The sequence below is a fragment of the Myodes glareolus genome, chromosome 17 (genome assembly GCF_982192425.1).
Source record: "Myodes glareolus chromosome 17, mMyoGla1.1, whole genome shotgun sequence".
In the NCBI taxonomy this organism is placed as follows: Eukaryota; Metazoa; Chordata; class Mammalia; order Rodentia; family Cricetidae; genus Myodes; species Myodes glareolus.
In genome coordinates this window covers 31,965,249-32,109,427 of record NC_142042.1, presented here as the reverse complement: position 1 = coordinate 32,109,427, position 144,179 = coordinate 31,965,249, and the positions used below count along the sequence as shown (strand labels likewise).

The following is a 144,179-nucleotide window of genomic DNA, read 5'->3' as shown; positions in this document are numbered from 1 at the left end:
TTCAGCTCAGTCTGATTATTTCAACTTAGCATCTAGGGGTTGGTCAAAAGAGTCACCAAGAATCTGGATATTGGTAATGCTACATTATATCAAGAAAATTATATGACTATAGAGTGTGAGTTTTGGCAGTTGCCTTCTTGTTTCCCTTCCCTCTCAAGTATAACCATTAAATTTGGGGGAATATTTGTAGCAAAATTGCTAACATACCTATTTTTCCAATATTAGACATCATGGGACTGCTTCCAAATTGTATTACTTCAATTAGCTTTTTGTTTGGTTAGAAAATTCGTGAGGGTCTAGTGTTCTGACGATCAGACACCAAACTAGAAATTGTCAGTTTTCTGGGATATTGTAATTATAATTATTATTTGTGTTGATAATTATGAACCACAAATTCTTGATGTGTCCTGAACTATCAACAATCAATTAGTTGCAGTGCTATAATGAAGTTGAACTTGTTTCTATGATTCATACTTTTCTAAAATATATGATCCACATACTTTAATGAAAAAGTGCTTCATATCTAAAGCATATTTCAAGAAGGATTTAGGTTATTGACCCTTTATTAAGGTGAAACTAGACAGCTCTTCAAGCGTCTACAAAACTTTCATCTTATGATTCCTCTCAAACACCATTGGTAAGCCTCTATCCTCTTGGTGTTTCGGATGACTTAACCCAGCTTGTTTAGCTCCAATCTGTGTACTGAGTCCCAAAACAGAAATATGGAACCTAAAATCATCTTTGAAACCATCTGATGTCCTCCATTTGCTCTTGTCTTTAGTAGCCCACAGTCCAGTTGTCTGTTTTCCAAATTTATGTACTGTTTAGTGCTCACTGTAAAGTGCATAATCATGATTCAAAAAACTGTGGACTCATCAATGAATCCTTGAACAAGTCAATGAAGAAATGCAGTTTATCTGCTAAACACACTCCAATGTAAACATCCAAGCAATTCTTACTTTCCCACTGCCTAAAATTCTTATTTTTCTTCAAATCTTTCACAAAGTACTATGCATTTTCTTAAAGTTAGCACATTATTGTTTAAAATACTCATTCATGATCGTTTATTAAAAAGAAAACAACAAGATCTCCTGAGTAAATTGGGAGCATGGCAATCATGGAAGAATGCAGAAGAAGACAGGGAGGGAGGGGAGCAGAGAAAAATAGCTCAATAAAAACAATTTAAAAACACACATGAAAAAGATTCCACATCACTAACAACTAGATGATGCAAAAAAAGCAAAAAAAAATCTTGAATTTAATAAAATCCAAAGCACTATTTGAAAAAAATTAGATCAAACAAAAAATTGTCCATATTTCTGTACAAGAAAACAAAAATTTAGAGTTTAGCTAGGGGTATTAGGGTTTTATACACAAATTTTATTCTCAGTTTTATATTTGTCTCTCTCTCCTTTTCTCTTTTTTTTCTCATTTTTGTTTGCCCCTGTGTTTTTTTTGTTTGTTTGTTTTGTTTTATTTGTATTGACTTTGGGTAGAGGACATACTGGCATTGGTAAGTGTAGTCTTCATACCAGCTTGATAGCTACCCAACATTACTTAGGTCTGTGCTCTGCAGTTAAAATCTCTCATCAAGGGCTGGAGAGATGGTTCAGAGGTTAAGAGCATTGCTCTTCCAACGGTCCTGAGTTCAATTCCCAGCAACCACATGGTGGTTCACAACCATCTGTAATGGGCTCTGGTGCCCTCTTCTGGCCTACAGGCATACATACAGACAGAATATTGTACACATAATAAATAAATAAATATTAAAATTAAAAAAGAATATAAAAATCTCTAATCAAACAGACAAGGAGAAATGGGATGTCATGAGTAAGAGTACTTAATGAACAAGAGGAGTTCATTTCAAATTCCCAGCATTCACCTAAATAGTTGAGTGTGACTGTGAAAATGACTATAACTTAGAGATAAGGGGATTTGTAGGCAACTGGCTATCAATCCAGCTTTAAGGCAAGTCAGTGAGAGATCTTGTATCAAGGGAATAAGGGGAGATCTGGTAGACCTGGATATACAACTGGCCTCCATGTATGCATGGGTATACACATCCTTACATATATCACATATATGAGCATATACTTCACACATATCCCTCCACCTGTGAGTGCAATACACACACACACACACACACACACACACACGCAGAGAGAGAGAGAGAGAGAGAGAGAGAGAGAGAGAGACAGTGAGACACACAGAGAGAGCTCATACAATTCTCCCCCGTTCCCTTTTGTTCCCAGTTGTTTTCAATATAATTTCTGAACTTTAGTCAGAACTCTGTTTGAACAAGATTCCATTCAGTCCTGCAGGACAGATGCTTCATTGTATAGAAAAATTATTGCCTTCAGTACTGATTGTCCTGAGCATTCATGACTTTTAAAAAATATTCATATGGTATTCATTTATATATGTCCTCATTTCCCACACCAGTATTTCTTGACCTCTTTTGTAAAATTATTATAACAGACATACTATGCAACATTAGAAAAATCAACTCAACATTGATTCAACCTGAGCCTATTAAATAATGTGGAAAAATCTACAGTAACTTGCTGTCTTCAATAGCATCTTACAGTTTCATTTTGATGTCACAAATATTACCATGGATAGGTAAATGGCATTTTCAACAATGACTGTTACCTGATGGACAAAGAAACAAGAGTTTGCACCTTTTGAACAGAGAGACGACAATGGAACACTTCTCATACACCCCATAACCTCTGTGGAAAACTGAAATGCTGTCTGGAAGAGACACTATAGGGATATGAAAATTAATGGCTTAAAACTGAATCAGTTCTGCAATGTGGAAGTTTTCTTGGGAACATTGTGATGGGTTCTTATTTCTTCAAAAAGAATGAACAAGGTTTAGTTGCCATCATCCCTGATCATAAGGACTGTACAGCTAAAACATTGCTGGCATTCCTACCCAGCAGGAAAAGGACTTGACATTTTACTGAGCAACTCCAAATGCAAAGCTTTGCCAGACATAACCAAATTGTGCTCTCGTTGCCCTTTTTTGGCTAAATATTTTTGTGATGTCTTTCTTTCGGGAACTCAGAACAGCGTTGGTTCAAAAATAAATGTATTTGAAGTCATTTAAAAATTACCTGTCTCTTTGAATAACCTTCAAAACTGCATTGCATCAGTACCATGCCTGGGTCAGCGCACAAGTGAAGGTGGTTAATTTTTTAAAAGGATAGTAATTTAATTTTAAAAGACACACAGTTACTCACCTTGTGTGCAACAACCTGTTTGTTGATTTTGGAGGTGGCTGGCAGGAAGCTACGCAATGATTTCTAAAGCTGCAAACGGAGGTATATAGCATATCATAATATATTTATTAAGAACTAATGCAAACCACATTGAGTTATAGGAAGGAAAATGTATTCCCCAGTGCTTAGAATTTAGTGAACATGGAGAATTCGAATGAGATTATTTAGTGAGGAGGAATTTCCATGCCTATCTACACAAACAAATAAATCACTGCCTATATCCTGCGAATGTTTTCAAACAGTCTGTGTTTAATGACACAGGTCATATTTATAACTGAGTTTATATTCATGTCTTTTCTGTTTTACTTTTCAAATGTGTAACTCATATTAAGACCCTGAATGCAAAATATATATTCAACATAAAACCCTGGGTACCAAAGTCGCTTGTCCTTGAGTTGTTCTATTATTTCAGGACATTAGCAGTTGCCCCTCAGAATGGTTACAGTGTGCCTGTGTCCATAAACAGCAAAGGATTATGCTGTGGAAGAGCATCTTTGAAACTGTCTTGGCTCAATTACAGTAAAAAGGGTGGTGGACTAAGTAGAAAAAAAGTCCCTCCCAGATTTGGCTGTTCTATTGATAAATAACTCTTGTTATTGCTCCTAGTCCAGAACTTTCTGCTACTTAAAATACTGAAGATTCAGAACCGAACTAAAACCCAACCCAAACCAAACATCCAATCATGTAAACACTTAACTTTTCTCAGAATAAGAGCTACCTTGAAAGAGTGAAGCCAGGTTTCCAGAAGTTCCCACGGGATCTGCCTAACTAAGATCAGTATACTTAGTAGGTGACTGTAATAAAATTTTAAGAAGAACAAAATGAAGAAGACAGAAACTTAGACTTGGGGTCAGAAGATCTGAGTGTCGATCGGTGTATTGGACAACTAAAATGTACACAGAGTTATAGCCACTGACTCCATAAATAAATATCAGTGATGGTCAAAGCCTGTGATGACCTCAGCAGGAAGAAAAGTTCAGAACAAGACACCTACGCTGGTTTTAAACATAAGATGTTTTGTAGATGAAGGAAGTAACCACATTAGAGTGCAAGCCACCATGATGTAGTAAAGGGTTCTGCAATCACAATCATTATTTAAAAGACAAATGCAAATGGTTTAAGGAAATGCTTCAGGCTGTACATGAAAACAAATGTTTATCCATAAAAACAAAGAATTGAAAAGTGGGCCAGCACAAAAATAAGCTACAGCTGCATGTCAACTGTCTGAAGGGGACTGGGGGGACTCTGTAAGTCTGAAGACCAGCAGAGAGCTGGTGATGGAACAGAGGCATGAGCCCTAACGGGACGTGATAGAATGGGAGCTGCAGTCGCTAAAGCACTAAAGTTTGAACAAATGCTGAAAGCACACGCACCAAAACAAGAGAACACATTCGTATGATTTTATATTAAAGGTATAAGCCTCAAAGAAAACAGGATCCAAATTTCTTTTAGCAAAAGTTATCAAAAAATTAATTCCTAAGAAAATAAGCAAATACATACTAGCACTATTGAAAGCAAAAGTTTTATTAAAGTATATTTTAAACCACTAGACAATACTTATAAGGAGTAAGTTGTAAGATATTTGTATCCATTGATCAGTTAAATCTCAACTCTGTAGCCCTGCCCTAATGAAATATGCAAATACTGCAGAGTCATTAAACACCAAGGTGTCTCTGAAGGCATTCTCCCAATATCAAGCAATAGGAAGAAAAGGTATGACAGAAGTTAAGTCAAACTAAACCTGGTGTACATAGCAGCTTAGTAAAGACTTTGGAGTTATATTTAGTTTTAAAATTTGTACATGATTAAAAATATATCAATCACATAATTCCATTTATATTAAATTATATATAATAAATAATGCAATTTAAATTATATGTGTAATTCACCGAAAATTTTGACCTTACATTTCAAATATTTCACTGTTCATACAGCATGATTAATACAATGGGGTTTATCTAGCTCAAAAAAAATCCCACATTTTTTTTGCCAAGAGAATATAATATTTTACATTCTCACATTCCCTTGTATTGTCTGTCAGTTTGCAGGATGAACTCAGCATAGCAAAGTGGAAGCTAAATATTTAATTTAATCAGCACAGAAACATTCATGTAGGCAAATGACACTATGAAAATAATAAACTTGTACTTAAACATCTAGAGGAACTAAACTAACTTGATAATTATTAAAAATCCAGTTCCACTTGTAATGTCTACATAGCTTTTTAGACACAGCAGTGGCACACACACAACCCTGCCATCCAAAAACAGAATAGAAAATAAAGTTGAGATTCAACAATACTCACCCATCCCTCCTGATTTCTGTTACACATGCACCTTTGAAGACAGACTCTATTGGTCTCCAAAATAATCTTTTTGCATTGAAATGTGTCCACAGGACTAAGTGACTTTAATTTTTAAAAATATAGAGAATTTTATTCTTTACAATGTTTTTCATGGCAAATTGTCTACACACTTTGCAAATGAGTCTTCTGCCACTTTTTAATTTTAAATTTATTCCAATTTATTCTTAACCATTTGAAGGTATTTTTGATGAGGAAAGTAAGTTTCCTGAACTTCCCTTTCGTGAAGTTAGCACTTCACAAAAGTTTGGAATATATGTGTAACAAGCTAAACCTGTCATTTACCACTAGATGGCACCAAAGGTTTGTTTACCATACCTCAGGCACCGCACTCCTGTCATATAAACCTTTGCTTTTTTTCTCAACTTAGTCAACAAGAGGCAACCTTAATAAAAAACATTCTTAACAATGTCTGACTCCGCAGTGTTTCACTCCTATGTTTTTATGTGTAACAGTCTTTAAAAGTAGAAAGATTTATACGATCTGAAGAGAATCTTTAAATGATATCAAATACCTCAAATAGACACTATAGCGTAGTCCTTATCCTTTCAGAATTCTTGAGACACAGTTGACAAATGGTACAGCCTTCCAAATTATTTCATATGTAATGATAGTGTGCACATATATGTGTATACATATGCACATGTATATATAATTATTCCAATGAAGCTGTTTATAAGATAATCAAAACTTAACACCTTTTACCCATGGGGCACTTCACTGCTGAAGGTAATTACAGCGCTATTTACAGTTGGACCTGCTCGCATCATAACGAACACCACTGTGAGCTGTAAGATGCTGACGTTTAATTTTTCATTTAATTGATTTAAACTATCAAGACATAAAATTTAATTAGGTTTGCTCTCACAAAAATAATAATGAGATAATTTGCTACATAAAGTTTTATGTCGGAATTCCTTTTAAGAGGAAATTCCATGCAGTATGCATGTTGAAACCTTCAGTGAATCTTTCTCTTTGATTAGTATGATTCAGAGAGAGTTTACCTGACTGACAGACTTTCAACTGAAGATCAGAGAAGGGAAGTTAACAATAAAATTAAAATAATGAGTATATTCTCTTAAATAGATACCAATCTTCATAATGTACTATTTCACAGTTCAGTTATTAACTAATATTTCCCTGTAGTGTGCTCTGTAGAGTCTGTTTTCAAGTGGTCCTTTTGTTTTTGCTTTGTTTTACAGAGCGAGTTTAGTCTCTTTTAAACACTCACTAGGACCTGAATGAGTTAATTGTACAGATTTCCCAATCTAAAGGTAATCTTTTTACTTTAGAGAGTACATTTTCTATGACCAGATAGACCATTTAAAATCACATATTCAGTCACCAGTTCTAGTAAAAGAAAAGGAACATGCTTCCAGATTGTCATATATATAATGTCTACTTGAAATTATGGCATTTATGGTTTGGTTACACTGATGACTTGCTTTGGTGCCATTGATCAGAGAGGAAAAGCAAGGTGTACTTGATTCATTACACATTTTCAGGCATAGCTTGTGACACACAGATGCCTTGTATGTATTTGTTGAAGACATTAATAAATTCATAAATGATACATGGCCATTATCTAATGGACATTTATACACTAATCACCAATTCAGTAAATTCAGAAGCCATGCGTAATATTAACAACTATAATATGCTGACGGTGTGTCATAGTCTGCTGTAATAAAGACCATGACCAAAAGCGATTTGAGGGCCAAGTGTTGGTGGCACATGCCTTTAATCCCAGCACTTGGGAGGCAGAGACAGGTGGATCTTTGTGAGCCCAAGGCCAGCCTTGGTCTACCGAGTTAGTTCCAGAACAGTCAGGACTATTACACAGAAACACCCTGTCTAAAAAAGAAAGAAAGAAAGAAAGAAAGAAAGAAAGAAAGAAAGAAAGAAAGAAAGAAAGAAAGAAAGAAAGAAAGAAGGAAAGAAAGAAAGAAAGAAGGAAAGAAAGCAGTTTGGGAAAGAAACTCATTTCATTTTACATATTACAGTCCATCATGAGGGGAATTCAGAGCAGGATCTCAAAAGTAGAGACCTAGAGATAGGAACTGGAACAGAGTCATTGGATGTATGCTGCTTACTGGCTTCTACCCAATGGCTTGCTCAGTTTGCCTCTGTTAAACCCTGAACCACCTGCCCAGAGGTGACACCACTGACAATGGTGGTGTCAGTCATTAGTCAAGAATATGCCCCATAGATTTGTATACTGACCAACTCAAAGGTGTCATTTTCTCAGGTGAGATTTCTTTTCTCAGGTGACTCTAGCTTGTGTCCATTAAAAAAAAAAAGCTAACCAGTATGCAATACTTTCTTTCTACAGGTCACATTTACAAAGAGACAGAGATTGTTATCAGCAATGCATGCATGGGGGAAATCAGGTAATTGTAGAAACTGCCATAATAGCCTAACATAGAGACGGGGAAAGGCCAGTTAGTATAAATAAGAAACCCTTCTTTGAAACCTTAGTATGATATTTCTTCCTGAAAACCCAGTGTTTTATAGTACTCAAGTCTATGTTGGCCAGATTTAAAGTTTGAAGGTTGTTAGCATTAAGGAAGGCATAATCTACTTACATTCAGTGTTATCAACAAACAGAACAAGAAATTAACATTTTGTTCTCATCATCTAATGGGAATAATCCATTTCAAAGGTTTGTTTGTTTGTTTTGGTTTTGCTTTTATTTTGTTTTTTTGTTTTGTTTTGGTTTGGTTTGGTTTGGTTTGGTTCAACAGTACTTATTTAGAAAGGATAGCATGTCAAGCATGGGCCTGGTCACTAGGGACTCAACCTTCCTGTGTTTTGTTCTCAGTATGATTGCATTCTCAGAAGGAGGAAAGAGTATGAAACAAATGAAAAAGAAATGCAGAACAAGTATATTTGACAGTTAGTCATTGGAAATGTTAAGCAGAAATTAAGAGAGATCAAATGGATAGCCTCTGGGTAAGGTTGATTTAAAATGAGTGATCAAGAAAGACCTCCCTGGGCAGAAATAACTTCTCCTTGCAGAAGATTTAAGGACATTCACAACAAGATCTGAAAGAGTCATTCCAAGTGTAGCGAAGAATAGTGCAAAGGTCCCTACTATGGAGATGAACTTAGTGCATTAGTAAAAGGAAAGAAAGGAAGGAAGGAACGAACGAACGAAAAAACAAAGGAAGGAACGAAGAAAGAAAGAACTTAGTGCATTAGTAAAAGAAAAGGAAGGAAGGAAGGAACGAAGGAAGAAAGAACTTAGTGCATTAGTAAAAGAAAAGATAAAAGGGAAATAAAAGTTCAGTTCATGAGTGCTTTACCAGCTTATTGCTCGCAATACAGCATTTTTAGAGACCGTGTACCTATCCCCAGGCCTTATATAACATTACTTCTTCTTCTTCTTCTTCTCCAAGTTCTCTGAACCTTAGAAGCAGAAGTATAAATGTTTTGTTCAGTGGTGAACACTTACCCATCTCAGAACCTCTGGTTAAAGATAAAAATGGCACAAGATTGAGCCCATGAAAAGTTAAACATGGCCTTAAAGGAGCCTAAGAAGACCTTGCTCATCACTATTTAATACTGATAGATTGGGCAGGCATTGCCTTCGATTTTGGACCCACTTGACTCCACCAGATTCCGATGAATAACCCCAATCCAATGGCTACACAGGTGACCCTGGGTAAACTAAATAGATCGCTAAATAAAACTAAATTTGATGACTCTTGAGGAAGGACAGGTAAGAAGGAGAGGGGCTAATGAGGTGGGAGAGAGAGTCTTTAAATGCATGAGTTTGCCAAAGAACAAACTTAAAAGGAAATCTAGTTGGGTTGACACAGAGGTCTAGAAAGTCAAGCAAGTTAACAGGCAGCAAGAGACAGAGGTGTGGGAAGCCAGACAGCGTTGGTAAGAAAGGGGGATCATAAGTTACATGATTTATTTTTCTCTCTTTTTATTATTATTATTTATTTAAAAAGAAAACAAACTATCTTGTTTTCATTTTACATACCAATCCCAGTTCCCACTCCCTCCCCTTCTCCGATTCCTTCCACATATCCTTCCACCCCACCCCTCATCCACTCCTCAGAGAGGGTAATGCACATTGTCTTGGGGAAGGTCCAAGGCCCTCTCTACTATATCTAGGATGAGCACGGTATCCATCCAAGGAGAATAGGTTCCCCCAGAGAATAGGTTGTACAAAAGTACAAGTGGTAAGGAAAAATCCTGGTGCCGCTGCCAGTGGTCCCACAGTCTGCTCTGTCACCTACATTCAGAGGGACTAGTTTGAACCTATGCTGTTTCCTTTCCTGTCCAGCTGGAGTTGGTGAGCTCCCATTAGCTCAGGTAGACTGTTCAGTGGGTGTATCCACCATAGTCTTGGCCTGCTTGCTCATATTCTCATTCCTCCCACTCTTCAGCTGAATTTTGGGAGCTCAGTCCAGTGTTCCAATGTGGGTCTCTGCCTCTGTTTCTATCAGTTGCTGGATGAAGGTTCTACATGATAATTAAGATATTAATCAGTCTGACTACAGGGCAAGGGCAGTTTGGTCAGTCTCTCCTCTATTGCTCAATATTCCAAATAACCCAATCAAAAAATGTGGTACAGAACTAAACAAAGGATTCTCAATAGAAATTAAGAGATGGAAATGTTTTAAGAAAGAGGAAAGTGTGTCAAATATGTCAAAAAGATAATATTGGTTGGTCCATGAATGGGGCAATATGGAGTTTATTGGGATCTTTGAAAAATAATTTCAAGAGAAAGATGAGGGTAGAAGATCCATATACAAGTATGTAAAGAATAGGGGTGGGTTACTGAAAAGTCTTGCCACAAAAGAAAATAAATAAATTTATCAGAGAGAAGCATGACAGTAAATTTCTCTTAATATAAAGGCTATCAAGAATGTCTTAATACTTCAGGAAATTATATAGTTATAAATCATTACATGTGGAAGATAACGAGTTGCCATAGTAGTAAAACTTAAAAAACAAGGCCGAGACCACACGTATAGAGAAATGGACTTGGTGAATGTGGAGACATCACATGCATAGAAGGAAGCTAGTATAGCCTCAAAAGTGTTGCAGGTTCAATAGTGAAACTCTGAGAAAGATCAAGACCACTTAGTGTGTGTGTGTGCGCACACACGCGTGTGTGTTTTAATAGGTACATGTGAATTCATATGCATATGAATGCTTTATTTGTGCTGATAGAGACCAGAAATCAGTGTCTATCATCCTCTTCAGTTCTTCTCCACATTAATTTTTTGAGACAAGGTCTCTCTTTGAAGTGAAGCTCACCAATTCAGGTAGACTAGCTGACCAGGGAGCTCTGTGATCACTGTTCTCTGACCCATCACGAGCACTAATTGGATTGCACAGATGCACTGAACTGACATCCTCATGCTTGTGTGTACAGCACATTGCCAACTGAAGCATCTTTCCAGTCCCTCATTTCTCTCTTACTAAAGAAGTAAATCTATAGTAATCACCTGAATCAAAACAAATGAGGGACTACGGAAAGAGTAACGAAAAGAATGCAACTCTACCAAGAAGGCTAGTGTGTAAGTCGCACTGAGAGTCCATTTAAGGTAGAAGTATATGAATAGCTACTTATCTTATTGCCAAATGACTCAATGTATTTTTTCCATTTAAATTTACTGTAATTCTGGGAAAGGATTACTAAGGAAAAGCTTGTTTGCTATTATCCTACAGTTCTCTTCATCTGTACAGTTTATCCTATAAAGTAAAAGCAACAAGCACATGAACTGAAGTCCTTAGTGCCCAAGTTCTAGAGGCATAAAAATCAAAGTCCACTGAAGGTAGGAGGGAAAATTGCCTCCTTATAAGTTCCTGGTGAATCCTACACTATGTAGAAACTCATGTTCAACATGTCAGTATTAACTCATCAATCCTAACAAGCCTTCAGATATGGAAACATTGATTAAGGAATATCCATTGGCTGATTTTTACAGGCATGTATGTGGTGATTATTTTGAGTTGTGAATTGGGGTAAAATTACTTATTTGTATAGATTTGTTTTATAAATAGCATCTTTACTGACCTACAGGTCACACCCATATGTACACATGAATAAGTAGGTATATATATATATATTACTGCATATATAGTATTTAGAATGTGTGTGAAAATAAGTATAGTAAACCAGTGTACTCCAGCTTTAATATGCAATATCCATGTATCATTGGGAAGCCAGGAAGAAAGGCAACCGAGGACTAGAGAGAGTTAGAAACTAAGTTATCATTAAAGGACCAAGACTGCTAGGAACACAGGAAAGAAGCCGAGCCACTCCCTCTCGTCTCCCAAACCTCCTTGAAAGGAAATAGCCTAATTGGGTAATAAATTCTCCAGCTTCTGTTGAAAGCCTGTCCTGTGCCAGACATCAACTGCACATCAATGAACCAGACCAACTCATTCCAGGTGGCAGAGACTCAAAGCCCATGAGGGAGAAAGGAAAGCACACAAGCACTCAGGGCAAGAGAAAGCTAGCCAGGGATTCTCCTTTGAGTTGAGGTGTTCAACATGTAACACAAATATATATTTTCTCATCACACACAAATTTAGGCTTATTCATATGCTCAGTTATAATCACATATCCTAACATGTGCTGACATAGAATTAGTAACACAATAAAAGAAATGAAGTGCTTCCTTTTTTCACTCAGCTAATGATTTTATGTGTATTTTTTAATGTCTCACATCTATTCTACGTACTAGAAATGCAGATAAAAAAAGTCAATAACACAGGTCAATAGCTGAGAAGTGAATACACAATGAACCCACGGTGAATAGCCATGAGCACAGCAGGGGACATAAAAGACTGAATAGTCTTTCTCTGAAAGCTGTGAGTTCAATGAGGAAAGCTTCAGCTTAGGAAAGGGGGAAGGAGCAGCAGGAGAGGAATGAAGGGAAGATCCAGTGCAGTGAGATTTCCAGATAAGTGAAACTCAACGCTTTCCCTTGTCACGGAAGAGCTCACTGTTTATGAGAATTGCAAATAGTTGTTTCTAGTTTAGGGAAAGGTTCCATAAGAGGATGGAGGTTCCATAAGAGGATGAAAGGTTCCATAAGGGAGTGGAGGATGTAGTCAAGCACCAAAGAATACACTTGCGCGCTAGGCTAAGCTTATACCCCTGTAAAGAAGCAGCTACATAAAGACTGAAAAAGATGAGATAGAATGATAACAGTGTTTAGACAAATAAATCTGTAAGTGCAAAGAAAACAGATTGTAAGTGAGACACTCAATTTCCCCTCCAAGTAGGGAGGGAGCAGATAGGAAGTGAAAAGTGAACAATTGGAGGGTTTGCATTCGCTAGACAGTGGTGGCTACTCAAGCAAAAGTAAAAACTGAGTGAGAAAATCCAAAACAAAGTGGAAGGCAAGGACTGACAGTCAGTTATCCTCTGACATCTACATGCACCTGTGGCACATGAGCAGATGCGTGCACATGCACACACACACACACACACACGGGGGGGGGAAAGAAGGGGGGGGAGAGAGAGAGAGAGAGAGAGAGAGAGAGAGAGAGAGAAGAGACAATGCTACAGAGATGAAAGGGTTAAAGAAATCAATATGAAGAAGAAGTGTTTTCCAGCATTGTGGAGATTGTGGAGTATTTACTGGTTTTGTGGAGTGTTTAGTGCCAGTCATTTGTTTTTCCTATCACATTTCAAATTCCCATTTATCCGAAAGTGAATCCCAATTATCCATTTATCCATTTCAACCCCAGAGGTCCTGTTCAGTATTTCAAAATCCCTTCTGGATCTTTCCACTTGGACAAAGATTCCTACAATTTCCTCAGTGAATCTAAAGTAAAGAATTCCAAAGTGTAATTCTCACAATAGTGAGAGGTTTGGATACTGGAAATTATTGTACATGTTATTTTGTTGTTAGATTACCTTTTCCTTGTACTCTAGTAAAGGAGAAAAACATGTGTAGATACAAATGTATTAGGAGAAGTATAGATGTTCACTCCCATAGAAACTCACAGAGGCTTATATTAATTATAAACTGTCTGGCCTATTAGTTCAGGTTTATTATTAACTATCTCTTACAACTTAAGTCAACCTATATTTCTTGTCTATGTTTAGCTATGTGGCTTGCTACCTTTTCTCAGTGAGGCATTCTCATCTTGCTTCCTCTGCCATTTGGCTGGTGACTGACTCTCTGCTTTTCCTCTTCCTAGAATTCTCTTAGTTTGTTTGCCCCACCAATACTTCCTGTCTGGTTACTGGCCAATCAGCATTTTATTAAACTAACATGAGTGACAAATCTTTACAGTGCATGAGAGCATTAGTCCACAGCAGAGAAGTGGCAGAACAAATACAGGATATTGGTATTTTCATTTTCAGTAAAGTAACAGATCATCTGAAGAAACCAATGGAGGTGACAAAGAAAAATAAAACCTGAAGGAAAATGGGGATGATTTTAGGCAGGTCAGGAAAATAAGAAAGTAAGTTGCAATGGAACAAATAAAATGTTACACTTGCATCATCAAACAAAGATAAGGAACTTAATTTCTCTGTTTTTTTGTTGTTGTTGTTGTTACTTTGTTTTATTGTGGTCCCGAGTAATGCACAGAAAATCTCAGTCATGCCAGTCAAGTTAGCCTCAGAGTTACCCACAGATCCAAAACTTGTTTCTCAGCAGAACCTGTCAATGGACTTTGAATTTTGCCAACATTATTATGAATTTAGCTACTGGCTGGAACTTAGAAGTGGCTAGGTTGATCTAGGAATTGTCTTTTGTCACATGAATGTGGAAGAACAATAGAGGCAAGGTCTGTGGGTATCGACAACAGAATTATTTAAGTAACAAAAGCCCAGATTAGCTAAGAAAGTCAGATTTTTAAGATTAAGTTAAAATAGGGCTATGGGACTAAGCATCAATAAGTAGAAAAAATTGGTGCTGGAGTAATAGGAGGCTGAGAGTTGGATGGAGTTCTAGCATAGAACTCTTCAGGAATGAGATTCTGGTCTATACGACGTACCAGAGTTGACATGAAGTTAATGGTCACGAGGGATGTAGGAAAGGTCAAAGGCTTTGACCACTCCAAGGAAACAAGATGCTAATTTGAGCAAAAGATTCATACATTGTTTAGAAGATCTTTAAGGTCCCCAATCCAAGTTCAATTGTAATAGTGTATTAAGTCAATACTTAATAAATAAATAATAAATAAATATTAGTGAAACAGTTGTCAACATAATGGAACTACTCAGCTAGTGTTGAACCACCTATCTTAAATTCTATAAAGCAGGCCTGAAAATAAGTCAATGGTGTTTCATGTTTAAGCAATGGTATTTTCTTGAATTTGTTTCAGATTGATTTAAAAAGATTTGACAAGGAAACACTGATTGTTTTTTTAGATAAACATGGGTGACCAAGACTCCTGGAGGAAGAATAAAGAATGTAATAATGAACACTGACTTCAGGACAAACCTTTAAGCCACTTTTCATTGCATAGGCATAAAGCTAGTGTTTTTACCTGGGGTTGCTCCATTACCCTACCTTCCTAGGTCTAGTACCTTAGCTAAGTCTAAAACCTGTGGGAATTCTCTTGTTAGTGCAGTTTGGGGTTTGTTAGGGAATCACACATAATTTACAAAAACTGAGACCTATACTTGGGGGTTTGCATAGCTGGCCCATTTGTTATCCTATTATCTATTTCTAATGAAGAGTAGCTTTCATTTCCTTTCCAACACAGGTCATAATCATGAAAATTAAGTGTTCTTTCACATACTTCCCAAGGAGGAAGTGTCCCTTACGGCTGACTCTAAGGATGTAACAGACTCAATGAGCTACAGACAACTGAATCCAATTTGTGTAAACAGAGATCACTTAGAAGTTCTTAGCTTTATATCCCAGCCTGTGTTTTGAATCTACTGATAAATTACTGTATCTGAGAGCAATTCCCTGAGCAGTCGCATGCCAGACTTTCATCACCGACCCTTTGCCCTTGCACTTAGCTTCAATGCAAGGCTAAGCTCATTTTGTCATCCCTCCTCCATTCTTTTGGAAAATTTCAGAAGGCACCCGTGACTTAGGACTTGGGTTTGATATTTGGATATGGACTTTTCTGAGAGAAATTGATAAAAACAGACTAATAACTGTGAAGACTAACCCAGAAATTGTAGGAAGAACAAATGCATATCAGATAATGTGTGGAATTAGTTTTTAAAATATTTAAGTATTATTATACATCCAATCCTAATGGTGAATTTTCTATATAAGAAGTCATTACATTACTGGGGTAATTTGTCTTTAACCCTAAAGATATTATTGTTCGTGCATTGGCATTTACTTCCTGAGTATCTAGGAAGCTGCAATCCTCATTTTGACATTTACTTTTTGTTTTTTTTCTTACTGTGGTGTTGTGGCATATATTTTTAATTCCTCCACTCAGGAGGGAGAAACAGTTGGGTTTCTGAGAGTTCTAGGCCAGCCTGGTCTACAGAGCAAGTTTCAGGACAGTCAGGACTACAAAGAGAAACCCTATCTTGAAACACAACAACAACAACAACAACAAAATAGTTGTGGGTATGATATGAGTGTGGAGGTGGATGTGCATGTGCAATGATCAGGAAGTTAGAGGCCCATAGTAGAGTTAGTTATCATTTTCGCCTGTATGTGGGTTCCAGGGATTGAACTCAAGTTATCAAGATATTTGCCCAATAAGTCTCTTTACCAACTAAAGCACCTTGATAGTCTTGATTTTTAAGGCAGTCTTTCTCTTTGGTCCAGGTGGACTTGGCTCAATCTTCCTATACGAGTTTCCCAAGTGCTGAGATTGCAGGAAGCATGAGCCATCATCATGCCCTCCTTATATTGCTGTTCGTCTTGGACCTGGTGGCAGTCAATATTCCCAGGTATTTTGTTATGAACATGTTAAGTGAAAAAAAAAGGTTTATTAAATTATGTCTGGGGTCTGGGAATGTATTTGTAGAGTATTTGTTAAGCATAGAGGTGACCCTTTTTGGTCTCCAGCAACCTATAGAACCTGTAGCATTGGTACTTACCTGTGATCCCAAGACTTAGGAAGGGAAGGCAGGGGCTGAGGATTCAAGGTTCTTTTCAGCTACCGAACTAGTTTGAGGTCAGCCAGGCTATATGAGACGTTAAAGAAATTGCTTTTGCTGAATCCTTTCATCACCAAAGCTTACACTTGCATATTTTCAAATCAAAAAAATGAAAACTCCTCATCTTTTTTTCACACTAAGAAGTTGTATTGTAATACTATTTTGCAGTTTTCTGAAACCCAGCAGAAGTAAACATGAGTACTGTTCTTCTGTTGATGCAGTGTAGAGTGAATGAAAGGAACTTAAGTGAGCTAGATGGCCAGCAATTCAAAAACCTTGGTACCAACAGTCTTTAAACATTACATGACACATGGCCAGGCACGAGATACAGGCACCTTAAATGGGCCACATGGGGAAAGTACTGAATAGACAATGCAAGGGAGACTGAGCTGCACAGTGGAAAAACCAAAGCCAAAAGACATGCTGAAGTGTATGAGGGTGCAGGCCTTTGTTTCAGAAGGGTAGTCACTTCCTCATCACCATGCCTTCTCCAGGCAGACCAAACAAACTGCAGGTTACAATATTAACACTCTTCCATAATTCGGTGCCCTTGACTGTAGGGCATGCTGTTCCTAGATCACCTTCACCCATTTTCACCTTGGTGAATTTCCATTATTTCTCCATGATTCACCTGGAACAATCCCCATACGGAAACCCCCTTCGCTTTCTCTCTGTTTCAACAGCGCACTGTCTATACTCATATTACAACAACTACTCCATTGATTATTGAAACTGCCTATTTGCTGGGATTGTCCTCTTGAAGCCAGGGGCCATGGTTCCTCATCCTCACATTCCTAGTATCACATACAGTGCCTGGCACTTTAGAAACACAGAAAACAATGTTTGCTTGTGTTTCAATAAAGGCTGTGCTTATAGCAGTGAGACCAAATGGCTAACAATACTGACAAAGGAATATTATTTGGGAGTGTCATAAATTAAGAAATAAGGTTTGATTATCTGTGATCTAAAATAAGTGAATGTTACAGATGACATCCAACTTAAGAGCTTAAGCCATGTTAATATGTTTAAAATGGGAGCAAAATAAATAGGGATCACTGTTTTGTTTTTAGTGTTGTACTTTGCAAAGACTATATTGCAATACTATTCCCTCCCCCAACTGCCTTTTCTCATTTCTTCTTTCACATCTGTGGACTCTGCTTTTTCCTAACTAGCACTTGTGGTGTAAAATTTAAAAAATATTATAAGATAGGTGGTAGAAAATGAAAGAAAGGAAAGTAAATAGCTTGGATGAAAGTTACCTGAAAAATCAGCTATTAGGAACTTATCTGTCTTAGAATAAATAAAGCTGATGAACGTGTCAAAAATTACAATGTAAATGAAGAATGTTTCATTAAAATTTTTATATAATAATAAGAAAAAATAGAAAAACATAAAACGCCATGGTTCAATATTAAAACACAGTGAGAACACAATGGTAAAGACATCTACTGATGCAAATGAGCAGACAGACTAGAATAAAAGGAGGATACAAATTCTTGTCAAGGAAGATGGACAACAAAAGCCAGCATGTTAGATGGCCTTAGAATATCTGTGAAATAGAAAGGCTTACTTAAAATGGGCAAAATGCTGTATTAAAGGGTATAAATATGCAGGTTGATGTTCAAACTTGAGTTGAAATACACAAAGGTTTTCATTCCCACACATCTTCATATATATTTCTATGGTTCCGATACCAATGCAAGTGGATATTTAATATGCAATAAAATCTAAGATATTCTGAGAGATCCCAGAATAAGAGAGTATCTTATAAGAGGTATCCCATGCTGATCACACCCAGATGTACTTCTAGTGTGAACTAGCAGGAGCAGTTAGATTGGCTGCTAAGGAGATTCTAGAACAGGAACAAAAGTAACAGTCAGGGGTGAAGACTATACTTATCTATGGGTTTAATGACAAATACTTGTAAATTGTTGTTGAAGGATTATGCAAGTTTAGTGGATTAGAGGTTGCAGATTCTCCTCCAATAACAATGACTTCATGACACGTGGAGGTAGCTAGGCTTCAGAACCAGGCATGCTTTCCCTCTTGTTGAGCAGATCTTACATATAATTAGAGAGATTTTGTTTACCAGTGTGGTACACATGCTACTACTGCACCCTGAGGGTTACTGTGCCATGGTGGTTGCTAATGTGGATTATAGACACCATAGCTGAATAGGACTATTGGCTACATCTTTCCTTTGCAACAGATGGAGATTGCTACAGAAAAACACAACCAATAAAAATGCACATTTTTAGAGCCCAGTCCCCGTGGAATCATCTAGAAATTACACCTGCACCTAAGGCTTTGGAAGCATTGCAGCAGAGGTGGAGACATTTCAAGACTCAGAGGACCAAGGATTTTGTTATGAGATTCTGTATCCTGGTAATATCAGAAAATACACCCATAAAACCACCATCATGCCAGGTGGTGGTGATGCAACCCTTTAATCCCAGCACTCAGGAGGCAGATTTCTGTGAGTTTGGGGCCAGCCTGATCTACAGAGTGAATTTCAGGACAGGCTCCAAAGCTACACAGGGAAACCCTGTCTTGCAAAAAACAGGAAAAAAAAAAAACTCATCAGCACGACATAACAAGGATTTCACCAATGGATATGTCAAAGTTGATGGGGAAAAGCCCAGGAGGTATCAATCCTACACAAAGAACTATGTGTAACTGAGATAATCTGGGAAAAGAAATAGTCTTTCCCAGGGAAGAGCATGCCAAGTGGTTTTTCAGTGGCAAATGGTCATTCCTAGAAACACGCACATAAGCATCATTATACAGACTGAACATGTTGTATTTAGGAACACACACACACACTCATGTACATATATGTATGCAATGATAATTAGTGAAATAAAAGGCCATGTATTTGAAGGTGTGCATGTAGCGTAGACAGGAGGGTGAAATGCTATAATTACATAATAATCTCAAAAAAGTTAAAAAATGATCTGCTAGTAACAAAAACCAAAAGATATGCAAATGGTAGTGTTAGCAAGAGGACTCAACGGGTAAAGGTGCTTGTTATCAAGACTGACACCTTAAGTTCAATCCATGGGATCCACATGGTAAAAGAGAAAGACTGACTTTGGCAAAATGTCCTGACATCTACATGCACATTGTGGAACTCAGGCATGCAAGTGCATGCACATACACAAAATAATAAATGCATTTTTTTTTTTTAAAAAAAAAGGATGGTCAAATATCATAGGCAGCATAGAACAAGTGTCAGTCAAGAACTAGCTACCTAGTTTTTAATTGTTTTGATATTACCTGGTCTCCCTTTGTACTTCCTATAGCATTTGAGGAATGACTAAATATAGTGAAACTTCAAAGTATAAAACTTATAGAATTATGTAAGAAGAAAACTGGGTATTTGTTTTATAGAAATGAAGCAATATAAATTAGATGACATTTTACTGAGTTTTTAAAGTGCTGTTTGAAATTGAGCTTTTTCCTCCTGTTCTTTCTCTACCTCTTTTGTAGCCAGTGATATGAAAACAGTAGTAGACACAGTGGGCTTGAATCTGAAAGCTGGCAGAATAATAGAATACATTTGGCATACAATAAACTTTCATATAACCAAATGCTTAATATACTTATTTTAAAATTAAACTTAAAGTTTATTTTTTTTATTTTTATGAATTTGTGTGTCATCCTTGCACAGGGGCCATGCTAATCTTCTGTGTATCGTTTCAATTTTAGTATATGTGCTGCCGAAGCGAGCACTTAAAAATTTAAAAATTGTTATTTCCCTCAGTCTTAAGTCACTGACAGCTAGAATATAATAATCCTTAGTCCATTATTGAATTCACAATTCACCTGACCCCGTTGGAGTGTGCTAACTCCTTTCTCAGAGATCACATCCACGTACATTGACAACTTTATCTCTAGAACCCCCATTATGCAACAGGACCCATACACCTATAGATGTGTTTACTTGCCAAATTCCTTTAGGCTCTTTGGATCCCATACTCACCTTTAAAAAGTAATTTGATGTGTCCTATTTTCCATCTTCACTATAGTGGAAAAAGGAATGTGATGTGTGCTGAGAGTGGATCTTAAATCCCATTAACACTGCTTCACTCCCAGACTCTTCTTGCCTTTCCTACCTATACCTGTCTGTTCATCTTTACACACAAGTTTACCCTCATGAAATTCAAAGTTTGGGTAAGTCTTGAATGCCTGCCTTTTATCTAGGCTTTTCAAAGGCTCTTCTGACAACTGGTTGGGTGTCCAGCACCTTCTATTAACACTGGCGATATGAGTGAAGCTAAGTTCATAGTATAGGATTCTCTTATAGAAGCACGATTAACATGTAAGGATGGTGTCACTGGAGGAAGGTCTTGACATGTACATGATACTAATGTCACCATCTTAACTGATGAATGTGGCCTGACTGTTTAGAGATCATGGAGCTAAGCCCCCACAGAACTGGTACAGTGCCACATTAAAAGGGTGCCATGGATCCCTGCTGGAAAGGTCACCCTCCTCCCAATGCCCACAGAACTACTCCCTCCCACTATTCATGGGATGTTAGAACGTGGGTGAAGTTTAAATAGTGGAGCAGGTATTTTGTAAAAAATGGGCATTTGCTCAATTCAGTCTGTATTTTTGAATATTTTAGTTTCTAGGTATCTTATCACACTCTCTTAAAAACATCATTTAAAAAGTGCACACACAATCTGTGCACCCTACACTTGGGACTGCCAGTGAGTTATGAAAATTTTAGCTTCTGTAAATGGCGAACTAAGAAAGAAAACATAAGTCCCAGAAGCAGAAAAATAGAAGCTAACAGAATGGGAAGATTTGGCACTGTCAATCAACAGCACAGGATCTGAGCCAGAGCTCCTCAAAAACCTCTGAACCGTTTCTAAAACAGCACAAACTGTTGGTTTCATTCCCTTGGATTCCTGAAATTTGCTGAGACCTCAAAATAAATGATTTCCTTCCATTAATTTTCTATAAATCAGCAGGGGGATTTATAACTCAAATTCATGGTTAAGAAAATATGATTTATAACCAAATCTACAAGTAGGTTAAAATCTAATTTAAAAATATTTTTATTGTAGCATAACCAGGAAGATGGAATGGCATGGAATAATGCAAAGAAGGTGGTGCATTAGTTCTGTGACTCTTTAATTCTATCTCTTCAATAATTTGTTAAAAAAATTCTATTCTACGTTTACCTGATCTAATGGGAACTCACCAACTCCATCTGGACAGGGAAGGAAGCAGCATATGACCAAAGTAGACCTTATAAATGTGGGTGACAGTTGTACAGCTGGGGCAGACAGCAGGGCCACTGGCAGGGGCACCAGAATTTACCCCTACTGTTTGTGCTGACTTTTTGGAAGCCATTCTCTTTGGATGGATACGTTGCTCAGTCTAGATATAGTGGGGAGGGCCTTGATCCTTTCTTGGAGTAATGTGCCTTGCCCTTTCTGGGGGAGTGGATGGGGGGTTGGATCGGAGGAGGAGAGGGAGTGGGAACTGGGATTGGTATGTGAAATAAAAAGCGATTGATTTTTTAAAAAATAAAATCAAAAACTTAAAAAAATTCTAGGAAGAGCTCCAAGTTTCCAAAATTTGTTAGTTCTTCTCAACCTTTCCTAATTGAAAAGAAGCTGTTGACAGATTTGTCACTCATAAAAAAGCAAACTTCATTTATTGCTTGAATTTCAGAAAATGTAACTAACCAATAATTGAACTTACATACCAACCAGCAACAAATTTTATAAGTATTTTACGTCTTTGAATACACACTATGTAACTTTTCCTGGAGAAATATAAATAAATGTCCATCATTAGAGGACACTGATGTCTAACTTCGTCAATCAATGAGTCCATTGTGGTTACTAACAAAATCACAGTGGCCTGAAGGCAGTACCTCAAACCCACGCTAGCATGGTTGACAGCCCACAAATCTCCATTTCCTGTACAGCTTGCAGACAGCTTGGTGGATGCATCTCTTTTGCCCAGCAAATGTTGCTTATATACTTAGGGGAGGCATCTTGCGAACCTTGGAACTTTCAGGAGCTTTCCGAGTCCTGCATGTTTCATTTACGCCCTGAGTCGCATAAGCCTTTTTCTAACTGTTCATACTGTTCTCACTGCCCTGGCATTTGTAAGCTCAATCTTTTGAGCTACTCAGAAGACAGAATCACAATTAGATGCAGAAGTGATGGTTCCTAACACTGCATGTCTTGAGGGATGACATTCAGAGGAACCTCAGGATAAATCATTGTTGACTAGAATGTCACTTGCATTTTATTTACCAATGTCTTTAAGTCTAAATGTTCCCATTTTGGTCTAAAAGCAAGGAACTGCATGTACTTTTAGACAAAATTCTGAAAAAAAAACCTGAAGCATAATTTTCAGGAAACGATTGAATGCATGTTTCCAATAGGTTAGAGACTCTATTACACACACTCAGCATTCTATGCTCCTAACAGCATAATAGTTCCTGCAACTAAAAGATTTCTATTTGCCTGAAGGATGTCAATAACAGAACTCTTCTTGGTTGCTGGAATTTTTAAAATTTATTATTCTTTTAAACAGAAATCTTATCCTAATATTGGAACTAAGGAATCGTGGTTCGACAGAGCTATCATTTGAAACTAGGTAACTAATACTGATTCAGCGAAACCTAAGTCAATTCTGCTCATTGCAATGGAGAATTATCACTTACACAAAATAGGATCTGAAAAAATAAAAAAATAACATTATTGTAGAAGTAGGAATGTAACACATATCAGTGGAAAATTCTGTATTGATTCACAAATATAATCCTCTGTGATATCAGAAAGTGCTCTAACTCATAAGATAATATATTATGGACTTACATTAACATACTTTTATTCAAAATTATAGTAGGATTTTGCATGTAATTGTGATTCGTCATTTTGAACAGGGATTATAGTCTAAGAACTTTTGTTTTATTATACCATTTAGATTTTCAGACAACAATTTGAATTCTTCACAGCAGATATCTGAATCATCTCTAAGAAAGGATGAGATAAAACTATCATGTGCCTTTTAATTTGCATAATTAAAAAATATTACCCACATTGTGCTACCATCTATTAGTAAATTCCTAAATTCATTCCACAAACACCCAAGCAGCTGGAAACCCAGAACAGTTTGGAGTTTTCAGCTAAATAATGGTGTGGAAGGTTTGACTGTGTGAAATTCAAAAACTTCTTACTAAAATATATCAAAAAAATTATCTATGTCTACCAAAAATATGAGCAGCATATTTACACGCAACAAACTTCTTTAGTAGCTTGCTGACGTGGTCTTCTCAAAAGCTGAAAAAGAAATTCTCTAAGGCATATTTTAAGGGGGTTTCAGCCACAGAATTCCTGTAATTTCCTACTTTAACTTACAAGATTTGAAAGTTTTCTCCTTCATATGATTATTGATGATGGTACACATTGTAAAATTTGTCACTTACAAACTTGAATTACTTTCAGCAGAAAGAATAAAAAAAATGAATTAGTTATACTTTCAATAAAACAAATTGTTAAATTATTACTCAAGGTTGTTTTTCAGCCTACTTTGGTTCTTCTTTGAGAAGCTAGGGTGGAATGAGGAGTCCTGGAGAGCAGATCTTCATCATGAGTCACATACCTGTCTCAAGGCACTACCGTTCTCAACCCTTTTATTTATGTGGAATAGTTCAATTTTCTTAGTAGTTTAGGATTTAGTGAGAGACTGAGATTTGAGGGAGGTGTCTAGTTTCTTTCAAGTTAATTAATAGTGTTCTTTCCAACTCAAACATGAGCTCTTTCCAACTGGGTTATCAAAATCCTTGCCTTCTGCTACTGGTGGGATACTACAAAGACAAAGTTATTGACTTAGAAGGGAAAATACCAATTGTCATTTGATGAAACTAGCTACAGAGCACTTGCTGTCACAGACTTCCTTAAAAGTAAGTGAACAAACATTTTTTTGAAAAATTTACTTCATGAGAAAAGTTGGCCTAAATATAGATAATTTGAAGTCAGCCTGTTTACTAAAACTAGCTAATAGTCTTCCTGGGAGTCTAGGGTAGGGGTTGTGTAGAGAACAACAGTAACAATAACAATAATAAAAGACAAAATAAAAAAGAAATGATAATTAAGAATTGCACTTAACATTCTTAGTTCTGGGATATAATTTAAAGATTAATGTTGATGTACTTGAAATAATACATCCCTGAATTTAATTTTTATTAAATATATTTTCACATTTAATACATTTTTTTCACACCCATATACACATACAAAAGTAGGGAGGCCTTAGAAACATGTTTATATCTAAATATACCTATATATAATACTGTGAAATAAAATCTGAATAAAAATTTTATTCCAACAACATTGCTCTATTTTCAATTTTGTTTATTGTTTTAAGTCTTTTTTTAAATCACAGTGGAAATTAACTTATGCTTTATTCATCCAGTTAGTGCCTATTGTCAACTTCATCAAATGCCAACACGTAGAATCAACTCATTCATACACTCTATTTCCTGTGACCATCCCACCATTCATTGCCTGTCTTTTTTCCTTTTAACGGCAATATTGTGATAAGATTGTGAAAAGGTGGAACTAACAGGTATATATATACCATTTCTTCAAGTATCCAGAAAGCAGTACATTTTATGCATTGTGCATTAGAAAACTACTGATGATATTACTTCTAAGTATATGAGAGTGGCTCCTGGTGGGAGTGTCATAAAGTTGTATGTCATCATGTATGACAAGGATTTACAGCATTCTAGATTTTTCACAACTCTTCTGTGTTAGTGAATGATGCTAATATTTCATTTCTAGACTCTCAAGTGTCAAATGCGGGACTTCCAACCACAAATAAATAAAGCACACACTCCGCACGTGTAGTGCAAATGCCCAGTAAACAGAGTGACATGGAGCAGGTCTATAGTTGTCATCTAGTAAGAGGCTCTACAGGGAGGTCCTGATTTTGTGAAGGCTGTGACCCATCTCCCTGTTCCAAATGAATACTGTCACTGTCCCATGTCAGACACAATGACATAAAGGCTGCTGAATTGGGTTAATGGGGTGAGGGAATGGAAACTCATTTGCACAAATGGGTGGTACAATTCCTGTCACTTCTGTGCAGAATGTAAAGTCTGACTTGCTGAGAAAACTTCAAACCCCTGCAGACAAAGCAGGTACCAATCAGGAGAATCACAAGTGTTCTGCTTAGAAGAATTATATGTTGGCACCTATGTACTAGATTGTGTGACTCAGACAATAAAAGGAACAACAGGTGCTATTTTAAAGTTAGAATTTCAGAACAGTGACGCCTGAATATTCGAAACTTATATTAGACTATCCAGTAGTCAGATAAACACTCAAACAATGTGCCTGCTTCCAAGTGCCCTGTAAGCAACAATCTTCCATTCTTTGAACAAAACTAAGAGCTCTGTTGCTTTGTCTTAATTATGCATTAACATGTTACTTACTAAAATGAGACAAGAAAATTAGAGAATTCCTCCAGAGAAAAATCATTGGTATGAGAAAATCATAAGAAACATGTGAAAACCACTTCCCTCATTTACTACATTACGTTTTCCTCCACAAGCATCCATAGTCGGTAAGAAAAGGACATATACAAAACAAACAAATAAAAAATCTATAATAAACAAGAATACAAAAATTGTGCCACCCATCTTTTCACATGCCCCTTTGCATTGAGTTTTGAGGGAAACAGTCTTTGAAGGTAGAATTCGAAGTGCACATATGTTAAACACTGGCAGAGAAACATCTGGGTCCTGTCTTTTCCTACTCCATTCCTGAATATGCTGTACTTTCAACAAATACAAGCTAAAACTCACTGACATAGGAATGGAAACACACACACACACACATATCTTATTAAGAGAAAAGATACCATTCCTCACCTATAATACACATGTAACATTTAAAACTAAGGTCTGACACAATCACTTAATTGATTTCAATAATTAAGGCTTCTAAATGGTTCAGTGCCAACTTTCTGCGTCAGTATTTGAATGAAATACATTTTTGCATTTAGGGTTGTGCTCTTTACAGATATCTTCTCCATGGCATTTCATTAGTAAGGTCTGATGAGGAGTATTAGAATTGTTTGCTGACATTTAGCTTTGGTAGCTGTTAGACTAAAGTATAGCAATACAAACTCAATGACTGAACAGATTTGTTCCCATAACCCGGGCTGTTGGCTCATTTTACCTTCTTCTCATGTTTAATATGGCCATTTCCTTTGTATTTACCATTGGGGATTCCATTTTGGTAATGTCCATTAACTGGGCTATGCTTATTTCTAGACCACAGACTTTTGATTTTTCTATAGATAAATTTTGTCACACAGGACAAAATGAAGTAGAACAAGGCAGCACCAAGCAAAAGCACAAAGGCAATATCCAACAGAAAATACTGACAGAAAGAAATCTGATGCACAGCCGAACGGAGGTGATGGGCTCCGTCATGGCGAAGAATGTAGTCTATCCAATAAGTAGTCCGATTGACAGGGTGGCCGGGTTGATCCTTATGAATTTCCGATAACTTCTGAGCCCTCTGCCGATAGCTGCAGTGGGGAAAAACATATGATCATGTATACACAGATTCTGTGCTAATTGTTATCTCAATTTAGAAATGTGTGTGTGTGTGTGCACATGTGCATGCTCACACACACGTGGACGCATATGGGGGAAAAAAGATTATTCTTCAAATAGAAAAAATGAAACAGAATATTCTAGATATTTTTTCCTCCTTGAAAGTAATTAAATCACATTATCATACAAGAAAAAAAATCCCTCAAAGTAAAAGTTGACCTTGAGTTAGATAATTGAAATTATAAAGATCAGTTCACCTTTGTTTATGGCTTTTCTTAAAATGATAGTGTTTCCAGACTTAGAAGAGCTCTTTCACATAAAGAAAGTAGTGGGTTTTCATTAAGCAAAATCAAGGCACTAGGTAAAGGAAGTAGGATTATAGCATCACATAGGTTTCGGGTTTAAAAAAAAATCACCCAAACAACAAGACTTTCTTTACTACTGGGCAGTTGTAGTGCACACCTTTAACCCCAGCACCTGGGAGGCAGAGACATGCAGAACTCTGTGAGTTCAAGGCCAGTGTGGTCTACAGAGTGAGTTCCAGGACAGCTAGGGCTGTTACACCGTGAAAACCTGTCTCAAAAAATCAAAAAGAAGAAGACTTAAAGACTTTCTTTAGCAAGATTTGTTTCTTGCCTTAAACTAGAATATCTTGAATATAATGTTAATGAGATAAATTAGTCTTTTAAATAATGGCTTCACCTTAAACGTGGAACATTTACCATACATTTGAAGTAAATTGCTTCAGTTTGTAGAATGGCTTTTAGGGAATGACACATTTGTGGCACACATGGCTGCTATTTCTTTATTAAGCAAGGCTTCTCTTCACGTATTAGGAACTTCAATATTCTGCAGTTAGGATTTCATTGCAATATAATGAGTACAGCCTGATCTTTTCCTAATTCATGCTGACTCACACCTCAGAGTATACTGCCAGGCTGACCTGGGAATACAGCTCATGGAAGAGTGCTTGCCTGGCATGTGCAAGCAAGCCCCTGGGCTCAACCTTCCGTGCCACAGTCAAAACAAACACACAAACTACCTTGCTGAACCACTTTCTGTAAATGTTTCCATATAATGGCCCCAAATTAGTGGCTCTCCAGCATTCCTGCACCAAATCCTTCCTTCAGATTTTGCAGGCCTATATGAAAATATTTTCATAAAAGCATATCTTGAAATGCATGATGTCTAACAAGGGAAACTACAAATTATAGAAGGGGAATGTGCAGATGTCCAAGTGCCACACTTGTGACCAAGACATTGCTTGTTTTAAGGGACCACAGATGAGTACCATCTCTAAGTCTACAAAAAGCTGCATAATAAACCTTGGAAGATTCAAAAATTTTGTATGTAAGCTTAACATTTTTTTAAGAAACCATTTTTTTTCATGTGGCATTTCTTAGAATATAGCAACAATTCTCAACTCACGGTTCAGCCGTGTCCCCCCAGGTACAAACAGAAATTAATTACTTTCTTCAGCTATTTAATATCATTTGAAGCACATAATAAACTAAACATCATGCTTTTAAGTGAAGAAAATCGCTGCTTTGTTTAACACTACCCAGGGCAGCTGCCCACTGAGACTTATTTGTGAAGTGGGTTAACTCAGGACACATCAGGAATTTAAAAGGCGAAATAAAGATTCTAATTCATCATTCACATGAGCAAACACATCTCGGAAACAGCAATGGCTGGGAAAGCCAGCAGCACGTGTTTGCCAGGCAGGATGAAGAGCTCTGCTTAGAAATCAGATATGTCTGCCTTCAGCTCATATTAGAATAGCTATGTGACCATAGGCAAATCACTAAAGGTCTCTGATCGTCAAGTGCCTCATTTCTAGAGTGAGAACAGCAAAAATTCTTGTACAAGGTAGTAGCAAGAGCGATGGCTGATCACTGTCAATTTGAGTGGGTTTAAAATTCCCTGAGAAACATACTTCCCGGGTATGTGTGTGAGAACAGTTCCAGGAGGGGATTGAGGAGGGAAAATATAAATATGACAGCATAGCCTTATTTTAGGGATTCAGGATAAGGAAAAAGAAAACAAGAAGAGTGCCAGTATTCTCCACTCTCTGCTTTCCTATCAAGGTGTGAGGAAGCTCATGTGACCACAGTTGGGAGCCACTCCTCCCATCAGACCTTCCCCTGGGCTAGTGAAATATACCTCCTTCAAACCACATGCCAAAATAAATTCTTCCTCCTCCAAGTGACATCCTGTCAAGTATTTGGTCATAGCCATGACAAATGTAACTAATGCAAAAAGTATCAAAGGTAAATAAAAGATATAAAATCTGACACACTAGAGAGATCCAATGATAGTCCTCACTTTAGTTTTTCTGACAAATCTTGGTGGCAAAAAACCTCAGGGTCACAATTTGGATGACTAAAATGTTTGATATATTTAAGATCAAAATTTTAGAAAATATATATAAGATGTAGCAGCAATGTAAGGGATATCTCTGTGATGGACTTAGAGATGACTTACTGCCAATATACTGTGTACATACATACATGTATCTAAGTACTTGTGTATGGACACGTGATAAATGTGTACACACACTGTCATCTGCCTTATATTAGCTGACGCCTTACCTCGGGTTATTGATAACTTTCACCAGTGCATCATACAACTCCTCTTCTGTCACCGTTTTCCATTCTAACAAGATCCCCATGCCTTTTGCCTGTACTCGAGTCATGGTATCATAATGGTCTCCAAAAAGTGGAATTCCCACCACAGGAACACCATGATACATAGTTTCAAAAATACTGTTCAAACCACCATGGCTTAGGAAGGCTTTGATGTTTGAATGACCTAAAGGATAAAAAGGAAACAACTGATATTACCACTGTAGATTATCTATAACTTCTTACAAGATCAACACTTTAGAAAGTGAATTTTTAAAGTGGTAATTTCACTGGTCCATCCTTTATATCAATTAAAATGTTTGTTACATATATCAACTGAAAGCCATTTTTAGGTAAATTAAACATATAATGTTAATCAAGAAATATATGACAACATTCTCTCAAACACAATTGTTACATAACTAGCACCACACCCTTTAACTGTTGATAATGAAGAGAAAGTCAATGAGGGTATCATTGACTGGAAGAGTTTAGCTGTCACAGGAAAAGAAAGGTTAGCTTGTCAAAAATTTAATGAGGTTTACCTCCTAGGAAAGGCCTGTGTTTAATCAGAGGGATGAAAAACTTGTGTAAGAAGTACAAGAAAAATGTGTCATTGTCCAGTAAATACGTATTGGGTGCAGAAACACAAATCTATGACATATACTTACCACATACAGAGCCATGTGCGAACTGCAGTACCCATTAGCTCTCAGTATGATTGTGCCTCTAAGTGTTGTATAGAGAGTGCCTACTCCTGATCTCAGGTTAAATGAAGGATCAGATTTAAAAGCACTTCTTAGCAGCAGAACTTCTTATTTTAACAAAACCTGTACTACCATGTCCAACACTGAAAAATCAAGTAGAGATGGCGTCTGAAGAAAAGGGGATACTAAAGGGTGAAGGGAGAAGACAGCGATTTGGTGCCTGCTTTTTGTCCTGGATGAATCTTTGATTAGGGAAGCCATCACCACCTCGGCAGAGGTGATACTTGGAGTGATGTCAAAACGCTAACCTTGGACAAGTGAGAATCCTGAAACAGGGAGAACCTGGGGGAGTCTGGAAGAGGTATTCCTCACAGGCCGCTAAACTGCTGCGTTTTTTGTTGGTACCACATTTAAAGCTCAGGTTTTCCTAGGTGAAACCTTCACCTTGTTGCACTGACCTCGTGAGGGGCCAATTTTCTATATGATTTTTCTGCTTTTTCCACCCTTGTATGGATTCAAAGGTCACAACAGCAAAGAGAGTGAAAACATGAAAGTATTGGGAAAAGAAAGAAAACTGCTCTGTTCATTTTTGCTCAGTTTTATTTACTACACTTAGAATGAGCTAAGTACTGAGGACTTATACAAAAAGTTAATCATTGAGAAAAATTGAAATTGCTGGTTCTGTAGCCTGGAGACAGAGTGCAGTGGTGCGGTGCATGCCAATAGTGCTTGTTGATCAGGTGTGAGGTCCTGGGTTCAACAGGCACCCACACACTCAGACTCACCAATTATTTAACTATTTGGTGGTACACTCCTAAATTTTCAGCACTTAGGAGGGAGAAGCAAGTTCAAAGCCACATAGTGGAGGGCAAGGACAACTTGGGTTACATGATAGCTTATTTTTAAAAACAACAATAATAATGGTAAAGAAAATAAAATGTCTGAATTATAACACCACTGTAGTATCTAGAAAGTATATTTTAAAACAAGTACAAATGTAAATCATAATTTCGAAGTATTTTAGGATTATTACAAGTGTTTTAAGAGTAATAAATTTAAAATGTCATTTTATTTGATGTTTGGCATTAATATTATCATGTAAGTGGTGTCCCACATTGTTCAGATCAACAGTTTCTCATCATTTCTTTAATACACATTAAAGGATGACAATCCAATGGCTAGCCTATTGGGGAATATTATTTTCAGGTGTGACTTTTGTTTCTGTTCATTTGTTTAACTCTGTGAAGCTGTGTTACTGTGCCTCTCTAAAATACCTGATGCTCCTAATAAAGAGATGAACAGTCAATAGCAAAGAAGGAGCAAGGATAAGCAGGACTGGCAGGCAGAGAGGATACAGAGAAGAACTCTGGGAGGAAGAGAACGAGGAACAGAAGAGCAAGGAGAGGCAGACATCAGAGGCCAGTCACCCAGTCACCCAAGAAGGAAAGAAAGGTATACAGAAATAGTGAAAGATAAAAGACCAGAGGCAAAAGGTAGATGGGATAATTTAAGTTAAAAACTGGCAAGAAACAACCCAAGCCTTGGCTGGGCATTCATTGGTTATTATAAGCCTCCGTGTGATTTATTTGGTAGCTAGGTGGCGGACCCCACAAAAAGACAAAAGACCTTAACATCTCAAAATAGTATCCCTAAAAATTTAAAGAAAGAAGTGTTTATTTTATTTTCTGTACTCACTAAACTAAGTAAAATACTTTATACTTAGGCATATTTCAAAGATAAGCAAATAGTATTATTTTAATTTTGTGTCAAAGACCAAAATCACAACAAATAAAAATTTAAAACAAATTTTTTATCAAAACTTAGTAATTTAGTAAGAATTGAAACAAATGATCAAATTAAACTTAAGTGAATTATTTCCCTGATTTTTGGCTCTTCTTTGGTTTCAGACAACAGAATAACTCCCAATTATCTAGAACTTAGATAAATCTGTAGAAGAATATAACAGTTTGTGCTGTGTGTTGTTTAAATTTTACTACTTTTGCCAATTAACATAATCCAAAATAGCTTTATTTATTACTACTAACTTATACAATTTTATGTGTATTTTATAGAAAATTAAAATTGTGTAGTGATTGCTTAAAGTTTTTAATTATAGATTCCAGTGCTTGAAAACTTACAGATAATTTTCCAATAAACAAAGTTTTGAACCACCGATCTGAATTTTAAGACTTGAAGTACTAGATTAAGACTGAGTCCGACAGAAACCATGCACATATTTTTTAAACCATTCAAGAACTGACACCATGTTTATCTATCAGTTCAGTTAAGTGCAGCCACTGACTTACCAAGCAGGTCATTTTGTGGTAGCCATTCTATGAGCTTAGTGTTGTTTCCTAGATTCTTTGGTTTGGTTCCAGAAAACCTAAAATGAATACCAGATAATCACTCTTTCAGAAATGAAGACTTAGGACATGGGGTCATTTTGTAGACTTACAAATGTTATGATACATGACAAACTACTGATATTATTAAGAATGAAATTTTAGTTTGGTACCAATAAAAATGTACTTCACTTTATTTATAATAAAATAATTCAGATAGATAAGGTATAATTTTCTCATAAAATCTATATTCCATTTGCTCTTCTAAGGGACATACATAAGAGAACGGGGGACCCAAACAAATGTTTGCTGAATTTAATTCACTCAAGTACCCAGAAAGAAGAGGAAAATCACCACAGGACTGTCACTAGCTACCATCCTTGCCACCGGGTGCCAACACTGAAAGACTACAGAAAGAATGCTGCAATACCTTGGCACCAGAGAGACTGGCAGCGCAAAGCACATAGGTTTTCCTATGTGGTGAACCTCAAATTTGTCTCACAAATAAGAAAATAACAATAGTCTAATGCAAACAAACGAAACTGTCCTCAATAAGCACAGGGATGCCCAGGGTTAAGCATGATGGAGAAATCTCAATGGAGCTAGAGTCAGAAGAGGAAAGTGTGCTCTAAACCCAGTCACTGATCACGGCCTAGCTCAGCCTTACATAACGTTGTGAAGGTTAAAACCTAGATAATTCAGAGTCTCTATAATGGCCTCAGAGAATCTTTTTCCTTATTGTGGAGTTGTGTTCACGATTACATCCCCAGACCTCCAATACAGTGTAAATGCAAAGAGATGCATGCTCAATGAAGTATGCAGTTCTGCAGCCCTGCTGCAATGCCTTCAGGAAGCTATAATGTATCTCAGAGTCTATCTTACCCAGCATAAATTATCTGGTAAGTTACTGAGACTTTCAGAAGCTCAGTCTTTCATATTAAGAGTCTGGAAATATTAATAAAGTTTAGAGAACACAGGGAGAGTACAAAGTACCTGAATTAATAAGGTATTTAAATTATTTACTCATTCATCATTATCTACCTTATTTCAAACGGATTTGAAGAAAAATATACACAGGCATGAAACTACAAGTAAATTTTTAAAATAAGAAAAAAAATGACAGCTTAATTTGAAGGAAACATAAAACTGTATCCAACCTAGACTTCTACATCATATATTCTTTGTATGTAGTTATTTTTATCAATCATGGATCTTTATGAATTAATGATTGATTTCAACGCATTAGAAACAAAATGAAACCTCAAGATAATCTAATCTAGCCAGTGAATCAATGTTCCGTGCTTCAGTGCTCCATGTTGTGAAGATTAAATAAGGAGAAACTAAGACTCAACAGCAGAAAACACCTAAATGACCATGACCTTACCTCCAAATCACTTTCTGAGGCAATCTCCCCAGAGCTCCGGCCAGTTTGTTAGCAATATCTTCTGACAGATACTTGACACCAGCTCCAAAAGACACCAGGACAAAGCCATGTTCCTGAGCACCATTTACCCAACTCTGCAGATCCTATAATAGAAAAATGGAAGACAATTTTATGAAGACCAATACAGTTCAGTCAATGACATCACAAATATGCTTTTAAAAAATCTTCATATAATTTCCTTAAACAAACAAAAGAAGTACTTGGCATTTTCTATTAAAAACTGCAAACAACTTTAAAAGGTGTACTTCAGGGTGCAGAGAGATTGTTTAGGCATTAAGAGCACTTGCCGCTCTTGCAGAGAACTTAAGTTCAGTTCCCAATACCGACGCACAGGTTATAACCGTCCATAACTATAGTTTCTGGGATATGGCACTTTCTTCTGACCTCTGACCATACAGGCATGCACATGTAGGAAGACACTCATATACAAAAAATAAATGAAATTTAAAAATATTTCTTCCAACAATGCTCATTGAACTAGGATGACAAGATTTTTGGTTTTGTTTTCTTTAAGGTCAGTGAGTAACAACTGAAATAAACCAAAAGTTAATAATGTGAGACCTCAAAAGTGAAAACACTCTAATAGTTGAACCATGAATATGGAGAAAAGTGAGTATATGTGCAAAGATTCAAACAAACCAAGTGACAAGCCCTGCAGCTAAACTCCTCAGTCAACTGTTTCAATTTTTGCTAGGACAGATGACTTGTACTAGAAATGAAAGCAGTCCCACCCATAGGGACCACTCCTATCAGCTGGGTTCTGCAAGCACAAGTCTTACGTTTGGAGGGTCATCTGTGTGAATGAATCTTTCTCAAAGCTGTGGAAGTTGTTGACTGTGTGAGCACTAACAGGTCCAATGCATCTGATTGCATATAAGACTCCCTTAAGGAAAACCCTCTGCTACTGACTGGTATGTCACAGGCAGCCATAAACACAAGGCTATGACCTGATCTAGTTTTGTATAAGTGTTTGTGGTGCAGACCATGCTGTGAACATCACCACACAGACTCTGCCTTTCTGCACAGTATCAGTGGATCGTTGCCTTGTGTCAGTGTGGTTTGACGGTTTCATACCACTTTCTAGAGCACACAGACCATAGCCAAAGAGCATTAAATGGTAAGAATCGTGTCACAGTGGTACCATGGCTCAGCTTGCCTATATAAAAGGAACATGTGACCTACACTTTTTTTTCTTTATTTAATGATACTTGTATAAAGATGCTTTATGACATTTCATTCCTAGAGGATAGGAAGGACCACAGTTTATATCCCAAATGATTTAGAGAGTCAAAACCCTTCAAGACAGAGAACAATGATGGTTAAGATGGTAGATCCTATAGCCAGTGAAGAAAACATACTATGATTATTGGGTAGACACATATCTTAAATATTATTTTCTAAGAAACTTGATTTATAAGTATATAAAATAAACAGAGGCTATCTCAACTTAGGATCAAAACTCTTAATTTATTTTTGCTACAGTTACCAAGTCTTATTTCACAGGCTGAAAATATGAACATGGGATCCGTAAGGAAGTAAAAAGGAGAAAGAAATCTATTCACAATTTAAGTTTTCTGCACAGCTCTAAGGCGGATATACCTAACACAAGTAGAAGTGCTCCATGGAGAATGCATGAAGGGTGGCACCTTTCCCCATGTCTTTCCTGCAAGTAATTTACCTCTTACCACTCAATTTTAGGATCAGTGCCATCTGCAAAATGTTAATTCAGATGCAGGAGGCCTTACAGTGATGGCATCATTTAAATTTTCTTTCACATAGACATGAACGGTTGTAGAGATTTAGTGAACTCTGTGTAATAAATATTTCTCCAGATTTTGTTCCACACGATGTGAAATGAAGCCCACACATCTAGCTATGGTAAGAATATATTTGTTTAATTTTCACTAACAGGCAAAGAAGTAGAAAAAGCTGTAATCATCATGATAACCTATTGGAAAGTAGTATTTTCAGTATTTATTGCCTTGCTTGGCTTAGAAGGGGCAGTGTGGCTTCAAGAGGACATTCACACAGGACTGGAGATCAAACAGATAAGCGGAATGTCCAGAGTACAGATGGGGAAGGCGTGGACACCTGGCTTCTAGCTGATTCAATTCTCCTTCTGCCCTGGTTTCTAATCTCCACAGGTGCACAGAATATTTAACTGTCTGATGGGCAATGGGAACGCTGAAGGGGCTGAGCTTTAGATTTAGCTAAAAGTACATGCAGAAAGCATGAACATATTTTAGCTAGAGGTTACAGGGATCTGAAGGCTACTAAGTCCATAGTAAAGACTCGAAACTGAAATTTCATAAAAAGTATGCCTTTATCCCCGATAGGATGGGAAGCCCTTGATGTCATATCTTCTATGTACACACTGACTATCTTCCTGAATTTAACTCATCAATATTAAAGTCCAAATCATTTTTTAGTTCTTTAATAAAATTAATTACAAGATAAACATGTGTAATATTTAAAAACACTTCCTGCAAAAAATTTATTATTATAAAATATAAAAGTATTTACAAACTTCCTAATTACCTCCAAGAAAATACCAAATTAAAAAAAAAGACTAAAATTTCATTCATCTACAACACCAACAGCATCAATAGATATAGAAGAAACTAAACTGAAGTGTATAAAATGCACTTGAAGAAAACTTTAATAATCATAAAACTTAATAAACACACATGAAACCTTTAATAAAGGACAAAAGGAAAATATGAATGAAGATAGAGTAAGAAAATGCCTGAAATGCTGTAAATATTAATGTTAGTATGATTCCAATTTTTATAAAGAAATAAACTTAGTGTATTATCAGTACATTTTTAAGAGAATTTATGAGACATTAAAAAAGTTAAAATTTCAGAAAACAAAATAGAAGGCTGGGGAGATGTCAATTGGCAACCTCCCTGCTCTGCAAACACAAAGACTTAGTTCAGATTCATAGCTTGGGAAAGCAGTGCATGTCTGTAATTCAGTGGTGAGGAAGATTAAGTTCAGATCCACAGCTGGGAAAAGCAGTACATGTCTATAATACAGCAGTGAGGAAGATTTAAGTTCAGATACGTAGTTGGGGAAAGCAGTGTGTGTCTGCAATCCAGAAGTGAGGAAGTATATATAGAAGGACCACGGGGATGTGCTAGTTGCCTTTCTAGCCAAGTCATCAAGAGACCCTGCCTCAAATAACGTGGTGAGGGATGACTGAAAAAGGCATCTGATGTCTGAAACTGATCTAACATGTATGTACACACACGCATGTGTACCTGCACACACATCGACACACAGACACACATGCATGTGTATCTGCACGCAAACATGCACACACATTGGCACAGATACACAAACATGTGTATCTGCACACATACATGCACACACATCTACAGACACACACATGCATGTGTATCTGCACACATACATGCACACACATCTACAGACACACAGATGCATATATACCTGCAGACATATATGCACACACATCTACAGACACACACATGCATGTGTATCAACACATATACATGCATACACATCAACACAGATGCACATGCATGTGTACCTGCACACTTACATGCATGCACATTGACAAACAGACACACACATGCATGTGTACCAGCATACATACATGTACATAATGCATGTATACCTGCACACTTACATGCACACACATCGACAAACAGACACATCAACAAACAGGCACACACATGCATGTGTACCGACATACATACATGCGCACACATGCATGTGTACCTGCACACATATACAGGGACACACATTGACAAACAGACACACACATGCATGTGTGTCTGCATACATACATGCACATGCATGGACACAGACACACATGTATCACACAATCTTTTAAAATATGAAAGCAAAAAAAAAATTTTGGAAAAGCACAGGCAGTTTACTTTTCTAGGTAGTAATGTGTCCCCAGAGTCTAGAGCGGTTATGTCTCTTAATGATAGCACATGGGATAGAGCAATGAAGGTAGCTGATGGAGACAGACTACTGTCAGATGTGAGCTGAACTTATCAGAGTAAAAGAGTTATACAAGCACAGGTCTAGAGAAAATACGAAGCTCTACACTTCCACACAGCATGAATCACAGGATAAAAAAAGTTGAGTTCAACAGGTGTTTTATCTGTAGACACAAAATAATGCTTTTGTCATACTCCAGAAGGGTCTTCTTGAGTTAGAGACACCAGAAGTCATAACAGAAGCAGGAAGATCTCATTAGAGATCAAACAGACTACAGAGAATGGAAGCAACAAATCAGTAATCAAACTGGGAGGAATTTACTACATATAATAAAGGATTAGCGCAAAAACACTAATACATATAAATGACTTGAGAAAACTGACCCCCAAAGAATGCTAAATTGCACAAGTGTTCCAGGAAAAAGCTTCACTTTACTTAAGAGGAAAACAAACTCAAAATGTTTTCGCATCATTACAGGCATTCTAATAAACGCTAAGGTACCACAATTTAATCCATTTAACTTTAAACATTTAGAGAACTGATTTCAATCTTCACTTACTAAGCATTTAAGTTTTACAATTTTCTTTGAACTTCTTTGCTTTTTCAGAAAGGATACAATCTCTTAAGTGGCCTCTGGGTTTTTCATCAATCTTTTCCCACTCTAAGATTATCAAGCAAGTAATATTTTCTTTCAGTAATTCAGCAGTATGAGTTCATTAATGTATTGGCTTTCACATGCATCTTTAATTTAGCAATAGAATTTAATTTCCATGCATCTAGAATAATAAGGCTGAGTTCTATCACTAGCATTTCATCTGTTTTGAGACAGGATCTGGCTATATACTTCGTGATACTCTGATACTAGCCACGTAGCCCTGATTATCCTTATGCAATCACCATGTGCACCACCATCCCTGTCTCCATTATGAGCTTTAACCATCCATTGAGTCAGCTTCCTCAGTGCTATGTACTGAACACTTCATCTCCTTAGGGCCGTTTTCAAACTGCCACCATCTTAGTTGCCTTCTAAATCAAACTCTGCTCCACTTATCTGTCATCCCTGATAATTCTGAAATTTATTTACTGTTATTTTATAATGTAAATTTAAATATTTGCATGGTTCAACTCATCTCATTATATTTTATTTTGTAATTAGGTTATTTATACATTTGATATATTTTAATTACTTTTTAAAATCAAAGCTCCCACTAACAATGTTAATTCCTGTTCTGCTGTATTTATGCACAAATCACAAAATACACAATTCAGTTTATTCAAAATGTACATTTAGAATCATATCCATTCCTTTATATTCAAATGTCAGCACAGCATTGAATTTTTACACCACCAGGTGGCATGGCAGGTACACAGCAGAGATGTTTGGCTTCAAACATCATTATGCCCAAGATTGATACTCATTCCTAAGGGTTCAGGGGAATCCAAACCTCATGGAAATAACTCTCCCATCACATAAATGTAAAAAAAAATGCCAATGATCAAAACAGTGAATCAAGTGTTCTACATGAATATATAGTAACAGATGTCAGATGTTACTAAACTATATATGGATAAAAAATTACAGTTCTACACAATTTAATAGCCAGATGTGTGCTCTCTTTCTCCCTCTTTGTATATGAGTATTTTTAAAAAAAGAAGTTCAAAATAAAATTATATTGTCCTCTTGCAGTACAAAGTCTTTTGTAGTAAAGGAAACATAATAATGGAAATATATATGCCTTACATTTATCCTAACAATATTCTGTATGTTAAAACATCTGCCTCCTTTAACAGTCACAACATGACTAGACAGTGATTTGGTTTCTAGCTGACAGATCCTTTCTCTGGATCAGTTATATACCAAATGACTTGACTTGGTCAGAGGAAGCAGACAGCCAGTAGTTCTGTATATTCTCCTCCCACTAGCTCATCCTCTCTGCCTGTGCTGTTCAGCATGGAGGAGTACAGTAGCTGGGGTCTGTGACAGGGACTGGGTAGAAAAGAAAACTTGAAGCATACAACAAAGAAATGATCCAAATGTATAACAATTTCAGTATTTTTAGGGAATACTTTTACATGATGGATGTATACAAATCTAACTGAAGATTAGGTGGCACAGTTCTGTCTCCACCCTCACTAAGGCTTCACTCTGAGGGTATCAGAATCTTCCAGACTTAGAAAGGACTGATGCTTGGGAACAGACTGGGTTGCAGCAGCCAGTTCTAGGTATGTCCCTCTGGCACCCTGTGATCCAAACCTACACTCCTTTCTCCACTCAAAACTGAGAGCCTTGAGAGAGGGCCAGCAGAGACAAGAAAGTAGTAACACTGCATCCTTTGTCAGCCCCATGCATTCTGGGGGAAAGAATGCCTGGACTGTGAGTGAGTCCTACACAAAGATGGCGATAGAAGACAAGGGGGAGGGCAATGAGGCCACTTTTGTTGTTCCGAACACCAGCATCAATAGGGCTTTTTTCTGCATTTTACCATGTCTGTTATAAAGAATGTTCTGCTTAGGTTAGGTGGGATGTAAATAATTGAAGTATTTATTTTGTAAAATTCAGCAAGTAGAATAATAGCAAATATTTTGATACAAAATCTTTTAGAAAGAGCTTCAGGCATCACATGATCTTTAAGTATTGCCAAAACAGTTAAACAAGACTGACTAAATAAAAATATCAATTCAAATATATAGGTAGATAGCTAGGTAGATAACATAGGGTGAAGTGCTTGCTGTATAAGTCTGGGGTACTGAGTTCAGAGTCTCAGCACCCATGCAAGAGGCAGATGAGTCAGGCTCCAATTGAGACCCCAGCCCTAGGGGAAGAGACAGGCTGGTCCTGGAAGATCATGGAGCAGAGAGCTGGCCTGGCCAAACGGTGATATGTAGGCTCAATAAGAGACCCTGTCTCAAAAAACAAAAGGCAGTGGATGTCAATCTCTGACCTCCACATACCAACATAAATAATGAGATTGCATGTGTGTACATATACACATACACACGCACACACAAAGAATGGATATATAAAAATTATTACTCAAAGTGAACATGTACCAGACACTGTATTCATGCTTGGGAAAAGGCATTCCTCAAAGTCCTGTTCTCCCACTTGTGTGATGTTAGTCAAGTCACTGAAAGCCTGACTTCCTCATTCCCACAAGTGCAGGCCTACATCACAGACATGAGATTGCATTGCTTAAAAGATACCCTGTCCGTTAAAAGCAGGCCTGTTCTTTCTCCTAGCTAAGATGACTAAGAAGAAAGACATAAATTATGGGATGAAAAGGCATGCATCCCAGGACTGGAGAGATAGCTAAGTGGTTAAGAACATTGACTGTTCATCCAAAGGACCTGGGTTCCATTCCCAGCACCCACATGGCAGCTCACAACTATCTGTAACTCCAGTTCAAAACACAGGCATCCCAAGAAATGGTGAGATACGACAGTCGTTATTATCTTCACACTTTGTTACCATATTCTACATTCCTCAGAACGACGTTAGTTATAATACATAAAGGAAATAAACTACATTTTTTTCATGCAGTATCAAGTCAAGTCATCAAATTTTGTAGAAAATTCAAATGCTTTTCAAGTTCATCCAGGAGTCAGCCACAACTAAGCTAAAGTTGCAGTAGTGAGATGAACGTCAAGGTGATGGCTGAGTCTAACACTGAACATTTGAGAGAATGAAACAGCCCCGGAAGACATATTTGTGCCCACTGAGACGCTGGGGCATCTTTTTCTCCTTTCCACCAGGCTTTTAATTTTTACCAGCACAGTTACAATAGACGTAAGCAAAATTTGAAACCCTTTGAAGAGAGTTAAATTTTCAAGGTTCTTTAGACCTTCAACAAACTGCACACAAGCATTTTGGACATCCCAAGAATACGAGCACAGCAAGGTGCTTGGGTGCCGTGCAAAGCAACCACAAGATAAGGGAAAGAGCAGATATCACACAAACAGGAAACTGACCAGAAGAGAAAAAAACTCTCTCAAAATGACATGTAATCTTTCTTATGTTAAAGAAGTAAGCAAAGATTCAAGAGATGAGAGAAGGCAAGAAATCTGGAAACTGATTTGAAATGAGCATGTGCACAAGAGGGAAGAGACCAAGACACAGATGAGGCACCTTTCTTCCTGAGTGAGCGCAGAGAACAGCTTGCAGCCTGAAATACAATACTCCTTAATCTCCTGTCAGGATAAATGCAAAAATACGGTGCCAAAAATAAATGGGCATGTGAATGGCTTATGGTCCAAAGGGAAAGGACAGAGTGCATTTACTGTATCTGTAGGCATAGTCATTTCATCAATCACGCAATCATAGTTAAACAAACTTTTATTGGCCACCTTTTACACGCCAGGAATATAAAAGAGCACGATATAGTTTCCTGCCAGGGAGTTCAAAGTCCAGCTCAGATTTCTAGCTTATACTAATAGTGAATTAACACTGCCTTTGCTGTATTACTTGCACTCTGACCAAATGGATTCCCTGGAAATAATACAATTTAAACTTTAGAAAGTTTATTTACATTAAATATCTGGTATTATATATTAATTTTCCCTTATTTCAGAGTGGCACTGATAGAGAAATAATTTGATGACAATTCTAGGTTGTAGGCTAAATATTTCCAGAACTCATTAGAAACGCATTTAGAATTAAATAAAATTGTGAAAAAAAGCACTAGTTAAGAATTTAATTACAAATATTAGAAATTATTTTCTAATATTATGATACTGGTATTCAGAGTTTCTAAATTATAAACCAGTGTAGGACAAAACAGAAAGAGGATGATTTTTTTTAAAACTGATCTTAAATAAATTTCCAAAGTAAACCATTCAAATAGATCTTTCCAGGCTGATGATGACACTTAAGTCAGCTGCTCTCCAATGTTTTAAGAAATGGTGCATCTTCTGCTGCACAAAGACCAAATATCCACGGCCCCATCATGAATATCTCCATTCGTTGTACTGTTTGTGCCTCAGCTGAACAGTGTATAAACTGAAGAAGCCTGAAGAAGTCTTTCGTCTACTTCTTTGGCATGAGTGACTGTGCAATATATGGCCTCCCTCTTGCTCCTCATTTGCACAAGTACTTTTATACAATAAAGTTAGCGACCCAAAAGGGTATGGATAGTGGGTACACTGATCTCAGGTGATCATCTTAGGGACAACATTTGTGCCTCAGACTGAAACAGGCAGAAACACAGTAACATCCTGCCAGACTGTATACTCTTCCATCTATTACCTTACATAAAGAAAATAGTAAATTGCACTTTATTGGCAAAATAACAGGACAATCAGGTTAAGGAAAGAATTCTATCCGGATTCAATAGTGACTACGTAAATGAAGAATGAACTCTAGTTAATTCAGCATCATTGTAACCCCAACCAGCAATTCTGGGTATCCTAGAGAAATAGCTGGCAAGAACATCTAACAGTATATATATACTGCACAGCTAACTCTATAGCACTAAAATGTGAATTAATTTGCTCTTCTTATAGCCTAAGATCAAATAATTCTATTAATGCTGTAGGGAAGGTAGAGATGTCTACATGACTTTGAGCAGACAAAAACAATGTGCTCTCTCACCTATTCCCATAACACAATTCCTGAGGCCGCTCATGAAAGTTCACTTCCCTTCATCCCCCAATCTAAAAAGGTATATTCAGCAGTTTACTCAATCACTAATCCTTGCCCTATTTTCAAGTTCTCGATATCAATGCATTTTTTTTGTTTTATGAGAAGACAAAATTTTGATGGTTCATCCAAGGCTCCCAAAGCACATACTGTGCTCCTTATTCTAACTGCAGTCAATTCTCTCGGTGTATTCCACTCTTACAAACTCAGGGCTTTGCTCACAGCTTCTCTGACTATGGCAGGATTTCATCCATCCAAACTCTACAAGTCGTCCAACGTCAGCTCACATGCTACCTACTGTATCAGTCTTTATCTGGTCTTGCCAAGATCAATCATGCATTCATTTTTCTTCTTTGATACATATATCTATGGCACTCTTTGTGCATGAACTGCTTGTACATTATTTACATACATCGTATGCTTTAGTGGACTAATTTTTTCTTGGATTGCAAAGTTTTAAGAATAATAAATTTCCTGTAATTCATATTCAATCAATTAAACACTCATCCAAAATGTATCTTATGCCTTATATTTCCTCTAGTATTTTACAGAACATTATTCTTGTAAATTTATGCACAACACTACCAATGTATTAAAAAGTTTATTTTGAAGACCTACTTGTACTTTTCTTTTCAGAAATCAATGTGCATTTTCCCCAAATAACAGTGCCATATCTGGTAATTTAGAATAAGTAAAGTCATAGTCCAGCATTTAGGTAGGTATTAAAAGTTAATTAAAAATTCAAAAGACAGTTGAGAGACGAATCTCTGATTATCAAATTCATGTTCTCTCTAATACTTTTCCTGGTAACAGCGACCAATTCACTTGTTACATCACTGGAAAAATTCTTTCCTTAACAAGGAATATCTAAAGGAACCTGTGGAGCTAAGTCATGCTCGCAGTAAACTCACACAGCATTCCAATAAAAGAATAATCTCTTTTATATCTATGTATGTATCTATGTACCTTTGTCTTTATCTATGTCATTGTTTTCTATCTTGAAACTGTGTCAAGTTTTCCATGAAATTAAATGGCACTGTAAACCTTTTTCATTGACAACAGGGAAACAAGGCTAGAGAAAAACAGCTTAGCAATGTTCTAGAAGAACATTTTAAAATATTCACAATCAAGACAAGTTAAGTCAATCAAAACTTGCAGAGTCTGTTTAGGATTAAATGATTGCAAATTTTCATGATATACCTTATTTCAGGAAAACTCTCCACTAGAATGTATAATTAGAAGACAAAAAAATATGTGCCGTGCCCCTTCAAATCAATAGCTATAATAAAAAAAGTATATGGGTAGAGATCTCAATATCTCATCACATTCTGTCATAGTCCATAAGGAAGGAATAAACGGAGATGAACCTTTCCCAGGGTGACCAAAGTTAGGGGTTTTAAGAGAGATCAATTTTAGGCAGAAAAAAGTATGATATTAAAATAGATGAGATGATAGAAGATTTAAAAAAGAACTATGTAGTAAAGGAAAAGTGTGTCCAATGGATGACAGAAGGAAGATCTGCAGAAATGAAGCACATATTCGTGAGAAATGCCTTGCTATGCCAAAGAAAAAAAAAGAGCATCATTTCAAAAGCAGCCTATAGAATCTGAAGTTTAAAACAATCCTTGAATTTATAATGAGTTCATTCCACTGGATCTCTTATCTAACAATTTCTGAAAACTGAATAATCCTTAAAATAAATTTTAAATATACCAACAGAAGTATAAAATACCACCAGGACAGCAACTGTAATAGAACTAGAAAATGCAATCATTAATATTAGACATGCTTTTCATTGCCTGTTGAAAGCATATATTTTAATGTAAAAAGTGACACTATATATTTGTAAGAGGTAGTGAATGCAAACTTTTAAAACACATCACATATAAAAGGAAGATTTGGATGTAGAATATTCCCACGTAGACTACAATGGTTCCAGAGGACGCTATGCAGGTGAGATTTTAGGCCATTTAGGCATAACACAATTCCAAAAGCAGTAAGTGTAACCACAGGGGTAGTCACTGTAAATCCTTTGGCCCCCTGGGCAGAGGGAATCAATGATTCCAAAACCTCAAGTCCTGAGGGCAGAACCTCTACTATGAACTCATCTTGGGAAAACCACTGCAAACCAATCAAGTGTGGCTTAAAAACCCACTGGTCCAAAACACTACTGCTCAAAATGAATAGTTCACAATTTTAAACCATTACTCACTGAATAAATCACTGTTCACTGAATTTAAATAACTGCATATAAATCAGTTTTCAATGCGGAGATTAAAATCAATGTGTCCCATGGAACATAAACTATTATAAGGCCATTCTGAGAATAGTCATTTTAATCATAAAACAGGTTATAACAATGTAAGTTTTATTTTATATAAAACAGAGGCATGTATCACTGTGGGAAAAAGAACCTAGTTGTTCAACAATATTAATTTTTTCTACTTCTTTAGCAGTCAAACTTCTAGATGGAAACACTGCAGCTCAGAAAAGGACCCTGTTTTCTAGAAAGCTGGAGCTAAGTTAATTTACACTAACATGGTTAATTAATGCTCATTCCAACGAGTAAAAGCAGAAGTGAGGTTTCCAATGGAGGAATAATCACAGCTATTTAGATCCTGCAGATTAAAGCAGCCCTCTAGGGAAAGTAAAGAGGATGTAGTCAATTCCCTACTCACTTATTGGCACTGCCACTTCCTGCATCACGTTGGGATTCAGAAAGCACTTGATATGACACAAATATACTTTGATTTTATATAGCTTCTTAATTGCAGGACTGTCTATGTGTATGGCATGAACACGAAAAATGGTTAATAATGCATGGTTTTCTTAGATCTACATAACTGAGCAAATTCATTATTCTGTGGTGTATACTGAATATAAATTACTAATATCAATTTCTGGATTATTTGGATTGCTTTAAAATAGACTACCTTTATATTATATTGGTAATGTGCAGCAAAAAAAAGTGGACCAGAAGTTTGCATGATAATCTAGCATCATCCCATTATTTGAAAAAAAAAAGCTAAAATTTTCCACATTAGTACTAAAGAAATCAAAGCAAGTTATGAACTAACAGGAGGGCCATTAGAAAAAGATGTACACCTCTTAAATTCCTGCCCAATGGCCTTTATTCTAAAATGCCAATGTGGCCATAAACTCTACAATGCAAATGCATTTTAAGGTTCTTGTTAGAATAAAGTTACAAAAACTGAACCAATTCAAAGGCCTTTCAAATTCACCCAGTAATAAGAAATTCATGACTTCCTGCCTCAGTCTCTGAGAGCCAGCATTACAGGTATGTGCCAGAGTCTGGGTAGTGTAAAACTCTCTGTAAAGGATCATATTACATGTTTCTTTGCCTTTTCAAAAGTACTAAGGAAACCTTAAAGCCTGGCAATGGAAATGATCAGAATAGACTGCAAAGGAACAGTAGACCACATGAATGATATTCTAGGTCCTTGTAAATTTTGAAAAACAGTAAAATGTAAGTGCATTTGCCAGAGGCATCAGTGAGCTAATTCTCTTTTAGAGATCCACTGTGAATCTCGTGCAATATTTATTATTATGCAATTAAATATGACAAAACATTATCTCTGTATTCATGTATGTTTACACCCAATTCTCTTCTCAAGAATTTTTTGGAGGAAATGTATTATTATCTCTTTTGTCTCTCAAACCCTTAAGAGCTCTAGCTCTCAGGAATAACTTAATAAACACTCGCGATGCTTCTCTGAGACACTGGCAAAAGTTACACATGCATTCTAATAGGCATTTGCTGGTCATATGCTATGAATGTGAACAGAACTCAGCAATACATAAGCAAATACCGGCGTTTATGAAAGAGAACCTTACTCTAAAACAATATTACTTAAAAGCTGCTCAATATTATTAGCCTCGCATGTGGTGTAACATTTTTCTCTAATCCTCATAAACTGCCTCTTAATTAGCACCAAAAGGAAGGCAAAAAAACCTCATAGACAATTTCTTTAAATTGCAGGGTTTAATGCTGCTTTTCAAGGATATTCCTGCCTATTGCTTCAAATACAATTCAAGTGATTCATGTGAACTATCACTGGCTATACAAGAATAATAGATTATTTATTAGACTAATAATCTATACAGACTATATAGAATAGAATATTAGATTTCAAATAATATTTTAATCATTGATTTCTGTCTTCCTGTCTATGAAGGTCTAATTGTAGATCAAAGCCATTGTCATCGTTTTGTATAATCATTTTCATTATTTAAAATAAACAAGTCAGAAAAACTATGACCCTTACTAACAGAGTCCTGCTCTGGCAATTTATAATCTTTGATTGTAACCAAACATACAAAATAAAACATCATTGTAATAACAAGCACAAAAAGGTGTTTTATTACCATCCTTTAAAGCAACAGTCTACCTTATGGTAATATTTTGTAATTTACAAAGCAAAACAGAGTGAGTTATACTCACTTTAGACAATGTCATGGCCAAACTACATTAGGCACTTAAGTCAGCTGTTATCTACCTTACAGCTAGATGTATATATGAGTACACTCAGGGCGTAGAACTTCACCGAGGCTTTCTTCTCAGAATGAGGCTACTGTACTATTTTCAAATCACTGTTTTGATCTGTAGATACTTTGCTTTCTTTATTTTCACTTGACGAGGCAGCAGCATGCTGTTGAATCACTTACCCTGCACAGACAGCTGAGTAAACTCGGCACTGATTATTTCAATAGGAAGAACTTCAATTTGCTTGTCCGTTCTGTCAGAACTATTTATTTTGTATGTTTACTGCTTGGCTTTCTGTTGGTGTATGATAAAGAAAATATTCATTTCAAAAGGCATATATTATTTTCATGGATCTTAAGGCATAAGTCATAGAAAAATAGAGTGCAATTAATTGTTTATAAATATGGTTTTGCTCTTGTATTCCGAGAAAGGATGGCTTTTGTGCATGCATGTGTGCAAGCCTGCATGTGTGCGTGTGCATATGGTATGTGCATGTGTGTGTTTGTATGTGTGAGAGAGAGAATTCTGTATTGACCCTGTGTGAATATGTAATACGCGGAGGCCAGAGATCAATGACAGGTGTCTTTTTCAGTTCATCTTTTCTTTTTGAAACAGAATGACTCACTTATATGAAGCTAACCACTTGCCTACACTAGCTTCTCCTGTCTCCGCCTCCCAGCATGGAGATTGCAAATAGGCACTGCTATGGATTTTTTTTTTTCTTAACTTGGATAGATCCAACTTCAGATGTTCATACTCCAGCAGCAGGGAGTTTACTGACTGAGTCAGGTAGACATAAAATTATTTCAGTCAGAATACAAGGACGGCTAGTTCAGGCAATGGACAGGGACACATTTAATCTAAGAATTGCATCAAATTTCAACTTTGTATGTTTCAGGCTCCAAAAAAATGTAGCATTTTTTTTTTATTTTTCTTCTTTTCAGAGTTCACTCTAATCCCTTAATACAGTGTTTCTAATCTACCACAGTGGTTCTTCTCCTGCCTTATGAGCCAATCAAACAACTCTCAGTCCTTAAAAACAATCTCATCTCAGTACACTGTGTTTACATAGTGTGTGTGTTCAGATCTGAACATGTTGTGTGCTCATGTAGGGGTCAGAGGGCAATGTTTAAGAGTCAGTTTACTACCACATGGATCCCACGAATGGAACTCAGGTGTAATGCTTGGAGACTGGTGCCTATCCTGCCGAGTAATCTCATCAACTCTGTACCACAGGTCTTAACAGTACTGCAATGCTAGTCAGGCACAATGTGGTAAGAATAAACTCTATCTAACATCCTCTAAGATGTGAAACTACTGGAAATTATTTTTCTATTTTTAAAATGGTATATTTTCTTAGTCTAATATTTTAAATTATAAAATAACTTTCTCATTACTCCTGAGAATTGGAATCTATGACTTATACAATCTAAGTTAAAGTATAACTTTGGTTATGAAAACAGTGAATTCTGGATTGATACAGGAGGCTTCATTAATTTGTAATGAATTTATCAGTTGATAACCATTTGAAAAAAGAACCATATAAACCCTGCCTTTGGACAGTAAGGCTTTATAATTATTCCAAAACAAAATGTGGGTACAGCTCATTGGTTTTATACCTGTGGTAAATACTGTCGTTGCTGTTTTCTATACAGTGACTTCAATAAGTTACTATAGAAATGATGGAAAGAAAAAAAGAAAGAATGAGGTAGAGAGGATATAGCAATGTCTCTAAAACATCTCAGGCTGGATTTGTTGTTGTTGTTGCTTAGGCTGGATTTGTTGTTGTTGTTGATGATGATGGTGATGTCATTACGACCCCATTCCAAGACCTAACTATTCTACCAAGCATTTTGTGATGATGTTGCTCAATCTACTATGCAATCCTACTGCTCAGGTCCAGAAGCCAATGGCATAAGTACCAGAGTGAACATCCTGGAAGCCTCACAGAAAAATCTCATTATGATTCCTTTTTATTTCCAGTTGTTCATGATTAACATGTCACAGTGCTTCCAAATTTTACTTAATGTGATTAGTAGTGTTTGCCTTCCTCATGAGGCTTAAGCTTCTTTAGAACAAAACTAATCTGTTTCACTAAATCCTGTGTTATTGAATAAACTAATGATTTCAAATCTAAGTGTTATTTTTCTGGCTTAAGTACCATAATCAAAAGCATACCTGGAGGCTGTTTTTACTATTTAAAGCAAGCATTATGCATCAATGCATACATATGCAACTCTGTGTCACAGGTGATTTCAGGAAATCCATTAGAGGTTTAAAATATTTATTAATCTAGTAGAAAGAATGTATAAGGCTATAATTGTTAGCTTATAATCCTAAAGGCTAATCTCACACAAACTTTTTAGTTAGGAGATGAATACTCTGAACCTATGATGATGAGGAAGTCTGGATTTCTTAGCTAAATGCAAAGTCTGTGTGGATTACCACAATCTAGAACCTTCAGTTTCCAAAATGCATATGTGGTGATTAATCTTGATTATCAATCTGATGGGATTTAGAGTCATAAACCAGAAGCAAGCCTCTTGACATAATCTGTGTGAAGCTTTCTATATTAGGTTAAAAATCAGGCTTGCAAGATTCACTCTAACTGGGGAAAAATGAAATCATTGCATGTGCTGATATCTCAGACTGTATAGAAATAAAGAAATTAAGCTGAGTACAAGCATTCCCCTCTCTGCTTCCTGACAGGAGAATCAGCATGGCCAGCTGCCTCAAACTGCTGTCACTAGGCCATTCCCACCGTGATGGACACTATGAATCACAACAAACTCCTCCTAGAAGTTGCTTTCGTCAGATATTTTGCCACACCAACAAGAAAAGTAACTACTACAACCTATTCCTGAGGAAGCCCCTATAGGAAGTGTGCTGTGTTCCCTTCCTTGAATGCCCAGAGTTGTAAGATTAAGGACACAATTATGAGTTGTGCCACTGTGGTTAGTGCTTTTCTTTTGGGTCTATGGTACTAAAGGGATGACGACCCTTTGCCCTTTGGAATCATTACATTGTTTTGTTATTCTAAAGGAGTGTCTCTCTGCTGACAGTTCAGTTGAAAAGAAGTTATCCCTTTTCACTACCCACACCATGTCTCCTTTTACTTTAGTTATTGTTTTAAACTCCCATGGGTTTGGAAATAAGATAACAAAGATATTTAGAAGATATACTATTAAAGCAAATTAACAATGTGAAAGAGGCTTCAAAGTGGCTATGGTGGGTCAGAGACAGCAGTTTCAGCTCCTGGATAGTGTAACATTTATTCTAGCTTTTCCAGTATTGTTTAGATTTATTTTCAAATCAAGTTCTTAGTTATAATTCAAATAAGGCTCCTAAAAAGACTTGTTTCTGGATTTAGTAGGAGAAATGTACTTAAACACCATATTATTCTCCACTAAATATTTGAAAACACAGCTTGTCTATATTGAGTACATAATATTTATTTATTTAAATAGTAATGCTAATTACCATAGCACAGCACACTATGATAATCTTTTATTCTTATAATAATGCTCCATAGTTTGTAAACATAAATATTCTAATTTATCTACAACTAATGCCTATAATATTGACAAAATTAGCATATGTCTTTTATTACAAAGAACACTTGACTAGAAAGGTCATGTGGATGTTCTAGCCTCATGAAAATAAAAGCAGCTCTTGGTGACAGACCTGAGGCTCAAACTCCTTGATCTTGGGCTCAGGCTCCCACTCCTCTTTAGACAACACGGGCCTGACAGTAGCGGTTAATGAAGCACAGACAGTCTACAAGGGCCAAGTTCCAGATAAACCCCAACCACAGTCTTTCCTGAAGACATGACCTTTTCAGTATTGCATGTGTGTGGTCTATTTGCTTCTCAAGCCTAAAAGGGAAAGTTAGACGCACTGGTCACACATGCTGTAGTGACTCAAATGTGAATGGCATGAGCAGAGAATTTACTTCCTCCAGTAAATTCCAGTCATTGCAGGGATAATCTCACCTCTAACCAGTCAGGAAAACTAGCATCAGGGCATCTAGAGTACTTCATCCAATGGTCCTGAATCACTATCCTCTGTCTAATTACACTGCTGGTATGATTGTTTTGACTTAACGCCTTACTGTCCTTCCAACTCGAATTTCAGTATGAAATATTCACTACTCCTAGAAAGGTAATACATTGGGTTGTTCTCAGTTCTTACTATATTGCAATAAACGAATTTAGCTGCCATTCCTTTTACTATAACATACTGCATTCAAGGGTTAGAAATTGGTGTTTTTGATCAAAGGAAGTGGAGAATGTAGCAACTAGCAGCCTGAGACACTGAAAAATTACTGGAGAAAGGTTGCTACAGTGGTATTATTGGTACATGTCTCTGGCTAGGAGTGACAGAAAGGGAAGAGGAGGAGATCACTAGATACTTTGAATGTATGTAAAAAAGGAAGCTGTTGAAAAAAATTAAAATATTGAAGGTAAAGGTCAAATGCCGACAGAAATATGACTAAGATTAGTGTTGTTTTAAAGAGACCCTGGATTTCTATGAAAGGTTCAAAGTGAAAAATTACTATCAGCAGGTGAAGACATTTTGTTAGCGTCTGTCTGTCTGACATACCAAGCACAAATACCTATTAATGAAACCTCTAATGTAAGAAGAATATTTATTTATGTTTCTCAAACAAAAATGGCATTGTATCACATTCACTGGGCATGCTTTGTCCAGTCTGATTTTCTCATTAGAAATTCATTGCATGATTAAATGCTAAGTGCACAGCTGTGTAAAGCCTCAACTGGTCGTAACCAGTAGTGCCTAATACTGCCTTCTTAAAGCGATAACAAATTACTCAAATATTCAATGTACAACTTTGAGGCCCCATTCAGCTGAAAAATTCAGTGGTGTTATCAATGTAAGTACAGATTATATTTACAATATGCAAATAAAGTTAATGTAGTACTTTCTGGTGCTGAAAGTCACTACATGAGTAGTGCTAAGTCACAGTATGAGTTCCATTAGATCCTAATTTTAAAAGCATTTAAATTTATCATAAAGTAAATCTAGTGGCGTGAGCTATATCATTTACATCAAAGCATCATTATTACTTTGAAAAATGAAAGTAGGGGTTTGAGGCATTCAGCTGAAAGGGAATGAAAAGTCATATATAGTCTAGCAGAGAAGTGAATTCTTTTATCTTCACCTTTCTTGTCATGATAACCACTTCCCAACTGTTAAAAACAGAATTTTTATAACAGAAAAAGCATCCAAATAGTTTGTCACATCAATTACTATTTTTAAAATATAAAAATTTCATAGACAAACTTTATTTACTGAAAACTAAACTTAAAAATTAAAATAAAAAAATTATCAGAAATTTGCTGACATGAAATTAAGTTTTTAAAAGCTTGAAGTATTCACCTCTACCCTGAAATTTTACTCAAAAATTAAAACTATGAATATTTCACAAAATCTTATTCAAAAGAGGCTCCATCATACAAAGATGAGACATACAACTTGTTTTTCTTCCTATAGTTTTTTTATTGTTTTTGTTGAGCTATTCATTTTGCTCCAAGGAGAATCTAAATTGCATACATAATTTGATATGTCACTGTCTGAGTTCACTCAGAATCTGACACAGAAAATGGAGAGAACAGGCTTGCATTCATGGGCATAGGGAAGGGCTTTCTGAGCACTGCTACCCCAGTAGCACAGACATTAAGACTAGCAATTAATAAATTGGATACGATAAAATTTAAAAGCTTGGGAACAGCAATGTACACCAATATTTGATCAAAAAAGGAGCCTAGAGAAGGGGGAAAGATTCTTTATAATTTACTTCTGACAGGGGTCTAAAGTACACAAAGAACTAAAAGAAAAAAACCTGAACATCATAAAGACAAACAATTCAATTTTAAAATGGTGTACTGAACTAAACCAAGAGAGAATTCTCAAAAGATGAAACACAAATGGCTGAGAGGCACTTAACTGTTCTACATCCTTAGTTAGTCACCAGGGAAATGCAAATAAAAACTACTTCGAAATTGTTTCTTACCACAGCCAGAACGATCAAGATCAATAAAACAAACTATAGCATATGCTGAATTTAGTCAGTGCTGGTGGGAGTGCAAACTGGTACAACCACCTTGGAAATTAATGTGGAGGTTCTTCAAAAAGTTGAAAATCAATCAACCACAAGATTTACCTATATCACTCTTGGGCAAAATACCCAAAGGACTCTACATCTTCCCACAGATATTCTTGCTTAACCATGTCCATTGCTGCTCTATTCATAATAGCTAGATATTGAAAACAGCCTGGATGTCTATCAACTAAGGAATGTTTATTAGTTTTTAATAAACAAATGCTATTTCTAATCATTGTTTATATATAATTAAAGTTTCACTAATATACAAACTATAATAAGTGTTTTTTCATTTCCTTGATCACTTCCAGCTCTTTTATGAACTCATTGTTGAATGGGTACATGGTTTTGCTTTTGCCAACGAAACTCCACCAGAAATAAAAATGCATATAAGGTGATCCAAATGTTCTCTTTCACATATTATCTGAAGTGGATGAGGCTTTTAAAAGGTAGATAAATGGAAAGAGAGGAAGTAATCAGCTGGAGAGAGGATAACTGTGGCCTAAGACAGAGGGTTGTTCTTACATATAACACTTATGTAAATGTCACAAAGAAACTGTCCTGTACATGTCATAAGCTAAGACAAACAGACAAAACAATGGTTTACTACTGATTCATTTACAGTTCGACTATAAATAAACTGGGCATGGGTGAGACATCTCAGCAGGTAATGGCATCTGCTGCCCACCTTGGTGATCTGAGCTTAATCACTGGTACATACACAGTAGAAAGGGAGAAACAACTCTTGCAAGTTGTCCTCTCACCTTTACACATACACCACAGCATGTTCATGTATGCTCACACATAGACACACACATACGGATACATAATTTTGCAATTAAAATGAGATAAAATAATTTAATCTAGATTTGTAAGCTGATTTTCATCATCCATTATTCTTTCTGGAAAAATTAGAAAAAATAGAACCTAGTGTTTTCTTAAAGAGGGATGTAAATGAAATCTTCAACTATTATGAAATGAACCTTTCTCTAATTGTAAATTCTAGAGATATTTAGTTAGCAGTTGCTATATTCATTGAACTATAAAATCAGGCCAATGTACTTCAGTAAGCTTATTTTACTATATTACAGATATGCCCCAAAGGGTTAAGAAAAAAAAATACGAAGGAAATAAAGGCAAAATAGTATCCGTGAATGATATTTGGTTCTCCTCTTGTACCTGAACATAACAATTCTCTCAAGTACCCATGTCAAAAACAAACCATATGAGACACTACAGTTAAGAGTCAACGGCCCCTTTAACAGGAAGACCTCCTTAATCTAGAAGAGCGTTTTGGGAAGAGGAAGACATGCTTAACTGTCTTGCTCTTCTCACATTACTGTCCATAATGTGTATACTATTAACCAAGTAATTAATTGACCAATGGAACTGAATCAAAGGCCCATATATTAATCCACACATCCACAAACACCTGATTTTTGACAAAGAAGCAAAAATATCAAATGGAAAAAAGAAAGAATATTTAACAAATGGTATTGGCATGACTGGATATCAACTCGTAGAAGAATGAAAATAGCCCCGTATCACCATGCACAAAACTCAAGTACAAATGGATCAAGAACCTAAACATTAAGCCAGCCACACTTTCTCTTATAGAAGAGAAAGTGGGAAGCACACTTGAATGTTCACATTGGCTCAGGAGACCACTTCCTAAATATAATCCCAGAATCACAGACACTGAGAGAAACAATTAATAAATGGGACCTCCTGAAACTGAAAAGCTTCTGTAAAGCAATGGACATGGTCAACAGGACAAAACGACAGCCTACAGAATGGGAAAATATCTTCACTAACCCCACATCAGACAGAGGTCTGACCTCCAAAATATACAAAAAAATTGCTCATCAAAAGAACAAATAATCCAATTAAAAAAATGGAGTGCAGACCTAAACAGAGAACTCTCAACAGAGGAATCTAAAATGGCTGAAAGACATTTAAGAAATTGTTCAACATCCTTAGTCATCAGAGAAAAGCAAATAAAAACAACTCTTGAGATTCTGTATTACACCTGTAAGAATGGCCAAGATTAAAAACACTGATGACAACTTATGCTGAAGAGGTTGTGGGGAAAAGGGAACACTTCTGAATTGTCGGTGGAATGCAAGCTGTTACAACCCCTTTGGCTGTCAGTGTGGTGATTTCTAAGAAAGTTAGGAAACAAACTTCCTCAAGACTCAGCAATACCACTTTTGGGTATATATCCAAAGGATGCTCAATTGTGCCACAAGGACATGTGCTCAACTATGTTCATAGCAGCTTTGTTTGTCATAGCCAGAACCTGGAAACAACCTAAATGCCCCTCGACCAAAGAATGGATAAGGAAAATATGGTACATTTACACAATGGAGTACTACTACACAGCAGAAAAAAATAATGAAATTTTGAATTTTGCAGGCAAACGGATGGAGCAAGAAAACATAATTTTGTGTGAGGTAACACAGACCAAGAAAGACAATTATCACATGTACTCACTCATAAGTGATTTTTAAACATAAAGTAAAGAAAATCAGCCCACAAATCACAATCCCAGAGAAACTAGACAACAATGAGGACTCTAGGAGAGACATGCATAGATCTAGTCAACATGGAAAGTAGACAAATACAAGTTCTCCTGAGTAAATTGGTAGCATGGGGAACTTGGAAGAGGGTTGAAGAGGAGGGGAGAGGCAGGGAGGGGAGCAGAGAAAAATGTAGAGCTCAATAAAAATTAAAAAAATATTGTAATATAAAAAAAAAAGAAATTAAACATTACAGGTCACTGAGTACAGGTGCCACATTGACCCGTTTAGAAAATTCACTTTAGGAAAAATTTGTTTGTGGGTTTGTAACCTGAAAATTTTTCTGTTTCCTTGCATTTCAAACTGTATTATAAGATTCTATTATAATGTTATTTAATATGTAAAATGAAAAAATAAAATTTTTGTTTAAAAAATACGCCCTAAGAAATAAATATGTCAAGCTCATTAACAGCAGCAAGTTTAATTTAAAAACAGGAATGAGGAAATGTGAAATATACAGCGAGTATAAGGTCCCAACAGCAATGTATTATGAAAACGGTCACTGGTAAAAATATCACTTAAAATATTTCTCTTAACATTGCCAATGTTTTATCAACATCTCATTGCACAATTCTCAAATGCATAATAATGCTTTAAGGATTGATATTGGGGCAGGGGACTTAAAAATTATGCTAAGCCCTGTGATATCAACTTAGACAGTGAAATATGGTCATATAATTGGACTCATATCATGTCAATAAATCCTGTTAGTTCATAATGCTTACAGGAGAAAGAGACAACTTGCTTAATCTTACAATGCTGCGAAATGAATGGTGAATTGCTCCACTGATCGCTCCACAGTTCCTGAATTACTTTCTGTAGAGATTTGAATATAAAAAAACTTCTTCTGGTTTATTACTACAAAATAATGCCAAAATGTTATAATTAACTCAAAAAACTACAAAAGCATGAATGTACCATTCCCTGCCTGACTCTCATTTTGTGGTGAACATCTGAGCACAAATGGAATTAAATTTCAGTCTTTTTAAACATTATGGTCTTCAACTTTTTGTTTTCCAAATACCAGCATAACAGTGTAAAGACACTTTATAAAACTAATAGAATCCATCCTAGGAACCAAGCGATAGTGATTATGCTGATTATACATACTGACAAAGTAACTTATGAAAATTGGCACTTCGATCAAGACAGTATAGAATGGCTATAAACTGGCACTTCAATAAATATGATATACAATGGCTATAACCCAGTTTCTAACTTAAAATAATGACATAACCCATTCACCCACCAACTGGGTTTTATCAATCAAAAACCACTAGTACACCTATTCTTGTTCACTAAAATAAACTGGTCTGGAAGTTTTAGTTGCTTGTCAAATAAGATGTAGACATAACTTTGGAATAGACAATGGTTTTAATCTCTAGCAACACTGCTACCAGTTGAATCATTTTGCCCTTTGAAGGTTACTTCTGTTGGTTTCTTCTAACACAAAACATCTACTGAGTGCCTGATATTGTTCAGATGCTAGTGCCACAAAAATGACACTCTGTGAAGTACCCACACTCATGTTAAGGAAACACAATTTTCCAAACAGTAAAAGTCTAATAGGTGCTGTTAGAGTTCAGTATTGTAGAAGCTGAAAGGTAGCAGACACCAACAGTCTGGCAGAGCTAGAGGACTTCTGTCAATGAGGAAACATCTAAAGTCATCACAGGAAAATTTCTATTTAATAATGGGTATACTCCCTAAATAAACACATCTATAGCATCCAATAAAATTACTACAAGATGTATTCACTGTATTTGTCATTATTTCATTTATGTTTAATATTGAAGGGCCCCATTTAAACAGAGGTATGTGTAAAGACCTAGGCAAAGGCAAACTAGCCTTTAGAAAATTGGCGTTTAGTCAAGTGGTGGTGGCACATCCCTTTATTTCCAGTTTCGGGAGGCAGAGACAGCCAGATCTTTGTGAGTTCAAGGATAGCCTGGTCTATAGGCTCCAAAGCTACAGAAAAATTCTGTCTTAAAAAAAAAGGAAAGAAAATTGACATCCATATTTTCTACTGATTTGTAATAACAGTAGATAACCCTGAGCAAGGATGTGACCCAACCCAGATAGATGTCTTCCCCTTAATTCAAGTGTTTAGAATCCTACTGTGGGTAGCAGGGCATTGATGGCACAACAGAGGTAGTTTCTCTGACCACATTTCTAAGTTACATCTTGTACTACTTAATTATCAGGGCAAACAATTTCTTCACACTTTATTAATGCAGCATTTTATTATTAATTCTAGAATCTATAAAATGTAAGAGTCTAACTAGTTTCAAATGATTCTTATACTAAGCACCCACATTCACTGATCTCAAATAAGACTGAAGAAACAACTATCTCTGCAGTCTTGTACACAATTACCTATGTGTAAATGAATAACCTGAGTTAAAAGGGTATAGCTCTTTTTGACAAATGAAGCAATAGCCCAGCAATCTATGGTACAAAGGCCTTGACAGACTATGAGCTTGGAAGAGGCACTCAAACTCTTTACATCTATCTGCCAAGAGATGGGCTATGCTGTCTCTATTGTGAAGGCGAAAATTTACTGAATGGAACTGGTCCACATACTCACAATAGTTTCTGCACACTCAGATATCATGAAAGCATCTAAAAATGCCTTTTAGAAATTTTCCCATGTTGCAAAATTCAAATCTCACCGTCAAATCATTTCCAGACAGATGGAAAATGAAGTATGTCCCCAATATGAAATATCTAGCCAATGAACAGCTGGGTAGTTGTTCCTGAACAACATTTCTCACCAGCTTCCTGCAGGACCCTCCTGTTTCAGTGTCAGAAACAGGTCCAGAAACTGTATGAACACCTGAAAAACTCATTAACTTTTATAACACTATTGCACAGCTTATCTCAGACATCAACAAGAGTAATCACAGTAGGAAGATACATGCTCTAAGCATATAAAATTACAACAGAGTAAGGGAACTGAAGGAGGAAGGTAGAGATTTGTCAAAATATCCATACTAAGAATGGTACACTGAAATGAGACTAATCTTCATTTAAAATCCAACGCTACTGATCATGTTACAGTATAACACACACCATGTATGTTCAACTCTATGTGTAATGCTACCAACAGACATGAACAACTGCTCTTAAACTAAAAGCATACTTTCACTAGAATCACTACAGAGAACACAATGACGGATGAAGAACTGATAAGCTTATAAAGTAGGTCAAGCCAGTGTCAACCAAGTCTAAAGACATTTTAACACATTATGTGAGGCTCAGTAAAACCCACTAATATTGTTTAAAACACAAAAACAAACAACAACAAAAACAAGATGGATTAGAGGAAGCTAAGTGGTTAAGAGGGACTGACCACTATTCAAGAGAACCCAAATAGATTTCCAGCACCACAACCATCTGTAATTAATGCATGTTGTGCACCGACATATATGGAGCCAAAATATCCATACATGTAAAATAAATAATGTCATTTTAAGTTTAAAAATAAAATATTAAAACTAGTTAAGATATGGGTAAACAGGGGGAAGCAAGATAATACCAATAAGCTCAAACTATAGAAAAATGCACACGTACTATATATCTTAATAAAGACAAAAAGCACACAAAAAAGTCAGCATAGAATAGTCTTGTATGCCTATAATTTGCTGTTCAAGGTGATGCAACTCAAGAAATATGTACTAAAATGGAAAGAAGATGGGGGAATCAGAAGATCTTTCTCTAACCAAGAGACAGAGTAGACAAAGTACTGATACCAAGACCAATAAAGCTGGCAGAGGGCACCGGTCTCCCTGGGAAATGAGGAAGCTGTGGAAAGAACAAGTTATCTCTGTGACATTAGAAATGACCTTCACAAGGTAAAGTCCGTTTTGTTTACTAAATCCTTGAGAAGATGCTTCTAAATTCTGACTTTAACTATCATTAGGAAGGGGAGCGAGTGATACATCCCAAGGTGACCCTTCATGAATGGCTGAGATAGGATAAGGTCAGTTGTCATCCTCTACAGTAGCTAGTGCAGCTGTACCCTTGACACTCCAGTGACTGTATCAATTCAAGCTGCTAACATTGCACTGGACATGGAGCCAGCTATTTCAGTGCATCCGAGTCACATGGACTACACCAAGGCATTTCTTAAGTATCACTCAAATGGGTCTCATCAGAAAAGCCTCACATCTCTCTTTCAGTCACCTGGTTACACTGTAAGAAAAATACTACCCAGTGATCATTTTTACGTTAATACCTATGGGAGACAATCTGGGTTTTCTCTTCATTGAGGGACTGACAGAGTATTTTATTCAGTGCCCACAGTGGAAATCAACCATTTGTGCAGGTGGCTATTTTCAGAGATGAAAGAAAATATAATTATATAAACTCTACTACTGTTGTAGTTTGGCATCAAGTACTGAGGTACCAGAAACTTAGAAAATGTTTTTAATATATGCATAAATGACTCCTGATAGACTAGGTGGCTAATTAAAATAAAATAGGATAAAAATAACATTTCTGAAGAATAATGGTTTTGTTGATGATTCAACTAGCACAAAAAGAATACAGTTTTGAAGAGCCAAATATTTCTAACATACCATCAATTATGTTTTTTAAATGAAACTGCACTAGGGCATGCTTTTCTTAAAATGTTACATTTGTTATTAATTTAAATTAGTTGATTTCCTACTTTGAAATTAATACTCACTTCCACTATAGGATAGAAATGTTCTAGTCATTATAAATTCCCAAAGAAGTACATTTATTCTCTCCATTTTTACTAAGTTTACTCAGCACAGTGTTCTACACACTATTTGTGACAGAGTTTAAGTGAAAGCAAAATAAATTATGCTTGCTAAAACTAAACAGTTAAGTATATTCAACTCATAGACCAGTTATTTTTTTAAATATATTTTTCCATTCAATCTACTGCTTACACAGGACAGAGAGCCTCTTGTTACTGTAGATATGCTCACCCAAAGCAGATGAATTCCAGGGAGGTGAAGGATCCACAAATAAACAGAACTACTCAGTTATGGGCTCTTAAAATGATACTAACCAAAACCTTTTCTTTCAGGAATAAAAACTGACCCTTATATTTAAAAAAAATTACCAAGATGTTCAGCAAACCTTACTTCTGGCAGTGGGCTGGCCGGCTTTGTAAGGATTCCTCCAACGTACACAACGTTAGGCAGAGTGGGTCTTGGAAACTCCAGTGCTACATCAGTACACAACATCCACAGGCTGGACCCATGAACCAAATCATACATGGACTTCGCAGGGAGCAGGTTGTACTTCTGCATTATTCTCTCATATTTGGGAAGAACCAGAAAGCTAACCCCTATTCTGGAAATGAGGTAAACGCCAGTATTTTTCATCCTTTCCAGGAAGTTCATGCGGTCTGTGAGGAGTGAGTTAAACTCTGGGACATAAGCTAAAGGAGCAGGTGCTCCGACTTCAGCAGGATACCAAAGGCCAGTAGAAAACACAGCATATTTAACTCCTAAAAGATGAGCGATCACAAATCCACACATATCATTGGGGTCCACAAGTAGCAGGTCAAATTTTTCCTTTTTCAAACCCTGGATTAGGGCTCGGTTGCCAACCATCATGTCACAATTCTTAGTATAGTGATCCAGTATGTCAACCAGTTCGACTGCTGTCAATCTCCCAGAGAAAATATTCCGCATTTTAGACTGCAGGAAAGCATCTGAGGTGGTACTGTTGAAGATCCCTGGGTATCGCTGGAGGCTGTAGTGATTAGACGGGGCAATGTCTCTGCCTTCTGAGAGAAGGAACACTGTTTGGTGGCCTCTATCATGCAAGGCTGATGCTAGCGTCTTGAAAATGTACAAATGGCTTTCAAACATAATTGGCGGCACGATGATGATTTTGGCAGCCCTTGCTATTCCAACAGCACTCCATAGGAGCATGAAATATGTAGTATAAGACTTCATAGCTGTGAAGACAACCAGAAAATGACTTAAAAGGGTATAGAAAGCTAACCATTCAAACAATCACAAAGACTTTACTTTCCAAAATATATGATGATCCAATTCTTTTAAAAATTAGCCTAATATATATATACCAAAGAAGCTTTCACTTAGATAAAAATTATTATTGAAGTACAGAACTGGAAGAAATTAACACACAATATACATTAAGATCAATCTGAAAATATATTATTTCATTAGTAAATGAAAGCTTTTTAACCCAAATAACTTCTGCAAGTAATAGTGCTTGTTTGAACACTATCTATGAAACAGTATTAAAAATCTTTATTCTTAATATATGTCATATCATTGTTAATTCCAGGAGAGTGACAGTTTTTAATTTTCAGGTATATCACTACCCAATTGCTACTTAAGTCATTTTAATTTAGTGATAACACTCCCAGCTGTGAGTAAAGGTTTCCAATAAGAGGTCACACTTCATAAAACAATTAAGTAGTAGTTCAGTAATTCTGCAGAAAATGTATTTCCCTCACAGGTAAAATCATCATTAAGTACGCTAAATATCCTGGCAGTCTGTATTTATGTAGCAGTTTTGTCGTTATGTAATGTGTTAATTCAGGGCATCACCCAAGGGAACGACTTTCAAAAGTCCAAGAGTAACTGCATATTGAAGAAGGGCTTTGTGAATCACTCTGTCCCAGACCACATTTTCTACATTCCACTGTCAAGCAGGTACCAACCTCAAGTTACATGGATGTACACTGCAAGACAGACATTTCTTCTAGCCTTTCATGTTAATAGGTTATACACAAAGTCTGACTCTGACGTTTGTGGGAAATAATCACATTATTTGCAGGAGAATGAATAGCTGTACACAAAGATACTCAATATAATCAGGCTCTAGGGAAGACCTCTGAGCAGAGAAACAGTCTAAAGAGTTATGCATGGAAACTGGACACTTTGGTTTCAAGGAACAACTCAAAATATATTGAGAGATACATCACAAATGATGGTGAACATGCTTGTTTTTGCTAATGACTGTGTATTATTCAAATTCTTTAGGCAAATCCCCACCATCTAAGCTCAACTGAAACAAATATTCAAATATTCAAATTTCAATATTCAAATTTTGCAAGCAATCTAAAATAATCACACATAAAACAAACTGGATTCTTCCAATAATAAATACACTATATTTTCAGCTGTTTTTCCCTTCCTTACTCAAAGCAGAAAACAATGTATTCTATAAATAAAAAATCTATAATAACAAAAACAAACAAACAAAAACAAACCCCCACAGTTTCCACAGCAACTTTTTCTCTAATTACAAGGTCCATATAGGACAAAATAAATAGTCTTGGAGAAGAAAAATGCTTTCTAGGTTTTTAATGTACGTATTTTGGCCTCATACCAGTTATGTCACTCTGATGTTAGTTTCTTCCAGCTTAAAGAAGAAAAAAATTAAAGAGTTTGCATGCACATGTTATAAATTCTAGGGATGAAATTTACGTAATAGCAGGTATGCCATAAATACTGTTGTCTACTGTCACCATGTGCATACACAAGATGCTCATTGATGGATCCATGGCAGGCAGCTACTATTCTACTGTTGGTCTGACAATTAGCATGCACTTGAGTTGCACTCAAAGTCATACACTGAGGAAGGACCACGGCTAGCAACAAATGCTGAAATTCTCCTAGTCCATAGTGATCTAATCACATCCCTTGGATTATTATCTGCTGCTATTTTATATCTTGTCCTAATAGTCATTTGTGTTTTAGGAAGACTGTTTATCAAAAACTGTATAAGTGAAGGTGGACTACAGGAGATAATGATAGACAGAGAAAAGGAAGAGGGATGGAAGCAGAAGGGAGAAAGAAGAAAAAAAAGGGAAAGGGAACAACTGAGAAAGGCTCAGGAAGCATAGTAAGAGCTAGAGGAAGGGGATGAAAAGGATGGAGGGACCCTTAAGCCTCCTGCGGGAACTAGTTATTAGAGGAGGTGTAAGCTTATATTCTTATTGGGCAGAGGGAGGAAGTACTGGGGGGAGGTGGTAAAAATCCAGGAAGTGACCAAGAGTGTTGGTAAGGGGGGGGGGAGTTTGGAAGTGGTAGGTGTGTGTGTGTGAAACTATCAGGGGAAAGCAAACAGAACAGGACAACATGTTGAGACAGGACAGGTGAAGCAGGCCCTGGAAGGGGAGAACTGGTGAATGTAAAGCTCTCCATAGCGCAGCAGGGACCAGAGCATCAGGAGGAGGCAAAGGGTGGTGGAGGAGAAGCCTCCCAAACAATGAGAGGTGAGCCACCCACCTGAGTCTTCTGACCAGAACTAGAGCAGGGCCTGGGACGACTAGAGAAGTAATCCTTTCCAACCTCGTACCTCTGCAGCTCCAGAAAGCTCAGAGGAAAGGATAGGGAGCCCTTTTGGGGGGGTCCTGAGGATGTCCTGATTAGATCTCATTCCCAGACCACACAATGAGCTCCTGAGCTGCCTCAAGGAGCAGAGCCAGCTGGGCCATCTATGTGACCTCACCATCAGTACCAAGGAGCTGGAGTAGTGCACACACATGGCTGAGTTTGCTGCCTACAGCCACTACTTCCAGAAGCTCTATTTATGGTCGGGTGGAGGTCTGTTATGGGAACAAGGGTGGCGTGACAGATGCTGGAAGAGCATGGGCTGGTGTGCAAGAGTTTTGGCTGTGTGTGAGGTAAAAGACTGCCTATCCCTTCAGAGACCACCCCCTTCCTGATTTCTGTTCCCTTTTGCTGACAGTAAATTATGCAAAGGGGGTGGCAAAGGAAGGATGGGTGGGGGAAACAAGGTGGAGCCAAAAAGACTGAAACAGGGAGGAAATGAGCCATCCCAGTGGCCCTCTACCCAGTTCCAAGGCTGAGACTTGGGATCTTGGAGAAGGCAGCAGAGTGACCTCATTGATTCACCTGCCCAGCCTCAGGTAGTAGCAGGAGAGCTCCACCCAACTAAGGGAGCTCTCCACCTCTTTCCTCCTGCCACCAGGTCAGAGAATGTCTTGTTCCTAGCACTCCTTTCCGGGGACAAGAGGGCAGGGAACGCTGAGCATCTTACCCTTTACTCCTCCTTATCTTCCTGCCATGGAGGTGCAAGCCAAGCCACCCCTGCTGCTTGCTGCCCCTCACTAATGCATCCCCTGGGATGGTGGGTGTTGGGTGTGGGATGGGGTAAGGGGTTGAGGTAGCTTTTTAGAGGGAGTGGCCAAGCCAGGCCATCTGGAAGCCATGCCCTATAAGGGCATGACTACCCTCCCCTCCCCACCCAAACCCCATCCCCACTCCATCCCTGGCCAGTGACCACTTTTCATGATCTAGCATTACACCCAGACATCCTGGCCTGTGAATGGGTGACCCCTTGCCAATATGGTGGTTAGACAACTCACTTGCCCCTGAGAAAAGTGAGCTGCAGAACCAACCTAGGGGAAAGGGATCCTTTCCTAGATTTTGCCTGTCACTCTTAGGAGTGAGTCCACCCTCACTGTGTACATAGTCTCTTCTGATGGTCTTGTTGAAATGCAATTTCACATTTTTAACTATCAAGTATTCTGAGGTGGGAAAGAATCTTCAGCCTACCCTTTCCTAGTTTGGTGCTGGATCCCCACTGTGAACGGGGCTCTACCTTGCACTATTTTCCCCTCTTCCCCTTCTCCCCCAAAAAAGGGGCAGGTTCAAGGGCCCAGTGCTCTCCTCTCCCTATGCACCTCCACACCCATTTGCACAAATATCCCCAAGGGTGGGAGTCAAACAAGGAGGGGTGACAGAACCCGTGCCTGTATCTATTTAAAAAGTGATGATGTAATATATTAGTAGGAAAGTCAGGTGTCCTGAGTGTCATCTTAGCAATTAAGGTGAATGAGGAGCCCAGGGCTGGAGAAACCTGAGGCTTAGTCCTAGACAGTGAGGCCAATGTGGCCTCTAATCTCTCCACTTTGCTTTCCCACTTACTGGCTTAGTCTGAGAAAGCATTGCCCACCCCATATCTTTCATCTACCCCTCACCCTACCCCACCCACCCTTGGGTGTAAGAGAGAGTAAGAAATAATAATTTAAAATTCATTAAAAAAAGCAACTTTACAGGTAGGAGTTTTATTTACAAAACATGGTGTAGTACTAAATCTTCTATCTATGCGCAATTACGTATTTTTTGTTCCTCAAAACACGTGAGTAGGTATTGGTTCATTCATACATTAAAACTGATGGTTCCAGACTACTGCCTGAGGAGTTTAAATTAACTAGGTTCACCAATTCCAATATGTGACACATGACAGCACTCGGCATTTTATATTGAAAGAATAGTAATCTGTCATACATGAGGTGAAAGAACAAACAAACGGTTATAACACAGCAGTCTGAATGGGGCTGCAAAGCAGTACTGGTAAGTTCAGAAGCCAATCACATAATACATATGGTTAGTCTAAAGGCACTTAAGCATGCTTTCTCCAGAAGCCCATGCCCACCATGGGTTTGTCTCATCCTTTCTCTCGTACCTATTAAACCTTGTGATAAATCATATTAAAATCTTTCTGATAAACTCCAACTCTGCTTTATCCTGACTCATCCCGAATTTATTTCCTGTGGTACGGTCAAGAATCCCAGCCTCACCTGAGTAAATATTTCTGAACAGAACTCCTAAGGCACAGAGGCAGTGCCAAGCTGTTTCTCCAGCCAGTAGGCACACTGCTACTGAAAATTAAGAGCTTTTCCTTGAGTTCGAAGGTTCTATTTTTCTTCTTTCAGTAACCCCAATAATCATAGCACTGTTATAAAAAACTAAGAGAATTTTAGTGTTTTTTTTATTACACTCAATCACAGCAGCGAGAAATGTACTTAGGGAACTCCGTGATGTGCTAGATGCCAAACTGAGGCATCAGATGATGACTGCGGTCTCTGTTCTCTTCTCAAGGAATAGCATCCTTTACTTCAACTTGGTTCGTGGCCAAAAAGATGAAAGAGAACATTTGCAGCATCTAGTTTGAGTTACATAAATCTCCTACAGGGCAAGGAGATGGAGTAAAGCAGGGGCCTAGAAATAAAAGTACTGACTCCCCACTGGGGCTGACAAAGTACTGAAGCTGGATGAAAAGCTAACATTGCTTCCTGTCATTGGTCCCTCTATCTCCTTTATTCTGGCTTAAGGTGTTATCCTTGGGTCATTTTATTCCCACATAAAATAAAGACTTCCTCTCAAATACAATGAGGGCAATTGTTAGGGCTAACAATCTTACTCTGAAATGGTAGTAAACATCTAAGCCCCCCTAAACCCTCCAGCAATGACTTCTTTCTGAGATTACCATCCAGGACCTGTTCAGAGATGATGAACAAGAACTTCATCCTCTAAACCTAATGCTCCTATGAGTTTCTTCAAGCAGGACTTAGGATCACTGCTCCCTTTTCTAGTTCCTCTTCCCAACATGGCCACATTGAACATATCTCTGCTTTTAGTTTCTGTCTCTTTAACTGATATATGGGGACTGGTGGTTGAGCCCAGGCTTCAGAGCCCTAAAAGCTCTGATTACAGGAGGAGAAATGCTACATGCAATTTCTGATTTTTGCCCTAATAGTCGCTCTAACGTGCCTCACTCACAGCTCTGACCTTGTAGTTCTTTTCTCTGCTCTTGAGACTTGAAAGCATTACTTCACTTACACTAAGACAGCTGCTCTCATTTTATGAAACAATCTCGAAAAGGTAAGAACCTGACACAGACACACACACACACACATGTTCTCTCTCTCTCTCTCTCTCCCTCTCTCTCTCTCTCTCTCTCACACACACACACACATACACACACACACACACAAACACATACACACAAAGGGTAAAATGTAGCTGTACTTCTATAGCTACTACTCTCACATGAAAGCAATACCAGTGTTCTAAAGTAAATTGTGATTAGCAGTCTGCAAATAAGCCACTGAAAGTAAAAATCCTTTCACAGACTAAGAGCTTCTCAACTTGGGGTAGGAAGAGAACATAGCATTTATAAAAGCATAGTCCACTATTTTCAGATAGCTCCCACCTTAAAGAAAAAGAGATGAGGAAAGGAAGGGGTCTGGAGGGATGGCTCAGTCGTTGAATGCACTGCTTGAACTTCCAAAGGACCCAGGTTTGATTTTTTAGCACCTGAAAGGCCGCTCACAACTGTCTGTAACTCCAGTTCCAGGGGATCTGACTCCCTCTTTTAACTTTCTAGAGCACCATGCACATGTGTGATGTATAAACAAACACACAGGCAAAACACCCATACACATAAAAATAGCATAAAATTAAGATGAATAAAGTATGTCCAGTACCCTGAACTAACTGAACTATCATCATACACTAACAAAACTCAGGATGGCCATCAAAAGTTAATGAACAGATAAGTAGGTTTTCAAAATCTACAACATTACTAAGTTTTTGACTTTGATTTACTCAGAGAACAAAACAAAACAACAAAAACATTTCTATTTTTGTCTGCATATATTTTGTAGGTATGTACACTTTACCTACAGATATAAGACAAAAATTCTGAATAAAAAGGAAGAATGTGGTCCATTTTACAAATTTAAAAAATAAATAAATTTGAGTCTCCCTGTCAGAAGTTTCAGTTCAAAATGTCTAACACAATCATTTCTAAAATAAAAAAAAAAACCTGTGACTAACAACTAATTTGAAAGGTCATGATAAAAATATTGCATTCATATTGTATTACTGCTTATACTAACATATTCTGTTACAAAAAGTGAGACTGATACAGCTGTTTAGGAGTAGTACAAAGAGGCAGATCTGGCTTTATACAAATGAAATACAAAAAGAAGTTAGCCATTAGCAATGCCTTCAAAACAGGTCACAAGGAATGCAGTATTATTGTTGCTTTTGTAGCATCCTGAGCTAGGCACGCCTGCACTCCTCACTGTAATCAGCCACAGTTTTCCCCTTGCTGACATCTGCAGTATAGGTGGCAAAGCTGTAATAAGAAACTCAACCCGTTTCCTTTATCAGCAATAGCTGGCCCCTGTCCACATAGAGAGCTTCTCCTCAACCAGCCAGTGGAAGGAAAACAAGAACAAGGCTAGGGAGAAGACAGAAAACAGGATAGTATAGATATCACCAAACTGCACCTGGGACCCCATACCCACTTTTGTCTAATCATGATAAATTTAGCTATTTAAAACACCAAAGTTGGACAGTTTGTAACTCTAGTATTCAGGAGGTTGAGGTAGGGATATCACTATGAATTCCAAGTTAGCCTAGTACAGAATGAGAACTGGTCTCAAAATGAAAATGATGATGAGCAATAGTAATAAATCTAATTTTATATAAGAAATAATGAAACACATAATTTAACCATCTAAATGAAACAATCCTCAAATTTTTGGGCCCAAAAGTCCCACTGCAAATGCTAAGTAAAAATACAGAGTCCAAGCCTGCGACTTGGGGAGAAGAGAATCTGTATTTGAAATAAGCAGCTGGAGCTATCTCTGTCATGTTCCACCAAACTGACTGGTAAGAAACTGGCACTGGACACTTCAGTGCAGACTTAGGCAAGGGGCCCAGCTGAAGAAACTGGAGGAGTGACCCTGCAATACCTGAGGTAAAAGCACAGTGTACAGAGCCCATCCTCAGAAGCACAGAAGAAGCAGCCGAACAATCCAAAGCAATCGCAAAGCTTCTTCAGCTAAAATTGCCTACAGATTCCCAGAGCACACAGGGAAAGTCTTTAGTGTTACACCAGCACTACAGATTCCCAGAGCACACAGGGAAAGTCTTTAGTGTTACACCAGCGGTGAGCACGTGGCCATCCTGCTCGCCCCCATTCCTTCCTTTCAGGACTGAGGTTTCCCTCTCACCTAAATCATTTCACAAATTCTAAATTAATTTATGTTGTTAGTGCATTACTAAAATGGAATTTCTTAGTAAAATAGATCAAGATCAGCTTAGATATATAATTAAAATAGTTGTCGATGAATATTTAAGATTTTGGCTTGGAAGTATATTTGAGAATTCAAGATTTTTTTTTTTCACTTAGCTCATATCTGAAATATGGGAAATTTTAATTGATTTATAATGAAAGAAAAAAAGTAAGAGAAAGTACATATCCATAAATCCTGTCATCAGTAAACTTTGTAAATGGAGCCAAGTATTTTATTTCTCTGAGATTAATTATCTAACCTGCCGAGTGAGACTATCAAATTGGAAGGTCTTGAACATCCTTCCCTACTATAAAACTTGCCCAAAACTAGATAATGAACAAGCTTAGAAAGAGTCGGGGAAATAACTTACTGGGGGAGGGGTAAGAAAAAGAAGAAAAGGAGGAAAAGGGGTAAGTTTAATGAGATTGAAATAGTATGATCATAAAATAGTAAAGATCAAACCAATGGAATACTGAATTTAGAAATAAGAAATGAATTCAAGTTGATTTCCAAATTAGGGTAAAAAGGCTCTTCAATTGACACAAACTTCATAAGACATATTAAAAGAAAAACTAGGCTTCGTTAGATCAAAAGTGAGGGTCCCCAATAAATTTATTTCTGAAACAAACAAACAAATGAGAAGGCTGGTACTCATACAAAGTAACTGTCCATGTAGGCCAAAAGGTAGCCAACACTCTTAACAGTCAAAGACAAGATCATGGTCAGACCGTCAGCAATGCTACCCTGCAAGGAAGCAGATTACTGTTCAATCACAAATACGCAGCAACAATTTGCTTAAAATAATGTGAGTGCCCAACAGCCTTAATATGTAATGTTTTAATTGGCTTGATAAATGGCCAAGCTTTAAGCCCGTGGCTACAGTTCAACTCTAAAACATCTCTAGCTTTTAAAACCTAAAGATGTTTAAAAACTTCATTGTTGCCACAATAAGAGACCAGGTCCAGGTTTTTGCTTTGTTTGTTTTGTTGGTTTTTGGCTTTTGTTTTGTTCTTGTTTTTCTAGACAAGGTTTCTCTGTATAACAGCCCTGGCTGTCTTGGAACTCTCTTGGCAGACCAGACTAGCCTTGAACTCAGAGATATACCTGCCTCTACCTATAAAGTGATGTATATATGCCACCATATCGAGCTGAGGTGAGGTTTTAACACCTTTGTTCAACTACTGCTATTCAGGTGATAAAATTAAGAACTCTTACCCCTACAGGGTAACTGCAAGACAGCATCAGAGCAAAGTCTACAAAAGTGACAACACAGCTATTTCAGTTTTTAGATGAATTCATAAGTATGTATGAATTAACTGAAGTAAGAATACCTGACTTCATCTACACAGCCAATTAATTACTGCAATCATTACATCATAAGTTTAAGTTATAAAATTAATTGGGAAACTACTGAACAAAACATCTTTAAACCTAAGCCAAGTTGCTCATCGTCAAAATAACCATAAACCATAAATTATAAATGAGAATATGAACCAAGTAGGTACCTGGCAACACAGATTAGTGAGCCGTAAAAGTAGCAAGTATGAAAAGCAACTGGACGGCTTATGCAAACAGACTTCTGGATCTGACCTTACAAGGTCTGACTTCATGATCTGGGAAAAGCCATAGAAACCAATTCTTCTGCTGTTGTTGTTGTTGTTTGTTTGGTTGTTTGTTTGTTTTAAGCAAATTCACAGGTGATGATGAAAGTACTGACTCAAAAGCCATTTTCTGAGAATTAGGGATAGTGATAAAAATATACAGTTAAAAAATAATGTTCCTTTTATTAAAGAAAATGGTGTGATTAAATCACTTTTGGTGTTTATCATACCAAGCTATATTTACACACACACACACACATACACATACACATGCTCCTAAAACTTAGGTTTCTTTTTCTACAATTCTACCAAGGCCTGACCAGCTTGGTACTATTTATCTCCATGTCTCTGCATCATGTAATCAACATCCAACAAACACAGCAATTCTTTGTTTTGAGTCTGACTTCATCCTTAAGCAAATAGAAGAGTTCCTAAGTCCAGCCAAATATTAACCTAAAACCACAATACTATGTATTTCTGTACTCTGAAAGTCTTCACTAATAAACTAATAATAAACTTGCCTGTAGTCACAAAATTCAGGCACAAGTACCATTAGAAGCTCCTTATAGACCTTAGATTAAAAAACAGCAAACTTATAAATAGTCTCCAGGGACCAAAGACTTGGGTAGGCTCTTCATAAGACACAATCCATTTCTTTGCTGCTCCTTTACTAACAGGGGAATCTGTGTCTTTTACACATCTAGGATTACACCAATATATCAGTAATGAACAAGTACTGAGGAGTCTTTTGTATATCACTGCTGTCATTACTGATTTTGCAATCAATATTGCAAATATTGCAATATTGCAATAGAAATAGAAATATACTCAAACACAGTAATTAATATACTTTCTGTAAAGTAACACAAAATACATTTAAAAAGATTTTCATCTAAAAATTAATCAGAATCCCAATTGAAATACTAAATATAACCGAGTCCAAATTCTGCCCCTTGACAAAGGGACAATATCTCTAATAAGTAGTTACCTACCATTACAAGCCAAGATGTAGCTACTCATTGACAAAGTAAAAACTATCACTCAGGTTTCCTGATCCTGACCCATATAAGCTGCCCATGACCGGTAAAGATACTCCAAAGTTGTCACTATCATATGTCAGATAACAGGTCCATTATTTTCTTGAATTCTGAGATACAAAAATCATAACAGGAGAAAAGCCTTAGAAATAAGTAACCTTCTTAAACCTTTATACTGAGAAGACCTCAAATACTCATACTTTTTTAAAAAACAAAACTACAATACTTTTCATTTAAAGGTAAATTTCTACCATGAACCTGGCTGCTTCTTGAATGAGTGGCTAGATTACCTCTTAAATTTCTCAGATCTCTAAGAAGTCATACCTAACTCACAAAGACTCTCCTTTGGTGAACACAGTAGGAGTTGTAATAGGAACAGGGTTGAACTTATGCAATTAAACTAAAATCCTTTCACCAAGATCTATATATCTATATACACATATATATACATATACATACATATATAGAGAGAGAAATATATTAGTGAAAGGATAATATTTTCACTAATATCTATATGTATATACAGTGAAATATATTAGTGAAAGGATTTTAGTATGCATATTTTAGTATTTCTATATATAATACATACACTAATATATATGCAAATCATAAAGTGTTCAGGGTCCATAAAGGATGCATAATTACTATAAAGGATCAAACACCAGGTCCCAGACCATGTTCTTAGCTGTATCATCCATCTGTAAGCTTGTCAGTGAGATCTGGCATAAAGATTCTCTAAGAAATCTGGCACAAGGACTCTCTAGGAAAGAGAAGAACTTTTTCTCCAAGAAGATACACAGGGTAAGAAGAAAGGAACAAAATAAGGATGTCCAGATGAGATTATGTCTATGCTTAGTACACAGTTTAAAACATTGGAACAACATTCCAAAACAGACTTAAAGGATAACTGTTTAGTAATGCATACCCCTCAGGACCATTAAGAATGATCAAACTGGCACATGGCACTTTTGTTGTTAAAGACCACTTAGTCCAGTTTGCATTGCTTGTATGTCTACTGTGGTATGAGCAACCTACCAGTGGCCACTCCCTTTCCCAAAGAAAAGTTACTCCCTACCCAAGAGAGATCAACTTCCAAGTGTTCCTCAAGTGTTGTTTGGACCTTGGTAGCCCCTCCTCCATCCATTCTGAAATTCTGTCTGACTTTGAGCAGGTCTTACACAGGCTACCACAGCTTCCATAAGTTATATGTGCCTTACAGACATATCACAATGAGAGGAAACTTCCTAGCCTTCTTTCCCATTCTCTGCCTCTGCTTCCCTCTTCCACCATATTCCCTGAGCCTTCTGAGTAAGAGTTAATAGAGATACCCCAATTATGGCTGAGCATTTGCAGCCACTGTTCTCAGCACATTGAACAGCTATGAATCTCTGTATTAACCACTACCCAATGCTGTAAGAAGCTTCTCTGCCCAAGGTTGAGAGTAGCACAAATTTATGGCCATAAAGTATTCAGAAAGCTGTACAACAAAATGACCATTTACCAAAACAACAGTAGGTTCTCCCTGGATCCTATAACCTCTCTAACTGTAGGTCTTAACTATGTTTACAGTAACAATCATGAATTCCCTCCTGTGCAACTGGACTCAAATCCACTGAAAAGAGCTGTTGGTTAACTCAGTTACCAGACTTCCCACGATCACATCAGTGCACTCATCTGGCCTTGCATGTTGCTGCAGGGGCCATTATGGAACCATTAATGCCTTTTCTCTTAGTAGCCTACACAGTATCATCTAGTACTACGGAGGCTGGTCTGGAGGGAGAGAGCTTCCTTATCACTTTCAGCTTGATTTCTCTATGTCCTATAATCAAACTATGTGGCGTCTTTAGCAAGAGGGTCCTGCCATCTATCTATAGTAGGCAACTAAGAACAATGGCAATAATCTAGATTGTTTTGAGTTCCTACTGAAACTTCCTGATTCATACATAGGTAACTTGTGCACAGATTTTAGTAGTCTTCATATTTCATGTCTTTCGTTCTTTTTACCTCCTTCTTTTTACTTAGGCTAAAATATATTAAAATTTATCTTAATATTAAACTATATTCTTAATCCCATCCCTTTCCCTACTGCCCTGCTCAGAAAGAAAGGGACAGGGAGTCATTTTGAACAAGAATTGTGGTACTTGTCAAGGGAGAAGCTTAGACTAAAGGAAGAGGGGATAAAACAAAAACACCCCAGATGGGTAGTATTTTCAACATCTGTAGCTACTGTAAAACGTCCAGGTGAAGGAATTAAAAGGCTTCTTTCTAGTATATGTACTCCGCTCCTAACTACTATTTAATGACATTGGGCATGCTCGCTATTAAATATAAATAAAAACAAAAACTAAGTACACTTAATTACTGCTATGGCTATTTCTTATTATTAGTCTCAACCAGAATTGCTTGGGAATTCACTTTCATCTATTAGAAGCCCCAGGTGAATTCGAAAGAAAATACTCCTAAATGAATGTGATCTTTCAAGAGTTCTGCAACATGACTTTTGTACAGATCAGATCTTTCCACTGTGGCTGACTATGTGGGACAGAAGTCTCCATAATGTGGGAGAATTGTCTGCATTCTGTCAATCATATTTTAATAAAACGCTGATTGGCCAGGCAGGCAGTATAGGCGGGAAAGTCAGACAGGAAGTAGGGATGGAGCAAAGAGACTGGGAGTATTCTGGGAAAACAGGAAGCTCCCTCTGCCAGTTCTGCCCAGACCACCAGAGAGGAAAGATGTAAGCTGCCCAGCTGAGAAAGGTACTGAGCCGTGTGGCTAACGTAGACAAGGATAATGAGGTAACATAAGTTATAAGAGCTAATAAGTAGCCTGACCTAATGGGCCAATCAGCTTTATAACTTATAGAGATCTCTGTGTGATTGATTTTTCCTTGGGGTATGCCAGCTGTGGGGTACCGGGTGGGACAGAAACCCCAACAAGCCAGTCCTCATGTTACACCATAACCCTTATGGTTTTTACATAGACAGTCCCAAAATCCAAAGAAAGAAACTTTTCATGTTAGAATGATCCAGCTTGAAGAAAACAGCAAAATTATCAACATATGTATAGAAAACTAAGAAAATTCTCTACCTACACTACTTTGTGAGGAGCTAAAAAATAACATGTAATGACATTTGAACATCATATCTTTGGTGAGAACTGTTTATCCAAGGTGGTATATGGACCCGTGCTCACCTTAGAAGGAGAAGCTGGACAGAAGTAAATGAGAAACTCTCATCAACATATGCAAAGGGTAAAGTCACAGAAAAGTTTAAAGATGCAAGGATGCAATAATGTGAAGTGTTACTTGAAGGTCAAAAGCTAGTAGGTGAATATCTGAAATGAGAGAGTGAAGACTGGGGATGTAGCTCCGTTGTAGAATGCTCATCAGGAACAAAGATGAAGTCATTGGTTATAGCCCCCAAATCTCTCTCTTTGTCTCTCTTCCTCTCTTTATCCCCCATTCTCTTTATCTCATTTATCTCCTCCCCATGGAAAGCTAGGGCACTTTAGAACTGAAATGGCCTGCAGCAAATGCCTCAAGAGATAGATGGTGTCGCCTTATTGGGTGTTAAGACTAGGAAGGGTGGGTATTGGGAGTACAACTAGAAACTGAGGTCCTGACTCTGAAACTCTAGGGTCTGTGTTGGCCATCTCAAGAAGTGATTTAAAATCTCGGGGCTCTCATATCATGTTTATAGTAAAATTATGCTTTCTAGTCAGAGATCTGAGGGAGATCAAGATTACAATGATAGAACACACATGTAAGAGTTTAATAAACTACAGAAAGACCAAAAAAAATGAAAAGAAAGAAAAAGAAAACCTAGTTTGGCAGGGTTATACATAAAACTTTAATCCTAGCTCTCTGGAAAATGGAGACTGGAGTCAAGCAGTTCAAGGTCATCCTCTGCTACCCAGTAAGTTTGGACTAGCCTGAGCTACATAAAACCCTGTCTCAAAAATAAAATAAAAATCCATATGAATATTTTATTATTTTCTAAAAGATAACTATGATTTCCAAGATAAGGTCAGAGTCAGAGAAAGTAACTACATCCTACCCATAAATACCCTTAATATAGCTAAGTTCTGGGATGAGAAGTCCCACGTAGGATGCCAATACCGCAGGCAAGCCTTTGCTTTAATTATAGTCTCCCCCAGATCAATACTCTGGTTTCTTGATGTGACAGAGCCAGCTCACAGAAAGCATAACACAGTGTCTAACACTGAAGCACGACTGCTTTTCTTTGAATGTTCTCTTGTTGTTCCAATAAGGTTTTCTCTTTCTCCATTGTCCTCATTTTGTTCTTATTCAATGCTTCTTATTTCCCCTCCTAGATTCCCTTACCCTAATCATGTTTCTATTAAGATACATTCTTATAAATGTCTTCAACATATTTTCAAAGTCAGGAGAAAACAGAATTAGTGATTAGCATTAATTTCCTTAAAACAGCTTCAGCCTTTCCTTTATCCATACCTTTCCCTGCTTCCTGAGCTCTGTCAAATAAACAGGCAAACCTGTTTGACTAGTTTGCTGTAAACCCTACTCAGTAGAAAGACCAACTGGACAATGGATAAAGCTATGAAAAGCACACAGACCGTTTTTCATAGGTAAAGTTGTACAGTACCTCCAGGGTAGAGCAGATCTTTCAGAATACAAAGACAACAGCACATGCTCATTTATTTCACTGTCAGAAATACTAAAAAAAAAAATCCTCTTGGTATACTTTTCTATGTTATCAATATTGCTATGGCAATGGGGAAGAAGAATAGTATGCCTACTTGAAATGGTGTTTAAGATTTATAAAGGGGCTAGGTGTGGGGACACACAGTATTCTGGAAGCTGAGACTAGAGGATTATAAATCTGAGATCAATTGTGCTACACAAAAAGACTGTAAAAAATATCTGATGGTTGAATTACATTCAATTATAGAGGTGTGCCCAAATGTTTTTGTTGTGTGTGTGCGTACTTAAGCAGAATAAAAGACTTTGAATTTGCAAAACAGGTTACTCAAAAGAGGATTCTTCCCATGGATGTTCTTTAATGTTGCTTTGAATAGCAAAGTCCTTTAGTTTATTTAAAAATATGAGATGCTTTTAAACCATTAGCTACAGGCTCTTTGACTGAAAAAAATACTTACATGATACAATAAAGTATCATTTTGCTAATTAATATAGCAAAATATCAACTATATAATTTTAAAACTCTGTGTTATGCACACATGTAGTGTAGGGTATGTGTACCTGTGTTCTGGTAATTTAGGCACATGTGTGTAGAGCAGAGAACAAACTGGAGTCTCAACCCTCACTTTCTACCTTGATTGAGACAAAGTCTCTTGTTGTTTTTGTAACTGTGTACACCAGGCTTAATAGACTGTGAGTGTCCAGGGTTTCTCTTTTCTCTATTTCTTATCTCCCCATAGGAACACTGGGATTACAGATGCACTCCCATGTCTGGCTGTAGGCTCATTTTAAGGATTCAAACTCATATGCTGAGGCTTGTGGAAGAAAGGCTTACCCTGCTAAACTATCTCCCTAGCCCTTAAAAGTACTTTTATAAATTTGAAATGTTGGCCCTATTTCCTTCAGGTATTTTGAAATTTTATAATCCATATGATTCAATTTATGCAATATAAAGAAAATCATACAGATATAATAGCAAATTTGTACAAATAATTTTACTTTTCCAATACTTGGGCATACACTTGCATTTTTCTCACTTGAAAAAAATGTTAGTAGCATAATTTCTTCTAATTAAAACAAAGTATACTTCATGTAATAGCTAAAATATGACTTAGAATCTTGAAAATATTTCAAACATTAAAAATTCACATAAATAATCTAAGACCATAATGAAGATCTCCAAAATGTCCCATTTAATAACACACTTTAAAACTTAGGCAACTTTCCAGCCTGAAGCCAGCAGCTGATTTTGAACCTGAAACCCAGACTGTCCTATATACCCTACAACTCACCAATTCAAAAGTAGCATTTTCGTTCTGGCTATTAAACAATGCTTAATGCCTACCTACATGTAACACTTGTCTCTAACCAAATTTCAACTTGACCTTGCGGTCTTTCTAGCGGAGTATTGAGAAAGACAGTAAATGTCTTGTGAGACAAACTGGATTTTTGTACACACGATGTGGAATAGGACAAAAAACTTAAACTGAAATCACACAGTTCTCTACCTTTTGCAAATAACAGGACCTATAAGGTAAATAGACTGGAAAAAAATCACAGGAAGTAAACTCTGCCAAAGAGATGCTGATAACAGAAAGTAGTGCTACAGTCTCTCAGAGCCATCAGCATAATGAATTGCATTTCACTCTTAAATTGTTAAACTTTAAATTTCATTTTATCAGTAAATTTGTATGTGTCCTAAAGCTATGTACTAATGAGGGTGCTATACAAAAAAGTGTGAATTAATCATAGATAGGATGGACTAATAGATTTACTAATTTGAGCTAAACATAATTATATATAAATAATTAATCACTATTATGCCTTTCAATTAATAAGTAAACAACATGCAGGTAAAGCTTATTGCTGAAACAATTCATATATATAAACATTTTACTCTCAAAATGTTCACTAGTTACAAAGCAAGATATGTAGGCATGCATGGTACGAATTTAATTTTAAGTGTTTATCAAGGATATAAAATATCATCATTTCATCCAAGTAGAAAAAAAGACTAAGATAGAAGTAAGGATATTTATACATTACTATAATAAACTTCAGGGGAGGCAGGAAAAGAAAGCAAACTTCACGATCATTCTTCCATTTCTTCACAGGTCAATCATTACTTGTTCACAATGTTGAGATTAAGGCCCTGGATAACTGTGAAATGTTTTCTGAAATATTTCATTCAACCTTATAATTTGTTAAGTTTGTTTGTCTTGTTTTTCATTTTACATCCCAACAAAGTCTCCCCTTCCTCTCCTCTTTCGACTTCCTCCCTCCTCCCCTCCCCCATTCACTCCTCCTCCACTGTCTCTTCTCAGATACAGGAAGGCCTCCCCTGGATATCAGCCAGCTTTGATACACCAAGATGCAGTGAGACTAAGCACTCCCTCTTCAATTAAGGCTGCATGAGGCAATCCAGTAAGAGGAATGGGTCCCAAAAGCAGGCAACACAGTCAGAAACAGACCCTCTTCCCTCTGTTAGGAGTCCCACAAAAAGACCAAGCTACACTGCTGTACCATATATGCAGAGGGCATTGGTTAGTCACCATGCAGGCTTCCCAGTTGTCTATTCAGTCTCTGTGAGCTCCTATCAACCCATGTTAGTTGGTTCTGTGGGTCCAACAATCCTTTCTCCCTCTCTTCCCCAGGATTCCCCAAGATCTGCCTAACGTTTAGCTGTGGGTCTCTCCATCTGTTTCCATCAGTAGATGGTATTCACTCACTCATAAGTGAATTTAACGGAGAACCATGCTACAACCCACAGACCAAGAGAAGCCAAATAACAAACAGGACTCAAGGCAGGGATGCATGAATCTCACTGTGAAGGGGAAACAGAATGGACACTGCTAATGGAAGGAGGTAGGAGCTGGAAGAAAGGATGGGGAATGGGGACAGGAGGGATCAGGTACAGGGAGGATGGTGGGAGAGAAAATTGGAATGTGAGGGCATCTCTGCGATAAGCTAGAAACCTACAGCAATGAAAACTCCCAAGAATCTATGAGGGAGACCGTAGCTAAGATTCCTAACAAGGGATACTGAGCCTTAACCAGCCATCTCCTGTAACCAGGCAAGACTTCCAGTGCAGGGACTGAGACACCAACCCAGTCACAAAGCTGGGCACAAAGCCACATTTAATTTGTACTGCCTACAAGGTGTGCTTGGGGAAAGATGGTGCAGAAATTGTGGGAGTGACCAACTAATGACTGGCACTGGTGTAAACTCATACCTGGAGAGGGAGATCACCCGAGGGTCAGGACCCAGAGTGGAATACCCCAGAGACCTAGGACAGACCCACACAGGACTGGAAGAAAAAAGTCAATGAAAATGATTCCTAACAATATTCTGCTATACTCATAGATTGATGCCTAGCCCAACTGTCATCAGAGAAGCTTCACCTAGCAACTGATGGAAATAGTTTGTTAAATTTTGAGATCTATCTTCAGTCTTGTTTCTGTTTCAGGCACTATTAAAATGAAGTCAATACCTTATGAGATCATCTAGGGCATATTTAGAATACCAAAAATATAAATGTGAGGGATACTTAGTGTTCAGCCAGAACAGAGGCTGTTTGGGGAGCTCAGCATCCCCCCAGAACTCTGAAGACAACCCCTACCCTCTCTTCTAGAACTTGGATGAGCTGGCTTCTCTGCTTTCTTCATGTTTTTCAATGTCTGCGAATCCACTGCCTTCTAGGGCAAAACAATATTGGATCACCTCATAAATGACTTTGAAATAGCCTCCCAGTCCTGCCAGCTTGCACTTTGGGAAACTAAAACTTACTATGAGTCTTCTGATCACAAATCCAAGGTCTGTTTTCATTAAAACATCTCCTGTTTGTTAGCAACAAACCAACAAGTAACCTTCTGGACACTGGGCTTAAGTCTATCTGTCATCTTTGATCTCACAGATGCCCCATAAAACATGTGTTTTGTTCCCTGTTTTGAAGATGAAGGGTAGAAAATGAACTGCCAGCCCCAGGACACAGAACTTGCTGAGTGCAAGTATGGCAGAACTGTCTACACTACTCCTTTCTTCTCCTGACGGCTCACTTCTTGAAGTTCTCTCCTTTCCCCTTATTCTACCATGCTCCCTTGCTTTCCACTGTCTCATCAAATTTTCAGATCTACCTAGTTGTCTATGTTCCAACCAACTCCCGGTACCTTTCCTGGCAAGCCCCCCAACTTTCAGTGTTTACAATAATGTGACACACTGCATCTGTCATCCATGCGTCCATCCACTAATCTACCTACTTACTATCTAAGCTAGGCCCTCTCTTCACAAGCCGTTGTGAAATGACTCCCTGAGTACAATCTGTAATGAACATTCTACCTCCCTTCTGACTCTGAATGTCCCAAGCTGAACCTGACACTTTGACTTATCAAATCTCAGTCTCTTTCCCCAAATTTCTGTATTCCACAAGCACCATCACCTGCTCTCATAGACTCTCCCTCTTAAGTACCTTGGTTCTCCCTCTTCTTCACTCAAGTAACAGTTATATATTAGGTCCCCTTATCAAGGTCATCCCAACACATCAAAGTTGCTCCCTTCTCAGATTTCTGAGATCATCCTTCCAGACTGCTGTGAAAGCTGAACTCTCGCCATGTCACGCCTCCTTTAAAAGCAACTCTGCATAGAGGGAGACCCATACCCTTCAGGATGGCAAATAAAAATCCAGGAGGATCTTATTTCTGCTAACCTTGATTGTATGTCACCTTCCAGGAATCCTTTAAAGTCTTCTTGAGTTGGGAACTAGCCATTCTCAAATCCCTCCTCAGGCACTCTGACCACAGTCCTACACAGCACTTAAAGGATAGCACTCTTCTAGATGACTAATATTCGTTTCATATTTTGTCTCATATGTGTAAAACATGGTCTAGTGTACCAAATCTAGCAGTTGTTCAAATGTCAAGACACTGTGCTTCCCCATAATTTTTTTAAAAAATGTTCCTACAGCTCTAAATCATACAGCACTAGATCCCCCTCTTTCTTAGACACAGAAACTACCTCAGTTAGAATTGTTTGCATAATCTCAGCGCACAGAGACTGGCAACTGGTATGCTCTTAATAAATACTTGTTAAAGGAAGTAATATATGTTCATGAAATGCTTCACCCTAAGAACCAATGGCTAACACAGTTTTCAAAACTAAAAGACTTTTTTTCAAACTGATTTGATTATGTAGCTCCTCCTTAGGCAGATATGCAAAGTAACATTTAAATAATTGAACAAGCACCCAGTATGGTTAGCAGGATTATCAAATTACACTTTTACTTAGCTTCCAGAATAGGGGACTATACCAGGTTAATGAGTTTCACTGGCAGAAAGAGATACATAAAACATATTCCAAAAGAAAAATAACCCAATTCCACATAAAAAAGTAAACATTTTTAAAGGGGCTGTTTCGAATTTAAAAAAAAAAAAGTCAAATTGTCTAAAGTGAAGACACTTCTAAGGATCTCTCATACAAAATTTTCTGCATATAAACATATTAAAACCTCGCGTATACAAGTCACTTTTCTGAGAATCTGAAGCATTCAGCCCATAGCACACCAAAAAGCACATGAACAATTATTATCTGTCACAAAATCTACATGCTTTGTACTTGGCAATTAAAAAAAAAGGACAACAGATAATACAGCATCAGGACCCGCTCCCAGCCTGACAGCAGAAAATGATAGCTGATAACAGAAAGGGGACCCAGACAAAGCATAGAAAGAAGAATGGTACCTCTGTCTCCATTCTAACACTTCAGCTCAGCAGGCAGATGGACCAGGAACTATAAACAAAAATAGTACTCTACTCTGCAACAAATGGCACTGGTGAATCCTTGATAGGGTCATACTTATAATCCAGACATCACAAAAATAATAAAATAAAATTAATAGCGTATCCAATAACATCTGAAGGTTTACAAACTCTTTATCTTAATGGCTAGCTAATTTGAAGTTTTGGTGATTAATATGGGTGAACTGCCCAGAAAATATCTATGAATATCAGCACCAACCAGTATAATGTGTTGTCAGTATAATGCCTATTGTATAAGCAGGCAAAAGTAGCAATTGTTTGTGTGCCTTGGAAATTTTCAGGTATTATCTGGAAATTGAAAATTAATTAATCAAGAAACCTGGATTGTTTGAGATACAAATTCATAAATTATTTTGAAACAGAGTCTGAGAATGGAGGGTAAGTTTTACAGCAATATGTAAATGATAACTCAACTCAGGACTGCTCACAGGGGGGAACTTGATATCCCCGTTTAAATTAATAGAAACGTTAACTATCAAACAACTCTTCAAAAAACATATCTCACAAAATTGCTTCATGAAAGGTATGTATTAGACTTGTTTACTATAACAGGTGTTCTAAGTATCAGTGTAGACACAAAAGTGGAGTTTAGACTCAGCTCAGAACTCACGGTAGGTAAAAGCAGAATTATGGGCAGTAGTATGGTTCAGTTGCTCTAAACAAAGCTGAGCTGTTGTTCTAAATGTCGACATTGCTGCCTCCTAGTTTAAAAATGCTCCCTTAGCTCTAGATTAGACAACACCAGATGTGCACTTAATCATACTGGTGGCAGGTAAATCGGCCCTTCTCTCTAACACTGTCTAGAAGAGGTAAGAGAGGCTGAACAGACGTGGTCCGAGCAAGACCTCAAGCTACCAAGAGATAGTTTCTTCTGGAAAAGATAAACAGCAGACTCACATTTAATTTGATTAACACAAAGTTCTGTTTTTCCTTATCATATACTTAAGTGTATGATTTTTTTTTCAGTTAATTAAAAAAAAAACTAGGACAATGTGTAACTTGTAATTCTATTAGAATGATTAAGGAAGACTTTCTAGCTTTTTTTAAACAAACGGTTGGTTTTTCTCTTTTTCTTTTTGCTTTTTTTTTGGTGGGGGGGGGGGGGTCTGGGCACACGGGTTATGGAAGCCTACATCCAAGAGTTAGAAGTAACTGCATATTTGGCACCCAGCCAAGCTGCCACACATTCCTGTCATTAATTTTTGAAGAAAAAAATATAAACAAACAGTTGTACAAAATGACAGCCTAAGATGACCAAAAACCTTAGGGCTTTTCTGTGAACCTTTTCAGAGGGCAATCATGTGAAACAGAAGCCCCTGTGACTAGTCCTGACTGTATCGCAATGGTTGTGGCTTTCCAGATAAGGTGAGAATGAATAAAGTCACCCCTTTCTTCCCTTGTGATAGTCCCTCCCCCAACTCGGAGTTTCCACAGCCCTTCATTTTCTGAGCTTGGAGCACTTTTCTGTCTCCGTCCCCTCACGTCCTTCAGAACTCTAAAAGATGCTGAGGACCGTACCAGCACAGGCACAGCAGCGAGATCCTGTCCCTAAGTGTTGCCGAGTGACAAGTTCTCAGTCCCCAACTTTATAACCCCTCAAACCTGGGAGCCCACAGATCAGGTTCTGCCTGGAGACACCTCCAGGCGTCCTTTTGCCCGGACGCACTGCATCCGCGAGCGCTTGGCGATGCGCTCTCCTCTTGCCACCCCGCAGCACCCATTCGGGGCCTCGCCGCTCCGCTCCTCAACAGCAGGCGACCCCTTCATGCTCGCCCTCTCGCCCTCCCTCTCACCCTCCCGCGGTTCTCTCACCTTCTGATCCGGCCCTGCGCCCCTGTCCGCCTTTCAGGGGGCCACGCGCGACCGTGCGGTGTCTGTCCACCGCTGCGGTCACCGAAAGGTCCCGCGCGTGTGCGCGGTGCCGGGGAGCGTCCCTTCCCCAAGGCACCCCCTCGCGCACCTTCAGCGGGGACCCGGCGGGCCAGAGAGTCCGGGGCGGTGACTGCAGGCGACCCTCCCGTCCCGGTCAAGCGCAAGGTCTTGGCGTCTGCACAGGCGCGGGCCGCCGCGGGGACACCTCAGAGGGACCAAGACCGAGCTCTCCACAGCCCCCCGGGCCGGCCACTTCAGGCAGTGGGGGCCGTCACTCACTCACCTCGGGGGGTACAGCGACCAACTCCGCGATCCCAAGCCTTCCTTTCCCGCGCCCCCACTCCCGCCGGCGCCGCTTACCGCGTCCTTTCGCTGTGGCGCGGGAGTTGGAGAGCGCCTGTGCCGCCGAGGGACGGTCGCCTTCCGTCTCTGGCCCTGAAGAGGGGAGGCTGCAGCGCGCCCGCCGGCTTAAGACGGCCGCTCTGGGCCAGGCGATGCTCCACCGTGCCCTCCCTCGGGGCCGCAGCGCGCCTGCTCCTCGGCTGAGCCCCGCGCGCCCCGCCTTCCTCCCCCCTTCTCTCCCCCCCCCCCCTCCTCCACCAGGCCGGCGCGCCGCTAAGTGAGCACTGAGCGCGCTCGGGCCCGCGCGCCCACGCCTGCGCGCCCCCGGGGCCGCCACTCAAACCTGCTGGCCTCGCGCCCGCCTCGGGCAGGACCCCGCTGCGCACGCGCCTCGACGGCGGCGACCTGAGAAGCTGCCGAGCTGCACCTGCCGCAAGGGCTCCTCTCGACGCGCGCCTGCGCCCGGCTGCGCCTCGTCCGCCCGCCTTTTTTTTTTTTTTTTTTGCACCCCCCCCCCCCCTCAGGCGCTGAAGAGGAGCGAGGCCTGAGGGGCGCCGGCTGTCGGCTTCCTGTTGGCGACCCTGAGGGAGTCGCTTTGGAAGGCCAGCGGTGGGTCTGAGCGCACGCGTGCGCACACGGGGAGAGCGCGCAGCGAGGCGCGGGCCTCCTGGAAAAAGCCAACTGGGGCTTCACATGAAAGAGCCTTTTAAAGTTTTGCCTGGTTGGGTCCGGCTTCCTTATTCTGACTGAAAGTGTTTGCTAGCCGCGTGGCTGCCAAGTTGGCTTCCAGGTCAGGAAGCAACATTTCCCAAGGAGCGGGTGTCCTCTGGTGCCCCAGACACTGGAGGCCAAGCCCTTTAAGTGTCAATGGCAGGCTGCTGGCTTCAGAAAATCTTGGAAAGGTTTGCTTGCAATAATTTGTAACCTGTTAGGTCATCCCTTCTACAGCACACACATGATGCCATACATGTGTGCGTATACGCGTATATGTAAATGAACTGAACTGAACAGAATGTGGTCTAACTTTCTGAAAAGCGAAAATCAGGTCGAACATAAATTCCAGACCCTAAAATGCTGACAAATGTTGTGTTTAAATGTTCAGAGATGAAAACAGGATGCCATTAATGCTCTCTCCTTTCTCCAACTTGAGATTCAGGTTTGGGACTTTGCCCTCAAAAAAAAAAGTGAAAATTTATGTAATGATATAGGAAAAGTCAATTATTCATTGTTCTTATTAGTACTCTATTAAACAACCAGAGTGTCCAAAGGTCCTAAGTCCGAAGCTTTGTTCTAATGGAATTTTCAAATACCTCTTTCAAAGGAGATAATGCTCCTTTCTTCTTTGTAAGTAACAAATCTTTCTACTTGACCTAAGGAGAATAATATGCTGTGCATTTATTTATTTATTTAAATTGCACTAGAAAAATTGGAAACAAGTATCAAACATAACAGATACTCAATAGAGAATATAAGCATTTTACTCAAAAGCTTTATTTTATCAAAAATCATGCTCCAGACACAAGCAATTGTCCTAATAAAGTGTACATAAATTCTTGGTAAAAAAGTTGACTTTAGAAATTTAATAAATAATTGTGGTTTTACATCTTTTCTATAATTGGTGTCACATCCATATGCTTAATAAAATTATATAAGAACTAGTACTCTAAAATGTCTGTCAAACTTTACAGATGTTAAAAAAAATCCATACTGAATATTACCCTTGAATTTTGTATCTGTGATCTGGCTGTTGTTTGCCACATTTGTCACAGGCCAGCACTAAGGACATTACAAAATTTAAGTTTACTATGCCTTTGCATAAGTCAGAGTTGAATTATGTTTGTGTACTTTAAAGCAATAAAGGAAATTATAAAAGTAAGCCTCACTCACTTCATTTTAAAATACTCTTGCCATTGTCTCTTAACATTATTGACAGGATGATTGGATAAAATGAATGGCATTTACTACTTCCCTTCAAAGAAGGGTGCATAGTGTTATGTTTAGTCCGTCCTCGAAGTTCCTATTCAAATTAACAGGAAGTGTCCATAGTGTTCAGGTTACAGACTGTTGCATTAGATAAAATATCTGTGAAGGAAGTTTCAGCCAAAGCAAAATAAAATTATCTCAGTATTATCGCATACCACATTCATTAGTTCATACAACTTAATTTAAAATGCTTCTTATAATTCTGGAGACTCTTGGACCCAAATGATTTCACTGGAAAATATCAATACTTGTGAGAAATAACAACTTAGCTGGTAAACATTAACTATTAACTTCCTCACACAACTACTATGAACTGAGTTTTGTTATTTGTTAACTGTGTTACCAATTTCTGTGTGCCTTGATTTCTTTATCCATGAAATAGATATGGTGTGGTGCTGGAGAGAGGACTCAGCAGTAAGAATATAATATATATGTAAAATGAATCTTTAAAATTATTGTGACAATATCTATTTCATAAAGTTATTGAAATCAAATTTAATGATTTTTTTAATTCTTGGAAGCAGCACATTAGAGACAAAGCATGTTCTTTTGGGTTCATTAATAACTCTGAGCTCCTCTCTTTTCGTATAGCTCATGCCACTGTTACTTCCTTTTTACTCACTGCATTATTTAAGACAATCTTTACTTATCTAGTATTTGTTAACCTACCAACTTGTGGAAAGTTTGGTAAGAACTGTATACATTTTATCTCCTTAAAGGTCTATGATATTGTATAGCAAGGTATTCTATGAATCCTGTCCTTATTTATAGAGAGAAGTAGCTTACAAACATTTAAGAAAATATGAGTAGATAAGTATACATTATTCAAATTAATTAAGTAGGAGGCATATCATAAAGACAAAGGCAGGAGAGAGAAATGAACTTGTGTAAGACTTGTTATAAGGGGTCTTGGAAGAGATTCTATTTGTTTCAAGGAAAGAATGGAGAAAGTTTTTCAAGAACTGAAGAGTATTTTGAGTGAGAATAAAAAGCTTATTGGTAGTTCTTCCTTGACAAACATGCTAGCCTATGACTTTAAAATGCTTAGTATTAAAAATAAAAGGTTACCTTTTATATCTCAAAATTAAAACCTGTTGTTTTCTCCATTGTGCTTTTCACCATTTTGCTCCCTGTGCACAATTGAGTGCTCATGGGTGCAGGATTGAGGACAGTCCTGCTTCAGGTGTGAGCACAGCCCAATCCTCTGGCCAAGAAGAACTCAGAGTGGGAAGATCAAATTACATGTTTATCCCTTGGGTACAACAAAAGCATGGAAGTGATACAGAGGAGGTTAGAACCTGGTAAGGATGTCTAAGGCTTCACAAACACTTGATGGTTGAACTGTTGTGAACGAGGAATAAAACGAGAATAGAGGACATTTTTTTACTAGAAGGAATAGAATGACTGATCTAGTTACTGCTTTTCTCCTTTATTAAACTCATCCATTATTATCCATAGGGTGTCACTGATTCTGCTGGTATTCTCAAATAAAATCACTCGTTTCCTGTTTTCCAGTAGAAATAACACAGACAAATTTACTTTAAAAAACCCAAAAAGTAGACAGTGGTGCGTGTACGTCTAGATCCATATATGATATTTAACATTTTAAGAAGAGATGTCATAAGAGGGTAATGAAATTTAAATAAAGATCTCTTGAAAATGATACTAGAGAAGGAAAAACTGCCCTCAAAAATCCATGTGAGTTCTAGGCATTCCATAGCAAACGCCATATGACTTAATAAGCTTGTGGGAAGAAGTATGGGTGGCTGTATGTTCCAACACCCCTTATTAATAATCTCAAATGTTTTAATATATTGTCTGGGAGCATAACTACAGCTTCACATACATTGTAAACTTCATAAAGTACCTCTCATCTTCATTCCTTCCAATGTTTGAAGACTTGGAGAACAGGGCCCAGATGTCGACAAAGATTTATTAAGTCTCGCTTGATGTTAATAATAATCATTTAAAAATCTAATTATAATTATGAAAGTTGTGGCTTCTACTTTGAATCACTAGGTATAATCAGTAATAATAATGATCATTGAAATTAAAATAATCATGAAATGTTATGTTGTTTATTTTAAATCCTTAATAGTGTGTTTCAGGCAAAATAGTTCATTTACTTCTCATAAAAATCCTGGAGGAACATACCATTACTGTCCTTGTTGAAAATAAAGTAGAGAGGTTGTAGACTAACAACTAACCAAGTTCACTAACAAAGTAACAAAATGGAGACTTCAGTTGAGTCAATATGTTTAAGTCAATAATCATGCTCAGAGTTATTTTTATTATTAGAAAATACGATGAACAAAACTCTGATTCTTGATCTAGCACAATAGATGATTATTTTAAAATAATTTCTAAAATTTTGTGATAAACCAGATTTAGTCAGTTATAGGAAATACATGGTAACATCAAACTTGTCTTACATTATTGTTGATGAACTTCAGACCTGGAAAGCCCTCTGCACTGGATTATTTTACAGGCTATAAAGAGCCTCTGACGATGATTATTGCCACAGTTTTATAGAGGCTAGAACAGCCTTCCCACAGGACATCAGAGCTAAGTCTCAATTCAGTAAGTGACCTCAGGATCATTCCTACCCACTTTATGGACACTGCTTATTATTACAGAACTTATTATACTTAACCTGTGATGCCTTCAGGCGATAAGGAGTTTTCTAATGTATTAAAACGTTGTACTAATGCTTATTATAAAGACTTGAATTTATTGTAAGCCTCAGGCAATGTCAAATAGTTCCAACCAGCAATCAGCAGACATACGATTGTGATCATCATGTGCTTTAACTTTTGCTAATGGCTGCTTGACTTGATCCATCCACAGCAGCTTCTAGATTCAAGAAGCATAGTTAAAATGTCAAAGTTTTGTGACGTTTTCTTCATATTTTTCTGTAATGACATGCATCAGTAAATGCTTGCTTCTTAAATGTTAATTTACCAGATGATGTCCTTACTCATATTGAGACAGTATTACTCTTCCTCATAAGAAAGCTTCAGACTCCATGATTCTTTCCAAGATATATCCTTCAGTCTTTTTATATCAAGAACAAATTGTTTTGCTTTGAAGAAAGTAGTAAAGAAACTGGACATTAAAGGACAAGGACTTTTAATTCCTGTACTCAGAAGGCAGAAGCAGGAAAATCTTTGTGAGTTCAAGACTAGACAGGTCTACATAATGAGTTCCAGGACAGTCAGGGCTATGTAAAGAGACACTGTCGCAACAACAAAGAAAATAGAAAAGGAAAGGAAAGGAAAGGAAAAAAAAATGAAAAGTATTTTTTTCTAGAAGCTTAGTATAAGCAATAATCTCTGCCCTTTGATTTAAGTTTCTTAAAAGCCTGTAACTTAAATGTCTCTTTATTAGGTTAGACTTTTTCTCCCAAGTAAAACTTGTTTTTTTTAATTAATTAATTTATTTATTAAAAATTTCCACCTCTTCGCCATCTCCCTTTTCCCTTGCTCTCCCCACCTCCCCCTCCCTCTCTTCCCTGTCCCATGGGAAGTCCAAGGTCCTCCCCGCCTCCTTAATAACTTAATAACTTAATAACAGGTCTATAAAGGTGAGCATCCAAACCAGGTTCCCACAAAGTCAGTTCATGCAGTAGAATCAAAACCCAGTGCCATTGTCCTTGGCTTCTCAGTCAGCCTTCATTGCCAGCTACGTTCAAAGTGTGATTACTTTTTTTATAGTGTCAGTCTTAACCTTGACCCTTCCAAAGTCTACAAAGCATATGGACTACTGTACAAGTGAAAAACAATAAAATTCAGGTCTTATCCTTAATACTCAAAGAGTAGCATTGTTTTACTAGTATATACTTTACATTACCTTTACATTACAATTGGAACCTTGTGTTGAATAATGCTATTGCCTTGCCTTCCTCCCCTGCCTTCCTTAATTTTCATCATAAAGAACTACACTGTAGCAAATGAACTGTCTAAAGGAGTGTTCAGTACAGAAAGCAAGGCATGTCCAGCAAGAAAAGTCTCTCAGTTGTATACCTCTGTAAGGTGAGGGAACCAGAGTCAGTCATGTGGATGTTTTCAGTATAAAATTAGAATTTGAGATTCTTGAATAAGCCAGATACTGATCGCTTTCAACCAATTCAATATCCAAATGAAAGAGATCTTTGCTTGTGCTTACAAATTCCTTATCCTAACACACCAAAATAATCCTTTCTACCAGATCACCTTTTCTATACAATTTTGTTAAATAATTTCCTAATATGAAACATACTTGAGGGTTCATAACTTGTGCCTAACCCAACCAACTTAGGTAGTTCTGAGCCATGGGTTAACTGATAAACTATAAAAAGAAATATAAGACAAAGAAAAATTTAAAGCCCGATAAACATTTTTATAAACTAGACTTAGTAGAGAGCTACAGAGCTGAGACCAAAGGCTATACTCTTGAGAGCTGCATGCAGGTATATCTTGGGTCTAATGAGGACCCGTAATCCCCAATTCCTGAAGTTCCTGTTTAGTCCAATTCTCACCCTTTGTGTGAAAGCCAAACTTTTTCTCTTAGTCACTACACACAGGGAAAATAAGTGAGGAAGCTTTCCAGGAGGTTCTGAAAATCATGGAGAGAGGAGGAAGCCCGTTGGGGAAAAAAATGGAATGCTGCCTACATATTGAGCAATAGCTCCAGAGATGCAAATATTATGAGTTATCAAACATTCTGGGCTGGACTTTTGGCAGTGCGAATGTATTGGAGCTTTCCATACTCCAATAAGCTTATTGGTTATCTAAAATAGACTTGGGTAAAATCATTTCTTTGAGTTGTTATTGATGTCCTATCTACGGCAAATAAATATTTGGTCATTCCTCCCCAGGAAAAGTAACATAACACCATTGGCACTCACACAGGACCCAAGAGAATCAAAGATGAAATGGAGAAGTACGGTGGCATGATCCATGTGACAGATGATGAGATATGCAGTCAAGCTGGTCTGTACCATAGAGTACATCCTAACATGGCTTCTTTCCTCATGTGGTATGGGGTGGTATGCCTCCATGCTCTAGTGATTGCTTGCTCCCCATGATGGGTGATATGGCATGCAACAAAGGCCAATCTAAGAGTATAGTGTTCTTGGGAACCAAGAGTGGACATCTTCCTCTGTATAATAATGATCTGCAGGTCTCCTGGATGAATATGGTGTGTTATGAAAGTATAGATAAATCCCTTAAATAGCTATCAGACTAGAGAATATATTCCTAAATGTGTATAGTAGTAAACCAACTCCTAATGACATTATTATACCTCTCAGTGCATCTCTCGACTCTCATCAGAGAAGCTTCTTTTTGCAGTCAATGGCAATTGACACAGAGACCCACGAATGGTCAAGGTGAAAAGATTGAGAAACTGTGGAATGCTCACGTGTGTGTCTGCATGCATGTGTGTGGTGGTCGAGGAGAGATCAGAGGATGTCTTTGCGAGTTGGTTTTCTCTCTTGTTTCTGCTGCTGTACTGTATGTACAGGTTATAGGTTCCTGTGCTTTGCCTAATTCATCCTGCAAGCTGAATCACACACTTTCCCTTCCTCTGTATTAAAGGCATGACCTCTAGGATACCTTATATTACTTATGATTATGGGTATAATCCATCATTAGAAGTTGATTTAATACCATACCTATTTAGCAAAGGTATAGTAGGTAGGTTCTCCTGTTGTGCCTTTGACCAATCTAGACACAAGTTGTTGGCCTCAATAATGTGCCCAAGAATGGGTTTCAGTGCTTGGGGTAGAAAGTAGTTGGTTACTCCCATGCCACTTTTTTCACTGTTAAACCAGTAACAGGTCTTGCCCGGTTGGTTGTCATTACAGCTTTCACGGTTCACAATAGGATAAGACGGATGATTAATTCTCTTTGCCAGTGTTCCAGCACAACAAAATCTAGCCAGACATGGTGAAGGTTCCAGTGGAGTAACAGTGTGATTTATCTGTGTCATATGACTCAAGCATAGCCACAATGACTATGATAAAAAAAATATAAAAACAAAAGACCCAGATGATGCCAACTGCTAGAGTGAATATGGGGAAAGAGAAACACTTACTCACTGCTGGTGAAACTATAAACTGGAGCTTCCACTTGAAACCAGCATGGAGTTTCCTTATAAAGCTAGAACCGTAACTGCCACATGATCCAGCTATAGCTCTCTTGAGTATATACCCAAAGGACTCCTTATCCTACTATGGAGATACCTGCTCATCTGTGTTTACTGATGCTCTATTCACAAGAGCTAGGAAACACAAACAGCCTAGATATCCATAGACTGATGACTGTATAATGAAAATGTGGTAAGCAATATTTACACAATGGAAAACTATTCAGCTATTAAGAAAAAAAATTAACTTTGAAAATTCACATAAAAATGGAAGTACCTGGAAAAGTAATTCTGAATGGGGTATCCCAAATTTGAAAGACAAATCCTGTATGCTTTCTCTTATTTGTGGATTTTAGCTTTGATTTTTTTTATATACAGTTTTCTATTTGAAATGATCACAGAGATCAGAAAATTCTGAAGAGTCCATGGAGAGTAGGAATTTAAGGAAGATAGGATGTGCCCCCAACCTCATATATTTGAACGCCCAGTCCCCACTTGGTGAAACTATTTGGGAAGTATTAGGAGGTATGGCCTTTGCGGGGGAGGTATGTCACTGGGGTATGGGCTTTGAAATTCCAAAACTTCATGCCTTTCTGAGTTCGCACTTGCTGTTTTGAGCTTGTGGGTCAGATGGAAACTCTCAGTTGCTGTTCCAGGAACAAGTCTGCCTGTCTGCTGCCGTGCTCCCCGTCACGATGGTCATGTATGCTAACCATCTAAAGTCATGAAACACAATGAAATGATTTCTTTTTTTAAGTTGCCTTGGCCATAGTGTTTTGTCATGGCAGTAGAAAAGTAAATAAGACAGGGAAAAAGGGGAAAATGTGACAGGAAAATTCGATGAGGTGAGAGATGGGAGGGCAGGGTAGAAGACAGACTATGAGGAGCAGGGATAACTAACAATGAAATCACTTTTTAAAAGGCATAGAAACATACTGCTGTAGAAGCTTTCTAAATTATTTATGGACCAATAGCTAAAAAGAATTTAAGTGGATTTATCCTATAACGAGGCAGCAATATCCCAACTAGATCAAAGGCTAATAATAAAAAAGCAAAAACAAAACAAAACACTGCCAGGAATGGGCTACTGCCTTAGCATTGTTGAACAGTGAGTTCCCATCGACCCCTAAAAGTCATAAGAATTTGAAAGCAATTTCTCTCACAAAAAATTTTTGAACATAAAATAGACATTTTTAAGAAATCCATTGTATGAAGCAAATTCTGCCCAGTTGTGAAAAAGAATAACTTTGAAGATGGTTCTAAAAAATTCATAACAGAACAAACACTTAAGTGTACATAAAAATTAAAAGACCAAAGAATACATCAAATCATTGGTATAAGCCTCTGGAGTTCCAGAAGAAAAGGAAGGATGAAATACCAAAAGAAGTACAACAGTGGGTTATTTCCTTCTCCTGTCCCATGCTCAGACACAAGGATGACTTGAGCATCATTGGTAAGAGGCATGACTCCAGTGTCTCCACTGCGAAATAAGGTCTGCTTAGACTCCAGGGGGACTCATGAAATTGCCAGTGCAAGTTGCTGTCAGCATATTTGGAAACCAGAACGTGGCTGATCATTAGCAAACCTGTGACCATCCGTTTATGGAACCACATGCTGGAAAAAAAAACCAAACAAACAAAAAAAACCTTTGGTTCAGGGGAAGGATAAGCGTATGAAACTAGGTAGGCAGGAAGGTACCATCAATGTTTGAATGCCAGGTGATCAGATGCAGACCCAGTAACATACCAGAGATATAATCATTCTACCCTGAATATTGGATGCCACAAGCATCATTGTCTTCAACTAAAGGTAAAAGGAAACATATTCAAAACCAAGCTCATTAATGGCTGCTGAGAGAGAGAGTGAATGGATCTTGCCCAGGAGAAAGCTACCTAACTGGTTATCCAGTACCAAGTGAGTTAAACAGTCTCATCAGGTTGTATTTGCATAATTATAAATACACACATGTATGTAGCAATAATAATTAAAGAAAAAGAGGCCATTAATATCAGGGGTAAACATGAGAGAGATTCAAGAGAGGGAAAGAGAAATGATATAACTATATTTTAATGAAAAATATCAATATTTTTGTTTAAAAGTACCTAGGAGCTTTCCAGAATTGAAGGACTAGCTCCTCAGAGGTTAACTGGCATTTAGATGCTATCAATAATATCTGAGGGAATTTGAAAAGTGTTCAATTACTTGGGAGCCATGCCATGACCACTAAATTAGAAAAAAATATAGAAACACATATTTAAAAAGAAATAATCTGTCCTTTTTCTCCCCCTTCCCTTCCTCCCCCCTCTCTGTATGTGTGTATGTATATACATGTATGTATATGAGTGTATTCATAAATACATAAATAGAAATAGAAAGATACACACACACACATACACTTCCCTTTTTTTCGATTTTTTCAGACAGGGTTTCTCTGTAGCTTTGGAGCCTGTCTTGGAACTAACTGTTATAGACCAGGCTGGCCTTGAACTCACAGAGATCTGCCTGCCTCTGCCTCCCAGGATAAAAGGAGTACGCCATCACAGCCCGGCAACTCATCCTCTGTCACTTTCAACCTCGCCAGCAAGGAAGACATAACACCAGACTCTTCTTACTGTGGTTTTCCTCATGACCTTTGAGCAATCTTCTCACCCTCTCGCCCTCGCATACTGGGCAGAGTCAGCCCACAGTTTAAATAACCTCTGGGTAGCCAACCCCAGCAAGCCACGTGAGAAATGCAGATATGTTCAGAAATGCAGAAGCAAGCCAGATTCTTAACATTAGCCATATATGGAGTTGTTCACAGCTGAGAGCACTCACCAGTTGGAAAGGTGGAAGGCAGAAACCAGTGCCACCTTTAAGGCTTGGCATCACATGGCTCTCTACAATTCTCTTATAATCTAGTATAATCATAGAAAAAGCAACAAATCCCACCCAACGTATGGATGCTCTGGGAGATACCATGCTGCTCCTCAAATATGTCAAGGTCATCAAAAATAAATTATAAGGAACTTTCACAGTACAGAGGAGACGTGATGGCTAATTACTTGGCCTTGGATGGTTCCTATAAGTAAAAAGGATGTTGGATTAAAGGTAAAAAAGAGAATCTGAATAGGTTAGGTTTTTAGTTTAAATAATAAATTAATAGTGATTAATCAGCATTCCTCCCACATAACTTAAATAATAAAAGGCGGTGGGTCTGGCACCTGTTAAGAAGTTTCTGTAGTGCTTTCTCAGATTTTCTGTAAGCTTCAAACTATTTAAAACTTTTGAACTATTAAAAATAGAAGCTCTCAATACATATTTAACCATCAACTAAATTTCACAATCATTTTTTATGTAATAAAGAAGATAATTGAGGCACTCAGATTATAAATGTTCAGTTTGTTCTAATAATTCTTAGGGAGAATAAATGATAATTTATTAGTGTAAGTTGTGATTATAAAAGTCTGAAGTGTCTTCGTCTAACTTTAATTTGGACCTGGTAGGTTTAACTTCGTCATAGGAACAGTGTGTTGCAGGTGGAGGTCAATAAAGGTTTAATTTTAAAGCCTGTAAAATGAAGAGGAAACCCAAAATAATATTCTATATGGGTTACAAAATATGCCTCCGTTGGTATGAAATAACATTGAGGTTTGATGCTGACATACTGCTGTGGACCATGCCAGCATTTATGCACTTCTTATCATGTTAATGAGAAGAATCCATAATTAAAGGAGAGAGATGATTTCTGCCTTTCTCTTCATTCCCTACTCTCCCTTTCAGCATTTCCTGTTCTCTGACTTTCCTCACACTTTAGAAGTGAATCGCCACTACTCAAAAGGAATCCAGCTCCGCAAAACTCCTACCGGCTTTACTAGCTTCCTTTACTGCTGCCGTGGTAAAACACCATGACAAAAGCAACTTTAAGGGAGAAAGGCTGATATTACATACAGCCCCAGCTTTAGTTCACCATAACACGGAAGTCGAGGCAAGAGCTTGAAGCAGCAGCTCACACCCACAATCAATATGAGAGGAAGAATGAGTTTATTTCCAAAGATGTCCTTAATACTTGCCATTCTCCCTACACTTAAACAGTTATGTTTCACAATGCTTGGTGATGGTGCTATCAACTCTAGGCTTGAGTCTTCTCACATGCCTTGATGTTATTAAGACAACCCCCAACAGTGACATCTACAGTTTTAACTGGATTCTGACGAGCCTTCATTAAGAGTCTTTCGAGGTGATTCGGCACTGTATCAGGCAGACAAAAGTAACCATCATACCAAACATCTTTCATGTTTTGTTAAGAAATCTTTCATTTAATATGTTCCCATTAAACAGACTAAAACACCAGAGCAGGTAATTCTATGAAATGAGCCCCAGAATTTCACTTCTTACTTTTACTAAATGTGTAGCAATAACTCAGCCTTAAAGCTTGCAAAAATGGTGACTGGATTTTTAGTTTTTTGTAACCAAATGAGAAAATGAGACCAGTCAATAAACTAGAGGAAAGATTTTGTCACCATGTGCTTTCATCAGTCGAAATCCATCCCATTACTTGGCCTATCACAGCAAAGAGAATCAAGATTCTGTTGTGTAAAGGTTGGAAAATAAGTAACCTGTAAAGAAGTCTGTCTTAGGGTTTCTATCGCTGTGAAGAGACACCATGACCACACCAACTCTTATAAAGGACAACATTTAATTGCGGTGGTTTACAGTTTGAGATGTTTATTCCATTGTCACCATGGTGCGACATGGCAGTGTGCACACAGGCAGACATGCTGCTAAGGAAGGAGCTGATAATGATACATCTTGATCTGCAGGCAGCATAATGAGTTTGTGTGCCACACTTGGTGTAGCTTGAGCATATGAGACCTCAAAGCCTGCCACCGTAGTGATACACTTCCTCCAACAAGGCCACACAGACTCCAACAAGTCACATCTTCTAATAGTGCTATTCCCTTTCTACTGCTTAAGGGAGCCATTTTCTTTCAAACCACCACATTCCACTCTCTGATTCCACTCTCTGGCACCCATAGGCTTGCAGTCATATCACAATACAAAAGTGCATTCAGTCCCACTTCAAATTCACTATAGTTTAGAAATCCCTGATGTATTTAAAAGTCTAAAGTTTAAAATCTGTTTTGAGATTCATACAATCTCTTTATGTAATCCCCTGTAAAGTCAAAAGAAAAGAGCAGATCACAAAACTTCCAATGTATAACGGCACAAGATATGCATTAACCTTCCAAAAAATAGGAAAGAGCTTAGTGTGGAAATACTGGCTGAAAGCAACACCAAAATTAATTAATTAATTAATTAATTAAAAAATTTTAAAAAAACCACCATGGGCAGACTCCAAACTCCGTATCTCCATGTCTGATATCAAAACATTCTCCAGGTGTCCAACTTGTCCAGGAGTACCTCCTAACTCACCTTAATTCCAAGCCACTGACTAGCTCATTGTGACGATCTGGCTGTCTGGACACCTGCATGTTGGTTACCACAGACAGGTCCAAAGCAACTGCTGAACAACTTTGGGATCACCAAAGGTGACCAAATGAGAATCTCCAGGTAAAGGACAGCAGATCTTCAAGTTAGAAATTAGACCTCGGACGTTTGCCTGTCCTGGTGATTGAGGTCTTGGAATATAAGAGCAACTCCAGGCCCCAGGAATGGGATCTCATCTCTGGGAGAGTCTGTAAGCCCTCTTTCCATCTGCTGCAGCTCCTGCAATCTCATCTTGAGCCTATATTGCTCCTCCTAAAGACTAAAGAGGACTGTTCCAAAATGAGTGGTCCTATTAGGAGGCATGGCTTTGTTGGAGTGAGTGTGACCTAGTTGGAGGAAGTGTGTCACTCTGAAGGTGGACTTTGAGGTCTCAAATAATTAAACTATGCTTAGTGTCACAGACTTCTGCTGCTGCCTTCAGATCCAGATGTAGAACTCTCAGGTCCTTCTGCAGTACTGGATTAATCTGCATGCTGCCATGCCCTGCCATAAGATATTAGACTAAGACGCTGAAACTATGAGCTAGCCCCAATTAAATGTCTTCCCTTATAAAAGCTGCCATGGTCATGGTGTCTCTTCATCACTATAAAACCCTAACTAAGGCAGAAGCTAGTACTAGGAACTGGGGCATTGTTGTGATAGGCTTGACCATGCTTTTTTTTCTGGAGGAATTTGGACCTTGCAAGGTTGATTGAGGAAAGTAGTGGTTGCTTTGAGGGCTACTTAATGGTCATACTAGTAGAAACATGAAAGATAGTGGTGTTGAATGTGATTTGAACTGTGTGGGTCTGGTCAAGAGATTTCAGAGATGAATTTTAGTATGTTGTCTACATTCAAACTAGATCCATTTTGACTGTTGTATATAAAATTTGTATGAAAGAGAAAACTCATATTTTTTACTGTAAACTTGAAGTGAGATACTCAATTATTAAAGATATTTATTATTTGAGACATAAAATGTGGGTTATAAAAGGTAGTTACATAATCAACCTCCAATAAGCATTTGTTTGGAAGTAGTAATTCATATCATCTGACAGAAGATGTACCCTTCTTATTAAGAGTATTTGGAAGCTCAGCCAAGGAGATATTATCTGCTTACAACAAACTTGCCTTTTATCCTGGATGCTACTATTATTTTCCAAGATGCACTTCTCTGTGGGAAGCTTCACCGGTTTTTATAAGCAGTGTAGATCACAGATTCCAGAATTACATTTATGTGCATGGAGTTGGCAAGCAAGAGTAGGAATGATGAAAAGAACATAGAATTCCTAATCATAGCCTTGCTTGATAAAGCCCTCTGGAGTAAGAGCATCCATTTCTCTGGACTGTATATGTTATAATTACTGAAGCAAGTGATTAGAAGGCCATGGCTACTTAGAAGTTTAAGTGTCCACTCACAAGTTTTATGGAATATGTTTACTTACTGGGAACATTAAGTGTAATTTATCTAAGAATATCGTTGGGTTTAATTGTAGATACTCCTGCAAGAAAGTAAATTCATTCACAAAGAAAGGGAAGGTACCAGGAATCAACAGGATGAACACTGTGCAATAGATGAATCCTATGATGAATCCTATGCAATAGATGGAGAGGGTGCCCGATTTTGCTTTGCCCTGTAATCAGACTGATAAATATCTTAAATATCACCATAGAACCTTGATCCAGCAACTGATGGAAACAGAGGCAGAAACCTGCATGGAAACATTGGACTGAACTCCCAAAATACAGTTGAAGAGTGAGAGGAATGAGAATATGAGCAAAGAGATCAAGACCATGATGGGTACACTCACTGAAACAGTCTAGTTGAGCTAATGGGAGCTCACCAACTCCAGTTGAACTGGTAAGGAACAAGCATAGATCCACACTAGTCCCTCTGAGTGTGGTTGACAGTTGCATGTCTGGAGCAGACTGAGGGGCCACTGACAGTGGCATCAAGGTTTATCCATACTGCTTATACTGGCTTTTTGGGAACATATTTTCTTTGGATGGATACCTTGCTCAGTCTATGTATAGTAGGGAGGACCTTGGTCCTTCTCCCAAAACAATATGCCTTACCCTCTCTGAGGAGTGGAGGGCGGTGAGTTGGGAGGAGAGTGTGGAAGGAATGAGAGGAGAAGAGGGAGTGGGAACTTATATTGGTATGTATAATTTAAAAAGATAGTTTATTTTTTAAAAAAAATAAAATAAAAAATAAAGGGATGGTACTATCTTTGAGTATAGCTCCTTGATGTGAAGCTATTTTTGTTCTTTAGGAAATGTATGATTCAAAAGATGAATATAAAATTGTTGCAGAGAACCTGGTACTTGGGGACTAAGTGTAAGGATATACTATTTGGAGAGAATCTTGTATTTTTTTGGAAGGATGTAGTATTTGGATGCCTTACACTAATGCGATGATTTTTCTATCCTAACTCATTTTTCTACAGTAGATTTTAAAAGGTTCTCTTAATTGATTGTTCTTTCTTTTATTTTATACTGTATTGATAATTATTTCCCCACAACTATTTTTACTTTTCTGTTAACTTTTCCAAGTCTCAAACATGAGCTATTATTCAGCTATGTTCTAACTATAAGGCAAATTTTCTTTCGTTTGACCCATATTTTATTATTTCAGCTTGTCTTGATTCTGTCTCAGCTGTAGTGGATGTTTAAACCTCACAAAGATTGTATATGATCCTGGGAATGGATTTCCACTTTTTTATCTAAGCCAAAAAATATCCAAACAATATGTATCCTTTGGTATCCAAGACAAATTGTGGGAAGTTAAAGTTGCTTTTTATCCAGTCTATGCTATTTAAACGGCAGTCTTTTATCTCAGCCCACTGCTCAGTCTCAGTTCTTATGTGTTCACAATGCATTACCCCCAGGAAAGGCCACATAACACAATATACTGGAAAAAGAAAGAATCTGTAGATGATCTAGAAAGGGACAAAGCAAAAACAACTAAGTAAAAATGCAGGGTATATTGCTTACTCCGCTGTGTTTTTATTGGAATTGGATATTTTGCTGGTTTGAATATTAGGAAAAAGAATAACCATAGAAAAAACTGAAGGAGTGAGGCACTACAAACAGTGATGGTCAGATTTGCTAGGAGATATAAAAAAAAATCAGAGGAGCATTGTTCAAAATTGCAATGAATGGAGATTTTAGTAGCATTGTAGGAAATATTAGTGCCATGAAAATAAAATAATTCTGATTTTTGACTTAAATTCCTTCAACTGCTTGATGCTACTGTGACCAAGAAGTTCAATCTGAAATTTAGTATGTTCTTATGTGGTATCACAACTGAGTCCCTGTTGTATCAGGTATGTCAAGACCCTTAGCATGGCATTTGAAGTCTTTCCACTCTTGCTATAAAATATTGTTACTACCATACTAACTCACATTCTGAAAAAAATATTTTACTTATTCTTTTTTTCCCCTTTGAGCATTTCCCTTCTGCCACCTGGCAAAGTAGGTAATCGATTTCTATTATTCAATCTTTTTTATCAGAAAGGTTCATAAAAATACTCAGCCTTCTAACATTTAAAATGTAGCACTTCATTCATTCACCTTTCTACTTCTCTGCCTAGTGTGTGTTGATCTTAACATTAAAGAGTAAAAGCAACTTACCAAACACTTGTACAAAATGTTTGTACTTTAACATAAATATCAGAAAGTGGGTAGAATGAATGACAGTTCATGCCAAGGATTATATTGTAACTGAACAAAACATCTGTTAATTAAACTTCTCTTTTTTCTGTTTTAAATTTTTTTTATTCATTTTATTGAGCTATACATTTACTCTGCTACCCTCCCTGCTTCTCCCTTCCTCTTCAACCTTCTCCTAAGGTCCCCATGCTCTCAATTTACTCAGGAGATCTTCTCTTTTACTACTTCCCATGTAGATTAGATTCATGTATGTCTTTCTTAGGATCCTCATTGGCCCAGCAATACGATTTTGGGTATATATACAAAGGATGCTCAATAATACCATAAGGACATGTGCTCAACTATGTTCATAGCAGCATTATTTGTCTTAGCCAGAACATGGAAACAACCTAAATGCTCCTAGATCAAAGAATGGATAAAGAAAAAGTGGTAAGTTTACACTATGAAGTACTACACAGCAGAGAAAAATGACATCTTGAAATTTGCAGGCAAATGAGTGGAACTAGAAAACACTCATATTGAGTGAGGTAACCCAGACCCAGAAAGTAAATTATCATATATGCTCACTCATAAGTGATTTGAAACATAAAGCAAAGAAAACCAGTCTACAAATCACAATCCCAGAGAATTAAACTTCTCTTTAAAACATTGTTTGAAAATTAAAGCAGCCAAACAAAATGCATCCAAAGATCTTGGGGTCTTCTCTCTATAGATCACAGGATGATTATTCTAAAACTTTAGCATCCTTTAGAAGAAAACAATAGTCTATTGCTAAGCTTTGTCCACCAGAATAAAGCAACTTAAATTGCAAACGGAAGGCAATTGTCCATGTAAAACTCTATGATATGACGCATTCAGTCTTTTTAGATCACGTGGTCTGCTGTGTGTGCTTCATACTCTTAAAGACCCAAAGAAAACTAGCAACACAAAGCTTTTCCCAGCAACAAGCTGAAAATGAACTTAGGATGTAGAGACCTGTTGTCATTTAGGTCTCTTTTCCATCATTTTGTCTTTTATGATGCCCCAAACCAATATGATTTCTCAGGACTATAAATCATCCCCCATGGTTCATTTTTCCATTTATTAACTGATGAATTAACTTACAAGCAAGACTTTCAGAGTCTGTGTAATATGGTTTGCAGAGATAGATCAAAAATCTTTATTTCCGAATGAGAATTTTCTCATGGTTGTATCCAAGTCTTGGCCTACAGGAATCATAAATTTAATATTCTCAAACAAATCTGTCATTTTTTTCTGCATTACCAGAAACAAAAACATTAATTTTCTTTATGATTAATCTACCTGCTCAGTGCAGATATTTGCTGATCATCCTACAGAATTCCAATTTTCTTTACCTCCTTGCACAATGAATTATACATAATCACATGTCATATCCATAGTCATATGTTATCTTAATTGTTATGTATGAATGGGAAAGGACATTTTGAAAGATTATTAGAGAAGATATGGTATGATTATTCATTGTTGAAGTATGTGTTTCCTAAAAAGACCTATGTTTTCATGCTTATTGGTCTCATCTTTGTCTATCAACTCATTGCCACCCTCATATTTGTGGCTCATAGTATGTAGCATTTCTTCTAGGAAGTCATCTCTGATACCCAAAGCTTGGGATTGGTATTTCTTTGTCCCATTCAATTTCCTTGTCCTTGTTGTTATTTGTTACTTTGCCATGGTTTAGAGATGCAGGATATCTGATTTTGCTCTACTTGCTTCCTGACTTCCAGCATAGCCAACGTAACAGAGCAGATCCTTTGTAAACAGTCTGACCAAAAAAGAAAGGAATGCTGAGATCATAGACAGAACTGTGTAGCATGAGGGTCGGCTTGTTGGGGTTTCTGCCCTGCCTGGTACCCCACAACCGGCAACTCCCAATGAAAATCACACACAGGACTCCATAAGATTATAAAGCTGATTGGCCCATTAGGTCAGGCTTCTTGTTAACTCTTATAACTTATGTTATCCCGCTATCCTTATCTACATTAGCCACATGGCTCCGTACCTTTCTCAGCTGGGCAAGTTACATGCTGCCTCCTTGGTGGTCTGTGCAGGAATGGCGGAGGGAGTTTCCTCCTCCCTAGCCTTATCCTATTCTCATAGCCCTGCCTCTACTTCCTGTCTGGTTGACCCGCCTATACTTCCTGCCTGGCCAATCAGCGTTCTATTAAAATACATGATTGACAGAATACAGACAATTCTCCCACACCAGAACTGAATGCTTAAATCTTAAAATATCTTTCTTGCCTAAAAGTATTTACATTTCAACCATGTATGGTTGAATCATTTGGTTAATTATGCCTAGAGTAACCCCATTCATCTTTTTCTCTGAGACAAACTAGAAAGGAGATGGATACTGTGAGCCCTCATATATCTAGTATTTGGCATCCAGTGGTAGATGTCTCAACCACACTCACACATGAAGGACCAGAACGTTATGTCCTTATAATTTGCTTGTTATTGAATTCATAAACCTGACATAGTACAATAACTCTAAAACAAGCTTGTTTAATCATGGAAGATATACATAGCTTACTTTGGAAAATACTTCTGAATAGGAGGCTTCATGGTAACTAGTGATAAGATTTCTGAACCACTCCAGATATGGTAACATGTGCCTTGAATGGCAGTATTGCTGAGGCAAGAGCAAGAAGATCTCATATAATGAGTTTCAGGTCAGCTATGCCTATATAATGAGACTGTGTCTCAGAAAGTATTAAATAAATATTTGTGAATTGTCCTCCATAAACGAGTCAGTAGGTAAAGTCAATTATGTAAAAGGAAATAGATGAAGTTCATAATTCATTTTTGAATTCAGGTGTGTCACAAGTAGACCATCTGATGCAAATTATGTGACCCACGGTCAACAGTTTAAACAAATTAATACAAGTCAACCTACTTCAATTTCTCTTGCATTACTTCTTGTTTTTATTAATTCTACCCAAGTACCAAACTATATGTGACCCATATCCTTGGCATCTCTTAGAAACCTTAGGTTCTGGGGATGATCCCATGCCAAACTGTTGCTCCTCCTCTACTGAATTCTACTCCGCAAGCAGAAGACACACAGCTACATGGTAAGGCTCATAGAACCATTTGCCCTCCTTCTCGTTGCATGTGCAAAGCCTATGATGCATCTTGCATAATTCTAATAGAATTTCTTGCAAGGGAATGAGAAGAACATGGTGAAAAATCAGAATTTATCTTTCGTAATTATCTCTTACATTTGAAAACAAGAATGACCAAATATTGCATTATTATCTGAAATATCAGTCTCCAATCTTTACCCATGCTGCTGCTTGGAGTGTCTATTGTATCCTATCATATCTGTGTCCCCTAGCTCAACTGTCCACCCCACTACAAAACTTGTTTGGCTGGCAGACATGATCTTTCCCTGATTGCATTAGGCCCTATAAAATACATGATTACAAGGTATAGATATTTTGAGAGTTTGATTTTGGTTAGTTGCTCATAAATATATGTGAGTGGATAAATAAATGAGTTACATAATTAGGTAGACTGGATGGTCGTGAATTTGGGGGAACAGTAGGTAAACTCTTGGATTTTGAAATGGAAATATTATTTGAAACTTTATTTCACTAAGAAACCAAAAATTGAGTTTGTCTATGAGAATGTATCTATGATTTTATAGCTTTCTCTTTCTTTCCCCCATTTCTCTGACTGTAACAGTTCTGCTGTTTGAGCTGGCCCTGTCTGTTTCCTCCTAAGCTTATTTGTGATAGCTCTTTTCAGTCCCTGGGGTTTCCATCTTCCAGCAAAAGTGATATGGTTTGGATGTAAACATTTTCAGAGACAGAATTCAGATGCTTAGAAAAACATCCATGTGACAGCACTAAGAGGTGGAGCTACTGGTACTGTGGTTGGATCATCATAGTTCCATCATCATGAGTGATGCTTTTGCCTTCATAACAGAAGCTTCCTAATCCTTCCACCTTTTTCCCAGGTTTAGTTAGAATAACAAGACATCATCTATGAGTCACACACCTTCAGACACGGAGTCTGCTCAACCTCCAGAACTGTGAGAAATAGATTTCTATTGCTCATGAACTATGCAATCTAAGGTATATCTTTTTTAACCATTATAAAAGCTAACAACAATTTATGTTACTAGGGATGATTTAGTTTCAGTTAATAAGTTTTCACTTCTTGTTCAAGAAGCATTGAAAATGGAGTAGGCTGTGTTGGTGGAGGCTTGCTCTTCCCAGCTGCCCAGACTCAAAATAATCACACAAAAGCAGGTTCTTTATTAGCCAATAAAAGCAACACATGTGCTGAAGGACTTCCCATACTAAGGCTGAATGGAGGTCCCTGAAGGGAACTCAAACCATATCTCAGGACCTGGGAAAATCTCTTCTTTTTCTTTGTTTTTAAATTGCTTTTATTGCGCTATACATTTTTCTCTGCTCCCATTCTTTCCTCCTGTCTCCCTTTCTACCCTGTGCCGTGACTCCGACACTCCCAATTTACTCAGGAGATCTGTCTTTTTCTCCTTCCTATGTAGATTCATGTATGTTTCTCTTAGGGTCCTCTTTGCTATCCATATTTTCTAGGATGTGGACTGCAGGCTGTTTATTCTTTGCTTTATGTCTAAAAGCCACTTACAAGTGAGTACATACTATATTTGTCTTTCTGGGTCTGGTTTATCTCTCCAATCTAAGGTATATCTTAATGCTAGTATAAAATCAAGGCAAATGCATACAGATGTGTCCTAATAAAATTGCATTTATGAATAGTGAAGTTTGACTTTCCTGTGTCCCAGCATGTGATTCTCCCTTGGAATTTTCTTTTTTCAATTAGAGCCACGAACACTGTTTTTGCATGGGAGCCGTACCAAAAAGGCCAGATATGCTCATGACTGCAGCTTTGTCAACTGATTTGCAGGTCATTTAAATTCAGTGACTAAAAAAGAAGGGGAGGGAACATTCAGAATTCTGGAGCAGAGCATTCCTAGCAGAGGGGCCCGTGGTTGCAAAGATTCCGAGACAGTGGCATGCTCGTTGTGTTTGAGGAACAGTCTGTGGACCACGGTGGTGGAGGAGGCTGAGTCTGAAAGGGAACGGGGATGCAGGGCAGAGACAATTTAGAACTGGCAGTGGGCTGCTTGAGGACCTGTACGTTTTCGGGAACAAGATGCTGAGTTAGATGGCTTTGAGCAGAAGAGTGAGACAGTTTATCTAGAATCACAGGTAACAGCTAAAGCTTCTTGTAACAAGATGAAAAAAAAAACTTCAAAGATTATCTTGAGGGCCAGCCTATTAATTGAGAATAAGAGCCAGTTTGGACTGGGGTGTTATTTGCTGTCTCTATCCCATACACTTCTAGGACCCATTAGCATATTTACCTAAGAGTGAAGCTGCAGGCTATCATGGGCTCCTAGGCCTTGTTTATTCTTCCTTCACCATTTTACTAATCTGATAACAAGAGTTTGTGCTGTTTGGTTGCATAATATATTCAACAACTTTAGCCAATTAACATCGAGACTTTTCATCCTGTATAATCACATCCTGTATCTTTTCTCTTTTGGTTTTTAAAATGCAATTTCTTTTAAATTTAAAAGACAATTACATAATTTCCTTCCTTCACTTTCCTCTCTATAACCCCTTTCATAGATTACCAAACTGACTTCCTCTCAAATCCATGGCCTCCTTTTTATTGTTATTGTTGCACACACACACACACACACACACACACACATTCACACAGAAACACACACACACACACAGGAATATAGCCTACTGGATCCATTCAGGGTTGCTTATAGATATAATTTCAGGGCTGACCACTTAGAATTTAATAACCAGTTACAAATCTCATCCTTATTGTCTCTCCTAGCAATTCTTAGCTGTCTGGTAGATTTTTGTCTTCAGGTGAACCCTATGAAATTCCCCTGTGAAATTGCCCCCCTTGATTTTTTCATTTAATAAAGAAATCAATATATATCTTTGTTACATGTGGAAAAGACAATAAAACAAAAAACCTGCTGTGGCAATAATGGTCATCGGTGCAAACTATATTCCTTTACATTTGTATAAGATAAAAATATCTAAAATTTTCACAGGAGAAACCTAAGGTACAAAACCTTCAACAACTGAAACTCCAGGCTGCTTGTAATTAGAGCTGCATCATGTTTCTAAAACTGTTAAACTACTACAATCCTTAAAATCGTACTTCAGATTATAATCACAGTAATAGCTCAGTTCTTACTGAAGCATCCACAGGTGCGCATAGAGCAGAAGGAAGAACCAAAAGTTCTGTGCCGAACTTAAAGCTACTGTTCCTTCTGGCTCTTTCTGTGCATTGTAAAGACAAGGAGGGGGGCTCGGAACTGAGCTACAGTGATGACTAATGAAATTTTCATTCTTTTCAGTAAGAAGGGCTTTAACAATTAGGCTGTGTTATCATGAAATGTTCATTTGTCCAAAGTCTGATTCCTGGCCCATCAATACTTCTTTGTGAGAGGTAGGTCCCTAAAACATGCCTTTGTGTGAAGCGGAATGCAAACAGAGGCGTTTAGTCAAGGAGTCAGTGAAATGAACAATAGGGCTTCAGAAAAGCGAAAACTCAATACACACACACACACACACACACATATGTATGTATATGTATGATATTTTATCACCATGTGCTCTTCACTACCTGTCGAAAAACATATTTCAAATGATAGAAAAAATCAGTTTAATATAATTGCAGAACTGATGAAAATCTAAATTGCGAGTGAAACACATTTTACATCTCCAGTGGGAGGATAAAGGGCATGCAAAAGCTACTTTTTTGTCTATTTTTAAATGCTTTAGATAGAAACTCTTTGTTACTTTGAAGTATCTCCTGCCCTCCTAGAATTATGCTAGTGTTATGTTTTGATGAGAAGTAGTCATCTTTTAGCTGGTATTTGCAATGCAGCCCAAACCAGTTGAGGTCCAGCCTTGTGGCTCTCATCTTGTTCTTTTTTCCACTTCATCTTCTTTAATATTTAACATTTGGGGCAAACTAAAACGACGACAGATACATAACAAGCTTGACTTTGGTGGATTCATGTGTACAACCTGGAGAGAGGTAACATGGTAATGTAAAGCTTCCATGTAGTACAGAAAATTAAATCAACATAGAAAACCATAATTCCTCTCTGGTTCTATGTGCTGCCTAAGTTGTTGTACATCACCCAGAATTCTGAAGGGGAACATTTCCTGAAGTCTCTGGAGCAGAAAGAAAGAAAACAACACACTGGCAGAAGGGCAAGCAGATGAGAAGGGTCCACAGCTCTGGTGATGTCTTATTTTCAGTACTGTCCTGTCCACGGGTTGATAGACAGCTAACGAGTGAGTCTTTAGTCTTCCTTCTCTCATCTTCTTGGAACCCAAATTACACTGTGTGACAGGATACTGGACCTATTTCATTTTAAGAGCAATGCAGTTATTTACCTATGTTCCATTTTCTTCTTTCTACACTAATAAATATTTTCTGCCTATCTAGTTCTATTTCTTCTTCCCAGGTCTCAATTTAAAGCTCTGCAAAGGTTGTCTGCTCTGGAAAAACAAAACAAAGCAAAACAAAATAAAAAAACCTTAGGCACCCACAGTCTAAATCAAATGGTCTTCATTTGAATTCCTATAGTACTTTGGGCATTCTTCTGTCTTACATGGCTATTTGTTGTGTGGCTTTTGTTTCAGATTTAGTGAGGCATAATGGATTTTCTGACCAATTTACACCGCTGCCTTTTGTGTATGAGAGATGAAGATATGTGAAATTATGCTCTATGATGTTTTATCTTGATAATTACTTAGAATAACCTAGGACATAAACTTGTGGGTCTGACTGTGAGGGCATTTCCAGGAACATTTAAGGAGATAGGAAGTTCCGCCCTGAAAAATAGATAGCACCACCCCATGGATGAGGGTGCCAGACAGAATGAAAAGGAGAAACCAAGCTGAGCCCCGGCATGTCTTAATCTCTGCTTCCTGATTGCAAATGTGTTGTGACTGGCTTCCTTCTGCTTCTTCTTTCATAACTTGCCACCTTGGTAAACTATGTCCTTCTCAACTGCACGCTGAATTAAACACTTACATCCTGAAGTTGATCTTGTCAGGCATTTCGTCAGAGTTGAAAAGTAACTGATGCATCGTCTTAGCAAATTTCAAGAACATGTAATTATTTATAGCCATCAAGTTGTAAAACAGGTCTTCAGAATCATTCATCTCTTAACTTCCAGTTTGTCAGCAACATCTTCTCATTTTCCTGCCCTCTACCCCTGGTTACTTCCCCTTTACATTCCTACTTTTAAGTTCAACTTTTGAAGGTGACACACATAAATGAGATTTTATTTAGTTTGTCTCATTCTGCATCTGGATTCAACACCATTCACTTAGACTTCTGCCCACCCAAATCGTCATTATCACATAAAAGAGTTGCAATTTTTAAAAATACTTCTTTTAAGCTACTTCCCCATTAGATGAGCATTCAGTGTTTTCTTTTGGTGCATCTGTCCATCAAGACAATTGGGTTATATTCACGTATTGAATATTGTGACTAATAATACAATGAACTTGGTAATGAAGAGGTCCCTTCAAGATGGAGAATGTTTTGTTTGTGACAAGATCTCACTCTGTAGCTCAGTAGGTCAAGATGTGGACTATATAGCTCATATTGACCTCCAACTTGCAGCAATTCTCCTGCCTTAGGTACCAAAGTAGTAGGTATTACCAAGATAGAGATTTTATTTTCTTTGAATAAATTATTAGGTTTTATTGTTTTAAGCCTCCTCAAACTATAGTAAGGCAGTTTTTTTCTATACTGACCATATAAGTTTGCATTCTAAACAACAGTATACAAAGGTTCATTATTCTCTATACTCCAAACATAAGTTGTTATTACAATTTGCTTTTTATTTTTATTTTTTGGTTTTTTTTTTTTTTAGAACTAGATGTCTCGGTGTGACCTCTGGAACTCGCTCTGTAGACCAGGCTGGCCTCAAATTCACAGAAACCTGCTGCCTCTACCTCCTGAGTGATAGGATAAAAGGCATACACCACCACTGCCCAGCTTCTATTTTTCTTTTTATAATGATCATCCAAATGGGTATAAGGTGAAATCTTATTGGCATTTTTATTTATATTTCCTTTGTGTGTAATGATGTGGAATATCCTTCATAAAGTTGTCAGTCACTTATACATTTTCAGAACCACGGTCCACTTTTGAATTTTTATTTTAGGTTATTGTATATGTGTATTTTTGAGAGGGGGGATGGAGACAGAGAGAGAGTGTATGTATGGCATACATATGATGAATTGGGTATCCCTCAAGTCACAGAACACATCTGTACATCAGAGGACAACTCTCAGGAGTTGTTAGAGGTTTTTTACTGACTTATAGAGGTCACAGTATCCTGTGACTTGGCCTGGCAACTTTTTCTCAATAGCTCAGCAAGGTGGGGCTCCCTCCCTCCAGCAGTACTTCCTGCCTCTGCCTGCCCTTATCTGAAGAATATCCCTGGGTCTGGAGGACTGACCTTATTTGAAAACTGTCTCTAAGTCAATGCCTGATTCATTTTTAGTTTGACCCTTGACACAGATTTTTGCTAAGATGATTTGTGCTAGGAACTCTGTAATTGGAACCTACAGGCACATACATCCCTTATGCTATGTAATAAAGTTCAGGTGTTTCACCAAAGTCTGTCTCCTGGAGGGCTGTCTCTGTACCCACAACCATCCTCAACCCTGTTCCCTGCTTCTGTCCCCACCACTCTTGTGGACCAATGCAGCCAATGATTTGGAAGAAGAAGCAGAACTGCAAGGAGTTAGCTTACTCCTTCTATTACGTCTTCCTGTTGATATAGTGACTCACCTTTTGTTATGCTAAACCATTTTCATATAGCAAAAATAAATTTTACTTAAGATGTACGGTCATTTATGTGTTGTTACATTTAGTTTTCTAATATTTTGGGGGGATATTTACATCTGTATTTTATTAGGAATGTTGGTCTATGATTAATTTTTGGTAGTGGCCTCTCTGATATTGGTATTAAGGGGGAGCAAAGTGAACTTGGAAATGTTTATTTCTTTTTGATGTTCAGATTAGTTTGAGCATTGGCAGCTACTCTCTAAATATTAGTTTGCTCGAATTTTCCATTGAAATCATTAGACCTTTGTTTGTTTATTATTTATTTATTTTGTTTCCCAATGGGAAATTTATGAGTGATGGTTTGATCTTATTTATGATTAATTTGTTTAGATTTTCTGTTTTTTATGGATTTCAGTGTACACTTAGGCATTTGTGAATTATCTTTTCTCTAGATTATCTAATTTGATGATGTATCATGATTCACAGTAATCACTTATAATTATTTTTTTTGAATTTTGTATGTTTTGCTTGCATACATGTCTGTGAACCATGTGTGTGCATGGCAAAGGAAACCAAGTCCAGAATTGCCTAAAGCTGGATCACAGTTATTAGTTGCCATACAGGTGCTCAGAGTCTAACAAGGGATCTCTGAAGTAACAGCCAGTGTTCTTAACTATTAAGTCTTCTCACCAGATCCATTTGCAATTATTTTTATCAATTTTTATGTGTTCTTGTTTTCTCTGAATTTATTTTTTAACTGACCTATGTAACGGCTTTTCACCATTTTCACCTTCTCAGAGAAGCTATCCTTTTTTTTATTTCTACTCTCCATTTACTTCTTCTCTAAGTTATTTCTCTTTTTTTCCCCTCTGGAATTGGTCTCTTTTGTTTATTTAAGGTATTGTATTTCATATTCATATAGAACATCTATTACCAGAAGTCTTGTGCTGCTTATATCTGTTTTATCTTTGTTTCTAGATTGAAAACAACTCATTGATTCAATGATCATTGGCTATTTGGTAAAGTGTTGTGTGGTTAAAATTTTGTGATCATTTTTTCTCTTCTATTATTGATTATATGCCACTGTGAATGAAAAGGAGACTAGATATGATTTTAATGTTACTAAATTTAAATGTTACCATATTATCTATCCTTGATCATACTCCATCAAGATTTAAGAAGAAACTATGTGCTGCCCTTGGGTAGAAGTCACTCCCCTTTAGTCTTTCTTGTCTCTCACTTCTTCTGCTGACTTATCTTCACAATTAAATTTAATTATTTGTCATAAAATTTCTAAATCACTCTTTGCTTAAGTTAAAAAGCATCTCCCATTGGTAGTGTTGTTTACACCACCTCTTGTTTTAATGGCACCAGGACAGGAAGAGATAACACAGAATTCTTATCTCTTATCACTGAAACCAGGAAATGATTTCTGCTGACTGCTGCCTGTGAATGCTTTACTAGAAAGAGATGAGGCAGTTAAAACAGAGATTGGCAAAAACACTGAGTCTTTCAGTTTACCTGAAAACAGCACTACTTAGAAGATATTTGGTGGACATAAAAGAGCAGTCACAATTCTTTGGAGGTTCTAGTTTTTCATCTCCATATAAAATGATTCAAATTTTAAACTATATAATTTCATGTCATTAGAAATACTTAACCAGGTAATCTTTACAATAATTTAAAGAGTAGAATAAATAGTTCACAATATAAACTCAGACAATCCCTAGGTGAGATGGTTCAGTAAGCCACCAAGACAGGTAAAGGGAAATATTTAAGGCTGATAACTTGCATACGCAATGAGGGAGTAAGGATTAATATCTACCAATTTCACTCATTTCACAAATCTGACAAAATTAAAAAGAGGGCAAAGGGAAACTTTCAGAAAACTGAAAGTCAAGTGCAGAAGTATGTAACATTGAAAATGTTTAGAATAGGCTTTGTTGTCTAACATCTGTGGTTGTAGTAACTCCAGGAAAAAAATGGAAGATAATGAAACACTAGTGTTTAGGCTTTATACACATACACACACTTACCAGATTTGGGGAAGGGGTTCATTACAGACATTTATATCAATAGTTGGTTTTACATACTATATAGCAAAAATATTAAGTACTGAATACCACTCTGCTGGTAGGTAGTAGATACTGGCTCAGCAATCATGTTATTCTCACCAACATCCTACAGAGTACAATTTATTTTAATCAGCTTTTTACTTAAAAGGAAACTGATACCAGGGCATCCCAGAACAAATGAAGCATATTTTAGAGCAGGCAGTTTGGTTCCAAATGAGGTTTAATTCTTTCCCAATATATTATTCCGTACCACTAAAAATATGATTAACAGGCACACCCATGTATGTGTGTGTGTGTGTGTGTGTATGAGGTGTATATGCACACACACACACACACACACACACACTCACACCAGAGTTTGTTGTGGGAGTAACTTCCGCTGCCTCAACCAATAATCACTGAAGCAGGAGCCCACAGTGCAGCGGGGAGCGACTTCCGCTCCGTCAGCCAATAGCTGCTGAAATACCAGCCCACTGGGGCGTGGTATATTTCTCTTTTAAAAAGAGAAGCAGTTCCGGATAAGGCCCTCTTGGTTCCGGCTCTTGGTTCCGGTGCTCGGTCTCGGCTGCTGCTCCCGGCTCCTGCTCCAGCGACTAGGCTCCCTTCCTGACGGTTTATGGTGTATGTAAGTTTTACCCCCCGCCAAATAAATAACCCCTTAAAACATAACTGGTGTGGGATTGATTCGTTAATAAGAGTTTTTAAAATATAACAGAAGTTCTTTAAAAACTCATTGGTTTTGGATGGATGACCTTGGAAAGGTTTTGTTACAAGTGTGTAACAATTCTGTTCACTGTGGAAATGTCCACCAGTCTTCTTCATTGCTTCATCTACTCATCATTAGAAATTTACTCAGGAAAAAAATATCCTGTAGTCCCTGCACCTACCAGAGCCAGAGTCTGTTGTAGTGAGGAGCTGTTTGTGTTGGTGTCTGTAGCCCATGTTACCACCAAAGACCACACAGATATCTGGGGTTTAGGACACAACCTATGACCTCTCTGGTCCCAGGGCTGTGTCAAGTTGGTGCCACACTGATCTAAGTGGCCTCTGCAGTCACCCAGAGCCATGGTGTCATCCAGGACAGGGTTGCTGTTAAAGGTCATGTCTGGGTCTGTGGCCCTGCTACATCCAAGGCCTGCATTGATGTCCATGGCTCCTGTTATCACTGAGAGCCATGAAGATCTCCTGCATCAGGTCAGTTACCCAAGACCATGTTGGTGTCCAAGGGTCATCCTGCTACTGGAGCCAAACTTACTTGGGTGACCTATGCTGCTACCCAGGGTCAAGGTGACATGCAGATCCCAAGTGCTGCCTAAGGCCATGTCTGTGTCCGTGGTCCTGCTTCAGTTGGGGTCTGTGTTGATGTCCATGGCGCGTGTTACCACAGGAGGTCATAGGAACCGTGTGTGTTGAAATTCAAGTCCCATGCTAAGCAGACCTCATCCCTTGCTGGTTCTGGGATACTTGCCCCGCTCCCTTCACTCGACACTGCAGCAAGAGAACTGGGCTCACTTATTGTGGGAGAGCTGCCCACACTCCAAAGATAGGGCTCCACCTCTCAACATGAGCCTGTCCTAGGAGTGCTGCCTAAATATCTTGCCTGAGGAGCGGTCCCAGTGACCAAGACTGACCAGTTTAGCTATCACCCAGACCCACATCCTGGGTGGTGCACCATAACATCTACTCCATCTATGACCGGCTGGAACGTGTGAAGAGACTGGTCCTGCAGAATGATAGCTACAAGTTCTCCATTATTATAGGCAACAGCAAGATATCCAGGGAAGTTTCAGTGAGGGTCCAGGGATGATGGTGTGCCAGAGACCTTGAATCAGACCACTGATGAACATTTGTGGGTGTAGCTGATTAGATAAAAGGATATAATAACACGTGACACACTGCATCTCCCAATCCCACAAGGATGAATAAAGAAATGTTGAAACAATTTAAAGAGTGAAGTGTTTTTTTGTTTGTTTGTTTTTAATTAAATTGGGGGACTTTTGTTTTGGAGAACAGATGCTGCAATGGTAAGGGAGGATATGGAGAGACGGGAAGGTGAGAGGGATTGGGGTGCATGATGTGAAACTCCCAAAGCATCAATAAAGAATCAAAAAATTATCGATAAAGAATCAAAAAAAATCTCATAAAAAAGCATAATTAAAATACCAATTGGCTACAACTTTCATTTAAAAGAAGACAGAAGTTTTCACCAGAATCTCCACTTACTTTAATGGTAATTTAATATAAATGAGGAAAAAATAAATTATATTGCAAGTTTCTATCTAAAATTGTTCTAACGAGTATTAGAATCTTCAGTGACTGTGATGGGAATATTTAGACAACTCTAAGCTGGTACCACATGCAGCACGTCTGCCTGGTTTTACTTTTCATCAATCTGTTTCTGTCCCTAGAACTTTATTCCCATAACGCTTTGGCAATTCCGTAATCATTTTCAAATCCCAACTAAACACTCACTCATTCAGAAGACATTTTCTGACCTTTATATAACAATGATCCATATATCTAACTTTCTTTCTACTTTGGTTTAATTTTTTTCCAGTACTTCTATTGTTCTCCCTAAATTATTTCACTAGAAAAATTTATCTTTAATAATTTTCATGGGATCAGCTCCTAACAGAGAGAATGCCATCTAAGGGAAGGAATGTATGGAAAAGAATATTCAACATTTTGTGTGACATGTGTCCTGGTTTTGAGCTTATGTTTTTGTTTTAGTGTATAATATATTTAATTTACAGCATAACATTTAGATGTTAGTCCTATATTCAATAAGATATAAGGTTAAAATACACTATTGGCCTCTGAAAAATAATTACATTCAAGAAGACAGTCATTAATTATTACTCTATGATACCAGTATATTACAGGGTACTTTTTATGAATCATACTCATAAAATAACAATGCTTTTGAGCTGGAAAGTTGTTTTATTTTGCAGCCCTGGAAATCAAAAACAGACCCATGTGCATAACAGAGAAGTGCTCTCCCACTGAGCCATGTCCCCAAACAAAAAGTTCTTAAGACTACAAATCCTAAGCCTAAGAACACACAATTTGAAGATACCCATTTTTACTTATACAGACATTAAGTTATAACTTATATTGAAATTTTGATAAGGAAAAGTGACAATGTAAAAGGAAGTAGTGATATAAATTCTATTGCTGCATTCAATTGTCAGATATCAGCATGGCACTTTCAAAAGTCCAGCTCTTTAAACCATCAATTACCTTTCATCCATTACGTTATTCCCTACAGTAAGAGCCCTGTGTCCTGTAATGTTAACGAAGGTGGCTTCAGAAGCTATTTCCAGCAGTCTAGTCCAGCTTCAGACCTATCTTCCTTACCCAAATTCAATCTTTTAATCAAATTTGCTTTTATTTCCGCATGTGTGTCTGTGTGTATGTATATACTCACGTGTGTCTACTTCCACAGAGGTCAGAATGGGGCACCAGATGCCCTGGAGCTGGAGTGATCGGCAGTTCTGAGCTACCTGATGTGGGTCCACAGAATCAAATTCTGCTCCTCTGAAAGATCAGTAACTGCTCCTGATCAAGAAGGCATTTCTCCACCTTCTCTAAATTTTAACCTTGCAGTAATCACTTCAAGTTGGCTTTGATTGACCTACTTTCCTCTTTTTACCACTTGTCATTCTCAAGAATGAATTTGCTGTAATTATAGCATTTGAGGAGAGGCCAAGCTGGCCAGGGCCTGTAGTCCCCTCCCCACCAGAGGCATTTTCACTCAGTATGCCCTATGACTCTAGTACACAAAACCCGTGGCAGCCTGCTTCCCAGGGTCTCTAGGCTGCAGATGCAACTCCACATGCTCAAGGCAGCTTCTCACTGCCCTGGAAGACAGATTCAACAGATGCTTGAGTCTTTGGCCCTGTTACCTCCCTCAGCGCTGCCTATAAACTCATCCATTTCTGGGGTTCTGTCTCTCAGGAATCCACCATAGCAGTGGCCTCTGTAAAATAAAGTGTCTATCTAGTTACCACATCTTCTGCTTTATATAAATCCCCTCTTCACAATACGATATGTGCATTTATAAGAGACCTGATTGATGAATCCCATTTTCTTGATCAAGGCTGTATCTCTAACCTGTTTTTTTTTTTATTTTAACAGTATTTTCATTTATGGTTATTTCTAGTCTGTGAAAGAACCTGTTTGCAATATCAAAAGAAAAAAAGTCATTTACAAATAACTTATTCTTCTCTGCCCATTCTGGTCCCTAAATTGATCCAGATATTTTCTTGAATTTTAAGGCTGGTTAATGAATCTTTTCTTTCTGAATTTTCCAACTTCCTATTCCAATATGCCCCTGAGACCCTATTCCCATAGACTCACCGAAAGAGCTCTCCAGCACTAGGGCCTTCTTTCTGTCCCGAGCTTTGGAATGATCTCTTCGGAGCCAGTGGAGCTTTACTCTCCTGGAACTTGTTTAAAACGAGTGATGGGGATGCCATAGCAGGCACACCTTTAAACAGTCAGGTGGCTCTCCCAGAAAGGGAGCCCAATGCTATCCTAGTGGAAATACAAGTCTATGTGGTTAGTCTTAAGGGATAAGGAAAGGAATCGCCACTCAAATGTTTCCTTACCAACTTGTAAAACTAGCTAGCCCCGCCTGTCTAAAATCCTGCTTGTAACTATTATTATTTTTTACTAAACAATCAATCTTCATTTGTGACTTCTAACGCCTTTAAAATCCATAATAACAAATGATGCAACCTGTAAAATGAGCCATCTTTTCCTTGAGAATCCTTTTTCATCATAATAGCTCACTGTAGCCTCTGCCTGGTAATTCAGTGTGAAGTCAATGTGATGAAAGAAAAGGTGAGGGGATTGAAGAACATCCAGATAGGTCTCTTCTCCCTGTGAAATTTTGCTTAAGAATATTTTCCAAGATTTCTAGAATATCTTGAAATACAACAAAACTATAGATTTTTTCCTGCTGAACCTGAAGTCTGTCTGTAGACACATCTTTCTACATACAATACAGATTTCCAATAACAGAGATTCTGAATTTTCAGAAGTCATGTCAGATCAGGAACAATGTAATCCTATTTTCCATAGGAATGTAGTTTCTCCAAATAGCCCGGAAGGCATTTTGAATAATAAAAAAATTCTAAAGTAGTTTATACTATTTGAAGGAAGTTTTTTTAAATTTATTTTTATTGCTTTATAAATAATATCATTCAAAATTTCCACTTCCTCCCCTCCCCCATTTCCCTCCTGCTCTCCCTCCCCCTTTCCCCTCCAGCTCCAGTCTTAAGAGAGGGCAGGATACCCTGCCCTGTGGGAAGTCCCCACTCCATCCAGGCTTAGGAAGGTGTGCATCCAAATAGACTAAGATCCCAAAAAGCCAGTACATGCAGTAGAGACAAATCCCAGTGCCATTATCATTGGCTTCTCAGTCTGCCCCAATTGTCAGGCAAATTCAGGGGGTCCAGTTTGATCCCATGCTAGTTCAGTCCCAGACCAGCTGGCTTTGGTGAGCTCCCATTAGATCAGGCACACTGTCTCAGTGGGTGGACCAACCCCTGGTGGTTCTGACTTCTTGCAATTTCTCGAGATGCCCAATCATACTACAAAAGCGTTTGTTCAACTGTGTTTATAGTAGCATTATTTGTGATAGCCAGAACCTTGAAACAACCTAGATGCCCTCAATGGAAGAATAGATAAAGTGTGGCACATTTACACATTACAGTACTACTCATTGGTAAAAAACAATGATGGAAATAGAGAACACTATCCTGAGTGAGATAACCCAGACCACACAATACGAATATGGTATGTACTCACTCATTAGTGAATTCTAGTCATAAACAAAGGACATTGAGCCTATAGTTCGCCATCCTAGAATAGCTAAGTAATAAGGTGAACCCAAAGAAAAACATATATAGATCCTCCTGGAAATTGGAAGCAGACAAGATCGCCAGGCAAAAGTTGGGAGCATGGGGTTGGGGGTGAGGTGAGGGGATGGGGAGAGGGGGAGAGAGAAGGAAAAAGTAGAGGGTTGGGAAGAGCTAGGTGGAGTGTGATGGTTGAGATGGAGGAAAGGCGGATATAGGTGTAGGGAAGGAGATATCTTAATTAAGGGAGCCATTTTGGGGTTGGCAAGAGGCTTGGCTCTGGAGGGGTTCCCAGGAGTCCACGGGATGTCCCCAGCTAGGACTCTGGGCAGTGGAAGAGAGGGTGCCTGAACTGGCCTTGTCCCATAGTCAGACCAATGACTATCTTGAATATCACCATAGAACCTTTGTCCGGCAACAGATAGAGATAGAGACAGAGACCCACATCGGAGCACTGGACTGAGCTCAAGGTCCAATTGAAGAGCAGAAGGAGGGAGAATTTGAAGGAAGTTTTAAAGACTACTTTGGGATCATCGGTGTGTCTTCCAACCTTCACCACTGGAGTTTCTCCTTCAGTAGATGTCGATTAACAGAGACAACTGCTCAACATGAAAAGAAGGAAATTTTAGGGTGTTCACTCACAAATGAGACATCTATATCAAAACCTCCTCAGGAATGTTTGTGGCAGATGAAACAGAAATACTGTAAGATCCAAAACATGTATGTTAACACAGAAGAAAACGTGCTTTCTAGACACAACAGGGCAGGGCAGTTACACACAGAAACTCAAAGCCATTCTGACAACATAGATAAGATCAAGCTCAGGATAGCAAAAGCCCCAATACTGAGGCATAAAAATATGATGAAACAAACACTAACACTAGCTGCCTAAAGAGGAAGAGTCAATGTTCTTTAATCATCTGATCATCAGTTAGATTGGGCACACTCCAGGTTAGGCCTCACAACCAATAGTAGCCGGGCAACACAAACTCGATTGGATTGGGGTAGGGGCATATACAAAGAAAAGTTACAGTTAGGTGAGTGGAGGGGGGAGAGTAAGAATAGATGTGGAAGGAGTTGGAGGAGAGGTGAATATGATCAAGATATACTGTATGAAATTCTCAAAGAGTTAATAAAGTAGCATTTAAAAATCTAAGGTTATGATATACTTTAAAAAGGGTCTATGTGTTATGAAAAAATGTATAAAATAGTTAGGCAATAAACATGAAATTCCAAAATTCCATCCCTGAGGGAGATATAAGCAAAGTCTAACCCTCCCCTAAACACCCCCATGACAAGCTGAGGCGTGATTCTGTCAGATGACGACCAGGGAAATGAATGAGTTTAGAGCATAGGTGGGGATTGCTTGCTGTGGGTCCAATCCAACAGACTAAACCTGGAAAGCCTTTACCCAGCACGGATGAGAGCTTTTATGTAGCCACATAGATGGAAGTTCCCTCTCCATATCTTCCCTGGTGTATATACTCTATCCCATCCTCCAGGTCATGTGCAATTCAGGCAGAATTGTGTACTACTGGTGATAGGGAGTGGCTGGATACATGAGAGGATCTCATGACTCTCCTCTGTGCTCCATGAGGAGATGTAAAGTGTTAATGAAACAAACTTGGGTGATCCTTTTGCAAGAGGGCACAGTTGAAGTGGAAATGGTTATTTCCTAACTGAGAGGAAAGACGGCAAGACTCCATTCAGTGAGAAGAAATTGGTTAGTTTGGAGAAAGTCACATGACTTAATAGCTCACAAGCAGTAAAATCTAGCACAGGATTATTATTATGGCAAAATGTGTTCACCAATCACTGTGCATATGCCACTTGTAATAGAAACATTTAAAGTCTGAATGTATCTTTCTTTCCTTGAATATCTAGCATAAAATATTCAAGAACGATATTAAACTATTTTCTTTTGAAATAGCAGAATTTTAATTATTTTTTAAGGAAAATAAGTTGTTGTGAGATGGTCTTTCTGTATGCTGTGAATATGTGTTGCTCTCATTGATTGATAAATAAAGCTGCTTTGGCCTATGGAAAGGCAGAATAAGGCCAGGTGAGAAATCACAGCAGAGATACAGAAAAAGGGCAGAGTCTGGGAGATACAAGTCTGCCTCCGAGGAAACAAGATGTGCAGAAAATAGGGTAACAAGCCATGAACCACGTGACAAATCATAGATAAGAAATACAGATTAATTTAAATGTAGGAGCTAGCTAGTAATAAGTCTGAACCATCAATCAACCATTTATAATTAATATAAGCCTTTGAGTGATTATTTAGAAGTGTCTGCAGAACAGGGCTGGACAGAGAAAAGCCTCTTTTTACAATAGGTTTTCAGCCAGTAAGATGGCTCCGTGGGTGCAAGCACTTGTTTCCAAACTTGATGACCTGAGTCCATTCCCTGGGAACTAAATGCTGGGAACATAGAACTGACTTTTATAAGCTGTCCTCAAACCTCCACACACAAATAAGTAAGCAATGAATAAATAAATGCAATAAAGCAACAAAAAGTTTTAAAAAAATCCTCTAGTATACCATAAAGAGAACAGCAAAGGACAGAGGATGTGACTCAGTGGATAAAGGCAATTGCTGTGAAACCTAGTGAGCTGAGTTTCAACCCCCAGATGCTACAGTGGAAGGAGAGAACCAACTCATGATGGCTGTCCTTTGACCTACACATACAAGCACACACACTCAATGATAATGTATTACATTAAATTTTTACAAAGCTTCAAACGGAGAGGAGAGCAGTCATGACAGAAACAGATTCTCTGCAGTAATCTGACTTTTTTTTGTCGACACCTTCAGTTGCTTTTTAAATTAATTATATTACACAGCGTAAACAAACATAACACATCTTAAAACAATAGTCCACAGCAGAGTCTGTGATAATGGGGATGTTGGTGTGGGTCTACCATGGTCACTGCACACACTTACTCAGGGCTTCCTCTGCTCTCCGTGCAGCCTCTATCTATTGCAAATACCTTCTTGTTAGAGGTTAGGCTTTGCATTCAGTTCTCCATCTGGTGTGAATTTACTCAGGTCTTGTGCATGTTGACGCAGCCACTGAGAGTTCATGTGTCCATCAGTCCTGTTGTGTTTGAAAGATACAGTTTCCTTGGAGTCATGCCCCTCCTCTACCTCTTACGGGCTTTTGGCCTCCTCTTCCACAGAGGTCCCTGAGCCCTGAGGACAGGGATTTGATATGGACATCCCATAGTGATCTACGATTTTTCATAGTCTATAATTTGTCCAGTTGTGGGTCACTGTGCTAATTTCTGTCTGTTGAAATAAAAGTATCTCTGATGAAGGTTGTGATGCAATTATCTGTGGGCATAGATGTAAATGGAGCAGCAGGCTGTGTTCCCGCCCAGATCCCAGCTATCTTACCCCTAAAATAATTACACGGAAGCTGTATTCTTTTAAACACTGCTTGGCCCACTAGTTTCAGCCTCTTACTGGCTAACTCTCACATCTTGATTAACCCATTTCTAATAATCTGTGTAGCACCATGAGGTGGTGGCTTACCGGAAAGGATCTTAACCTGCGTCCATCTTGGAGAGGAGAATCATGGCAACTGCCTCATTGCCTTCTTCCCAGCATTCTGTTCTGTCTACTCCACCCACCTATGTTCTGACCTATCAGGCCAAGCAGTTTCTTTATTAATTAACCAATGAAAACAACAGAAATCAGAAGACCCATCTACATCACATAGAAATTTATCAATAGGAATTATTTTATTGCTTGCTATGTTCATTCTCAGAATAAACAGCAGCACTATCTAGCCCCAGATTCTGAGCCTCATTAACAGTGTCAGTTGTAGGTTCCATCTCATGACTGTGCCTTCAATCCAATTTTTGAAAAGTAGTTTATTATTCCCATAATACTTATGTTACTATTGCGGCAGTATATCTTGCAGGCAGGTCTCTGTTGTAGGTTGCTGAGTTGGTAGCTGGGTGAGATGTATACATTTTTCTATGGTGGTGTGTATAATACTTTCCAGCACTATGAATGTTAGTTCATAAGGGGAAAGCCTCTAGCTGGACTTGATCTCTTCGTCCTTTATTACATAGGTCAGATCTTCCTCATCTCCCTACCCAACCAACTTTATGTTTTCTCTTTCTCTTTGACTGACTTTGGCATCCTTTCAGCTTCCAGTCATTCCCTGCCACACATACACATACATTTGAACCAAGAGGAATGTCTCATCATAATTTTCCACTCAGCATACTTTCCTAATTATTTCAGCCTTTTCCTCATTCCACCTTTCTGTGGAGGGAATCTGCCCTAGTTTACTTTTTCAGTTACAGATTTCATAGGATGTTTTTCTCAGATACAGTCATTTAAATTTCTAAATTCAATTATATTGGAGAGGAACAAGCTTTATTTTTATAAAATAAGGAAAGTTGGAAGGGAGACAGAAAAATGTAAATGGTTTCTGTTTCTGAAGTCTTTGTCTTGAAGTTGTTGCCACAGCTGACTGAATCCCGGCTCATGATGTGAATAATGGTAGCTATTTGAGGAGTTAGATGATTCAACCATGTAGGGTACATTCATCTACTAAAGCATAATAGAAATTTTGCATTATACTTTGAGAAACAATATAATTGCTAACCCTGTGTTGGTGGGGTGTTTTGTTTTTATAAAGTAACAGAACCAAGAGGATGCATATACTGCAGAAAAAGTTTACCAGAATGGTCTATAATTGACTGGGTATTCTAAAAATGGCCCTTTGAAGATTGGAGAAGCCACTTAGTCTATGAGACTGCATGCCTCAACCTTTTGAATACGGTACTGAGGTACTGAGTGCTGGGAGGATTTCTGGAGAGCTGCTGGTTTCCAGTACAGAGTTTTCTGGAACTCAGAGAAACTGGATTCAGATGGTGAAGAAAGGGAGCAGCAGGGAGACAGACACACCCGCAAGCAAGAAGTGAGAACACAGAAGGTCTGGTTTTTCTCCATGGACTTCTTTATATCTGGACTACCTCCGTGAGGGAAGGCCCCTTTTCTTCCATTAATTATCCCCCCAAACGCCCCCATGTACCTACCCAAGCACCTGTCTCTCAGCTGATTCCCAATCAAATCAAATTAGCAATTTGACCTATCACAAGTCCACCTCTTCTGAAATTTACAGTCAAAAATATCTCTTAAAAGTCCTAACTCCCCTTCCATCTTTGTGGGTTCGTGGTACTCTCCTAATTCAGGACGTGTTCAGTTCAGCTTCAAGGTTTCAACAGTCTCTAACAGCCCTTATGCTGCACAAAGGTGAAACTGCATGTTCTGTTCTGAAACTCAGGCAACCTGTGTAGCGCCAGGTCCTATGAAGTCAAAACAAAATTGTATAACCTCGACAGTCAATGGAACAGAGTCAATGGAACATTTCCAGTTTTAAAGAGAGGCGTGGCGTCAAAGAATAGCAAGAATGAAGCACTGCAAGACTGTAACTCAGCAGGTGAAATACCAAACCTTGTAGCTCGCCATCAATCATCTGGGGCTCACTATGGAATCATGTGGGCTATAAAGATCTTAAATTAATTAGGTCCACCCCTCCAGCTCTGCCAAACTCAGGACACACAACCAATTCCACTTTATACCTGCAGATTCCAATGTGAGATGGTTCATGGTTCTGGCATTTCCAACATCCTGGGTGGGGCCTTCATTAAAACTTTGCTTCAGCTTCACAGATTAATCCAGTGGTCCCTCAAGGCCTTCATGCAGAATCTGGTCCTATCACATATTTGTTGACCACCAGTGGCCTTCTGAAACTATAACCATGACTATTTCTCATTCTTTTGTGTATCATGTGTATAAAATCAGTATCATATTGACATCACTGCTGCCAGCTTGAGACACAGTCATCCCCATTCGACTTTAGCTGTTTTGTTCTGTTTCCATTCAGACTTCCCTGGATATTTGTACAACAGTAGGGATCCATTTCTCAGATTCCCTCTTTCCTTTCTAACGAATTGATATTTTTAGAAGGTAAGATCTACCGGATGGCACTCAGAAAACCTTTCTCATTGTCCTAGTGTAGGGAAGCAGATTTCCCTTTGACAATGTTGACTTCTTTGACAATTAGAGCCACTTTCACATCTGACTTGTCTGCACTATTAAATTTATTTCTTCTGCATTTTTGCAGATCTTTGTTTTATTTTTTTTCCTTTTCTCTAGAGTTCTTGATAAAGCCAGAAAGCAATAGTCAAACACAGCATAACTTGGATACTACCCTGTCTTGAAATTTCCACCAAATGAGTCAATTTTAGAGTCATCCTCACTTAAGATTTCTGAACAGTGAGGTAAATGCGGCTGGATTCTTTGCCAGATTGTACTGCGAATGGCTTCAAACTCAGCTCCAGGTAGAGTCCGTGTTTGCCTTTGAAACTTCATGATATGGACCTTGTCTGCTTTTCTCTCACATTCTGCTCTCCGGAACTCCCATCAGGATGACCCCTTAAGCTCTACTTAAAGCGTTTTAGATCCCTTCCAGGCAAAAGTTCCAAAATCTTCTACATTCTTGCAGCCAACCATTTCTGTAGTGATATTTTATTTGTATTTTAGTAAATAAAGCTTGCCTGAAGTTCAGAGAGTAAAACAGCTGCCCTAGTCAGCCTCACAGACCAGGCAGTGGTGACACACACCTTTAATCCCAGTAGCCACACTAGTTTCACCATAGAAACTGGGAGATAGTGGTGCACACCTTTAACCCAAGCCCTAGAGAGGAATATAAGATGGGAGGAGACAGTTTTCACTCCCAGTTTCATTCTGAGAATCCTAGAGGCTGGGTCACCATTTCACACTGCGTTAGAGGTAAGAGCCAGTGCCTGACTGTTTTACTCTCTGAACTTCTAACAAGCTATATTTATTAAAATACAAATTGTTTATCACTACACATTTCTAAAAACTAAGAATCACATGGTCAGTTTTATCATAACAGTAGCCCTGCTTCTTAGTTTCAGTTTTCTGTATTTATAAAAATCTTTCATTTGAACGTTTTAACAGTTCTCATTGCTATGCCAAAAATTTCAGACCAAAGCATTAAGGATGGATTTATTTCGTCTCACAATTTGGTGTTACAGTCCATTGTGTAGGGGAAGGTATGAAGGCAGAAGCATAAGGAGGCAGCTCATCACATTGAGTCTACAGTCATGAAGCAAGGGGAAATGGATCGTGGTGCTCAACTTGTTTAGTTTTTATACACAGTCTGGGACCACATTCAATGCAATAATATCACGTGCATCTAGGCATTAAGGGCAGGTCTTTCCACCACAACAACTCAATCCAGAAACTCCCTCACAAATGTGCTCAGAGGGTTAGTTCCTAAGTGATCAGAGATCCTGTAAGTTGAAAATGAGCAATAGCCATCAAACTTTTCTTAGAGCTTATATGTAAGAGCGTTTTCACATCTAAGAAAATTGCTTATAAATTAAGCAAGAATCCATTCTTGAGTCCATATTTGTTTTTCTTTTCTCAAATATATATTCATGGTGAATTGGTTTCCTACATTCAGATGTATGAAAATAAAGATGAAATGTTGGAGTTTATAAAAGGTGTCTCGAAAACTGTCCTTTGAAATGAGTCCTGTACTTCCTCAACAGAAATAAAAAGTCAAAACTAAGGTGAGTGACTTGGTCACAGGCTATTCTTTCCCATCACTCTCAAGGCCACAGTAAACTCATGACTGAATTCTCATGATAAAGTGCAAGCAGGCCACCTCCAGACTAATCCTTCTAGCCCAAGTGAACCTCTGTATTCTTCATGCTTTCCACTAGAGGGCATGGAGCATGGTCATTAACTTTCATTATGCAGATGAGTGCAATATCCTGAGGAGTCAGTCAGTCTCTGGGTGATATGGAGCCTAGTCTGCCTACTATTCCTGGACAGTTACACAAGAGAAAAAAACAAACCATGCAGCTAAGATAATGGCATAGAATAAAATATTATGTCAGTGGAGACTGACGTACACTCACGTCAGTATTGTTTTCCATTTAAGTACTTCTAGAATTGCCTAAGATCCAAGTGATTAGGGAGCCTCATATTTTGTCCTAGTCATGGTTATATTGCTGTGATGACACACCATGACCAACGAAATTGTTTTAAAGACAGAATTTAGTTCAGGGCTTGCTTACATACAGTATCAGAGGCTTAGTAAGTTGTCATCATGGTGGGAGCATGGTGGTAGGTGTAGCAAGCATGATGCTGGAAAAGTAATTGAGTAGGTAAAAGCAGAGAGAGGAAGAGAGAGGGAGTGTCTAGCATGGATCTTTGAAACCTCAAATCCCATCCGATGTAACCTATTTTATCCAACAAGGCCACACGCCTAATCCTTCTAATCCTATTAAAGAGTTTCTCCCCTACAGACCAAGCTTCCAAATATATGCACCTATGGAGGCCATCTTACTCTAACCACCACATACATGTTACACTTAAAGAAGATTAGATAAAGTTCTTTTTAAAAAAATTTTATTGTTATTTGTACAAATATTTTGACTGTGTGCCTAAGCACCACATCCAAAGAAGCAATCATTGAGCCCAGAATTATAAAGGACGGTTTTAGTGTTTGGTCCAAATCTCTCCATTACTTACATTTGAGAATGTCCAGGTCATGTGATCAGATGGAGAATTTTGCTCAAAGAAGTTGTTCAGAAACCATATAAAGAAAAAGGTTAAAGGTGGCCTAGATTAACAGGCCATGCGGCATTCTCACTGTCCAACTGAGGTTGTCACCTAGAAACCCTCAGTTATGAGCATGCATTTTGAAAGACCCCCGAAGGATGTCTTCCTAGCGAGAGAGGCCCCGAACCCACAAACCCGACGAAGCCACACTTACGGATGCAAACTGCAAGAGGTTTATTTGAATACACAGGTACCTGGGGCGGCAAGGTCTCTAGGAAGATTTGCGCGCCCCCAGGTTGGGGGTGAGGGGTTCTTATAGGAGAGCAAAAGCGCGGGTACAGAAGCAAAAAAAAAGCGTGGTTATGGGGACTCATTTCATTGGTCAGTTTAAATAAGGCTAAGCTGAGTGGCACATTCTTGACCTTTCATCTAAATACCAAGGAGGGGGTTGTCCAGACCCACCTGGAGGGGGTTGTGCTACCTGTTTTTCTTATCTCTTCCTGCCTTCCTAGCTTGGCTGGCGATTTGCACAGCCCCTGACTTGTGACGAGCCTCGCTTTCTACGTGACTCAGGCCTCGCAATCTTCTCTTTCTTTGTTCCTATGACCAATCCATCCTGTCTCGCAGCCAGATAAGGCTGTCTTTGCTCAGGTGTCTTTGCTCAGCATCCCGGCCTTTAATGAAGCTTGCTATCTGAAAACCTTTGCAGAGCGTTATAACTGTGGTTAAAGTTAAAACCACAGTTTTAACTGTGACCCCAATGAAGTTGGGGTCCTTCAATTTGAGCTATCTGAATCATGTACTACTTGGCAGCAGTTTCTGACAATAAACTATACAGCTGGAATATGACCTTTGAATAGTACATTTTATTTCCCTCATCTATGAATAGACATTAAAGCATAAACCTTTCCGTTTGAAGAGACTGTAACAAGTGTGCTCACTAAACAATTCCCATCATCTTCTTTCTCCTGACATCTCAGTTATTTCATCTAAGTGCCTTACAGAAAGCTCTAAGAGCGGGACTGGTACTTCTGACACTAATTTCATCGCATTTGTGTGTGTGTGTGTGTGTGTGTGTTTCCATCAGAGGCAGGCACTGAGAATATTCAGAATCCTGAGCCAGGCAGTCTTGGTCGGGGGAGAAGAGTTTCTGAAAGTTACCTGTCGCCTGCACTGTTCTGTGAATTCCCACACCCGATTCAGGTGCATGCCTCCCGAATCAAGTCCACGAGAATGGATAAATATCCTAAGGGTTGAACAGACACACAGAGAGACCAGGCTCATTCACCAAAGGAGTAAATGGCAACTTTATTAAGCACAAGTCGGGCATATATACTATGGGGCAGAAGGACAACAGACCCCTCCCATCAGGAACAGGGGAAGAAGAAGTCAGGCAGCAGTGCCCAAGGTCAGAGAGCTGCTGTGGGGCGGGAAACTTGCTTGCAGGTGGAATTACCAAACAAAAGAGGACGAGTTCTCTCTTCTCTCTAAGCTAAACCCTCAGGCTGGTGCAGCAAGCAGAGAAACCAGGAAGTCAGAGGAAAAATGCTCCTCCCCCTGCCCCGCACCCCCCCTTCATAGCACCTCCAGCAAAGGAGAAAAAATCTGGGTACCGACAGTTACCCTTTCTCTCGTTCTCTGTGAGCAAACATGCATCTTACTATCTCTAGTTGCTACTGTTAGTCATAAGTAGAGTCAACCATGGGAAATGTGATGTGAAATCTTTTGCAAACCAGGATGCATAAGGAGCTTTCTAAGAGTTGGATTGATGGTCTTTGTTGGTTTGATATGTCAACACATTTTCCCACTTTTATGTATGTCTGACATCCTTTATGATAAACCACACCTTGTTTATATGTTTTATTTGTCTAGTATTATCTTTACAGCTAGACTTTACCTCTCTTGGAGCATTGCTTCTTAGTTATAATTATTTACAAAATAAAAAAGACACCTTAATGTCATGTAAATTTAGCATATCATTTAAAGTATGTTACCTTGGCAGTTTTATGTGATTCAGTGTTCCTGAGCCTCTCATAACATTCGTAGCAATAATGATTCCTCAGAACCTGATATCTGATAATAGGAGGCTGCTTTTAAATGTCAACATTACTTTTAGAAATATAAATTTGATCTGGCGATTAAGATTAATTCTTTCATCACCAATTATGACATGGATATATATATATCCTTGTCAAAGGATAATTAAAGTTGATTGCTTAACAACAACTATAAAATTATCTGAATTATTTGATAATATTTTAATTACTTTACCAACCTTAATCTAAGTCTGCCTTGACATTGCTGATTTGTGTACTTTGCATCTTTAATAGAGCCATTGTAGCTAGGGTTGAAGCAAGTTTGAAAGTCATCGTACCCCAGTTACCCCAAAGGTCTGATCTCATTTTGATACTTGAATCCCTATCAACAGATATGTACTTGAAAAACATTGTAGAATATTGTACTCTCATGATTTCCACCAACTTCTCAAGCTGTTAGAAGCTAACCCTTGGGGAAGGTGGCAGGCATGGCAGTGGAGAAGTAATCAATTTTATACTTTATGTTTATTGGACCATGGTTATGCCCATGTATGTGTTTTACATTTTCTGAATTTTTCTAACTAAAACTGGCAAAGCTTAATAAGCTGCCCCAAAATGCTGCCAAAATGTATAGATATGAACAAACTTAAACACAGTAGTTTTTTAAATATAGATAACCCATTCATGCCTATCTTTCAAACTGGCCACAAAAAGTTCAATTGGTTGTATATAACAACACTTGGTAAGTTTTAACTTGATGTATTTATAAGTTGCCTAACTTTCCTCTGCTGTACTTAGTTCTATATTGAACTTGCTTTTGTATTAAGTGCTACCTATTTAGGATAAATTTTTAAGGAAAAGTTTTTAGAGAAGATATTGCTAGAATTGAAATTATTTTAATAACAAATTAAAATATTATATGGTTATGCATTACTATTAACAATAGTCTCTTTTGCAATATTTTAAAAATATATGGGTAACTATGAATTATATTTTTCCTACTGGCCTTACATTTTTCATGATCGTTTATCCACATATAAGCAGTCTTGTTACATTCAGGCTGCAGAAATAAAATAGCTATTGTAATTTTTAAGTTAAGATGATTTTACTACATTTATTTGTTTATTTATATATGTGCATGCTTATGCATACCATACATAATGCACATGTGGAAATCAGAGGACGACTTGAAGGAGTCTATTTTTCCCTCTGCCTGTGGGTCCCTGGGTTCGAACTCAGGTCCTCAGGATGGGCAGGAAGTATCTTTTTTCACTGACCTCCAGCTTTAGGAACCTAAATTCCTAATTATAGACACAGATGCTTAGGCAGTTCTTTGCTCGGAGACATTCACCACAGCAATCATTTTAATTATTATGTTTTCTTTCTTTTTCTTTTCTTTTCTCATTTTTTAAATTTGGCTTTAAGAGCAGCTATAAACGAAGACAGCCATTCATTATCAAGGACAATCTTGACAGGGAAAATGCAACAAATGTAAGAAACGTTGAAGGCATGAAACCATGAAAGTAGGAGAAATTTATGAGTTATGTTTCCCCTGGATATATAGGGGTACAATTGTGTGGAGCCCACAAGAAATCTAATGATATCAGGGAGCTCAGTTAGTGGCTGAGGACTGAGAAGAGGGTGCTATGAGATAATGAGTTAATTAAGGTTCTGGATATTGTCCCGTAGATTTTTTTTTTTAATGGAGTTGTAGCTTGACTAAGTGCTGTGGGAAAATTCTGTACACAAAAGAATAGAGTGAAACACAGCTTCTTGGTACTAGCATTTTCTCAGGTGGGCTCTGTTTGCTAAAGGAAAGTGCATCTCATTTAAGACAGGGTTTCTGACTTAGCTTTAGCTGCAAAACCTTGCAGCTCTTTTAAGAGGCCCTGCGACAAAATACTTTAATGGTGTTTATGAATAGCTGACAGCATGCTTTTTGGTGGTGGCAGGAGCTTTGAAACGCCATAGAGTTGTGGCAATAAACATGGCTCCCGCCAGTACCTCCACCATGAAATTAGATTCTCAGAAAGCTAAGGAATGGGGTGGATCCAGCCATCAAAGCCATGGCTTTAATCCTAGCCATATCACTTCACAAATTCAAGACTCATGTGGTCAAAAAAAAAAAAGATATACAGTAAAGATAGATTCTGAAGAACAAAAAAACCCTCTAAACAGTTTACAGTGTGTATATAAATATATGTAGACTTTAGATAAAAAAGAAAAAGGATGAAGTCCTTAATAAAAAAGAAAATAGTTCAGTGTGGTGGAATACACCTTTAATCCCAGCATGTGGGAGTCAGAGACAGGAAGATCTCTGTGAGTTCAAGGACAACATGGTCTACAGAGTGAGTTCCAGGACAGCAAAAAGTACACAGAGAAACCCTGATTCAAAAAAACAAATAATTAGAAATAAAAATAAAAGAAATAGAGTTTAAAATAAAGCTATGTAAAGATAGAATATACACAGATAATCTGGATACTGTATGCTATTGTGTTGTCTTTGAATTGTTTGATAGCTGAGGAAAGAGCAACAGCTGCTAAAAGACGTTTGATTATAAATGTTGCTGAATTCATCCAACATATGTATTTTAAAAATGCCTTGATTTCAAAATTTAAATCAAAAGATATGTTACTTTGGAGAAGTTTTGCTTTTGTTTCCACAGGAAATGAGAGGCTATAGATTCATTCTGGGTTAAGAAAAATCAGGTTTGATCAAGGAAGACTCCCTGGAAAATCTCCAATAGCAGCAGATGGCCGAGATGATCCAACACTTCAGAGGACCTCTGCTGACGTTTTCTTTGAGTTCTGCATCTAGACCAGCCTCAAGACTACTGAATGAAATGATCAAGCCTCACAGAATATTAAGTCAGCACTTGACCATAATCCTAAATTTTCTTTAGGTTCTCATAAGATTATCAGCTCCCCAATCAGCAGGAAGTATCCTAGAAAATTATGCTCACATTCCCAGAAAGTAAATTATGGATGCTTATCTTTGCTTAGAGTGTTGGTTACAAGTAATTATTGATAATTGTTTGGAAAAAGCAAAAAGAAGGAGATTAGATTCAGAGTTCTTGGTTTGAACAATAAAAGGGGGGATGCTGTGGCACAATGATCTTCTAACCTGCAATGATTTGTCACTTGTATTTGTTTAATTAAATGATAATTGGCCAGTAGCTAGGCAGGAAGTATCAGTATGGCAACCAGAATAGAATTCTGGGAAGAGGAAAGACCCCGTCTGTAGTAGTCACACAGAACAAGAGGAAGCAAGATGAGAATGCCTCACTGATGAATGGTACCAAGCCATATGGATAACACAGATAAGAATTATGGATTAATTTAGAATTCTTAATAAGAAACGTGGGCTAATAGGCCAATCTGTTTAATAATTAGTGTAGGCCTCTGTGTGTTTCTTTGGGACTGATTGGTTGTTGGATCAGGTGGAACAGAAACTTCTGTCAAACAGGCTAGTTTATAGAAAGCACAAATTCTGATATAATGCCTTTTGAGTGGACACATAGATTCAATACATAGCAACATCATTGTTATTTACTTAAGAAGCATAATATGTGAGTCTCAGTAATGTGGCAAATACTAGAAGTTACGGATAAGACTAAAATTATGTTGTTAGTTTCATAATCCTCTAAAGAAAATTTCATAGCTAGATTTGCAGAGGTTGAGGTAGGCAAATAGTTCATATAAGACATAATATATCAAGAGGTTCAGGACTTAAATCCAACAAAACCTATGTCTTTTGTAATCTTCCAAGCTATCATGTTTATAGTAGATACATATGTTATTTTTAGTAGGCAAGGACAATAACTTATTCTTAGATTCTTTGTTAGAAATTTGAAGTTTTCTTATTTACTAATTATATTTTTCTATATGTGCTTTAGTAATTTGTTTATCATGTTCTTACTATTTTAATTATGAATTGATAGACTATATATCTATATAGATAAGTGGATACACATATAAAGAGAGAGATAGATAGATAGATAGATGATAGATAGATAGATAGATAGATAGATAGATAGATAGAAAGACAGATAGACAGATAGACAGATAGACAGATAGATGACATGTAGAGAGATCTAGGTTAAGGTATTAGACATAAATATTAGTTTATCTAGTATTTGCATAACATAAATTTGCATTTTTTAAAAAAATTGGGTTACAAATAAAAATTCAAGTTAGCTTAGTAAATGGTAGTTTATCTTTATTTTATTAATATATAAAAAAGACACATAAAAATCTTGACCAGTGAAAGGAGGTCTCTTTTGTATTCAACAACCTTTTTTGACGATGGGACTGTATTTGATTCATCTGAGGTATCATTGGACTTGTTGTAATAAATATTGATTGTTCAGCAATCAGTAAGGTAAACTATATTTTACAAAGAAAATCTTTGCATTTGAATTTGAGATGGATTTTTTAATGGACAAGCTAAAGCTTTTTATAATTCCAACATCTGGAAACTATAATCCTTGTCCATATTTTCTGTTAATATTTTGCTTTTATTTTCACTGGGTTGATGTATATGTCCACATAAATGCTTTTATATGGCGCTAGGTTTGCTTGAATGTTGTCATTTACTTATCACTAGAATTTAGTCATGGATAGAGGTACTGCAGAAACTAAGAGACCATGGATGCAAGCCCAGACTACTATACCCAGCTAAGCTATCGTTCACTATCAACAGAGAAAACAAAATATTCCAGGATAAAAGCAAATTTAAACAATACGTAGCCACAAATCCAGCCTTACAGAAAGTATTAGAAGGAAAATCACAACCCAAGGGATCCAACATTGCCAACACTGCCTACAATACCTCAGACATCTAGCGACCCTTCACAAGCACAACTCAAAGAGGGGAAACACACACACTCTACTACTCAAAAAAAAAAAAAGGAAAATAACTGGAGTCAACAACCACTGGTCATTAATATCACTTAATATCAATGGACTCAATTCACCTATAAAAAGGCACAGACTTAGAGATCAGATACAAAAACAGGATCCAACATTCTGCTGTTTACAAGAAACACACCTCAACCACAAAGACAGACACCTACTCAGAGTAAAAGGTTGGAAAAAAGTTTTCCAAGCAAACAGACCTAAGAAACAAGCAGGTGTGGCCATTCTAATATCTAACAAAATTGACTTCAAACTAAAATCAATCAGAAGAGATGGAGATGAACATTTCATACTCATAACAGGAACAATTCATCAGGAGGAAGTCTCAATCCTGAATATCTATGCTCCTAATATAAAGACACCCACTTATGTAAAAGAAACACTTCTAGAACTCAAGGCAGTCATCAAACCACCCACACTAATAGTAGGAGATTTCAACACACCTCTCTCACCAATGGACAGGTCAATCAGACAGAAACCTAACAGAGAAATAAGAGAATTATTGGAGGTACTGAATCAAATGGACTTAACAGACACCTACAGAACATTCCACCCAAATAGAAAAGAATATACCTTCTTCTCTGCAGCTCATGCAACCTTCTTAAAAATTGACCACATACTCGGTAACAAAGCAAACTTCCACAGATACAAAAAAATATTAGTAACCACCTGTGTCTTGTCAGATCACCATGGATTAAAGTTAAAATTCAGCAACAATGCTACCTCCAGGAAGCCAACAAACTCATGGAAGCTGAACAGTCAGCTACTAAATCACCCCTGGGTCAAGGAAGAAATAAAGAAATTAAAGTCTTCCTTGAATTTAATGAAAATAAAGACACAAATACTCAAACCTATGGGACACTATGAAAACAGTGCTAAGAGGAAAGTTCATAGCACTAAGTGCCCAATTAAAGAAAACTGAGAAAGCACACATTGGAGACTTAACAGCACACTTGAAAGCTCTAGAAAAAAAAGAAGCTGATTCACCCAGGAGGAGTAGAAGACTGGAAATAATCATACTGAGGACTGAAATCAACGAAATAGAAACACAGAAAACAATCCAAAGAATCAATGAAATAAAAAACTGGTTCTTGGAGAAAATCAACAAGATCGACAAACCCCTATCCAAACTAATCAGACGGCAGAGAGAGAACATGCAAATTAATAAGATCAGAAATGTAAAGGGGGACATAACCACAGACACAGAGGAAATTCAGAGAATCATTAGATCTTACTACAAAAGCCTGTATGCCACAAAATTGGAAAATGTAAAAGAAATGGACATTTTTTTAAGATAAATACCATATACCAAAGTTGAACCTAGACCAGGTGAACAATCTAAATAGACCTGTTAGTCACGAAGAATTGGAAGCTGTTATCAAAAATTTCCCTACCAAAAAAAGCCCAGGACCAGATGGTTTCAACTCATAATTCTACCAGAACTTCCAAAAAGAGCTAATACCTATACTCCTTAATGTATTTCACAATGTAGAAACAGAAGAATCATTGCCAAACTCTTTTTATGAAGCTACAGTTACTCTGATACCAAAAACACAAAGACACAACCAAGAAAGAGAATTACAGACCAATCTCACTCATGAACATTGACGCAAAAATTCTCAATAAAATACTGGCAAACCGAATCCAAGAACACATTAAATTTTTTAGATATACTTACCAAATTCACTTTCACCAATACACATTAGAAAATTATTTTTATATAGGCTCTCATATAAGATTAGTTAATATTTCCCATAAATATATCTCAGTACAAACATATAGAACTATTACTAATGAAAATATCAATGGCTTCCCTGATACAAGTACAGATACAGAAACGTAAATGATATTTTCTTCTGCTACCATTATGGTAATTAGCTCTTGTTTGCTTGACATTATACAAGCTTACATATGGCCTAAGTATCTTTTATTTCAGTTTTCAAGGCATAGCTTCTCTGTAGTTTTGGAACCTGTCCTGGAACTCTGTAAACCAGGCTGGCCTTGAACACACAGAGATTCACCTGCCTCTATCTCCTGAGTGCGGGTATTAAAAGTGTGCACTATCACCACCTGGCAGTATTTTATTTCTTTAAACATAGATTTATTTATATATAAATATATTTATATATATAATGATTACAAAATTATATCTAACATATTTTGAATCATTATTTAATGCACATTTACACCACTAATGAATAGATATGAGGCAGGATTTAAATCCAGTTTCAGGATGGGAGAAATGGTTCAACATTTAGGGGCATTTCCTTATAGAAGTTCAGAGTTTAGATTTCAAACCTGTATCTAGAAGCTCAAAACTGTCTTCAATTCCAGCTGCATGGGAGCTGTTGCCCTCTTCTGGCCTACACAATACCCATATCAACTTGTACAGGCATGTGCAACCCCCCCCACTCCTATAAAGATCAGAAAATAAGATAGATATAATGGTACATATCTTTAATTCCAGGAAAAACGGAGGCAGAGTTAGGTGCCTTCCTAGGTTTCTCTTCCAAGTGAGTTACAGAAAATTATGCCAAACACCTTTACCTTCCCATCTGGCTTCCAGTCAACCCTATAGGAAGAAGAGAATGATTTGATCTCATGTACACACCAACCCCCTTCTTTCTATCACTTACTGATATTGTTCTATCAAGAGAACAAATTTGTCTTAAGGGAGCAGCACTTCCCATGGAGAATCTACCAGTGCCACTGGGCAGCTGAATTTCCTACCTCACTCATTGAGTACCACGCCACCAGGATATTAGTGATTTGTTTTTCTATTCACAGGCTTTAGTCTGACAAACTAAACATCCTTGCTTTGTGGCTTTTGAATAAAAAGGGAAAACACCAGGTGACTGTAGTAGTAAAGTTACCAGTGAGGAACAATAATAACATTTTCATATAAAATCCACTTTCTGGGATGGAGAGATGACTCAGCTGCTGTGGAATAATCCTTTGGTACACTGTGAATATGTATTGCTCTAATTGGTTAATAGAGAAGCTGACTGGCCAATAGCAGAACAGGGTAAGGTAGAAAGGAGAGCCAAACTGAGAATGCTGGGAAAGAGAAGTGCAGAGTCTTGAGACACCAACAGAGGAAGAGCAAAGCATGATAGGTATGCTGTACTGAGAAAAGGTACCAAGCTGCCTGGAAAACTATAGATAAGAAATATGGGTTAATAAAAAAGAACGAGTTAGATAGTAAAAAGCCTAAGCTATTGGTTTAGCATTTACAATTATTGTTAAGTTTCTGAGTGGTTTTTTTGAGAGTGGCTGCCAGCAGAGGAAAACTCTGCCTACACTCAACAGATAAAAGTGCCTGCTATAAGTCTGACACCCTGCCTTCAATCTCTGGAACCTACAGTTAAAGATACTGAGAGAGAAATAATCTGTCTTCTTCAGGGATGAACCCTTAATTGTCCAACAAATTCTCAGTCTAAAAAATGCATAGTTCCCAGACTCTTTTGCCCACGGACATGGTGCAGATACACAAATAACCTAATGTTGCTATCCAATACAGTTCTATCCAAATCTTTTTGCTCTCAGCTGCTTGGGTCAGGTCCATTCTTCAGACTTAGTAAGGCCCACGCATCCTACACTCTGGCCTAGCTTGTGAGTTCACCTGACTCAACCCTAACTGCATCCTCCCCAATTTCCATGCCTATGCCTGGCCCTACACAAACAGCCCAACCCAAGCCCAATATGAACCTTTCCTAACCTCCAGGTTCAAGACAAGTGGCATATCCTGTTTGTCAGAGAACTCTGAGATTTGCACATTAGACACACAAGCCATATAAGAAGTTCTCTTGTGCAGATTTCATCATACTAACAAGGTTAAAGAAAGACACCATGTCCTTCATAGTCACCAATACTATAGCAGTGTCCTGTAAAGCAAAGGACACGGTCAGTAAGACAAAAAGGCTGCCTTCTGACTGGGAGAAGATCTTCACAAACCTCTCATCAGGCAAAGGTCTGATTTCCAAAATATACAAAGAACTCAAGAAACTAGGCACTAAAACTCTAATTAACCCAATTAAAAAATGGGGTACTGAACTGAACAGAGAATTCACAACAGATGAACTTCGAATGGCTAGAAGACACTTAAGGTCATGCTCAACCTCCTTAGCGATCAGGGAAATGCAAATCAAAACCACTTTGAGATATCATCTTACACCTGTCAGAATAGCTAAAGTCAAAAACACCAATGATAGCCTATGCTGGAGAGGATGTGGAATGAGGGGAACACTCATCCATTGTTGGTGGGAATGCAAACTTGTGCAGCCACTGTGGAAATCAGTGTAGCGGTTTCTCAGGAAACTGGGAGTCAACTTCCCTCAGGACCCAGCAATACCACTCTTGGGAATATACCCTAGAGATTCCCTAACATACTACAAAAGCATTTGTTCTACTATGTTCATAACAGCACTATTTGTAATAGCCAGAACCTGGAAACAGCCTAGGTGCCCCTCAATAGAAGAATGGTTAAAAAAGGTGTGGAACATATACACATTAGAGTTTTACTCAGCGGTAAAAAACAATGACATCTTGAATTTTGCATGCAAATGGATGGAAATAGAAAACACTTTACTGAGTGAGGTAAGCCAGACCCAAAAAGAGGAACACGGTATGTATTCACTCATAAGTGGATTCTAACCATAATTAAAGGTCTTTGAGCCTATTATTCGTGATCCTAGAGAAGCTAAATAAGATGAACCTGAGGAAGATTATTTAGCTATCCGCCAGGAGGTAGGAAATAGACAAGAGTCCCAGGTAACCTCGGGTGCATGGGGGGGGGAGGGTTGTTGGAAGGGGAGAGGGTTAGAGAGAAGGGAGTAGGGAAAGAATGGGGAAAACTAGGGGGACTGCGATTGGGGGGAGGGAGGAAGGATGGATATGGGATCAGGGAAGAATATATCTCAACTAAGGGAGTCATTTTAGGGTTTACAGGAGACTTGATTATATATGGGATTCCAGGTCCAAGGAGAGATCCCCAGATTGTTCTCTGGACAGAGGAGAGGGTGCCTGAACCGGCCTTGACCCATAACCATACTGATGAATATTTTGCTTATCACCATAGATCCTTCATCTGGCGAAGGACGGCGATACAGACGGAGACCCACATTGGAGCACTGGACTGAGCCCCCTAAGGTCCAAATGAGGAGCAGAAGGAGGAAGAACATGAAAAAGGAAATAAGGACTGCGAGGGATGCTATCACCCACTGATACAAGGGGACGGACCTAATGAGAGTTTACCAAGGCCAGTTGGACTGGGACTGAATGAGGACGTGATCTAACCAGATTCTCGGAATTTGGCCGGATTCTCTGAATGTGGCTGGCCCGAAGTCTTTCTGAAAAGCCATTGACTATGACACTGGGACTTGTTTCCTCTGCATATACTGGATTTTGGGGATCCAGTCTGTTTGGATACTCGCCTTCCTGGACCTGGAGGGAGGGGGGAGGAACTTGAACTTCCCACAGGGCAGGAAACCCTGACTGCTCTTAGGGATGGAGAGGGAGGAGGAGAGGGAGTGGGGGGAGTGGGAGGGTGTTGGGAAGAGGGGCGGAAATGGAAACTTTTATAATTTAATAAAATTACTTTCAAAAAAAAGAAATATTTTCCGCTGAGAATTACTAAGATGAACCAGAAAGGGAAAATTACTTGAAAAAACAACAATAAATTTTACCAACTAATTCAAGAAAGTTAGAAGGCACAAAGAGACAACTGAATAAGCTTAAGAAGGAAAAATTCAAAGAGAATAAATGCCAGAGAGATGCTCAAGGCTGAATGGAATTATGAAGACAATACATGATTTGAGAAGTAACTTTAATGAAGAGAAACATTGAAAAATTTCAAACTGAAACAAAAAGACTGAATTGAAAAACTCAGTAACCTATCTAGAAAACTGAAGAGAAAGATTTGCAAGTAGATTATTAAGTAGAAGAATGTTAGGACTCAAAGATAAAGTTGAGGAACAAGACCACATGATAAAAGAATATAAAAATTTTTGAAAGTCTAGGAGAGGAATATGACAGAATTGTGGGACCACGGAAAGACCAAACTTCAAATTATATGCATAGAAGAAAGGAAAGAATTCTGGGACAATGGAATAGACCATATTTTCAACATAATCATAGAAGAAAATTTTCTCAAATTTAGGCAACACCTTAGAATGAGAAAATATTCCAATCAAATGGGAGCAGGAAGCAAGCAGGTGTGACTATCTTAGTATCTGACAAAATAAACTTTAACAAAAGAAAATTTTCAACTAAAACTATTTTGAAAAGTAAAGGACAATTCATTCCAATAAAGACAATCACCAGCAAGACATTACCTTCCAAAAGTAATGTCCCACTTCCAAAGCTCTGTCCCACTCAACTTGATAAAAGCCTGCTACTGATATTAAATACAGATTAAGATCAACCCACTAATATTAAATGTTTTTAAAACTCAAATTTCTTCCATAAACAAGGCATATGAACAGAGAAACATCAGAATTAAATGAGACCATGCATCAAATATATTTAATAAATGATAGTTATGGAATTTTTCACCCAAACACCAAATATTACACACACATCTGTATGTAAGTGCTTACATGCGCATATACAATAATATACATATATAATAATACATGTTTTATATTTATATGTCTATAAATCTCTCTATATATGCTACATAGCAGCCCACCTTCTCTAAAATAAACCATATCCTGGAACACAAAATGAATCTGAAGTTTTTTCAGAAAGACTGAAATAATTCAATGTTTCCTATCTGACCGTAATGCAATAAAACTTGAAAATGACAGAAAACAAATCACTAGTATACACATCTCATGAAGATAAAAAAACTCATTACTGAAAATATTGTGATAGAAGTGATATAGATATTAGGAATGGATATAACACATCTCAGTATTAGTAAAAGCTATTCATGACAAGCACACAAGAAATACCATCCTAAATAAAGAAAATCTTGAAGAAACTATTAAAATCAGGAACAAGACACGTCTATCCATTAACTCAACTATATTTTGTTATATCTCGAAGTACTAGCTGGAGCAATAAGGCAAAATAAGAAAATTAAAGGTA

At 37.8% G+C, this 144,179-nt stretch overlaps 1 protein-coding gene and 1 non-coding gene across 3 annotated transcripts; both read right to left on the bottom strand.

Moving 5' to 3' along the window:
* Nucleotides 1–20,342: 20,342 nt before the first annotated feature.
* LOC125414865 (U6 spliceosomal RNA) lies at nt 20,343–20,449 on the bottom strand. The gene has a single exon (XR_007236423.1). It is a non-coding gene; the product is annotated as a U6 spliceosomal RNA (small nuclear RNA).
* A 4,638-nt stretch (nt 20,450–25,087) lies between these two features.
* Nucleotides 25,088–86,635, bottom strand: Ugt8 (UDP glycosyltransferase 8). 2 transcript variants are annotated; one of them, XM_048456940.3, is made up of 6 exons: nt 86,477–86,635; nt 62,372–63,195; nt 34,378–34,520; nt 32,958–33,034; nt 29,912–30,131; nt 25,088–27,292 (listed from the first exon to the last, which is right to left on the bottom strand). In XM_048456940.3, exons 2-6 carry the CDS (start codon nt 63,191–63,193, stop codon nt 26,929–26,931), a joined length of 1,626 nt encoding a protein of 541 aa, XP_048312897.1. In that variant the 5' UTR covers nt 63,194–63,195; nt 86,477–86,635; the 3' UTR covers nt 25,088–26,928. The 2 variants fall into 2 exon arrangements, with proteins under 2 accessions (XP_048312897.1, XP_048312898.1); XM_048456941.3 differs by having other exon boundaries at nt 86,400–86,629.
* Between the last annotated feature and the right edge of the window lie 57,544 nt (nt 86,636–144,179).

Bases quoted from the DNA above. Each gene is read 5' to 3' on its own strand.
- Ugt8 (XM_048456940.3), bottom strand. From the start codon at position 63,193: ATGAAGTCTTATACTACATATTTCATGCTCCTATGGAGTGCTGTTGGA. The intron at 33,035-34,377 runs GTAAGGTCATGG...TATTCATTTTAG, and splicing joins CCTCAGAAAGTGATTTGGAG to GTTTTCTGGAACCAAACCAA. The intron at 30,132-32,957 runs GTAAGTCAGTGG...TTTATCCTTTAG, and splicing joins ACCACAAAATGACCTGCTTG to GTCATTCAAACATCAAAGCC.